This window comes from Neolamprologus multifasciatus, chromosome 11, assembly GCF_963576455.1.
Source record: "Neolamprologus multifasciatus chromosome 11, fNeoMul1.2, whole genome shotgun sequence".
Taxonomy (NCBI): domain Eukaryota; kingdom Metazoa; phylum Chordata; class Actinopteri; order Cichliformes; family Cichlidae; genus Neolamprologus; species Neolamprologus multifasciatus.
In genome coordinates, this window is record NC_140449.1 from 30875458 (window position 1) to 31017975 (window position 142518).

The window sequence follows — 142518 nt, forward strand, 5'->3', positions numbered from 1 at the left end:
CTGCAGTATTAAGTGATAAGAACAAGTATTCTGATGTCCTGTAATCATTATGATGCTATAATATGAGATACAATAAATAAAATAACTTTTTGTACAAAGTATCGGTATCGGATCAGTATCGTTGATACCACCCTGAATATTACTTGGTATCGGATCGGAAAGAAAATCAGTGGTATCGCACATCACTAATGTGCACTGCATGTATTGTCAAGGAATGTACCTTCGGAGAGACCTCGTAAATGTCTCTCAAAACGATGGAGGCTGATGAAAAGGCAGGAAGAAAAAGTCTTGTCCTTGTCCATGATGGTGGACTCAACACTGTGTGAACAAATATCCCAAGGTGTATGGAAGCTTTTAGCTGTGATGAAAGATGATGAAATTTCTGCTGCTGTGCGAAGTGACTTTTACATTCTTCATATTCAAGGAATATTCTATATACAACCTTAAAGATGCAATCAGACCTGCAAATTTTCATAAACTTATCCAAGCTGTCAAGGAGGTGGCTGGGTTTGATGAAGACAGGCTCTCCTATAAAACTCCAAGTCTTGCTCTAAAGTTGGGTCACTCATTGCACAAGATATGTGACATCATACAGTGTAGGGCTCTGACAGCAGAAGACAATGAGCTGGAAAAGTCAACCCGGACTTTCAAAAAACTGTACGCATCAAAATGGTCTGAGCTTATCCTTCACAGAGCTTTAACAACACTGAGTGACAAGCACTTTAACAAGCCATCCACACTCCCTTTCACTGAGGATGTGCAGCGTCTTCACCAATATCTTGAAAAGATGGCAAATTCAGCATCAGAGAAATTGAAAAATAATCCATCACCACAAGCCTATGGGGAACTTTGCAGAATAACTCTGTCAAAAATTATTTTATTCAATCGAAGAAGAGGAGGAGAGGTTTCAAAGATGCAGCTGGAAGCGTTTCTTCAGAGGGACACAGCTGCCCTACATAAGGATGTTGCAGTTGGCCTCTCTAAGTTTGAGCAAAAACTGTGTGCACATTTTAGTCGTGTTGAAATTAAGGGTAAAAGAGGTCAAAAGGTTGCTGTACTGTTATCACCAGACATGGTTGAAGCCCTAACGCAGCTCATAAGCAGAAGACTAGAGTGTGGAGTCCCGGAAGAAAACCCCTTCCTCTTTGCAAGACCCAACTGTTTGACTCCTTACAGAGGACAGGACTGTCTCAGGATTTATGCTAATGACTGTGGTGCACAAAGTCCTGAACTCCTTAGGTCAACACAGCTAAGCAAACATGTTGCAACTTTGGCTGTGTCCGAATTCAGGGGAAGGATGCTTAAAATGCCATATTTGGGTGCAATGACGTCACAGCGACGTGGCAAAGGCTGTCCGAATCCAAAGAGTACTCAAAATGTGGCGACAAATGCGTCCTACTTTGCCCTGAATTCTAAGGATATGTCCGATGTATCCTTCATGTCCTACTATATATACTATATACTACTGTATATGCCTGTGTTTAGTTTATAATCCATATAATCCCCGTGATAGATTGCACGTGAACTAGTATGGTGGCCCCAGCAGTTTGTCATGCATTGCCACTCACATACAGCTACGTTATATCTTGCTAATTAATCAGTCTGTGATACGTTGCAGGGAACAAAGAGCAAACAACTCTCCTCATCAGATTGCAAGGCGAAAACGACCACCTCTTCAATGGGGTGAATAATTCTGCCACTGTGGCATGGAGGTACAAGAACAAATCAATTCACACCCATATATGAGTGTAGTTTCATGAACCCTCATGCTGCACAGAACCTGTGATGTCCATTCGGTATCACTCTGGCGTGCTGATGTGCAAACATTCGGATGTGGGGATCAACATAGTTGCCAAGGTTTCTGTCTGCTCTTATTTTTCAGGTGTGATCAGGACTATACTGGAGAAGATGGGCTTGCAGGGGACAGTCACCCCCTTGCAGGCAAGGAAAAAGTGGGATAACCTCAAGACAAAATACAAAGTATGTTGTTCTCAAGCAGATAAGTCACGAGGACGCAAGTTAGTAAATGTACACCTGCTAAGAAGTGTTGTGGTGTTATCATGTGTTAACTGTCGTGTTTTTATTTCCCCTGCCTTTAGGACTGCAAGTATCCAGGGTCAGGAGAGGGTGTAAGTGGGAAGCCCACTGCTGCCACTTGGCCCTGGTATGCCCTCATGGACGAGGTAATAGGACAGAGGCCGTCCATCAGGCCCCCTGTCCTACTGTCCACTCTCCCTGAGGACACTCCAGAGCCAAGTTCAGCAGTGGGTGACCAGAACGTAGCAGAATCTGACACTGATGAGGGAGACAGTCAGCCACCGACAACAGCAAGGAAGAGGAAACGGGATCGGGATGACGAGCTGCTCAACCTCATCAGGGAGGACATGCAGCAACAAAGGGGGAGGCAGAGGAAAAATGCTGAACGTCTTGTATTAGACAGTCACTCGGTTCAAAATGTGAGAGAGACTTCGTCAGGAACCGTGGCATAACACTAACAAAAAGGAACAGCCGCTAAACAATTAATCAACTTACAAAAATATCAACACAGATGTTTGACGTATATGTCATGTTTGCAAAAACCACTTGTTCTTGTTTGAAATAAACTTGAGCATTTACCAGCAGTTTGGCTGTTATATATATTGTCTCTAAAGACTGTACTTAAAAGAAACATGATATGTGAAAAGCACCTTTTCTGTGCTTGAGAGCATGTTATTACCAATTCAAGAACTCTGAAGATACACAACCCTGGCACTTTGCTTTTGGAACTGAATATTTGTCTTTCAGTGAGGCTTTCTGATACTGAGGGAAAAAGTTCCTAAAAGCAAATTCTCATCAGCAGTTGTATAACTCAAATTAAGGAAGATATGAGCTTAATGTAAATGCATAACATACCAACTAGGAAATCTAACCTCTAATTGCTAGCCTTTAACAGAGAAGACCTGTAAATTCATGGTTGAAAAGTTACCTTTGGAACTCTTATCCCTGTATTGCTTTGACTTAAGCATTGGACATTTCATAAAGACTATAGGGAATTGTGTCAACTTGTGAAGAAAGAAGAGTATATGTCTCCTTTTAATGTGGCTCTATCAGATCCTTGAATTCACATTATAAATATGTGATGTGATGTGATTTCCAATACAAATCTAAGAATAAGGTTTGTCTTTGCAAATTGCATTGAGCTGATTCTCGAATTCAGGTCTTTGTGTTTTGTGATGTTCGATTTTTGTCATAAGACCACATGTTTTGTTAATTATTAATTTTAATACGCAGTAGTACTGTTTGAGTTTAGCCATGTCCCACTTATTCATTTTTGGCCCTATAATATACTTTGGTGACAGGTATGCGTGTTGTATAGCCAGTGTCCTTACAAATCCTGTTGGGTGTCAAAATGTCTACTATTTTCATAGGCGGGGCTTCTCACCTAATTATGTATGTCCTAATAAGGTTGCAAAAAAACAGGTTCTTATATCTCTAGTTGTGTTGCGTGTATAGAAACTTTGAACTTTGGTGGTGGCTATTGCAGAGCTTCTACAGATTCAGTAACATTAGCAAGTGGTGGAGGCCAGCAGATGCAACACGCTGGCAGGTGGACAACGGAAAGGCAGGAGGAGCAGAGACCCGAGGCGATGAACTGAACTTCAGGTAAGAAGTTATGACCTGCAGTCTATCTGGGTCAGATATAAACCAAGTTTATGTGGAGTTTATTTTCGTTATGCTGCCTTTTTACAGTCAGTTAAAATAACTCATACTGTGTACTAGCTAGCATGATGGAGTTTCTATACTGCTGGGCGGGTGCTATGATATTATTGATGTTGAACTTGTTTTATCATATTTTATTTGTAAGGTTAATTATTAGAGTTTCCAACCGTCCGGTAAGAAACGGAATCGTCTCGTATTCAGAGAAAATATTGCGCGTTTCGTATTGAGGTGAAAAGGAACGCAGTTTGTCCCAGACTTCAGCTACAATTCTGTCTTTGCTGCACAGCTGCCTCTTCTTCTCTCATTCTCTCCCCCTCCCTCCCCTGTTTCTACTTCAATCATGAAACTGATCAATGATCAGCTGATCGGCTTTTCTCTCTTGTTTGTTTATCGCTCACTTTGCGCCAGAAAGAAGAAACCAGCGGATGTCGCGCTAAACAACAGTAGCACATTTAAGCTTGATCAGCTGTTGTTAGAATTTATTTAATAATAATTTCTAGTATCAGCTGTTGTTAGAATGTATTTGATATTAATTTCTAGTATCAGCTGGTGTTTGCTGGAGCCACAGCTGTAAAAGCTGCTGGTCATGATATCGGTTTGGTTATCTGGTGAGAGGGAAACATGAAGATGAAACCAGGAGATGTCCTTACTGAATCATCAGCGCTGAACAGGTGACGGAGAAACAGGTTTACCTTTTAGGTGACATGAATGTGTTGAAGGGAAGTTATGAACTGTTTCTGAGAGACAAATAACACCAGGATCTGTTTCTAAGTAGCTGACAGCTGGTAACTGTGCCGGGGCGGGTCTAGCAAAGTTTTGCCAGGGGCACAGGTAGGGCATTAACAGGGAAAAAGGGGGCACAAAGAAATACTTTTCTTTCTTATTCTCATTTAAAATGTCTAGCTGTTAACAAATAATTATCTGAATCTTACAACAAACGTTTTCATCTGATGTAAAATGTATAGAAATCCATTACTGTAGGGTCCCATCATAATTTCTTCAGAAGTAGCTAAGTACTGTATATGATGCCAGTATTTTCCCACATTTTCTAGATACTGTGTGTAAAATGCCATCAAAAAGTCAAGTTTTATTCTTTCTCACCTGTCTTTCTATCTCCTTTCACTTTTTAAAGGTTGCCATGTTAGAAAAAATATTTTGCCCTGCCATGCTGTTTATTGATGCGGCAAATGAATGGTTTATGAAAATATATCTAAATCTGTCATCAGTAATCATAATGATCATGTCTTACCTCTAGTCTTCTCTGTCTTAATTTCAGGTTTTCACCATGTGCTGTAGATAGTTCAGGAGGTTAACTCGACCAAGCAGTCTACTGTCGGGTACTGTTTAGTACTGTTTAGGATGGTGTAGGTTTAAGTTTAGATTTAGATTGTGTTACGGATTCAAATATTGGGGATGGATACAAGAGGAAAAACCAAAATAACAACACTGGTCCGGCCGGGTCAAGTCAAACGATGATTTAATGAATACACGCGTTGGAAATGGACACCATACAGCAGACAGCATCAGATCTCAAAATGGTGGAGCATTGATCAAACTCTTATAGCCTCTAGTGGCCCCCACCTAATCATAAAGCCTAAACATTCACATTCTTTCTCTCACACAGCGCCTAAGCTGCGACCTTGGCTCCCTGTTTATCTGCTCCTGCTGAGATGGGGCGGTATGCTCTGTTCTCTTCTAATCAGACAAATAAGGCGATGGCTTTCTGCAAACAGTATTTCTTATAACTCAACAGTATAATGCATCATAAAACAATATCATTCATTCACAATAAATCAGTAGTCTAATGTAATGCAGATCAGTTTAACAAATGTAACAGTTATCACCTTCTTCTAATTCAGGAGAATAATGCAAACTAAAACGACATAATAATTCACAATCTTTAATTAGGGGTCTAACATGGCATAAAATAATATTATAATCCAACAATTGATACATATATACCAACAAGACAGTGTACATCACTGTGACAACAGTGTTTGTTTTCATTCAAAGGCTTTATGGTTTTTCCTATAGTACCTGGTGGGCTGGTCTCTAGTCTAAATGCCCGGGCCGATTTTTGGCCCAGTCCAGCCCTGAATACATTTAACATGAATTTATTTTAGGTCTTTGTAGTTATTGGCCTACTTGGTGAAAATCCTGCACAATACTTTATTATTATTATTTAATTTGAAGATTTATTTGACCTATTCACCATGATCATGAAGTCCTGTTAACTTGTGGAAAAACAAATTGAGTATTTAAACCGAACTGATTTTCTAATATATATTGGAAGAAAATTGGAGAGGGATAAATATGCCCCAGCACTGTTAAGTGAAATTTCAATAGGTGGTTGTTGTTGTTGTTAATGAAAAGGAGAGAGAGAGAGAGAGAGAGAGAGAGAGAGAGAGAGAGAGAGAGAGAGAGAGAGAGAGAGAGGATAAAAAACCGTTCAGGGTGCTGGATAGTTTCTGGCCTCCAGGCATTTTTATGACAACCCTGATAAAGATGTTAATTGCTCTGACAATGTTTGTGCAACATTTTGTTTAGATTGGTTCATTTGGTCTTTATCTCACCGTTCTTGACTTGCCCACCCTAACGTAAGGTAATATAATGATTGGACACTGGGAAAATAACCTGTTAGAAAACAGCAGAATCTTGCAGGATGTTCAACTTAAAGCAGACTTGCATGCAAAACATTGATTTTAGCCACCTCACAAAGAACTCAGAGCATGTTGTTGCATTAAATTCTATTAGGGTCAGAAATCTTTGAAACTAATTCTAAACAGATTTTTGTTGTTCAGATCAATATATTAGCGAGATAATTGTGATCATGATCATTCACATTATTTTACTTAGTTTAGGTTATTCTGTTAGTGTGACACTCTGTTGTTTATGTAAGAAGTCTCATTTCCGTGTCTGTTTCCTTTGTTTCCCTCTTTTATGGTTTTTCTGCTCCACCCTCATTAGTGTCACAGTTGTTTTCATCTGTGTCCAATCACTGGTGCATATGGTCTCCACCTTATCATTTATCACTCTGTCTGTTCTCCTTGTGCATGTTTACCCATGTTTTTGTTTTTATCAACTCTTTGCATTTTGTATATTTCTTCAAATGGTAAATGGCCTGTATTTGTATAGCGCTTTACACATCCAGTCATCCACACATTCACACACTGGTGATGGCAAGCTACATTGTAGCCACAGCCACCCTGGGGCGCACTGACAGAGGCGAGTTACTTTTGTCACTAAACACTTTATTTGCATTGCCTAGGAATTCTTACAATACACAAGAATAAACGTTTTTATGAGTCTTTAGAAAAACGAATTGAAAAGGAAATCGAAGAGTTGCATTTTCTGGTATTTATGTGCGTTACGGTGAGGGGGAGTCGTCCAGACACACCTGGTCCATTGCAGAGAGTATGTCCACATAATGACCAGCTTTTCTCTCCTGGCTTGTCTCACAGCTGATTCACATTCTAAAAATCAGCAGTGTCTACTCTCATGTTGATGTACAGTAACACAGTGATATGAGGACAGCTTACCTCACTGTTACGCTTCCTGGCCAGCTTCACTTCTTCAGCTTAAAATAGATCCGACGGAGCTCAGCTGCACTCAAACAAAATGAATAAAAATGACTAAACTAGAGTTAAAGTGTTGATTTTTGATTATACTGATGCAAACTGCTCATCACTTCTTTGATAAAACAACAAAAAACAAAGTTTTTACAAACATTACAGAACATTACCTTTTATATTCACTTTTAAAAAGTTGACACGACTTATCATCAATGATTGATTCAACATTATGCACGAGTTTATTCTTTGTGTTTCAAAGTCTTTGGGCATCTTCATGTGACAAATCTATTTTGGTGCATTGAGCCAGTAGAGATTTGAATTACGCTAAATCTATGATGTAAGATTTTTTTCACATACAATTAATTTTTTGTTGCCCCCAAAAACATTTTAACAAACTGACTGTGATTAAGATTTTAATAATAAAAGATAATATTACAATTATTTTAACCATTTTGTTTCATTTAAATTAAAATTTGTTTTCAGGTATTTTTTTCAGGTAAGTGATTAATTTTCTAGTACACAGATCAGTCATGCTTAACAGGATAGAATTGCCCATAAATACTGATTCTGAGCCACAAGTGATTTTTATTAAATAACACTTAAATAAATTAGATTTTTTTTCTGACTTTGTTACTGCTTCTTTAGTAGTTTCCTTTAAGTGGCACCTATGTTTTCCCATAGTTTTTCCAATTCTCACATGAGCTTCTGTCCTTTAATGTGTAGAACAGTATGTAGCTTTTTTGCATGTCTGAAAACGGCTGACTGGTTTAGACCAGTCATGAACTTTAACCCCTCTGTTGGGGTCTTTAGCTACAGAGAGCTGTTGAGACTCATTGACCCCGCCGACCCTGAGATGAATACATGTAGATTCTAAACAGCAGATAAAGGTTATGCAGGTTTTGTTTAAGTCACAGTTGTACGACGCCCTCTCGTCCCTGCTCTCTCTGTTTCTTTGTTATGCTAGTGCATCATTAAAAAGATGTTTGCAGTAGTTTTGGTGGGAGAAAGTGGTCGATACTTCTGTTAAACCCATCTCACATTTTCCCCTCATTTACTTTTTTCTTACTTTTTTCTGCGGGGAAGAATCAGTTTTCAGGTAGATGTGTGTTATAATGTTAAACTGTTATTTTGTTATTTGTAATACTTTTGTATGGTTTCATGGGAGAAATTATTTAGAGAGCATTAAGCTTGTTATCGTATTTCTATTTAGAACTTTTATTCACTGTTGAATAAAAATCCCCCAGACCTGTACAAAATCCTCTAAGCTGAAATTTACTGACATACTCCACATAAAATATTTGGCACAAATTGTATGCATGTATTAACTGTGATAGGAAATGTGAAGATCTTTATTGCTGTTCCTCAGTCTGTAGAAACGATCCTCTAGCTCTGTAGTAGGTTATTTGTATATGCACTTTAACTTTATCCATGATCACTTACAAAAACCGTCAAATCAAAGTAAGAACTGATCTAATCTTTAGATGATGATTAATTTCTTCCAAATCCTTTTGTAGCAGCTAGAGCGGGGGTGTTCAACTAGATTCCCTAAGAGCTACTGTCCTGCAGCTTTTAGATGCATCCCTACTCCAACACAGCTGAATCAGATGTCCTTCAGCGTGCCATCGAGTTTGGCAAAGGCTTGATAACAAGCTAGCATTTGATTCAGGTGTGTAGCTCTCGAGGACTGGAGTTGCCCACCCCCGCTCTAGTTGCTCCAAAAGGATTTGGAAGAAATTAATCATCATCTAAAGATTAGATTAGTTCTTACTTTAATTGGACTGTTTTTGTAAGTGATCATGGATACAGTTAAAGTGCATAAAAAAATAACCTACTACAGAGTAGTCACATGTTTATGTGGCTCCATGCAGATTTTGGGCTGCTGAAAATAACTTGTGCTAAAAACAGATTTTTAAAGCTTAAAGTTTGCAGGCCTCTGAGTTAGCAGATGATGTGATTACAAAACCGTTGGTGCTGTAGAACATTCAGTTATTACAAGCTTGAAATAAACTCTTTTAAATGAAACATTGAAAATATTCTTTACTTTGATTTACATTTAGCTAAGAAAAAGGGACAAAAAATGTGTGGCTCAGTGTGACTGGTGTTGTTTTCTAAGTGTGCTAGTTTAGACGTTTTACACAGGAATTCTGTATGAACAATGTCACGGTGAGCTTTCAGATGCGTATTAGAAAGAGAAAGGACATGAAACAGTGAGTGGGGTGTGGAGACATGTAAGTGATGTGATCAAGCAGTCTGGAACACAACAATGGAGTGATGAGCTTCAGCCTCAAGCACGTTTGATCGACCTATCGAGAGTTGCTGAGGTGTAAAAGGAGTCGTTGACACACCCCACTTGACTGATGATGTCAACAGCAGACAAATAAGAGGATATACAGGGATTATTTTAATGACAAAGTCATATGTTGATTAAGTACCAGCAAGCTTTTTAAGGGTCACAGACCAGGGATGGTCACTGCTTTGGCCCAGTGTGTGTGTAGGCTGGAAGAGCTTCTCCATCTGCTTCTTACTGGATTTGAACTTTTCAGAAACTCCTGCAAGGTAAGGATTATTCTCTACAACAAACTATAATTTGCTGTGTAGTTCAAGTTTACCTGTTGTAGCATCTCTGCTGGTTAGATGTACTGCAATGCTGTTTTTAAGCATATAAAGTATGGATAGATCTTTACTGACCTATTTTAAGTGATTTTGGGAGGGAAAGTGGTTTTTCTGTTAAAATACATCTCAGATTATACTTCATTTGTTTCTTTTTGGCTGGCTGTAGGGAATTAATGTGTGCATGAAATGCTTTGTGAACATAATCTAGGATTTTAATAATAATATGACTTTTTATATCCACATTTCATGAAGCCAGACTGAGTCAGAGATTAATTTATTTGTTTGGAGATAAATACAAGGAGGCCTTGTTTTCAGTGACTCACAGGCACAAGCAAATTTCACCTCAACAAGCTTCTTTAAATTCACATGGCAACCCACAAGGATGTTGGGATAGTTATTCCTTTTACATAAAAAAAAGAGCTTAAGTGAGGTCTTGGTCATTTTTTTGTTTAGCCTGAGTTGTAAACTGTTGTTGTTCCCTTTCCAGGTTCTCCTACCTTTCAGCGAATCAGTTACTCAGGGACAAAGGACTGTTAATTGTAGGTCTGCAGCCTCTGCGTTGGTTGAATTTGTGTAAGGAATTGAGGTGCAATGGCTCAAACAGTCAACATGAAGGTCCAGGAGCTACCATATCTGCCACCTGAAGTTTGGGTTTTGGTGTTCGGCTACTTGAACACAGAGGAAAAGCACACAGCCCGCCTCTGCTGCAGATGCTTCAGAGATCTCATCGACCAACCGTCCCTGTGGAAGGATTATACAGCAGGACTCTCCAACTTTCTCCGCTACACATCTGGATTCTGGGACACCGTGCAGTGCCGTGGGGTCAGCCGTGCCACAGTGCAATATTTAGGACCCAAAGATTGGAAAATCCTCAGCAAGTCCCTCCCATCGCTCAAAACCATTGTCTGTGTGAGGGAACGGCGGTATTACAAGATTAAATACTTAGACAACTTGTGCGAATTCCCCAACTTGACGAGTCTTGGGGTACGAAACGCCACCTGGGTTGGGCCGTTACTGGTGCAGTGTCAGAGTCAGCAACTAGCAGAGCGGCTGACTCACCTCAGCGTCTGCAACATTCAGATGTCCTGCGACATTCAGATGTCCTGCGACATTCAGATGTCCTGCGGCGACACTGTGGCGTTCATCAACAGCGTGTCACGCTTGGTCAACCTGGAGTACTTGCTGTTCCACCAGCAGGAAAGTGAAGGGCTTGAGAGGATGAGGCCAGTGCCCTCTTGCGTCTTCCACAACCTGCTGCTAAGCCTGAAGAAACTCAAACACTTATCCTGGGGAATGAAAGGGGAGCCACCAGTGCCACTGCCCAACAACTACTTCTACCCACTGGACCCAGAAAACCCAGGTAAGCCAGTCTCCTGATTATATTTTACACTTGCAAGCATCAGAACCAATACAGTCACTTTTTACACCTTTGACAAGAGCTTTTCATCAAGAAAATACAATATTTTCTTGACATTATGCCTTAATATTGGAACAAAACCCATCATATTGATGTCAGTTGAGCTGCACACATGCTGCATTATTATATATATTTCACCTCTGTAATATTCTTGATGTATATATTAGTGCTATTTCTTAAATTTTGGAAACTGTATTGTACTTGTAATATATTGTATTATTTAAGTAGTTTAGTCTATTACTGTTACTATCTTGGACCAACTGTAATCCACATAATTTCTTAGGAATTATTATTCTGATTACATTCATAAATACATATTATCCTGATTAGTATTGTGATCACACAGCCTGTTGTGCAGTATTGTGTGACTATGCTAAACTTAACTGACAGAGACTAAATGTTTAACTAACCACCTCTTTTATCCTGTAGGAGAGTACGGAGGCCCAAAACTGATCTCTTTGGAGTTAGTCAATTACACAGAAATCCTCCTGTCGGAGGACGCGCTGAGGGGTCTGACTTCACTCAAGTCGCTTGCTGTCCACTACAGGTACCCCTGGGATGGTCTGCAGTGCAATCTGTATTCCTGGCTCAGTTATCTGCAACAGCTGAAATCACTCTCAATCACTGGTGAGCCAAAACATGCATTTAATCTTTGTATTGTGTGTGTATAGTGAAGCTGCAGGCCAAAACTGTTTTCTGTAACTTCTGTCCTGTCATTTCTTTCCTTATAGGAGGGAATTTTGCCTCTTATACGGAAGACCTTTCAACCCAGGTGACCAGTCTGACACTGCGAACATCCATATGCGCATGCCAGATGAGCGCCATTGCATCTCATCTCAAGCAAGTTGAGCATCTGGACATAAATCATAACCGCTCTGATGATAGTCTCTGCAAAAAGCTTCCTACACTGTTTCCTCAACTCAAAACTCTCAGGATACGGTATGCCCAGCAGATTTTTATTTTTATTACTATTACAAAGTAAAAGTTCCATTTGATGGTTTATGTGTGACCTGCAGCATCAAATCATCTCACTTGAAAAAGTGACATAATTTACATTTTGCTGCAAATGAAGCTTTTTTTTTCTGTGTTGATTTCTTAAGTACAACTGAAACACTACAGAAAATCGTGTCAACAGTTTCCCATTATGGGTCTATCGTTGCCAACACGCAACTAGAGCTGACTTTTTTTCCTGTCTTGTCTTCTGTAGATTCCACCGTGAGGAACCAACAAGAGACCTGCTGTTCCTCAACAAGCTGCAAGACCTGGAGCGACTGGAGCTGATCAAGAGACAGACATACATTCTTATAAGTGACGAAAACAAAACTTGGCCGAGTCAATCTTTGGAGGGACTGATCAAGGAGCTGCGGGAGATCTCCAGGAACAGGTTCAGCATCCTGACCACAATGCCCGAAAGGGACGTTTTGCAAGAATGCGACTGCATTTGGGAAAGAACGGAAACACGATTCTAATCCTGAGCAGTGCAAAGTGAACAATTTTTTTTTTCCTCCTCCATGGACTTTCATGTAGATGCAGCAGGTCCTGTAATGCGTGCAACACTACCTTTAAAATAAATGAAGGTCAGAGCAAGACGCTGCAGCTTTTTTGCTGCAGAGAACTTTAGACATAGAATGATGTGATGAAATATTCTGTTTTTGTTTTTTTTATAGGTTTGGTTCAACAATGTTACGATGAGAAATTCTCTGGTTCTTTATGATTGTTTGAGTGTTTATGATTTTGTTTTTTTTCAATCAAATAAAAACTAGTTTTCATAAAGAACTGCATTATTGTTTTTCTGTGAATTTAGTTTATTATTTCAGCTTATTACAGCTTTCAAATCAAAATACAGACCTCCAAGTGATTGTATAGAAAGCCCCCCTCCTCAGAAGGACATTATCAGTGTCATGCTCATGTCTAGCTGTGGAAATTCAGTTCAGTTCAATTTCTTTTTCCAGCAAAAAAGACAGTAATACAGAGAAACCCAATCACAACGACCCATTCATGTTTGAGGTGAGTGCTGGTTTTTTCATTGTACCAGTGTTTCCACCTTGAGAAGGCGTGTTGTCTATTCAGATTGGCAACACCTGTGTGTAATCAATGTCTACGGGGATTTAAGACCAGAGCTCACTTGAACACTTCAAAAGGTGGAAAGAGGCAGTGGTGGGAAACGGGACGGATGATACAAACCAAGGAAATTACAGACCTATAGTTTTAACATCGAGTATCTGTAAAATGATGGAGCAAATGATAAATCAAAGTGGGTTCAGAAGAGGGAGAAATTCAAGGGATCTGGTGTTGTGTTTGGAACACAAAGTCAGGAAAGCACAAATAAAGAGGGTTGTGGCAGTGTTTTTTTGATATAGAAAAAGCCTATGACATGATGTGGAGAGAAGGCTTACTAATTAAAATCAGTTAATTGAGTATGATGGGGTCAGGCAGAGATAAAGAGTATGTTCTCCCTGTCACAGTTTGATTTAGTTCTCTTTCGTTAAAGTTTTTATTTCACGGTCCTAGGGGCCGCTGGATCATCCAGATTTCTCCTTTGAGACTCCTGTTCAACTTCTCTGCTCCTCTTCTCCTTCCCTCGATGGTCCTCTTTGGAATATACTGTAGTCGATCCCTTATGACTGACTGGTTCTTGTATTAAATGATTGTGAAAATATTCAGCTTCTGAGCTAACGGGAAGAGTGGTAGATATAATAAAATATAAATTAACTAAAAACACTATATTAAAACCAGAAATGCAGACAGATTCCTGCATTAAATTGTGGAGAGGATTTAGCCTCCACAAGACACTGAGTGCTTTTGTGCTTTATTTTCTTTAGTAATCAACATAACCACACAATTCTTTGTTAGGTTTTATAAAACACAATTTATTTACAATCTCTAAAGTGTACATGCAATATCAGTGCCAGAGGAAACTGTCTAGTCCATCTGATATCAATATAATATTTCTTATATATATTAATTTAATATTTTAACTATAAAATAAATTATAAGTTTTATTTCTACACTAATAGAGTCGTGTGTGTGCGCGCATCTATGTGGTATGAATGGACATTTGACCTGACACTGTACCTGGGCTCCGGGGACATTTTGACTTTTTGCTGTGTATTCATGTGTCCCCCTAAAACATGACTTGTAAATGCATTTTTAAGTGTCTAAATAATAATTTTTTCTACTTCTTATGAGGTCATTATTTATCTTTTGACCTGTATTTGCTTAAACTGTAGTGTAAATTCATTTATTAAACTATAATTAAAACATTTTCTGATTTTCTTAAAAGTCCACCTATACCCCTCACCTGATTTTTGTGTATTCCAATGTATTGCACAGCGACGTTTCGAGTTAGAGTGGATGTGTGTAAGTACTGCAATTTAATACACATTTTCTTTTTTTTTTTTTTTTTTTTTTTTTTTTTTTTTTGCCTGTCCCGTTTGGCTCTTTTGCCATCAGAATTATTGTCTAAAGGCGAAGAAAGATGCCCAACGGATTTTCTTTACCAAATTGACCATCCCAGCTTTGCCGTAATGGTCCATTTGATTCACCTTTTATTCTTTATTTTATTTTCACTTGCTGAATACGGGACAGACTTGACTGGGGGAAAGAAAAGGGAGAAAGAAAGAGGGAAAGAAAAACAGTTGAGAAGAGGAACGGGGGAGAAGGGCAAAAAACAAAAACCAACAGAATAAGCAGAAAAAAAAAAAATACATATATCGATCACCTGGATCACCTGTTGAGAAAGAAAAAAAGAAAACAAGCAGAAGAAAACGAGAGCAATACAATAAACAACATCACAATGATCTATGGGAATATGACAGTAAATACTAAATATTAAACATTATTGTGCAGCACGTAAGATCGACAGCACAGTGTGCATTGAGGTAGGAGCCAAAAAGGGTGTAGTTTGTGTGTGTGATCACCCGTGTGTACACCTGTGAGCATGGACGCGCTTGTTTTCTTAAAAGGTTCCCTCATGTAATGATCTGCTAGAGGGTGTGGGGGGCCACTGCCCCGTCCTCCAGGGCATGAAGCAGGTATGGAGGAGATCAAAACTCCAGACATCCAGAGGCCCCCAGAACACAAGAGACCAAGGAAGACCAACAGAGGGGCAGCCGTGCCACTGTCCCAGAAAGAGCTGAGGAGAGTCCCAGATGAGGGGTCACCCAGCAGCCACGGAGCAGAAGCCAGGGGGGGTTGCAGTGACGTGCCCGTGAGCTCCGCCGGCAGCCAGCTGTGCCTGAGTGACCGAGCCCCAGGCCGAGAGGCCGGGGGCACCCCACCTCCGAAGTGGCCCAAGCGAGCCCCAGGCTCCAGGCCCCGATAAGCAGCCGCCAAGGAGTGAGCCGGTGTGTACCCGGACGCCCACCCCCGGACACAAAGAACCACCAACGCACCGATGTCTGAGGGAGTCCGCCCCCGGCAGGGGAAGTGGTGGGGGGAGATAGGCCTCCAAACCTTGGAGGGCCTGAGCTGTCCTCAGAGAGGTGGCGTCTGATACCCAACCTGACATATGGACACAGACATACAGGCACACACAGATACAAACATCCATTCCCACCCTCATGCTCTCATATGCACTTACTCCACACTCAACCAACGTGGAGACAGACATAAAGAGACGCTGTACACACAATCACACTCCCCAAGCGTACTCTACGAACCGGGTCTAGGTACCCTTGCCCCTGGAGGGGGGAACTGCACCCAGACCCAGGTTGTGTTACCCTTTTCCCTGCGGTGGGGAGAAGCAGACCGCCCCGACTCCGCAGCAGCAGGGAGGCCCCACATTCCGGACCCCAGTCGGACGGCCAATTCCTCCTCCTAGCCCCCCTGCTCCAGCAGACCGCAGAGAACGAGGGTGAGAGAAGACTCCTAACCTCCCTCTACCCGCTCATTGTAGTGTTGATGTATGTGTGTTCTAAGGTGCATTTAAAACCCAGGAGGGAATGGAGCTACCTGCCAGAGAGCAGCAGGTAAGCGCATAGTCCCTCTTGCTAGCCCTCAATGTCTACGTGTATTTAAAATTGAGAGGTGGGCAACGACGCCAGGGGTGAGGTGTACACCCTGATGGTAATTGGGATTCCGTGTAGCGTGCCCACCCCCAAGATCCTATATGTATGTGTAATGAGAGTGTGAGTAATGTGAATGTCTAAGTTGCGGGATAAAATTGAGGCAGAGGCAGCCAGAAGGGGACAGAGGGGGGGGGGGGTTACCTCCTCTGCACCCTGGTGACACACCCCTACTCCAAGGCCCTGCATGTGTGGGTGGTTGTGGTGGAGCGGGAAGAGGGAGGCAGCTGGAGATGGGGAGGGAAGGAAGGGAGGGGCAAGTGACCCCTCCCTGGGGCCAGCTCCCCCGCTGACCCCAGTAGGCACCCCCATACTCCGCGACCCGCCAGGGAAGGGGGGCCCAGGCCCATCCGAACTGGGGCCCAGTGCAGCGGCGCCGCCCGGCCCCACAGAGCCCGGGGCAGTCCACCCAACCCCACCACAGAGAAAACTGCACCCACCCCATCATCCACTCATCTTCCAGACTACATAAGACAATAGACGCCCAGGCTGAGATCTTCCTCCACCTCTCCTGTATCTCCCCCTCTTGCAGAGAGAGTTCCTGAGAGAGGAAAGCTCCTGCAAGATGTGACAACCTACCCCCCCCCCCACCCCACCAGTTGAAGAGCCCCCCAGGTGGCTCGGCACACCGGCGGCACCCTGCGCCAGTGGTGGGCCCCCATATACCCACCGGCCCACAACCCCGGCAACACACCAACAAGGACCCAGGCCCCCGAGGCCCGGCCAGGGCCCCAGGCCAGAGCCGGAGCGCCCCCAGAACCTCATGCCCGTCCCGGACCCACCCAGGGGCAGCCAGGCTACCAGGTCAGTAACCCCCGTCCGTCAGCACAGACCCTCCCCTAGCCCCGCTGCACGTAGCCACGAGGAAACCGTCACCTAAGAGCCAACAGAGCCCCTAATTGGCCATGACCGCTACCCCGGGTTGAGCCCCCCAAGGAAGATGCTCCCGGGGAACCCCCCGACGCCCTAAGCCTGACCCTACCCCCACACCAATCACAACAGTGAAGGCGAGACCAAAATATGACCCCCCACCCCCACTAGGTGATGGAGCTGATCAGAGGAGCCCAGAGCGATTGATCTGATGTGGTGGCAGAGGCTGTATCAAGACTAATGTAATCTAATAGATAATTTCTATATTGGTTAGAATTAAGATTGTTTTTATTTTTCCAGTTCATGAGGACTGTTTTCTTGGCTATGCATAGGGCAGTGAAAACCATATGGGCTATATTCTTTTCTGAAGTGACATTATCTAAGCTGCCCAACAAACACACTAAGGGGGAAGTTGGAATGTTACATTTCAGACACTTTGATAAGTCTTCACATATCTCGCGCCAAAACTTCTGAACTGGTGGACAGAACCAAAGAGCATGGATATAATTGTCTGGTGAATTGGTTTGGCAGTGTGAGCAGTTGTTGGTAGATGCAAAGCCCATCTTGAACATCCGATGACCTGTATAGTGCACTCTATGTAGTATTTTGTATTGAATTAATTGAAGACTGGGATTTCTGATTAGATGAAAGGTTTTTAAGCAAATCTGAGACCAGAAGTTTTGGTCTAAGTTAACTGATAAATCCGCTTCCCATTTTGCAATAGGAAGTGATATTGATTCATCTGTTTTAGAAAGCATTCTGTATATTTTGGATAGTAATTTGGGGGTTTTAAGAGTAAAAAATTGAACCACACTTGGTGGTGTTTGTAGTTCAACTTGACCCGGTTTAAATTTCTTTTTTATTATGGATTTAATTTGTTGATATTCTAAAAATCTTTTCTTGTTGATCCCATATTGTGTAACTAGTCTGTCAAATGAAATAAATTCTGTTCCTTCTAGTATATGTTCTACATATTTGATTCCTTTACCATTCCAATCTGAAAAGTTTATCATATTATTGTTTTGTAATATGTCAGGGTTGTTCCAGATAGGTGTACGTTTGCATGGGATTAATGAAGACTCTGTCAACTTCAGAAACTCCCACCATGCTGTCAGAGAAGAGCTGATGTTGATGCTTTTGAAGCATTCATGTCGTTGGATGTTTGAGCTGATAAATGGTAGATCTGAAATCTCTAGATTATTGCAAAGTGCTTGTTCTACATCTAGCCAAGGTTCATCTAAAAGGGTATGTTTTAGCCATCCTGAGATAAACTGAAGCCTGTTGGCTAAGAAGTAGTGCTGAAAGTTAGGTAGTTCTAATCCTCCTTTATCCTTGGTCTTTTGTAGTGTTTTTAAGCTTATACGTGGGGGCTTATTTTTCCAAAGGAATTTGGACATATATGAATCTAGAGATCTGAACCAATCTTGCGGCGGTTTAGTTGGGATCATTGAGAATAAATAATTTATTTTTGGTAATACCATCATTTTTATAGCAGCAACCCTTCCTATGAGTGATATGGGTAGACATTTCCATCTAGCCAGATCACCTTCTACTTTCTTTAAAAGTGGGGTATGGTTTAATTTAGTTAGATCTGCAAGCTTGGGAGAAATATTAATACCTAAATATTTTATATTTCCCGATTGCAGTGGAGTAGAAGAGGAATTATGGAAGCAGCAATTAATAGGAAGGACTGTAGATTTTGACCAGTTAATTGAGTAATCTGATATTCTTGCAAAAGAGTTTATCAATTCAATCACCCCAGAGATATTGGTTTGTGAATTTTGGAGAAAGAGTAACACATCATCAGCATAAAGGCTGATTTTATGTTCCACGTTCTTGCATTTTATGCCCTTAATTGCTGAATTCTGTCTAATTGCTGCTGCTAGTGGTTCGATAAAAATTGCAAACAGTGAAGGGGAGAGTGGGCATCCCTGCCTGGTGCCCCTCAGGAGACATAAGCTGGAGGATGTCTGGTCATTTGTTCTGACACAAGCTGTTGGGGAATTATATAATATTTTTAACCAGTTGATGAAAGAAGATCCAAAACCAAATTTGTGTAAAGTTGCAAATAGAAATTTCCAGTTAACTCTGTCAAACGCTTTTTCTGCATCTAAGGAAAATATTGTAGTTTCAAGGTTTTTACTGTATGAGTAGTCTATCAAATTAAGTAATCTACGTGTATTTGTTGATGAGTGCCTACCTTTTATGAAACCAGTTTGGTCAGGATGAATTAAGAGGGGGGTTATTTTCTCTAGTCTCTTCGAGAGAGCTTTGCAGATTATTTTGAGGTCTACATTAATAAGGGATATTGGACGATAGCTTGAGGGATATACAGGGTCTTTGCCTGGTTTTAGCAGGAGATTAATGTTTGCAGAATTCATATTTGATGGAAGTCTGCCCTTTTCTTTGATTTCTAACAACGTTCTGTAAAAAACTGGTGCTAGAATCGTCCAGAATTCTTTGTAGAATTCTGCAGGAAAGCCGTCTGGACCTGGAGCCTTATTATTGGACATACTTATCAGGGCTTCCTGGAGTTCACCTGATGTCAGTGGCGAATCCAGTGCCATTGCTTGAGAGTCTAATAATTTTGGGAGAGTTATGTTGTCTAAAAATTGATCAATTTCCTTTTTAGATGGGTTTATTTGTGGTGAATACAACGTTTTATAGAAATCCCTGAAAATGTTGTTTATTTGTTTCGGTTCATATATTGTGTTCCCAGATGAATCTTGAACAGCACATATAGTTGTTTTTTCTTTATTTATTTTTAGCTGGTTTGCTAGAAATTGACCGGATTTATTACTATGTTCATAATTTTGTAAGCGTAGTCTTTGTACTAAGAATTTTGTTTTTCTATCAATTATCTCATTTAATTCTAGTTTTGTTTTGCGTATTTTGTTCAATGTTTCCTGATCTTGGTGGGACGCGTAGGCTTCTTCTAGTGATTTGATGTTTTTTTCTAATTCCTGAATATTTTTGTTTTCTTTTTTCTTTTTATGTGATGAGAAAGAAATTATTTTACCTCTCATCACAGCTTTCCCTGCTTCCCATAAAACAGAAGCTGATGTTCCGGGAGTGTCATTAAAGTCTAAATATGAAGTCCACTCTTTTTTAAAATATTTAATAAAGTCTTCATCTTTAAGCAGTGATGTATTAAATCTCCAGTTTTTACTTGGCATAGTATTATTCTTGTGCATTAGTGTTAAAGATACAGGAGCATGATCGCTGACAGCTATAGGGTGAATCTCAGTGTCTGAAACGTCACTCAGCAGTGAGCTGCTGACCAAAAAATAATCTAGACGAGAGTAGGAGTGATAAACATGTGAAAAAAAAGTATATTCCTTACTGGTGGGGTGAAGGGAGCGCCATGCATCGCAAAGACCAAAGTCGCTCATATACTGTTTGATTATATTTGTGGACTGCCAATTACGCTGAGTTCCTGCTGTATTGAGCCTATCCATTTCTTCATTCAGTCCAAGGTTGAGGTCGCCTCCAAGCACAAGTGTGCCATCTAAGTGTTCAGAGAGTGCACTGAAAAAACCGTGAAAGAATGAGGGATCATCAACATTTGGACCATATACACTTACAATACATAGCTTTTTATCAAGTATAGATAGTTTAATGATTAAGAATCTGCCCTCTGGATCTATAACTGTATCGAGTACTGTGAAATTAATTTTTTTATGGATTAAAATTGCTACTCCCCTTTGTCTAGAATTATAACAAGCTGAGAACACATTAGGAAACTCAGGTGTTTTGAGTTCATTCGAACCTCTAAGAGGTCTGTGGGTCTCTTGTAAAAGGACAACATCTGCCTGTAGTTTTTTGAGTTGGTTAAATATTTTTAACCTCTTTTCTCTGGAGCCAGCTCCATTTACATTCCATGTAACGAATCTTAGTGCACCCATAGATGTCTGTACATAACTAGGGGTGTACTCTGTGTGTGTCGCTTAGACAGGTGGAGAGAATACATCACTTGTTCATAAATAAGGAGAGGGAGAGAGAGAAAAAATGTGTGGCGAGATGCTCCCTGAGTCTGACTATGTGTTTGCATATTTACTAATATGAGTATGCTTGGCTTAAGTGTGTGTATCCTGTAGGTCTGTGTGCGCTGTCTGACTGATGTAAATGTGCTGCCGTTGAGCGCATGACTGTGCGTGATCGTGCAGTGAGTAAGTGTCGAAATAAATGATGTTGTTTGTGGATGAGTGTGGAAGCAGGTGATCGAAGCAGTGAAAGAAATAAAGAAAGAAACCAAGGACGAGGGTGAGCAGCATAAAAACAAGAGGGGGAAAAGAGAGAAAAAAAAAAAAAAACGAGAAGAGAGAAAAGAAAACGTAAACATTCCAATTAAATCACTGACGGAGAGTGACGGTGTTAATACTGCTATGAAATCACACTTAAGATGCGATTTGATACCGGTAAGTTAAACAGATGTTAATGCAAGTTAGTGTGAGTGGATAGGGAAAGGGTATAGAGGATTCTTATCTGGTCTGAAGTTAATACAGCCACGGAGTGATGTTGGGGTCGCGGTGGAGCTGTCCGTCCACGTACAGCCGGTCCACAGCGATGACAGCGCGGGAGCCTTTCTGGATGAAGCCGCGTCGAATTGGGAAGAGGACCCTGCGTCGTTCCAGGATCTCTTTGGGGAACTGATCGTTCACGCTGAAGTCCGTTCCTTTTAATTCCCTGCCGCGGCTTTTCACATGTTGCTTTTGTTTGAAGTGGCCGAATTTGGCCACGATAGGACGTGGTCTCCCGGCCGTAGCCCGAATGGGGCCGAGGCGATGCACCCTATCGAAGACGATGTTCTTCACCGTGTCCTCCGGCAGCTTCAGGTGGGTTTTGATGAAGCTTTTTACCGTGGTCTCCGCGTCCTCTCCAGCGGCTTCTGGAATACCAGAAAATACTAGATTATCACGCATGCTACGAGCTTGTAGATCAGTAACCGTTTCTTTTATTTTTTTATTTTCTCTATTGAGCTGGGTAACATTTTCTGTGAGAGATTTCACCGATTCCCTTAGCGTGGCATTTTCAGCAGCGAGCGTTTCCACTTGCTGCTGGCTGAACTCCAGGGATTCTCGCAAGCATTTAAATTCCCGGTGAAGAATCTCCACCAGGGACAGCCTTGCGTCGAAACTGGACAATCGCTTGTCGATTGACTCCAGTATGTCGGCAATATCTTTGCCAGCTGGCGATGTTGTGCCGGGGGAATCTGCCGGGCGTTGTCTTTTCGACGACGGCGTCTCAGATTTGGCCGGGGAAGCTGCACTCTGGGCCTTCTTCATCACGAGATCCTGAAAGCACTGATCAATATAATCTTGGAGAGCCTCTAAACTCTCCCCGTTGTTCTCCAGGGTGTTGGAGATTATTTAGACAAATATTGTTAGTTATGAGACAATTGATAAGTGTATTTGGTAATACTGAAGCTTAAAGAAATTTGTTCAAATCTAAACTACCATTTGCTTTAATTTTCCGCCAAAATCTCCGGCGTCTGACGTCAGTTACAACATGAGTCGCTTACCTTGACCGTCACTTCCGCTTACCTCTGCCTCTGTTCTCTTAATACACATTTTCAATACACACGGCCGGAAGTCATTGTGATTGGTAGGCTATATATATAGGTGGTACCTACAGGAAACGGCGCCACGACTTCGCGCGCGTGCCCTTTAACAAGTATATGTCAACGGCAATACGAAGACTGATTAAAAACACAAAGGTAAGCCTTTTTTAATGTAAAATGCACCATGACTTTAATACTATATGAAATTCTAGGTGCACAGGCCTATATTAAACTAGTTTAATTTATGCTTTATGGACTGTTAGTTAGTCTTTGAAGAAGTAAAACTGCCTCAGCGTTTGTCATTGAGTAAATAAAATAGGGCTGACGACTAACCACGTCAACGCGATACAGCGGGCTAACCCGTGTTAGGATTTACTCAGTGTTAAAGCATTATTGTGGCTTAAACGTGTTAATGCCGACATCGCGACTAACGTGATTAACAATTAAACCAGCGCAGTCTGAGTCAAAATCCCTGATGTCGCTGTCAGCTAATTTCAGGCAGTTTGTCCAATGTCTGTCCATTCTGCTGACAGCCCTAAAATAAAAGCAAGGGGTATAAGTGTATTTAATTGTGTTTTTATTTATATGCCTGAAGAAAAAACCTCTTACAGTTTTGATGCCTAAGCTTTCTCAGTACTTGTATCACTCTCTGCAGTCGCCATTACAGAAATGTCACATGTTGCCATTTTGAGAACTAGGCCTTTAACATTTTAAAAGAAGGCTTAAATTAGGACTATGAATAAGTCAGCTGTGTTTATGCTGTAAACTACACTACTGCTAGTTCTGCTACTACTGATGATGATGACAATGATGACGATAATCGTAATACTTTATATGCTTTGGTAATACAGGCAATCAAAACGTACAGGAGAACATGCGAAGGAAACACATTCCTCCACGGGAGGATGCAGTCTGTCATGTTTCTGCTGGAAGGGACAAACTGGGACTTGATATCCACTACATAAATGCCTTCAAAGGTAAGTTGGTCTTTAGTTTGGATTAGATTTGGAGTTTGTCACTTTGTCTTTTGTCACTCACTTGGTATGCCTCTGCAATTCAGGTCGGGGCATTTTCACGACTGTTCCATTCCAAAAAGGAGACTTCCTTTTGGAATACAGAGGTAAACTCATAACAAAAGAAGAATGTGAGTGGAGACACAGAGTTAATCATGACAGCCTGAAGGTGTTCATGTTTGAATTCAAGTTTGATGGAAAACTCTGGTGGTGCGTATTATATCAGTGTAGTTTGATTAAGATTAAATTACACATTGCTTTTGATTTATAAAAAAAAAAAGCTTCCTAACAAAAACTAGTTAAGCTAATACTTTTTTGCCTAATCCCACAGTGTGGATGCATCTCAAGAAGATGGTTCATTAGGCAGACTTGTCAACGACAACCACATCAGTCCAAGTGCTAAGATGAAAATATTAAATATCAATGGAAAGCCCCATCTATGCTTTTTTGCAAGCAGAGACATAAGTCCAGGCGAAGAAATAGACTATAATTATGGTGACTCGGATTGGCCCTGGAGATGCAAGGTATTTCTACAATTGTACTTTTTGGAACTGATAAATTGCATACCATAAGCCATTTTTACATTTGTACCTACTCAAATTGGCTTAACGTGACTTAGGGCATCTAGTTTTCCACTGAAATTGAGTATCACCTACTGTGCCTGGGGTCACTATAGCAATGCAGCCGAGCATCCAGTGATATAAATGCGACAGCAAGCATGGACGTCAAGTTGACAAAATGCCTGCTGCTCAGTCTATACTTTAGTGTTCAATTCAGGGATCACGCTGTTAATTTTGGTAGCCATTTCAAACATTTCAGAGTTTCAAAAATGATGGCTTGGATTTTCATGAAGGAGGCGCACTCATAACTTATCGAGTGACACCATTGACCAGCCACCTGGTGGCATTCAGTCTGTCTATGTCAAATTTTCTGATCACTTTGGATCACTTGGAACCTTGGTGCAGTAGTTACTGAAAAACTACATGGTACTATAACCTACTGGAAAAACAGGGGTAGGTACTAATGGAAAACAGGCAATTGTGATGGCTGCCACATCAAAGCCCTCTAAAAGCACTAAAAAAATATCAGCAGGTATGCAGAAATAAAAAATGGCTTTCGGTTTCTAAATTTTAACAGTGATTGATGTTTAATGTGATTCTAGCCTCTTTAGTTAGATTCAGTTTAAATTTTGTCCCTCGAGGATAAATGGGCCCTAGTGATAGTTCGTTGCTGCTACAGGTGATTGTTTTACTCCTTTAGCAATGGCTTAAAAAAGATTAAAGAAATCACACGGACTATTTTTCTCTTAATCATAGGGCCTTAAATTCTCTATACATGACAGTGAATATTTTAAAGACATTAGCTTGAAACTTATCTTTCTCATACAGTTTCTTTAATGTTTCAAAAGCCTCTTCAAAAATGCACTGTATTTTCATTTTCTATCTGTTACACACGAAGACTGAGACCAGCCAGATTCAGAAGACTGTGAGCTGCCTAAAGCCGCAACCAAACAGCATTCCAAACAATGATCTGGACCTGAAACATCCAGAGCCTGAAAGGGTAAATATAATCCAGTGTACCACTTAATGAACTAATAATTTAATCTATCATCATTCTTTATGGATGCTGTGTGTGTGTGTGTTTGGCAGTCACCTGGGTGTGATGTGATTTACATGGACCGTGGCTTGTAGGTCCTTTTCATTGTTTCAAAGTGCAAGTCTGGATAACATCTGAGTGTGTGTGTGTTAACCACCCAAATGTGACTTAGGAGGACCACACTGTTATTGGGGACTCCGTCAAAGTTTGCTTCATGGTGACATCACTCTGGTTTTAGGAGGGGTCTTCTCGTATTTTTTGACAGTTTGACCTACAGCATGCAGAACTGACTGCATGTGCTTTGTTTCTATGTTGAAATGGTGTGAAAGTCAGGCTTGAACATTAAGATAGATAGTACTATACAACTTCTTAACTTGTTTTAGGCACTTTTTACTGCTGTAGTGCATGGGTTCTCTCTGGCTGTGTACTCTGGCTTCTTCCCACAGTCCAAAGATGTAGCTTATGGGGTTAGGTTAACTGGTGATTCAAAACTGCCCTTTGGTGTGAATGCAAATGCTTGTCCTTCCATGTTAGACTGGTGATCTGTCCAGGTTGTACTGCCCTATGGTAGCTGGTATAGGCCCCAAACCTGCTACTCCACAATCCTGATAAGGATAAGTGGAAGAGGATGGATGATTGCAAAGGAATCAGTTGTTAATTGGAGTGACAGGCTGTCGCAGGGTATCACATTGACAGACTCTACCACACTCACACCTATGGGCAATTTAGAATTACCAGTCCAGCAAACCCCACTAACTGGATGTCTTTGGGCGGAAGCTGTAGTTGCCAGATACAACTCGGGTGAGAGGCATTGTACACCCATTATATTTGGAATAGGTTCCAGCCGCAAGGATAAGCAAATAAGGAAGGATTGTTTTTTTTATTTTGATTTTGTTTGTTTTTTTACTCTGACCCACCTCACACAGATAAGAATGCATGTGCCGTTTTTAAGAAGCTGCAGTGTATTAACTCAATTTGCTATTCTAGATAACAACAAAGTGAAAGAATCAATTCCCCTAATCCCAGTAAAATGGTTCCAGTAGAAAAAAGTGAAGAGGTCGATTGCGTTCAAATTTTATACTGGGATGAAGTGTATTAGTTGATATCTGCAACTGAATTGAAAACACCTCACCTTTCCAACTGTCCAAAACAAATAAATGTTGCAATATTTTGGTCTGGTGTGCACAACAATATCATCTTTGGACAAGTGCATTCAGTGTGTGGGACCGGTTTCCTCCTTCAAGTGGCTTGGCTATACAGCGGGGAAAATAAGTATTTGACACATCAGCATTTCCAGCAGTAAGGGGATTTCCAAGTGGACTATTGACACAACATTCCCACCAGATGTTGCCATCAAGCCAAACATTGAAGTCATACACACAAATCAGAACATTTAAGTATACAAGTTAAACCATAATAAATAAAGTGAAATGACACAGGGAATAAGTATTGAACACACTTTATTTAATACTTTGTAGAAAAGCCTTTGTTGGTGATTACAGCTTCTAGACGCCTCTTGTATGGATAGACCAGTCGTCTGCATTGCTCAGGAGTGATTCTGGCCCATTCCTCCACACAAACGGTCTTTAAATCGTGGAGGTTCCTTGGGCCTCTTCTATGAACCTTAATCTTCAGTTCTCTCCATAGATTCTCTATGGGATTTAGGTCAGGTGATTGACTGGGCCATTCAAGCAACTTGATTTTCTTTCTTTGGAACCACTTCATTGTTTCCTTGGCCTTGTGTTTGGGATCATTGTCTTGCTGGAATGTCCACCCTCTTTTCATTTTTAGCTTCCTGGTAGATGGCAGCAGATTCTTATCCAGAATGTCCCGGTACATCGCTCCATTCATCCTGCCTTCAATGATATGAAGTCTGCCAGTACCCCTTGCTGAAAAGCAGCCCCAAACCATGATGCTTCCACCCCCAAACTTAACTGTTGGTATGGTGTTCTTGGGGTGGTGAGCAGTGCCATTTCTCCTCCAAACATGGTGTGTAGAATGACTGCCAAAAAGTTCTATTTTGCTTTCATCTGACCATACTATAGTCTCCCAATAATCCACAGGCTTCTCCAAATGCTGTTGCGCAAATTTTAACCGAGCCTTGACATGCTTTTTGTTCAGCAATGGAGTCTTGCGTGGTGAGCGTGCATGGATGCCATGGCGGGTCAGTGCATTGCTTATAGTTTTCTTTGACACAACAGTACCTGCTGATGCAAGGTCTTCCTGAAGTTCTGTCCGAGTGGTTCTTGGCTCTTGGAGTACTCTCCTGATTATTCTGTGGACTCCTCGGACAGGGATCTTGCGTGGAGCACCTGATCGTGGCTGGTTTATGGTGAACTGATGCTCTTTCCATTTCCGGATAATGGCCCCCACAGTGCTCACAGGAACATTCAGCATTCTGGAAATGCGCCTATAACCATTCCCATCACAATGCTTTTCAACGATGAGATTACGCAGATCTTGTGAGAGTTCTTTGCCTTTACCCATCATGAAGTCTTTCCTGTGTGCCTTCTGGGTAATGAGGGGCCTTTATGGGCCATCAATTAGGACTACAGCAGCTGATTCCAGTTAGTACTGATAGGGGACTGGGTTTCTCCATCAATACTGACAGATTTCAGGTGATCTCCTGGCTTTCTATGTCATTTTGCCCCTTGTTATCTTCATGTATTCAATACTTATTCCCTGTGTCATTTCACTTTATTTATTATGGTTTAACTTGTATACTTAAATGTTCTGATTTGTGTGTATGACTTCAATGTTTGGCTTGATGGCAACATCTGGTGGGAATGTTGTGTCAATAGTCCACTTGGAAATCCCCTTACTGCTGGAAATGCTGATGTGTCAAATACTTATTTTCCCCGCTGTAAGTGCAAAGGTGAGACATTTAGTGAATAGGTACAGTATATAGTAAAAAGCATTAATAGAGTTCAACAAGTTAAGACTAGCTGAAATGAACACTGCTCCCTTTTTAATCAGTGGGTGGTCACGTCTAATTAAAGAAATGTAGTATTACCTCTTTGGTGCAGGACCTTGTAAAAGTGGTATACTTGGGATTGTCCTCAATTCCCCATTCCATAACATAAACTGCTCAAAATAATAAAGGGAACACTTAAACAATGCGATGTAACTCCAAGTCAGTCACACTTCTGTGAAATCAAACTGTTCACTTAGGAAGTAACACTGACAACCAGTTTCACATGCTGTTTTGCAAATAGAGTAGACAACAAGTGGAAATTATAGTCAATTCACCATAATAAAGAAGTGGTTCTGCAGGTGGTGACCACAGACCACTTCTCAGCACCTATGCTTTCTGGCTGATGTTATGGTCACTTTTGAATGCTGGCGGTTCATTTTAGTGGTAGCATGAGACAGAGTCTACAACCCACACAAGTGGCTCAGGTAGTGCAGCTCATCTAGCGTAGCACATCAATGTGAGCTGTGGCAAGAAGGTTTGCTGTGTCTGTTAGTGTAGTGTCCAGAGCATGGAGGTGCTACCTGGATGTGGAGTAGGCCATAGGAGGGCAACAACCCAGCAGCAGGACCGCTACCTCCACCTTTGTGCAAGGAGGAAGAAGAGGAGCCCTGCACAATGACCTCAAACAGGCCACAAATGTGCATCTGTCTGCTCAAATGGTCAGAAACTGACTTCATGAGGGTGGCTTGAGGGTCCAGCATCCACAGGTGGGGATTGAGCTTGCAGCCCAACACCATGCAGGATGTTTGGCATTTGCCAGAAAACACAAAGTTTGGAAACTTCGGCACTGGCACCCTATGCTCCTCACAGCTGAAAGGAGGTTCAAACTGAGCACGTGACAGTCTGGAGATGCCGTGGGGAACGTTCTGCTGCCTGCAACATCCTCCAGCATGATCATATTGGCAGTGGGTCAGTAATGGTGTGGGGTGGCATTTCTGTGCCTGCCAGAGAGCCTGACTGTCATTGGGTAACAAGATGAGATCCTTGGACCCTTTGTGAGGCCACGTGCTGGTGCGTTTGGCCCTGGGGTCCACCTAATGCGAGACGACACTGGACCTCATGTGGCTGGAGTATGTCAGCAGTTCCTCCATGACAAAGGCATTGATGCTATGGACTGGCCTGCCTGTTCCCCAGACCTGAATCCAATTGAGCACATCTGGGACATCATGTCTCACTCCATCCACCACAAACTGTCCAGGGGTTGGCGGATGCTTTAGTCCGGGTCTTGGAGGAGCTCCTTCAGGAGACCGTCCGCCACCTCATCACGAGCATACCCAGGCATTGTAGGGAAGTCATACAGGCATCTGGAGGCCACACGCATTCAACTGCACACTTTCATGCCATTCAACTACCTAAAGAACAAAATATTTAATAAGAATAATTCATTCATTCACATCTGGGATGTCCTTTTTTTTGGGGGGGGGGGGGGAATAGCAGTGTATGTGTAGTTATTAAAATATCCTTAAGTGTGAATAGTTTTTTTTTTTTTTCAGCATTTGACATTACTGCAATGCTTTGACAAAAAACTACTTCACTTAAATAGAACTGCAAAGCTAAATTAAGTCTATCAAAATGTGTTTCAGTTTGTTTAGGGGTCTGGCACAAATCCTGCCTTGCAAAATTGGCAAATCAGAATTGTCACCAGTCAACACAGGTGTGTATCCCATTCATATTTGGCTCGACTTTTTTTCAGTTTATTTTTTACCTGTCTAAAGTATTGATCAATTAAAATAACTTTTATTCCTACATTCCAGAAAGAAGAAATTTCTGAATATTCAGGGGAGGATGGATTGCCACATTCAGTTCTGGATCAAATATCAAGCGATGATGATGGCAACCACAGCATATCAGAAGAAGAATATGTGCCAGATTCAGAGTCATATGATGAAGATTCAGATGAAGACATCTCATTATTGCCAAGCACATCAAAAGGTCTGCTATGCCAAGATGACATCTCCAAAGCGCATGAACAATCAGATTCAACGAATTTAATCCACAACTTGACAAAGGACAAGCCAGAAGATAAAAGTGAGCTTTGCGAAACTGAATCAGAAAAAATGACTTTAAGTAAAAGAAATTACTGCTATTTTTGTGGCAAACCACAAGCTAAAATTTCCCGCCGCCTGAAAACGCACAAAACGGCTCCTGATGTTGTGCATGCATTTTCCCTGCCTAGAGACTCAAACGAGCGTAAAAGCCTGTTAGAGAAATTGAGAAATAAGGGAAATTTTAAGCATAATGCTGCAGTTTTGCATGGTGAAGTGGGACCACTGAAAGTGAAGAGAAGACCCAAGATTAAAGCAGTAGAGGGAAAGTTTGCTCATTGCTTTTATTGTCAAGGGATGTATGTTTGCAAGGATCTTTGGAGACATGTCCGCAGATGTCCTAACAAACCAAAAGATGACACGGATAAAGAACCTGGAAGAACCAAAGTACTCGGCCTGGCTTTAACTCTGGAGTCTCAGTGTTATCTGCAGGTGTCAAGTGGAGTGTGGAAGGTTCTTGCTGTTATGAAACAAGATGAGATTGCCTCAGCTGTGCAAAATGACTTTTCTGTTATTCAGTTTGCCCAGTCCCTCTACAATAAACATGGACAAGACCCTACAAAGTATGATTATATACGACAGAAGCTTCGTGAAGCGGGACGTTTGTTGTTGTGTCTGCGTACAGAATTCTCAGTGCATAACATGGAAGAAGCTATTAAGCCTGCTAACTTCCAGAGAGTTGTGCAAGCAGTAAAGAAAGTTTCAGGTTTTGATGAAGAGACACTGTCATACAAAACTCCAAGCCTTGCGCTGAAACTGGGACATACACTGCATAAAATGTCTGACATTATCCATTGTCGTGCCCTCATGACAGAGGATGAAGCCCTAATCAAGTCCACTGATGCGTTCAAGAAGTTGTATGTCTCCAAATGGTCCGAGATGGTGTCTCACCGTGCCTTGAACACATTGAGTGAGGCAAAGTTTAACAAGCCATCAACATTGCCCTTTACAGAAGATGTTCGGATTCTCCATCACTACCTTCAAAACTCTGCAGAAAGTGCCTTTTGCAGCTTGGAGAACGAAGCCACAGCTCAGAATTATGCCCAACTTGCACAAGTTACACTCTCACAAATCATTGTGTTCAATCAAAGACGTTCTGGAGAGGTTTCAAAGATGCGCCTCAAAAGTTTTCTTGAAATAGACAAAACAGCACTCCACACAGATGTTGCCATGGGGCTCTCAGAAATGGAACAGAGACTCTGTAACTATTTCTGTAGAATAGAAATAATGGGAAAAAGGGACAGAAATGTTCCAGTTCTGCTAACACCAAGCATGCTGGATGCTCTGTCACTACTGGTTAGTAGGAGGCCTGACTGTGGTATTTGTGCCACTAATATCTACCTCTTTGCAAGACCCCGATCAATGAGTCATTACAGAGGAATGGACTCCTTGCGTGTTCATGCACACCAGTGTGGAGCAAAGCAGCCTGAGTATCTAAGATCGACACAGCTCAGAAAACATGTTGCCACACTCTCACAAGTCCTTAATTTGAAAAACAACAAACTTGATCAGGTTGCAGATTTCCTGGGTCATGATATCCGCGTTCACCGCGAATTCTACAGATTACCAGTTCCCACAACACAGCTGGCCAAGATTTCCAAACTGCTTTTAACACTGGAAAAAGGACATCTTTCCCAGATCCAGGGGAAATCACTGGATGAGATCGAAATTGAAGGTTTGTATTGAAAGGAGCAAATATTAGGGCAGTAGTTGAATATAATGCTTTATCTACAGAATTAAAACCTAAAAGCACAGACCATTCTGTTAAATGTCCATGATTTAAGGTTCTTGAAGTCTATTGTTTCATCACTTTGCAACATTTGGCAAACTGCAGAGTGGTGGCCTTAAATAGTAAAACTATGTACTATAATTTCCAGTATTTGTTCTGTATTTTGTCATATCTCATTGTTAATGTGAGGTTTTTGGGGGGTTAATTTAATTACAGTTAATTACAGAAGTAGTTTGTATTTCATAATTTTTACATTTAATTTATTTAGTTTTTTTTTTTGACAGGTTCTTATTTTAATATATATTTTTTGACAGGTTATATTTAAAATAAAAAATTATAAATGCATATTTTCTCCCCTTAATATTTACCTTTAAACTATTAAAATTCATTTTAAATGTTTTTAGTTTTTCTGTTTTCTATATTTTTATATTTCTGTGGGAAGCGTGGGCATTAAAATTAATGTTCAGATTCAAGAACACTAATAAAATGATGTTCCAGTAATCCTGTGTCCTGTCAGATGTGTATTCATGGTAATGATGAGCTATTTAAAAATTACATCATTGTCCCTTTAAAGACCCAGTATTGGTTTTTTTGGACCTCATAAAACACATCGTTGTCTGAAGTGACCCAAATTTTTTTCAGATTTTTTCAAACACTTTAACCTCGCTCCCTTGGCTCTAAGTCCTCTGAAAACGGTAGTCCACTTAAACCACCACCGAGCGGATTGACATAGTATAGTCTATCCATACCACATAGACCCGTGTCTGTGTGTGTGTGTGTGTGTGTGTTAGCAGTTTGTTTAAATGAAAAGGACAAATCATTGCTCCTTCTCAATTTTCTACTGTCACCTACTATTTTGGCAACACCGAACCTCCATAAGTTTACATGCAGTGTTTTTAAAAAGAAAAGAAAAAATCTCCCAAGGTCTCTATATTCTCTTCCCTCCTTTTACACCGGTTTCTAAAAAATAAATAAATAAATAAACAGGGTTCCTAAAAGATGCAAAACAGAACTCACTAAGCTGAATACTTCATCTATTTGTCAGTCCTGAATGGGCTTAGTTTGACATATTCATTATATTTTTCCTCCCTACAGTATACCTTAAAAACCATAAAAAACATACATGTGACATTCAGTAAAATTTATTAAGATAGTAGGATGTCAGAATTGCTTTCAAATGGGGACATTAAGGCCTGTTGGCGCATAGGTCCCCAATCTGTCCATCCATCCTCCTTCGCTGACTGTCAGACCAACCCAGATTAGTCTGAAGACCCATGATTTTCAAAGCCTCTTCTGTGTGTTCGCGAAAATGGGTAGCTATCAGGGTGCCAGGGCTGTGTGCCCGAATGGCATATAAATGATATTGAGGGCAATCTCGCATACTAGCCCCAGTTTCTCCCGCATACATGAAACCACACACACTACACTGAATGGCATAAACCAGGTTTTTGGAATCAAGTGAGAATTTGCCCAACCGGGGGAAGGATGCGCCAATGCCACATTTGGAGGCAATGACGTCACGGCAACGCGACGAAGGCTGTCCGAATCCAAAGACTACGCAAAATGTGGCGACAAATGCGTCCTACTTTGCCCTGAATTCTAAGGATGGGTCCGATGTATCCTTCATGTCCTACTATATTCAGGAGTCATTGCGGGCCACCTGCCGCATAAATTCCGAACCAGTAGAAGGATTTTGGATCAGAATAATGGCGAGCGTGACAAGAATCTGAGGAATCTGCATTCAAAAGTAAGTACTTGAAAATCTGGTGTTACAAAAGTGAAACCCCCGTAGCGGTTCTGTTGGTAGTCTCTGGGCATATGCCTGTGTTTAGCTTATAATCCATAGAATCCCCGTGATAGATTGCACGTGAACTAGTATGGAGGCCCCAGCAGTTTGTCATGCATTGCCACTCACATACAGCTACATTATATCTTGCTAATTAATTGGTCTGTGATACGTTGCAGGGAACAAAGAGCAAACAAGTCTCCTCATCAGATTGCGAGGCGAAAACGACCACCTCTTCACTGGGGTAAGTAAGTAAGTAAGTAAGTAAACTTTATTTATTAAGCGCTTTTCGCAGACAGACAATCACAAAGTGCTGTACACAAATATTAAAATAAACAGTAAAATCAATAAACATTATATACAATGTAAAAGATCAAATATAAATAATGTAAAAATATAAAATATGTAGATCAACGAAAGGCTTGTTTGAACAGAAGGGTTTTTAGCTGTTTTTTGAAAGAATCCACAGAGTCAAGCAAACGTAATTGTAGTGGCAAACTGTTCCACAGCCTTGGTGCAACAGACTGAAAGGCTCTGTCCCCTTTTGTCTTCAGTCGTGTACGGGGAACAACTAAGAGACTCTGAGTCTGTGAGCGGAGATGACGAGCAGCAGTGTATTTTATAAGAAGCTTGGATAAGTAATCTGGAGCCTGGCCATTTAGTGCTCTGTATGTTAAAACAAGAATTTTAAAGTGAATTCTAAACTCTATTGGGAGCCAATGTAAAGAATATAAGATAGGAGTAATGTGAACACGCTTGGTAGAGCGAGTCAGTAATCTGGCTGCTGCGTTTTGTATGGCTTGGAGGCGAGAAAGAGATGATTTATCCAAGCTAGTAAACAGGGAGTTACAGTAATCTAATCGTGATGACACAAAAGCATGAATGAGTTTTTCCAATTCAGCTGAGGAAACCATGTGTCGCAGTTTAGATATGTTTCTTAAATGATAGAAACAGGAACGAGACAAAGATTTTACATGGGAGTCAAGGCCCAGAGAAGAGTCAAATATTACACCGAGATTTCGAATATTTGACTTGACAGATGGACAGAAAGAGGCAAGAACCTGACTGATTTTAGAATGTAGCTCAGGAGGAGCTATGATCATGGTCTCGGTCTTGTTAGTATTTAGAACGAGGTAGTTGCTTGAAAGCCAATCAGAAACCTGGGTTAAGCACTGGACTAGGGTGGACAGCCTATCCAGCTGATGAGGCTTAAAGGACACATGGAGCTGAATGTCATCAGCATAAAAATGATAAGACAGGTCGCTAAAAGATTGAATGATACCAGCTAAAGGAAGCATATAAAAAGAAAATAGTAATGGACCTAAAACTGAGCCCTGTGGGACACCACAGGTCAGGGCAGCAGTGTTAGAGGAGAACCTATCAGTCCTAACAGAAAAGGTCCTGTCTGATAAATATGAAGAAAACCAGTCTAGGGCAGAGCCAGATATACCAGCCAAAACCTTGAGCCTGTTAAGTAGGATTTTGTGGTCGATGGTGTCAAAGGCAGCGCTGAGATCAAGCAAAATGATCACAGAACAGTTCCCTGCGTCAGATGCCATTAACAGATCATTATAGACTCTTAAGAGAGCGGTCTCTGTAGAGTGCTGCTTTTGAAAGCCAGACTGAAAAGGGTCAAGGATGTGTATTTTACATAATAGAGACCTGAACTGATTTTCAACAATTTTTTCAAGTAATTTACTTACAAATGGCAATTTTGAAATAGGTCGGTAATTACTAACAGAGGTAGGATCAAGATTCTGTTTTTTTAACAGAGGAGTTACCTCAGCATGTTTAAAATAAGATGGAACACAGCCTTGCCTCAGTGAACTGTTGATGATGGATAGTAATGTAGGACCAATGCTGGTGATAGACCCAGACAGGACAGAGGGAGGTAATGTATCTAAGGAGCATGATGAGGATTTCATTTTACCTAAAACTATAATTAGGTCATTTAGTGTGATTGGAGAAAAGGAGGTAAATGATCCAAGACAGCAAGGGGTATCTTCATAAGGGGAGGCATTGGAGGAAATTGTGGATTTCAAGTCCATCACCTTATTTACAAAGTAATTAAGGAAAGTATTACAATCTTCATCAGAAAGCAACAGAGCATGCTGGGTTGGAGGAGAAACAATACTGTTGATGGTATCAAATAGAATTCTTGAATTATTTTTGTGACGATTTATAAGCTTATTGAAGTAAGAGGATCTGGCCTCTTTGACTGATTCATTATATAGGTAAAGTAGTTCTTTGAAGTGATCACGATGGACAGTCAGACCGGTGGACTTCCACAGACGCTCTGCTTTTCGATAAGAGCGTCGAAGACCACGAGTCTGATTATCTAACCATGGTGTCCGGGAATTAACAGAGCAATAACTGGTTTTGAGAGGAGCAACCTGATTTAGAATGGCAAGACAGTGTTCATTAAAATAATTAGTTAAAAGCTCAACCTCGTTAGAGGAACTTTTAAAATTAAAAAGAGAAGAAAACTTTAAAATGACAGAGTCATCAATAAAGCGCCTGCGCCTAGTAGAACCTTGAGGATGGGACTCTGAATTAACAGATACAGTAAAAGAAACTGACTTATGGTCACTAAAAACAACTTCATTTAAATTCATGTGGTCAAGGGAAACACCATAGGTGAAGACCAAGTCCAGAGTGTGCCCAGCCGTATGAGTAGGCCCTGCTACATGCTGAACAAAGTTGAAAGAGTCCATAATGCTCAGGAACTCCTTAGTGGTACTGTTTGTTAAGTCATCCACATGAATGTTGAAATCTCCAACAATGATGACCTTGCCCATTTTAATAGTGGAAGTTAAAAAGTCTTGTAGGTCTGACAAAAAAGATGCAGCAGACCCAGGTGGACGATAAATAAGAATGCCGTATATGGGCTGTTCTCTTCCAATTTTTATCATAAGCATCTCAAAGGAGTTGTAGCAGCTTGAAGAAATCATCTGGCATAAAAAAGTATTTTTAAAAATTACAGCTGTTCCACCTCCTCGTCCAGATATCCGAGGTGCACAGAGAAATGAGCAGTCAGCGGGACAAAGCTCTAAGAGATGTGAGACTTCATTCTCACGCTGCCACGTCTCAGAGATAAACATGAAGTCAAGCTTCTCAGAGCAGAACAAGTCATTTAAAATATAGGACTTATTGGCGATTGAGCGGGCATTAATTAACATCCATTTAAGGCTGCGACTCACCAGGACAGGGGTAGAGTTTCCAAGGACAGAGTCCGCGCTATGCGGTAAGCCGCGCAGCAAAGCAGGGTTCCTGCCGCGATGAGGCTTGGCTTTCCAAGCTTTCAGATGACAGCCTGGGTGGTAAACATAGTGGGCTGTGGGGATTAATCCAGTTCCGACAAGTTCCAGCCGAATCTCACCGGTAGCAACCCAGGAATAAAGCCCCCGAAGGTCCATCTCTTTCCGAAGACGACGGAGCAGGACGTGAAAGCCGGCTCGCTTCCCTCGCTTTCTCCGACGAGGCCTCTGAAGCAAAAGTGAGCTGACCGGCAAGAGTGGAGGTAGACCTGGTGCTGCGTCGCGCTCTAACGGCGGTAGGAAAACAGCCTCGTTTCGTTGACTCTGAAGGCTATCCATTGCAGATTTGATCGCTAGCAACGTATGACGATCATAAATCCGAAGGGAGGTGACACCAGAAAAAACTGTAACAAAAACACATGCATAGCATAAAAAATAAACAAACACACGGACGAAGGCAGCGGCACAGCCAAACACAGGCGCCATCTTGACCTTCGACCATGTAATGCCATGGGGTGAAGAATTCTGCCACTGTGGCATGGAGGTACAAGAACAAATCAATTCACACCCATATATGAGTGTAGTTTCATGAACCCTCATGCTGCACAGAACCTGTGATGTCCATTCGGTATCACTCTGGCGTGCTGATGTGCAAACATTCGGATGTGGGGATCAACATAGTTGCCAAGGTTTCTGTCTGCTCTTATTTTTCAGGTGTGATCAGGACTATACTGGAGAAGATGGGCTTGCAGGGGACAGTCACCCCCTTGCAGGCAAGGAAAAAGTGGGATAACCTCAAGACAAAATACAAAGTATGTTGTTCTCAAACAGATAAGTCACGAGGACGCAAGTTAGTAAATGTACACCTGCTAAGAAGTGTTGTGGTGTTATCATGTGTTAACTGTCGTGTTTTTATTTCCCCTGCCTTTAGGACTGCAAGTATCCAGGGTCAGGAGAGGGTGTAAGTGGGAAGCCCACTGCTGCCACTTGGCCCTGGTATGCCCTCATGGACGAGGTAATAGGACAGAGGCCGTCCATCAGGCCCCCTGTCCTACTGTCCACTCTCCCTGAGGACACTCCAGGGCCAAGTTCAGCAGTGGGTGACCAGAACGTAGCAGAATCTGACACTGACGAGGGAGACAGTCAGCCACTGACAACAGCAAGGAAGAGGAAACGGAATCGGGATAACGAGCTGCTCAACCTCATCAGGGAGGACATGCAGCAACAAAGGGGGAGGCAGAGGAAAAATGCTGAACGTCTTGTATTAGACAGTCACTCTGTTCAAAATGTGAGAGAGACTTCGTCAGGAACCGTGGCATAACACTAACAAAAAGGAACAGCCGCTAAACGATTAATCAACTTACAAAAATATCAACACAGATGTTTGACGTATATGTCATGTTTGCAAAAACCACTTGTTCTTGTTTGAAATAAACTTGAGCATTTACCAGCAGTTTGGCTGTTATATATATATATATATATATATATATATATATATATATATATATATATATATATATATATATATATATATTGTCTCTAAAGACCGTACTTAAAAGAAACATGATATGTGAAAAGCACCTTTTCTGTGCTTGAGAGCATGTTATTACCCATTCAAGAACTCTGAGATCTTAAGAACTTAAGATAGTAGGATGTCAGAATTGCTTTCAAATGGGAACATTAAGGCCTGTTGGCGCATAGGTCCCCAATCTGTCCATCCATCCTCCTTCGCTGACTGTCAGACCAACCCAGATTAGTCTGAAGACCCATGATTTTCAAAGCCTCTTCTGTGTGTTCGCGAAAATGGGTAGCTATCAGGGTGCCAGGACTGTGTGCCCGTATCTGTACTTAAAAGAAACATGATATGTGAAAAGCACCTTTTCTGTGCTTGAGAGCATGTTATTACCCATTCAAGAACTCTGAAGATACACAACCCTGGCACTTTGTTTTTGGAACTGAATATTTGTCTTTCAGTGAGGCTTTCTGATACTGAGGGGAAAAGTTCCTAAAAGCAAATTCTCATCAGCAGTTGTATAACTCAAATTAAGGAAGATATGAGCTTAATGTAAATGCATAATATACCAACTAGGAAATCTAACCTCTAATTGCTAGCCTTTAACAGAGAAGACCTGTGAATTCATGGTTGAAAAGTTACCTTTGGAACTCTTATCCCTGTATTGCTTTGACTTAAGCATTGGACATTTCATAAAGACTATAGGGAATTGTGTCAACTTGTGAAGAAAGAAGAGTATATGTCTCCTTTTAATGTGGATCTATCAGATCCTTGAATTCACATTATAAATATGTGATGGCTCCAATACAAATCTAAGAATAAGGTTTGTCTTTTCAAATTGCATTGAGCTGATTCTCAAATTCAGGTCTTTGTGTTTTGTGATGTTTGATTTTTGTCATAAGACCACATGTTTTGTTAATTATTAATTTTAATACGCAGTAGTACTGTTTGAGTTTAGCCATGTCCCACTTATTCGTTTTTGGCCCTATAATATACTTTGGTGACAAGTATGTTGTGTTGTATAGCCAGTGTCCTTACAAATCCTGTTGGGTGTTAAAATGTCTAGTATTTTCATAGGCGGGGCTTCTCACCTAATTATCTATGTCCTAATAAGGTTGCAAAAAAACAGGTTCTTATATCTCTAGTTGTGTTGCGTGTATAGAAACTTTGAAGTGAGATCTGTGCTCTGTGGCTCAAAACAGATTTTTTGACGTATTCAGCATCTCTCAGGGGCCAGCGGACAGTGGTGTCCCCATAGTCCACCACCTGGACTGGTTTGGAAAAAGTGTCCTTACAATACATAGAAACCCGTATAGGTGTGTGTGGGTTTTTTTTTTTTTTTTTTCCTTTTATTGACTCAATACATCCATAGCTGGACTGGCCATCGGGCATACCGGACATTTGCCCGGTGAGCCGATGGTGATTTTTCGTTTTTATGGGCCAATGTTTTTTTTTGTTGTTTTTTTTTTGTTTGTTGTTTTCGTAACGGTATAAACACTGAAAGGTGGCGGATTGGCCAGATGCTGAAGGTGTGTAAAAATAACTCAATTGTTTGGTGGTGGCTATTGCAGAGCTTCCACAGATTCAGTAACATTAGCAAGTGGTGGAGGCCAGCAGATGCAACACGCTGGCAGGTGGATGACGGAAAGGCAGGAGGAGCAGAGACCCAAGGCGGTGAACTGAACTTCAGGTAAGAAGTTATGACCTGCAGTCTATCTGGGTCAGATATAAACCAAGTTTAGGTGTAGTTTATTTTCGTTATGCTGCCTTTTTACAGTCAGTTAAAATAACTCGTACTGTGTACTAGCTAGCATGACGGAGTTTCTATACTGCTGGGCGGGTGCTATGAAATTATTGATGTTGAACTTGTTTTATCTTATTTTATTTGTAAGGTTAATTATTAGAGTTTCCAACCGTCCGGTAAGAAACGGAATCGTCTCGTATTCAGAGAAAATATTGCGCGTTTCGTATTGAGGTGAAAAGGAACGCAGTTTGTCCCGGACTTCAGCTACAATGAAAAAGACACAAAGTTGGAGTTATTCTGTCTTTGCTGCACAGCTGCCTCTTCTTCTCTCATTCTCTCCCCCTCCCTCCCCTGTTTCTACTTCAATCATGAAACTGATCAGTGATCAGCTGATCGGCTTTTCTCTCTTGTTTGTTTATCGCTCACTTTGCGCCAGAAAGAAGAAACCAGTGGATGTCGCGCTAAACAACAGCAGCACGTTTAAGTTTGATCAGCTGTTGTTAGAATTTATTTGATATTAATTTCTAGTATCAGCTGGTGTTTGCTGGAGCCACAGCTGTAAAAGCTGCTGGTCATGATATCGGTTTGGTTATCTGGTGAGAGGGAAACATGAAGATGAAACCAGGAGATGTCCTTACTGAATCATCAGAGCTGAACAGGTGATGGAGAAACAGGTTTTACCTTTTAGGCGACATGAATGAGTTGAAGGGAAGTTATGAACTGTTTCTGAGAAATAACACCAGGATCCTTTTCTGACAGTAGCTGACAGCTGGTAACTGTGCACGAGCGGGTCTAGAAAAGTTTTGCCAGGGGGGCCAGGTAGGGCATTAACAGGGAAAAGGGGGGCACAAAGAAATACTTTCTTATTCTCATTTAAAATGTCTAGCTGTTAACAAATAATTATCTGAATCTTACAACAAACGTTTTCATCTGATGTAAAATGTATAGAAATCCATTACTGTAGGGTCCCATCATAATTTCTTCAGAAGTAGCTAAGTACTGTATATGATGCCAGTATTTTCCCACATTTTCTAGATACTGTACCAGTACTGTGTGTAAAATGCCATCAAAAAGTCAATTAAGTTTTATTCTTTCTCACCTGTCTTTCTATCTCCTTTCACTTTTTAAAGGTTGCCATGTTAGAAAAAATATTTTGCCCTGCCATGCTGTTTATTGATGTGGCAAATAAATAGTTTATGAAAATATATCTAAATCTGTCATCAGTAATCAGTAATGATCATGTCTTACCTCTAGTCTTCTCTGTCTTAATTTCAGGTTTTCACCATGTGTTGTAGATAGTTCAGGAGATTAACTCGACCAAGCAGTCTACTTTCGGGTACTGTTTAGGATGGTGTAGGTTTAAGTTTAGATTGATACATATATACCAACAAGACAGTGTACATCACTGTGACAACAGTGTTTGTTTTCATTCAAAAGCTTTATGTTTTTTCCTATAGTACCTGGTGGGCTGGTCTCTAGTCTAAATGCCCGGGCCAATTTTTGGCCCAGTCCAGCCCTGAATACATCTAACTTAGAACATGAATTTATTTTAGGTCTTTGTAGTTATTGGCCTACTTGGTGAAAACCCTGCACAATACTTTATTATTATTATTTAATTTGAAGATTTATTTGACCTATTCACCATGATCATGAAGTCCTGTTAACTTCTGGAAAAACAAATTGAGTATTTAAACCGAACTGATTTTCTAATATATATTGGAAGAAAATTGGAGAGGGATAAATATGCCCCAGCACTGATAAGTGAAATTTCAATAGGTTGTGCTCTTTTATGGTTTTTCTGCTCCACCCTCATTAGTGTCACAGTTGTTTTCATCTGTGTCCAATCACTGGTGCATATGGTCTCCACCTTATCATTTATCACTCTGTCTGTTCTCCTTGTGCATGTTTACCCATGTTTTTGTTTTTATCAACTCTTTGCATTTTGTATATTTCTTCAAATGGTAAATGGCCTGTATTTGTATTGCGCTTTACACATCCAGTCTTTCACACATTCACACACTGGTGATGGCAAGCTACATTGTAGCCACAGCCACCCTGGGGCGCACTGACAGAGGCGAGTTACTTTCGTCACTAAACACTTTATTTGCATTGCTTAGGAATTCTTACAATACACAAGAATGAATGTTTTTATGAGTCTTTAGAAAAACGAATTGAAAAGGAAATCGAAGAGTTGCATTTTCTGGTATTTATGTGCGTTACAGTGAGGGGGAGTCGTCCAGACACACCTGGTCCATTGCAGAGAGTATGTCCACATAATGACCAGCTTTTCTCTCCTGGCTTGTCTCACAGCTGATTCACATTCTAAAAATCAGCAGTGTCTACTCTCATGTTAATGTACAGTAACACAGTGATATGAGGACAGCTTACCTCACTGTTGCGCTTCCTGGCCAGCTTCACTTCTTCAGCTTAAAATAGATCCGACGGAGCTCAGCTGCACTCAGACAAAATGAATAAAAATGACCAAACTAGAGTTAAAGTGTTGATTTTTGATTCTGCTGATGCAAACTGCTCATCACTTCTTTGATAAAACAACAAAAAACAAAGTTTTTACAAACATTACAGAACATTACCTTTTATATTCACTTTTAAAAAGTTGATACGACTTATCATCAATGATTGATTCAACATTATGCACGAGTTTATTCTTTGTGTTTCAAAGTCTTTGGGCATTTTCATGTGACAAATCTATTTTGGTGCATTGAGCCAGTAGAGATTTGAATTACGCTAAATCTATGATGTAAGATTTTTTTCATACAAAATTTATTTTTTGTTGCCCCCAAAATCATTTTAACAAACTGACTGTGATTAAGTTTTAATAATAAAAGATAATATTACAATTATTTTAACCATTTTGTTTCATATAAATTAAAATTTGTTTTCAGGTATTTTTTTCAGGTAACTGATTAATTTTCTAGTACACAGATCAGTCATGCTTAAGAGGATAGAATTGCCCATAAATACTGATTCTGAGCCACAAGTGATTTTTATTAAATAACACTTAAATAAATTAGATTTTCTTTCTGACTTTGTTACTGCTTCTTTAGTAGTTTCCTTTAAGTGGCACCTATGTTTTCCCATAGTTTTTCCCATTCTCACATGAGCTTCTGTCCTTTAATGTGTAGAACAGTATGTAGCTTTTTTGCATGTCTGAAAACGGCTGACTGGTTTAGACCAGTCATGAACTTTAACCCCTCTGTTGGGGTCTTTAGCTACAGAGAGCTGTTGAGACTCATTGACCCCGCCGACCCTGAGATGAATACATGTAGATTCTAAACAGCAGATAAAGGTTATGCAGGTTTTGTTTAAGTCACAGTTGTACGACGCCCTCTCGTCCCTGCTCTCTCTATTTCTTTGTTATGCTAGTGCATCATTAAAAAGATGTTTGCAGTAGTTTTGGTGGGAGAAAGTGGTCGATACTTCTGTTAAACCCATCTCACATTTTCCCCTCATTTACTTTTTTCTTACTGGCTCTGCGGGGGAGAATCAGTTTTCAGGTAGATGTGTGTTATAATGTTAAACTGTTATTATCTTATTTGTAATACTTTTGTATGGTTTCATGGGAGAAATTAATTAGAGAGCATTAAGCTTGTTATCGTATTTCTATTTAGAACTTTTATTCACTGTTGAATAAAAATCCCCCAGACCTGTACAAAATGATCACCGAGTCCCCTCAGCTGAAATTTACTGACATACTCCACATAAAATATTTGGCACAAATTGTATGCATGTATTAACTGTGATAGGAAATGTGAAGATCTTTATTGCTGTTCTTCAGTCTGTAGAAACGATCCTCTAGCTCTGTAGTAGGTTATTTGTTTATGCACTTTAACTTTATCCATGATCACTTACAAAAGCAGTCAAATCAAAGTATGAACTGATCTAATCTTTAGATGATGATTAATTTCTTCCAAATCCTTTTGTAGCAGCTAGAGCGGGGGTGTTCAACTAGATTCCCTAAGAACTACTGTCCTGCAGCTTTTAGATGCATCCCTACTCTAACACAGCTGAATCAGATGTGCTTCAGCGTGCCATCAAGTTTGGCAAAGGCTTGATAACAAGCTAGCATTTGATTCAGGTGTGTAGCTCTCGAGGACTGGAGTTGCCCACCCCCGCTCTAGCTGCTCCAAAAGGATTTGGAAGAAATTAATCATCATCTAAAGATTAGATCAGTTCTTACTTTAATTGGACTGTTTTTGTAAGTGATCATGGATACAGTTAAAGTGCATAAAAAAAGAACCTACTACAGAGTAGTCACATGTTTATGTGGCTCCATGCAGATTTTGGGCTGCTGAAAATAACTTGTGCTAAAAACAGATTTTTAAAGTTTAAAGTTTGCAGGCCTCTGAGTTAGCAGATCTACAGTGATGGACTGCAGATAAGATCTGTGTAACTCTGATGTGATTACAAATCCGTTGGTGCTGTAGAACATTCAGTTATTACAAGCTTGAAATAAACTCTTTTAAATGAAACATTGAAAATATTCTTTACTTTGATTCCTATTTAGCTAAGAAAAAGGGACAAAAAAATGTGTGACTGGTGTTGTTTTCTAAGTGTGCTAGTTTAGACATTTTACACAGGAATTCTGTATGAACACATGCAACAGCAATATGTCACGGTGAGCTTTCAGACGTGTATTAGAAAGAGAAAGGACATGAAACAGTGAGTGGGGTGTGGAGACTCAAGCACGTTTGATTGACCTATCGAGAGTTGTTGAGGTGTAAAAGGAGTCGTTGACACACCCCACTTGACTGATGATGTCAACAGCAGACAAATAAGAGGATATACAGGGATTATTTTAATGACAAAGTCATATGTTAATTAACCAGCAAGCTTTTTAAGGGTCACAGACCAGGGATGGTCACTCTGCTTTGGCCCAGTGTGTGTGTAGGCTGGAAGAGCTTCTCCATCTGCTTCTTACTGGATTTGAACTTTTCAGAAACTCCTGCAAGGTAAGGATTATTCTCTACAACAAACTATAATTTGCTGTGTAGTTCAAGTTTACCTGTTGTAGCATCTCTGCTGGTTAGATGTACTGCAATGCTGTTTTTAAGCATATAAAGTATAGATAGATCTTTACTGACCTATTTTAAGTGATTTTGGGAGGGAAAATGGTTTTTCTGTTAAAATACATCTCAGATTATCCTTTATTTGTTTCTTTTTGGCTGGTTGTAAGGAATTAATGTGTGCATGAAATGCTTTGTGAAAATAATCCAGATTTTAATAATAATATGACTTTTTATATCCACGTTTCATGAAGCCAGACTGAGTCAGCGATTAATTTATTTGTTTGGAGATAAATACAAGGAGGCCTTGTTTTCAGTGACTCACAGGTACAAGCAAATTTCACCTCAACAAGCTTCTTTAAATTCACATGGCAACCCACAAGGACGTTGGGATAGTTATTCCTTTTACATAAAAAAAGAGCTTAAGTGAGGTCTTGGTCATTTTTTTGTTTAGCCTGAGTTGTAAACTGTTGTTGTTCCCTTTCCAGGTTCTCCTACCTTTCAGCGAATCAGTTACTCAGGGACAAAGGACTATTAATTGTAGGTCTGCAGCCTCTGCATTGGTTGAATTTGTGTAAGGAATTGAGGTGCAATGGCTCAAACAGTCAACATGAAGGTCCAGAAGCTACCATATCTGCCACCTGAAGTTTGGGTTTTGGTGTTCGGCTACTTGAACACTGAGGAAAAGCACACAGCCCGCCTCTGCTGCAGACACTTCAGAGATCTTATCGACCACCCGTTCCTGTGGAAGGATTATACAGCAGGACTCTCCAACTTTCCCCGCTACACATCTGGATTCTGGGACACCGTGCAGTGCCGTGGGGTCAGCCGTGCCACAGTGCAACATTTAGGACCCAAAGATTGGAAAATTCTCAGCAAGTCCCTCCCATCGCTCAAAACCATTGTCTGTGTGAGGGAACGGCAGTATTACAAGATTAAATACTTAGACAACCTGTGTGAATTCCCCAACTTGACGAGTCTTGGGGTACGAAACGCCACCTGGGTTGAGCCGTTACTGGTGCAGTGTCAGAGTCAGCAACTAGCAGAGCAGCTGACTCACCTCAGCGTCTGCAACATTCAGATGTCCTGCGATGACACTGTGGCGTTCATCAACAGCGTGTCACGCTTGGTCAACCTGGAGTACTTGCTGTTCCACCAGCAGGAAAGTGAAGGGCTTGAGAGGATGAAGCCAGTGCCCTCTTTCATCTTCCACAACCTGCTGCTAAGCCTGAAGAAACTCAAACACTTATCTTGGGGAATGAAAGGGGAGCCACCAGTGTCACTGCCCAACAACTACTTCTACCCACTGGACCCAGAAAACCCAGGTAAGCCAGTCTCCTGATTATATTTTACACTTGCAAGCATCAGAACCAATACAGTCACTTTTTACACCTTTGACAAGAGCTTTTCATCAAGAAAATACAATATTTTCTTGACATTATGCCTTAATATTGGAACAAAACCCATCATATTGAAGTCAGTTGAGCTGCACACATGCTGCATTATTATATATATTTCACCTCTGTAATATTCTTGATGTATATATTAGTGCTATTTCTTAAATTTTGGAAACTGTATTGTACTTGTAATATATTGTATTATTTAATTAGTTTAGTCTATTACTGTTACTATCTTGGACCAACTGTAATCCACATAATTTCTTGGGATTATTATTCTGATTAGTATTGTGATCACACAGCCTGTTGTGCAGTATTGTGTGGCTATGCTAAACTTAACTGACAGAGACTAAATGTTTAACTAACCACCTCTTTTATCCTGTAGGAGAGTACGGCGGCCCAGAACTGATCTCTTTGGAGTTAGTCAATTACACAGAAATCATCCTGTCGGAGAACGCACTGAGGGGTCTGACTTCACTCAAGTCGCTTGCTGTCCACTACAGGTACCCCTGGGATGGTCTGCAGTGCCATCTCTTTTCCTGGCTCAGTTATCTGCAACAGCTGGAATCACTCTCAATCATTGGTGAGCCAAAACATGCATTTAATCTTTGTATTGTGTGTGTATAGTGAAGCTGTGTGAAGCTCCAGGCCAAAACTGTTTTCTGTAACTTCTGTCCTGTCATTTCTTTCCTTATAGGAGGGCATTTTCTTGCCTCTTATGCGGAAGACCTTCCAACCCAGGTGACCAGTCTGACACTGCGAACATCCATATGCGCATGCCAGATGAGCGCCATTGCATCTCAACTCAAGCAAGTTGAGCATCTGGACATAGATCATAACCGCTCTGATGATAGTCTCTGCAAACAGCTTCCTACACTGTTTCCTCAACTCAAAACTCTCAGGATACGGTATGCCCAGCAGATTTTTATTTTTATTACTATTACAAAGTAAAAGTTCCATTTGATGGTTTATGTGTGACCTGCAGCATCAAATCATCTCACTTGAAAAAGTGACATAATTTACATTTTGCTGCAAATGAAGCTTTTTTTTTTCTGTGTTGATTTCTTAAGTACAACTGAAACACTACAGATAATCGTGTCAACAGTTTCCCATTATGGGTCTATCGTTGCCAACACGCAACTAGAGCTGACTTTTTTTCCTGTCTTGTCTTCTGTAGATTCCACCTTGAGGAACCAACAAGAGACCTGCTGCTCCTCAACAAGCTGCAAGACCTGGAGCGACTGGAGCTGATCAAGAGACAGACATACATTCTTATAAGTGACGAAAACAAAACTTGGCCGAGTCAATCTTTGGAGGGACTGATCAAGGAGCTGCAGGAGATCTCCAGGAACAGGTTCAGCATCCTGACCACAATGCCCGAAAGGGACGTTTTGCAAGAATGCGACTGCATTTGGGAAAGAACGGAAACACGATTCTAATCCTGAGCAGTGCAAAGTGAACAATTTTTTTTTCCTCCTCCATGGACTTTCATGTAGATGCAGCAGGTCCTGTAATGCGTGCAACACTACCTTTAAAATAAATGAAGGTCAGAGCAAGAAGCTGCAGCTTTTTTGCTGCAGAGAACTTTAGACATAGAATGATGTGATGAAATATTCTGTTTTTGTTTTTTTTTATAGGTTTGGTTCAACAATGTTACGATGAGAAATTCTCTGGTTCTTTAGGATTGTTTGAGTGTTTATGATTTTGTTTTTTTGTTTTTTTTTTTCAATCAAATAAAAACTAGTTTTCATAAAGAACTGCATTATTGTTTTTCTGTGAATTTAGTTTATTATTTCAGCTTATTACAGCTTTCAAATCAAAATACAGACCTCCAAGTGATTGTATAGAAAGCCCCCCTCCTCAGAAGGACATTATCAGTGTCACGCTCATGTCTAGCTGTGGAAATTCAGTTCAGTTCAATTTTTTTTTCAAAAGCAAAAAAGACAGTAATACAGAGAAACCCAATCACAACGACCCATTCATGTTTGAGGTGAGTGCTGGTTTTTTCATTGTACCAGTGTTTCCACCTTGAGAAGAAGGCGTGTTGTCTACTCAGATTGGCAACACCTGTGTGTAATCAATGTCTACGGGGATTTAAGACCAGAGCTCACTTGAGCACTTCAAAAGGTGGAAAGAGGCAGTGGTGGGAAACAGGGGAAGGATGATACAAACCAAGGAAATTACAGACCTATAGTTTTAACATCGAGTATCTGTAAAATGATGGAGCAAATGATAAATCAAAGTGGGTTCAGAAGAGGGAGAAATTCAAGGGATCTGGTGTTGTGTTTGGAACACAAAGTCAGAAAAGCACAAATAAAGAGGGTCGTAGCAGTGGTTTTTTGATATAGAAAAAGCCTATGACATGATGTGGAGAGAAGGCTTACTAATTAAAATCAGTTAATTGAGTATGATGGGGTCAGACAGAGATAAAGAGTATGTTCTCCCTGTCACAGTTTGATTTAGTTCTCTTTCGTTAAAGTTTTTATTTCACGGTCCTAGGGGCCGCTGGATCATCCAGATTTCTCCTTTGAGACTCCTGTTCAACTTCTCTGCTCCTCTTCTCCTTCCCTCGATGGTCCTCTTTGGACTATACTGTAGTCGATCCCTTATGACTGACTGGTTCTTGTATTAAATGATTGTGAAAATATTCAGCTTCTGAGCTAACGGGAAGAGTGGTAGATATAATAAAATATAAATTAACTAAAAACACTATATTAAAACCAGAAATGCAGACAGATTCCTGCATTAAATTGTGGAGAGGATTTAGCCTCCACAAGACACTGAGTGCTTTTGTGCTTTATTTTGTTTAGTAATCAACATAACCACACAATTCTTTGTTAGTTTTTAGAAAACACAATTTATTTACAATCTCTGAAGTGTACATGCAATATCAGTGCCAGAGGAAACTGTCTAGTCCATCTGATATTAATATAATATTTCTTATATATATTCATTTAATATTTTAATTATAAAATAAATTATAATTTTTATTTCTACACTAATAGAGTCGTGTGTGTGTGTGTGTGTGTGTGTGTGTGTGTGTGTGTTAGCAGTTTGTTTAAATGAAAAGGACAAATCATTGCTCCTTCTCAATTTTCTACTGTCACCTATTATTTTGGCAATACCGAACCTCCATAAGTTTACATGCAGTGTTGTTTGTTTGTTTGTTTGTTTGTTTTAAAAAAAAAATAAAAAATCTCCCAAGGTCTCTATGTTCTCTTCCCTCCTTTTACACCGGTTTCTAAAAAGAATAAATAAACAGGGTTCCTAAAAAAAAATGCAAAACAGAACTCACTAAGCTGAATACTTCATCTATTTGTCAGTCCTGAATGGGCTTAGTTTGACATTCATTATATTTTTCCTCCCTACAGTATATCTTAAAAACCAAAAAAAAAACCATACATGTGACATTCAGTAGAATTTATTAAAATAGTAGGATGTCAGAATTGCTTTCAAATGGACAGACATTAAGGCCTGTTGGCGCATAGGTCCCCAATCTGTCCATCCATCCTCCTTCGCTGACTGTCAGACCAACCCAGATTAGTCTGAAGACCCATGATTTTCAAAGCCTCTTCTGTGTGTTCGCGAAAATGGGTAGCTATCAGGGTGCCAGGGCTGTGTGCCCGAATGGCATATAAATGTTATTGAGGGCAATCTCGCATACTAGCCCCAGTTTCTCCCACATACATGAAACCACACACACTACACTGAATGGCATAAACCAGGTTTTTGGAATCAAGTGAGAATTTGCCCACCGTCGGCCACGTTCTGCCACTATGGGGGTTAGACACCATGTATCTATGTACCAAATGGCACAACAACCTTTCTGGAGGTGTTCTAACCCTACCCTCTAGTTTCGCCCGCACCAAAATGTCCCCAAGACTGGGATTCTTCCTGAGAGCTCTAATTACCCGCGCCTGACTGGGTACCTCCCAGCCTGGTTGCATTACTCTAAAATGCTCTTGTATACCACTTAAAAACTATGTGTAATCCCGATGGAAGGTACAGACAAAAGGGAGGAGTAACTTCTCTTCTACCATATCCTCTGCCCCTAATTCAGTAGGAAGTCAGGTCTCAGTCTCAACCAGCCGCTGCCCTGTCCCCACGTTCGATCGCCTCACACCTTTAGTTTGGGAAAGGTGAGTGGGAGAAGGGAGGAGAGAAGCTAATGTCTCCCTGCCTCCTCAGGCTCCTAAATAGTACTGTTATCACCTCATGCAAGTCTGTTTCTTTACAACAAATCCGGTAAAATCGGAGGATTTGGGATTTAATTATGCCACGAAATGTATGAGGCAGGTGGTAACTGGTACGATGCATGAGTACGTGCGTATCCGTGGGTTTGAAATACACCTTCGTTCTCATTCTTTTCTGACCATTCACGGTTTCAAAAAACACTGTCTAGGAAATTAATTTGTGAATGATTTGTCTCATATTTGAGTTTGAGTGATGGTGTGTGTATTCAAGACCTGCACAAACGCTTTAAAACTCTCCTCTCCATGGGCCCACGCGCCTATAATATCATCCAAAAACCGGAGATAGAATAACGGGTTGCAGTGCGCATTTGGCTAACGCTTCCCTCTCCCACTCGCTCATATAAATATTAGCATATGACGGTGCATATCTCTGCCCCATGGCCGTGCCCTCAACCTGTAAGTAATAATTATTGTGAAATTGAAAATCGTTATTGGTAAGACAGAGTTCCAGCAGTCGGAGAATCTCCGTATCTGGGTGCTCAGCGTCCGGGTATCTCAGAAAGATTTTTTTTTTGTTGTTTTTTTTACTGCCGCTAGACCCATCTTGATATTAGTATATAAACTATCAATGTCTATAGTGAATAGAAAGGCTTGTTCGGGCACGACCATAGGACGTATCGTCTGCAAAAAGTGATAAGTGTCCTTAAGATAACTGGGGAGCTGGAGAGAGGTCCCAAAAAGAGGTCAGTGTATTGCGATATGTTGTAGGTGGAGCTACTGCAGTCAAAAACAATCGGTCTCCCAGGTGGAATCTCATAAGGGACCGTCCAAGTGTCCGGTTGTTTATGTATTTTTGGTAACAAATAAAACTGCCTAGGCCTTGGATCATCGGGTCCCAATAAGTAATCTCGCTGTTTTGCCAAAATGTATCTTTTGTAAAACAATTGTCTGACTATTTGTCTTATCTGAAGCTGTGTTGCAGGTTGAATGGAGTTCGGAATCTTTTTGTAATATTTATTATTGTCCAATTGTCTATTTGCTTTCTGTCTATTTTGTTGTTTATCCATAATTACTATTTTGGATCCCTTATTCGCTGGTTTAATAACTATTTGTGTATTATTCTGTAACTCTTTGATAGCGCGCTCCTCCTCTAAGGAGAGGCCAGAAAGAGTGGAAAAAACGAGTATCTTTTTTTAAAATTAAACCCCGTATAGGGTTGCTCAACGGAGAATTTCAGAGAATTTCTTCGGAGGTGGAATAAACGTCAAACCTCTTTCCAATAGGCTAATTTGTATCAGTGATGGAATGAACATCTTAGAAAGATTTAAGATATTTGAAGCTGAGGACCAGCTCATGTCTGGTGAGGGTCTGGAAATCTTGTTTCTGTCTCCCCTTCCCAGGCGCAGTTCCAATTTTATTCTAAACCCGCATCCAAATGCAGGTTCTCGCACTAGAACTTAAAGATCTTAAAGAACTTAAAGATTTTCCTAGCTGTCCCTTCTGACCAATGGCTTGCATCCCTTCCTTGACACTAGCGGTACTATCATCACTGCTGTTATGTTCATTCAGGTCCAGGTTATAGTTAAAATTAGGATGGAGGGGATCAGAGCGGGCAAGCGAGACTCTACTCCTCTTTACCGCTTTTTCCCATTGTTCTGGGGCTTCTATCGTCATTTCCCCCACCTCCTTTTCACCTGTGTCTATTTTTGTTTTAATTCTGAGTTGGTTATGCTGGTTAGCTGCAGGTAAATCTCGTGCGGCGAATGTAACCCCGGTGACCGGGCGAAACCCAACCCTGCCCCTGAGTGTGCCAAAAAGGAAGCAGAGGGAGATGCAGGTAACTCCTCAATTCCTGTATTCAAATCTACAACCACATTAGAGCAAACCATCTTATTGGGATGAATCAGACCCTCCCCACTGTCCTCCTCCCTCCCTCCTTAGCCTTTAACTTCACCTTAAAACTACCCCCCCACACACACACGCGCAAGGTGCGGGCATTCCCCTCCCCATATTTCTTTACCTCTTGTATCTCCTCCATTAGCGTTTTCCGTTCGCCTAGAGAGTGTGTTTTTTCGAGCAAAATTCAATTTTACGGGTGCCTGAGTCGGCAACGCTGGAAATTGCTCCTCATCATTTAAATCTATTCCTAGTGCTTGAACCGCTATTCCCTCTCCCCCCTCTCCATTTTCTGCCCGTGGATGCCCGCCCTCCAACTGTTTCCCACCCTCGTTGTCTCTCAAAACCAAAAGTGATTCCACAATTGTAAAAGTGGAGGCCTTCAACCGGGCCCCATATCTCTTCCCTGCCCACCCTTTTGCAATATCGAGTGACACCTTGTTCATTTTCACATATTTCAAAGACTGTATCACAACTTCATAATATGCATACAGAATGTTCATGTTGTTCTTCATCCAGGAGTCTGCGTTATCCGCTAGTTGCGCTTTAACCTTATCATTCGGTGCTGCTGGTTTAATAAAATCAGAAAGTCTGGTGGTCTGCTCTACCATGGCCCGTGGGTAAATGCCCGTTTCCAATGCTTCCTTTACCACATTTTTATGATGTACAGCTTGAATTAGATTGAAGGTGTCTTTTGCGCACTGTCTGGTGTTAATATCGGGTGCATGGTTTATTCTAGCAGGTGGCACATCGGCTCTCCGACCCCTAAACCGTTTCACCACAGGCTTGTCTGGCCTCACTGGTACTTCAATTTGTCCCGTCCCTCCCAGCCCCACCTTGCACGTTCCGGGACCAGTCTGCACTGGGCTTTCCCTCTGACCCAATTCATTATAGGATCTAACTAAATTACTGGTGAGCTCACCTGTGTTGTACTGCGCTTGCCAGCCCGATCCCAGCCTGTCGGGTGGGTTCTCCCGTCCTTGCGGCTTTCTCCGGCGTTGTGGGAACAACCAGGCATCATGTTCCACCTCCTGTCGTTGCTCCTCTGCCGATGCTGCATAGCATGCTGCCATCCCGGGCGGTGGTTCTTTAAATGGAGGTCCAAATGCAGTTTCTCGGGTATACCTGAGTTTTGGATCAGAGAGAGCGCTATGTCCAGTCTGAGCCTGGCAACCCCCTCCTCGTCAACAGGGTAGAGTATATTGGTCCCCGAAAGTATTTGTTCTGCAAGCTGAACATTGTCTACTCATTAGAATCGGTCCATTCAGGTACAATACACCATGAGCATTTTACTTACCTTGCATACAAAGACGCCACAAGATGTTGGGTCCTGCTGTTATGGATGGGCAACAGTTGAGCACGTCCGTTTGCCGATGGCTGGACATTTTCGCCTAACCAGAGCTCTGTATAAAAAATTTAAAAAAAGAAACCGGTACTGAATGTTATTCAGTGCAGCAGCCTTATGGAATTCACATGTACAAGTTAGAAAAATGACTGTTGGGGTTAACATTGGCCTTTTTTGCTTACCTTGTTACATCCCTGCACTTATCCATTTGTGTTTGTTGCCCCAAATGGGTCAACAAACACAACCCGCATCTCTTTTAGATACATTATCTTAAAAAACAAATGGAGATCATGTTAAACCTAGTAGTTTCACTTCAAATTCTCATGGTTGTGTGATGTCTTACAATGAGTGTCCAGTGTCTGTTGTCACAGACTGCCCCAGCTGCCACGTCATAATTCAGGAGATCCAGCTACAAAGTGAAGATCTTGGAATTAAATCATGAATAGTCTTAAATGAGGATGTTTAAATGTCAAAGCCAACTCACCTTTCTGAAACCTTTTGTGGACCCCTGCCAAACTGATGCAATGAAATAGGAGTCCATAATCAATGCAGCGTGTTGTCGCCCCACCAGTGTCAAATAGGCATTTATGATTTAGGAGCACAAACGGTGCATTGTCATTTCCTTCCAATGAGGTGACCACTCATGTGGAAAAAATTTACATACCTCACTTTCCAACTCTTTCCCAGGGGCCAAATCAGCAATGTTTTCCGAAAATAGCTTGTAAGGCCCAATTTTGGACCACAGCACTTTTCCCCTCGCAGGGAGGCGGTGACACTGGGGGTGCTGATGGACCCTTGCAGGGAGGCGGTGACACCGGTGGTGCTGATGGACCCTCGCAGGAAGCAGACAAGTTCTCCAGTTTTGCTGGGACCCTCTCCTCAGGCTGGAAGTAGTGTGTCAGTTGGTCGATGTTGACTTTCAGAGTCCTCTTGCCCTTCTCTGACACCAAGTCAGCACTTTTGCCGTCCAGCTTCACAATCTTCAAGGGTCCCAGCATATCAGCATCCAGTTTGCCACCTTTTCTGTTCTTGCCTCACATTTTTGCGCAAAACCAGGTCTCCCACCTGAAAGCCATCCTCCTCTCCCCCTTTTGCCTTTCCCCTGCGGATTTTGTCTTTGGTGGTTTTAACATTTTTGGTTACTTCAGCGTATACCACCTCCTGGGATTGTAGGCCCTCACACACGTCTTCATTTGAAATGATTTTAGTGACCATGTCTTCTGTAATCTGCCAAAATAGAATAACTGAGTAACTGGATTAGGATTGAGACATTTTCTCTCTTGTAAATTACACCATTTTACCCTGTATTCCTTTGGGATACCTTGCCTCTCTGCCGAACATGAGGAAATATGGGCTGTATTTTGTCGTCAGCTGCTTTTTTTGTCCTCAGTCCAAACATGGTCGACTGCAGAAATTTGTCCCAGTTCCTGGGCTCGTCACTCACTAGTTTGAGGGCTCTGAAATGTGAATGCATAAGAACAATATACTAAATAGCCAGCGTTGTGACATAGTTACAGCACAAAATATAAATTACAGTATTGTACCTCTGGATTGTGCCATTTAATCTCTCCACCATTGGTTTGGGGATGGTATGGTGAGCAGAGGCTTCTTTGGATACCCAGGGTTTTACACAAGCCATAGTTGACCTTGAAAAGGTGATCACATTAGACATCCAAGCTTACATTACATATCTGCTTGAGCTATTAATACCTTACCTTGTTGCAGAACTCTGAGCCCTGGTCTGTTAGCAGTCTTTTAGGTGCACCAAATTTGTAGAAAAAATCCAGAATACAACTGGTGACCTCATCTGCAGTTTTGTTTTTCAGTGGGTAGGCCTCTGCCCATTTGGTGAAATAGTCAACCATTACACAAATATACTGATTACCACCATCCGTTAAGGTCAGTTTACCCACAAGACCCATTCCAATGAGCTCAAAGGGCTCTGCGACCTGTGAGGGGGGGAAAAAGAACATGTTACATTTGATGTATTTGGACAGTATCAAATATTCTGTCTGTGTTACTGTACCTCGATTGGAATGCATCCTTTCTCTTCCTTAATATTGGCCCGCTCACACTGGCATTGTGGGCACTGAGCAACCTATTGACAAATGAAGTAACATTACATGCTAATAATCAGCAAAATGCCTTAGAGCTGTAGGTAATATGGGTTAGTCAGGAGCAACAAATTACAAACAAAATACAAAAACAAACAACAGAAAAACAAACAAACAAAAAAGGGGGGAATTTTTGGGTTTTCAAAATGAGTTTGAGGCTCATTCAGACAAAATGTGCTCACCCATTTTTTTTAAATATTCCCCTCCGTGCCAGGCCAGTAATAGCGTACCATGATAGCACTGTGGGTCTTCTCCCATCCACAGTGTCCACCAAAGTGGCTGGAATGAAATTCCTCAAAAATGTCATTTGCCTCAGAGCAGACCACTTTCGCCAGGTTCTCAGTTTTGTTCTTCTTCTGCCTGCATACATAATACAGGTCTCCATCTACGTTAAGCATGTAAGGCAAGACAAGAACAAACAGAAAAAAAAGAAATGGTCACATTACAGCACAATACTACACTCTGATGGTTTACATGACATTATCCATTGTACTCACCATGTATCCTGAAGGTCTCAGTTCTTCTCTTGATTGTATATTTTTCCCTGCTGGTTGATCCTTCAGGATAGCGATTGTGGAGTTTGAACTCCAGAAGCTCCCTCACAATTTTGGGATCAATTTCCCTCACCTACACCTGTCCACCTATCTACCTACTCCACTGTACCACAAACACACAGACCCAAAGACACGCCACACAAACCAACTAGCACACCTCAGTCACTCACTTTCAGAAGTCCACTCTCTCACAAGCTCTTCTCAACCACACTGGCTATAGTTGCCTTCTAATCACTGTCTAACTGCTGTAAATTCACTAACTGCTATTGCCTCACAAAACCCGCAAGTGTTGGTTGTACTCACTATGCTTATATAGACTGTGTATAACTACCAATTCTCTCCAGCTGTGCTGCTTAATTACCTATATTGGCTACCAGTGTTCCTAGCAAACACCACATGATTGCCTCAAGTGACTCCAGTTGCACAATTGAAATATACAGAATCACAGTAAAGAAATAGGCAGACTATTCTGACAAGGTGTGTTGTGAGCACACTAATGACATATTTCTATGTAATCTATGTGTGAAGTACATATTTTTGTTGTGTAATAACATAAACAAAATGCAGTTTTTGTATCACTACCCCACTCTTCCACAAGTGGGGTCAAAAATGACACCAAGCAGTTCTTATGGAATCTTCTATGAAACTTTCATTCTTAGCAACTCTGACTGTTTGTTTTTGAGTTCAATGTTAAAATAAGTTCTTTAAAAAGCAAAAAATAATTTGATATGAAGGCAATATGAGCAGAGAGCACAAACATGTTGAGGGATTGGCTGTCTTAGTTCAGTGAGAGAAGTATTTATAATGAAAACAATTTTCACTAGCAGTCAAAAACTACTGTGTACACTTATGTCTGCATTTCTATTTTGTTAAATACGAACCGTTAAAAGTGAGAAAAAAATGTGTTCACATTCACAGTTTTGTTATACTTGTTATATAGCTGGCACTGTCATCTAATGTGAGAGCCACATAATTTTGAGATCCCTGATCTACCGTATATTCCGCACTATAAGGCGCACTTAAAATCCTTTAATTTTCTCAAAAATCGACAGTACACCTTATAATCCAGTGCTCCTTATGTATGAATTCTGATTGTGCTCACTGACCTAGAACTGATTTTATGTGACACACTGCGCTCAAAAATCTGTCAAAAAATGTTTTAGTATGGCTTTGGTAATACCCGTTCATCGACAGTGCGCCTTATAATCCGGTCCGCCTTATGGTCTGAAAAATACATTAGTTTAAACTTCTCCTGCAGAGGGCTGTAATCTTAAAAAAAACCCAGTGTATTTTCATACTTTGTTGCACTCACATGGCCTTTAAGCCTTCCCACAGAACATAATCTGTGTAATGATTGCATGATTTGGGTTTGTTTTTTAGATAACGGCCCACTGAGACTTAATAAAATTAACTACTTTACAGAAATAAAATCAAGAAACTCTACTAACAGTGTAGGAAGCTGATTTTGGAGGCCAGGGAAGTGGAGGGAGAATAATGGGATAAAGGGACATTTTTTGAGAATGTGACTGCATTTGGGAAAGAGAGGAAACAATTCTAATCCTGAGCAGTGAAAAGTGAACAATACAGAAAAATTATGTTATTACAGTTTTTTTCTCCAGTGCCTCAGGATACTAATTGATATGGACTTTCATGTAGATGCAGCAGGTACTCAGTTCAGTAATGGTTACCATGAGGAACCATAGCAGCTTTAAACATCTGTATCACCCCAAGGACTCGCAATGGGTGCAACACTATCTTTAAAATAAATGAAGGTCAAATAAAGAAGCTGCTGCTTTGTTGCTGCAGAGAAATTTTACACATGGATAAAATGATGTGATGCTGAAATATTCCAGTATTATTTTTGAATGCATTGCTACAAGCATGTTACAATGAGAAATTCTCTGGTTGTGTGAGTATTTATAAATTTTTATTTAGTTTTTTTGATCAAATAAAAACTAGTTTCATAAAGAACTGCATTATTGTTTTTCACTTTATTTCGGTTTAAATTTAGTTTATAATTTCATGTAACAATTTGCAAATCAAAATACAGACCTTAAAGTCGCTGTATAGAAAGCTTCACTCCTAAGTAAGACATTATCAGTGTGGCGCTCACGTCTAACTGTGGAAAAATGTTCAAATTATTTCAGTCCAATTTTTTGCGGCAAATCACAACAAAAGTCGCCTCAGACAGGTGACGTTTGTTGTGAGGCTAATTACATCACACAGTAATACAGAGGAACCCAAACAATCACAAGGATGCCCATGAGCAAGCACTTAACTTGGCAACAGGGGGAAGGAAAAACTCCCTCTTAACATGAAGAAACCTCTGGCAGAACAAGGCTCTGGAAGGGGTAGCCATCTGCCGTGACTGGTTGGGGGTGAGGGCAGGGGGATAACATGCGGAAGAGCGCCAGAGATAAGCAATAAGGCAGAGTGGTGTGTAAACACACAGCGAGTGAAAAAGGGTGAGAGAAGGTGAAAGACTCAGTGCATCATGTGAAGCCCCCAGCAGCCGAAGTCTATTGCAGCATGACCGAGGGAGGATTTAGAGAAAGAAGCAAATGTGCTGAAACCTGTGGAGCCTGAACCATGAAATCATTGCAAGAAAATTCAAACTTTTTGAAACTGGTTTGTTTATTCAAATGTTTATTAAACCTTCTGATAAGTAAATAGGAAAACATCACATTTGCTACATCTGGCTTTTGTGTGTAGTTAATTGCTTAAAAATGTATTGAAAAAGAAAAATCACACTGATGATGTAGAAGTCTCAAAACCTCGGAGCTACAGGGCTAAAGGACGACAGAGAGTCACGGTTTATTTTTCCAGGTTCTCCCAAGTTTCTCTTCCACACGGTCGAGGAAAGCACTGTACGCTTCTCTTCTTTGTTTGTGTCTCTGTGAATGAAGAGAAGAAGCAATAATAAAGATGGAACTTTACACCCTCTAAACTGTTGCAAGAAATAAAATATTTCATACATTTGATCAACTTTGACACAGCGTTTTTGTGACTGTAACACGAGAAATAAAAATAGTTTAATCAAGAGAAAGATTCAACATGAAATATGTTTAGACACTTTATCAAACGGAAAATTACGTATTATTATCAAATCATTATTTTAGTGCATCTATGTGTAACTGGTGCTTTAATGTTATTGTTAGTCAAGCCACCATTTATCTAGATCAGGTGTCTCAAACTCACGGCCCAGGGGCCACTTGCAGCCCGTACATTGACATGAAGAAATATAATATGATTTGGCCCTTGAAGTTACTTTTCTTGTTGAGGAGTATATGTTTGTTTTTGAGTTCAATGTTAAAATAAGTTCTTTAAAAAGCAAAAAATAATTGAATATGAAGGCAATATGAGCAGAGAGCACAAACATGTTGAGGGATTGGCTGTCTTAGTTCAGTGAGAGAAGTATGTATAAAGAAAACAAGTTTTACTAGAAGTCAAAAACTACTGTGTACACTTATGTCTGCATTTCTATTTTGTTAAATAAGAACAAAATTTAACCAGAAGTGGTCCCACGTGTCTGGCCATCAAGAGAGTACCAATTTGTTTGTTTGGTAGTTCAATGAAAGGCTTCAGTTAGTTAAAAGTGAGGGGAAAAATTGCATTCACGTTTGCAGCCATGGCTTGTTATACAATATTTGAAATAAAAAGAAACAAAACACTACATTTTAGTAAATATTTGTGGGTGTTTTCTTGTTTGTTTGTGGTGCTTGAACACTAAAGTGACCCACAGATCATTTAAGTTTGAGACCCCTGATCGAGTTTAAACTTCTCCTGCAGAGGGCTGTAATCTAAAAAAAATTGTATTTTCATACTTTGTTGCACTCACATGGCCTTTAAGCCTTCCCACAGAACATAATCTGTGTGACGATTACATGTTTTGGGTTTGTTTTTTAGATAACAGCCCACTGAGACTTAATAAAATTAGCTACTTTACAGAAATAAAATCAAGAAACTCTACTGACAGTGTAGGAAGCTGATTTTGGAGGCCAGGGAAGTGGAGGGAGAAAGAGTTGGCCATCCCATTTTGGCTCTGCAGGTTTATAGGTATCCATCCATGTCTTGGTGTCTCGAAAACTAAAATCTGTCTCAGACCTGATCTTCACTAGAAGAGAAATAATATTAATCAAGAAAAAAGAGGCTTTTGATCTTGTCACAAATCAATTTGTTTCACTAAATGTTGCTGCCTAAATAGAAAAGCAAGATAAAGCTGCAAATCAAACTCAAGAAAACTACTCACAAGTGTCCAAATGCTTTAATTTTAACTTCAAGTTGCCAGGATCTCTCTCATGTGCAGTTATCATGTCTGGAAGCTCCTCATCAAGCTGAAATCAGTGATTTAAAGCAAAAAGTCCAGTGATCATGTTAATGTTTTGTCTGCATCTTCCTCTTGTGTTTAAACCAGATATTGTGCTCTAAAACACACTGTATTGTCTGCAATTTGCACGTGTCTGTGTTTCAAAAAGGTACTAAATCCATGGACTGTTTGGGGACACTTACTGGTCTGAAGTTGTGAGGTTTGGCGTTCTTGTACGTCCCAGAATGATACTTTCCAATCTTGACAAACATCAGTTCAGTCTCCAGAGCATCAGGAGGCCTGTGTGAAGTGATGAACTTTGGAGGTTCTTTTCTCTTGGGACTCGAGGACAGAGAATTTGGTAGAAATGTCCGATATCTCCTCTTCATTTCTTTGGGCTGAGGTGCAACTATCTTTATATTTTTCTTTCTTTCCCTTATTTCTGAAGTAGACAGACTGCTGTACAGTTTCACTGAGAAATCTGGTGGCCCGATGCTCTGCACATCACACTTCCTGTCTGTGTTTCTAAGCCTAAAATATTTGCTTCTTGCGAAGGAGAGATCTTGACACGCAGCAAATTGTGTTTGTCTTTCAAAAGAAACTGAGGACAATGGCTGTAAAAACGTGGCTGGAATCATTTTGACTTGCTGATGTCCAAATAATAATGGAGGTGCTTACCCTGAATTTCAGGAAGATTTCTCATTGCAGACCTAAAATATGAATCCTCTGAGTTTGAATGTAATGTCCTTGTACCGGTTGTGCAGATGTCCAGAACCCAGTTTTAGTCTAAGAAGAAGGAAACAGAAAGGTTAACTGCAGACACATAAAACAAGCTGCTTGGTAACCAGTGTAACCAGTTAGCTTTCTTAACAAAAAGAACTGGGCTGAGCTCAGCAGGACATTCAACAAAACAGAAAACAGGAACTTGGCAACGCTGCAAACAATGTGGCCTCTGGATTACAGAGACCATGGCACCCTGCAGTCCATTTTATTTGTTTTGTATAATGCAGTAAACCTTCAGTGTTACATTGTCAAATGCAGTATTTCAAAGTCAAATTCAACTTTGTCAATTTTGTAAAATGTAGAGAACATACACAGGCTCAAAGTGTCCTTTCCCCCAACCAACTGTGTGCAGCTAAATAAATAAGTTTAATTGAAAAATAAAGTAAAGCAGAGAGCTATGAAATTATGAGATATGATTAATTAAGTATCAAGCATAATATGAATTGCATGAGATATATTAACGCCCACGTACAATTATTATTATGATAGATAAGTCCCCAAAATCTGAAAAATGGACTTGTGGATCTCAAATTCAAGATATATTCAAGATTCTGGTCTGGGTTAACTACCTGATCCTGTGGAATAAATTTGTCTATTCTAGTTTATACAGACACACTGTGGAGGTTTAAGACTGCTTTTAATTGCTGTAGTTTTGTATAAATTTAAGCTTGTATATAATTTGGACCTGATCAGTTATGTCTAAAGCCCCTGTATCTCACAGCCTTTTAATCATTATAATCTTATTAAAATTGTTAAGTAAGACCTTGTCAAGTAAACCAAAGGAGTGCAGACCAGTCCAGTAAAGGTGCATGAAAACCAAGAGTACTTGATTGCATATTATTATTATTTATTATTATTTTAAGCTCACTTCAACTAACCAGGAATTAAAAATCATATTATTTTACAATTTGAAACTGTTACTATATAAAGAGTTTAATGCACAGATATCTTATATTTCTCAAAAAGTCCTACCACAAATAATTGTGTGTGATATCTGAGTGACCGCTAGATGGCAGCAGATATTGTGATCCTGCAGCCGAGAAGCAGAGAACAGCTGAAGTTCACAGGTATGACATGCTTTTTCATTCTTCTATCAGGAGCAAACTCTTCATTCCTATCTTTCATTTCCTGTCCTGAAGTACTAAAGTTCATCTTCAGAGAAACTCAGAGATGTGAACACAAACCAATGTGGTATAAACCGTTCAAATGGCTTAGAGCACATACAGAGTTAGAGGAAAGCCAGGATGTGACAAACAGTGATGCATCTTCCAGATTCAAGGTGCAGTCAGTCTGTTAGAGAATACTGCTTGAAAGTTTACAGCTGCTACACAGCAGATTTTTATTGACTGAACCACACAGTGGAAAGGAAGCCCACTCTTTTCCCTTCATGCCAGACGTTTTGTTTATTAGAACCATAACACCAGACTACCCAAAGTGACCACATCTCACTACATAAAAATAATATTAGATTAAATTATTGCTTTCATTTTTGTTGTTGTTTCTGTATTCAAAAGGTTTTGAATATAATTCTTATCAAAATGTCTGTTTCTTTATTATTATTATTATTATTATTATTATGTTGTTGTTGTTGTTGTTGTTACGTTTCATGTTTAATCTTTCAATATTTATTTGACCAAGAAGTGAAAATAAGTGTAATTAAGGATCTTTTCTGAAGGAAAATGAAACGTGAGACTGGATGTGAAAATGAAAAAAAACATTCTATTAAACCCAAACTATACTTTAAAAAATAAACTTCTTGAAACAGTATTGTATATCTATAGATTTCACTAAGATAAAATAAAAATGTTTTAAAAAATAGTTAGATTTGGAGGGTAATCATCAGGGAAAGATTTAATGTGTTAGAAGAAGCAAACCAAGATGACAAAGTTAAAAGGACTATGACTATCAGCGAACTAATAAAAACTGAACTAAAAAAAGCATCAGAACTTTAAAGTCTATCCTCTGACGGACAGGCAGCCAGTGTAAAGACCTCAAAGCTGGACTGATGTGGTCCACTTTTTTGGTCTTAGTGGGGACTCAAGCAGCAGAGTTCTGAATGAGCTGTAGTTGTCTGACTGATTTTTTTAGGTAGACCTGTAAAGATGCTGTTACAGTAATCAAGCCTACTAAAGATGAATGCATGTATGTAATGTGTATGTGTTAGTCCCCATAGGGAAATTGCTCCTCTGCATTTAACCCATTCACCCAGTGAAGCAGTGGGCAGCCACCAATGCAGCGCCCAGGGAGCAGTGTGTAGGGACGGTACCTTGCTCAGGGGTACCTCAGGGTAACTGTTCAGTGGAGTCGAACCCCCGACCTTCCGATCATGGGGCCACCACTCTACCTACTGAGCTATCCCTGCCCCCGGGCTAGTTTTTCCAGGTCCTGTTGAGACATCAGATCTTTTATCCTTGATATATTCTTGAGGTGACAGTAAGCTGATTTTGTTATTGTCTTAATGTGTTTTTCTAAGTTTAGGTCTGCATCCATCACTACACCCAAATTTCTCGCCTGGTTTGTGGTTTTTAGGTGTATAGGTTGAAGTTCTCTGGTGACCTGTAATCGTTTTTCTTTGGCACCAAAGACTATTACTTCAGTTTTGTTTTTGTTTAGCTGGAGAAAATTGTGGCACAACCAGTCATTAATTTCCTCAATGCATTTACCAAGAGCCTGCACAGGGCCTCGGTCTCCTGGTGACATTGTGATATATATTTGTGTGTCATCTGCATAGCTGTGATAGTTTATTTTGTTGTTCTTTATCATCTGTGCCAGTGGGAGCATATAAATGTTAAACAGAAGGGGTCCCAGGATGGAACCTTGGGGAACTCCACATGTGATACTTGTCTGCTCAGATGTGAAGTTACCTATTGATACAAAGTATTTCCTGTTTTCTAAGTATGTTTAGGAGGAGTTCAGTTAACCTAAGATGTTCTCCAGGTCTTTGCTGTTAATAGGGTGAAACTGTTTCATGGTGTTTAAACAGTTTTTCGGTGAACACAGTACATATCCTGAATCTGCTGTTGATGTACCAATTGCTTGTCTAATCTTTTGGATTTTGTCTGTGAAGAATTTGGCAAAGTCATTGCAGGCCATGGTTGAATGAAGTTCAGCTGCCACTGACACAGGAGGGTTTGTTAGCCTGTCAACTGTAGAAAATAAGACCCGAACATTATGACTGTTTTTAGTGATGATGTCAGAGAAGTAGGACTTTCTTGCACTCCTCAGTTGTAAATTATAATTGTGAAGTTTCTCTTTATAGATGTCATAATGAACCTGAAGGTTTGTTTTTCTCCATCTGCACTCAGCTGTCCTCCACTCTCTTTTTTTCATTTTTCACCAGTGTGGAGTTTCTCCATGGAGACTTCTTCCTTCCAGAGATAACCTTCACCTTAATGGGAGAAATTGTATCCATTACATTTAACATTTAACATTGAAGCTATTGACGAGCTCATTGACTGAACCTCTGGACAGGTCAGGTGTTAATGGGAAGACTTGGTTAAAGATCTCACTACTGTATTCAGTTATACACCGTTTTGTGATCACTGCTGTTGATATATGTGTGTGGGCTGAAATTTTACTTTCAAAGAAAACACAGTAATGATCAGACAGGCCCACATCAGACACACTAACATTTGAAATGCTTAGCCCCTTGGAGATCAGTAGGTCAAGAGTGTGTCCTCTATTATGTGTGGCCTCTGTTACATGCTGAGTCAGCATGTAACAGAGTTGCCCAGAGTGTTACTCAGGTCTTTAGTCCCTTTGTCCTGAGGGTTGTCCACATGGATGTTAAAATCCCCAACAATAATTATTGTTTAAACCCAAAACCTGAAAGATTTTTTTTACCATATTTCAAAATTAACTCATCATAACAATAAAATACCCATTTTATTTTATTTTCACAATAACAAAAAAGAAAAAATAACATCTGTTGTGTTTTAGAAGAGGCTGACAGTAAGTAGAAGCGATCCCGTCGTGTAAACACTGATCTGTATGCAGCACCACAGTTGTTGCAGCAGTCACTTTGTTTGTAGCTTGGACAGCTGACATCAGACAGCAAAGGCAACAGGAAACCTGAGCTGAGACCAAACAGCGCCTGTGAAGGAAACTGACCTCACTGAGCCTGTAAAATCAGGAGCTGCCACCTTCAGAGGCTCCGGTCGACCTGCAGGCCCTCAGTCCTGTTTCTGAAAAGCCCGACCACTGAACCGAGTAACATTTCACCTGTCAGGTAATCAGGAGTTCCAAAGAAACACTTACATGACACCCTTTATCTCCAAGTCACTCAGACAATCTGGCTTTGTTGTTTTAACACCAAGAGAAGATGTAGCACAGATAAATTCAGAGAGAGAAGCCTGCAGATGATAGATGTGTAATTGCTTTTAAGGAAAATACTGATGTAACATGGAGTTTCTCATGTTCCCATCCCAACGTCTGACTGACCTTCAGGGCCTCCATCTGTTTTTACGCTTGTTCCAGCACTGTAGCTGAAGCAGGAGTTTAAGGTTACATTGCTGCTTGTCCCATAAGATCAGTCTCTCTTCCTTCCTTTTCTTCTTTGTGTTTATCTTTGTTCACATAGAATAATAGGGTGAGGAGTGTGTTAATGTGGAGGCAAATCAGTGAATAAAAAACATCAAATTAAATACAATTAGTCAGAAAATTAGAAAAGGTTTGAATTTATGAATGATAATGTGGAGGTCGAAAGGAGAAAAATCAGGCTCCTTTAACCCTCTCAGGCTCAAATTAAACTTTTTGTTGCTAATGCACAACCAAGTCCTGCAGTGGTACTTCTGAGTAAAAAAAACTCATAAAATATATATGTGGGGTAATCAGGTTGTTAGTTTTTAACTGTAGCAAATCGGCAACGCCTGCCTCGAGAGGGTTAAGGTTTTATAATGTCACTAGAAAAATCCTGTATTTATGGCCATGTAATGTTTGTTTATCAGTTCAAAAGGTGGACTCACACACACACAAAAATATAAATATCTTGTTTTATAGATATTATTGATTGTTTATGTATGTTTAGCATTTTAGGCTCCTATATCAACTGGTCTTAACTTACAGCATGTTTGTCCATGATGGGATTTAGGATTCTGATTAGCTGGATCAGAGACTACACATAATGTTTGCATTGTTTTTGGGTGGTGTTGATTGCTCCGCCTTGGTCGGGGAATGCGACGGGAGGCTGGATGTCGGGAGCTGAAGCAGGAATAGCTTGTGTCATCGTGACACAAGCTGCTCCAAGGTCACATCTGTTCCTCACAAAGCAGCTCCCTTTGTAGCATGAGCAATTACAGCAGATCTATTGTTATACGAGGCTTTACAAATATTTATGAACCACGTGGACAATCTGTGTATTGAATCTGCTGTGTGTTCTTTTTTCTTTAATGTGATATTTTTTTGGTTTTGTCTATAATATCTGACTCTTTGATTTCAGTTTTCTGCTTTTGTTTGTAAAATGTGTTTTTACAGGCACCACATAAAGTTACTATCATGTACACTGTTGTTTGAGAAGCTAACACTGTTAAACAGGAAATTTAGACTTTTTACCCAAATGTTTTGTTAATTATAGCTCTGTTTGGCTGTGACTGATTATTTTTTACTGATTCTTAGATTCAGATTCAAATGCGCATCGAGAAGGTGAATGTAAGCCTTTGACTTGCACATCTTTTTTTCCACCATATTAATGCATTGCACCAACAGGGTGATTAACAGAACTCATCACCAGTATGCTCGGGCCTAAGTCAGCAGCCTCGCCCTCACCCTGGCTGTAAATCAGAGCACAGACTTACAAACTTACTTTTTACTCTGTCTTATTTCACTAACTCCTGATGTTGTGCTGTTTATGACTAACTATATTTGTCTCATATTTGTTCATATGTTTTTCCCATCAGTGGTGAATGTTACAGTAATTATTTAGTTTACCTGCATAGTGTATATCACATTTCTAAAAGGGACACTGGAGTGCAGCCATTTTTGCATTATTACTGATTATAATGAGAGAAAATTGGACACAATTAGCTTGTATGATTAGCTTAAGCTATTAGGCAATTATGCCAATTTTCCTTTCAGTTTTTTCTTGCCTGGATGTAATTTAGCAGTTACACAATCCAACATATCATGCAAGTATATATGTATGCTTGACACTGATACAGGTTTTCCCTACCTGATTGAGCTGAGGCAAATTTCAAAATCTGTAAAAAGAAAAAAAAGAGCCAAAGATCATAAATTTCATTGTAATTAAAAGCCAAAAAGCCAAAGTGAGAAAAAACCCACTATCATTATAACAGTCACGAACAACCTCGGCTTCTGTATTGAGGTTTAATCGTTGGTTGTGTAAGACGAGGAAGGAAAGTAAGTGGGTTTTTACCTAATGGCTTTTCCAGGCTTTTACCAGGTTGATGGTCCAGGAGATTTATGAGGGAGGCCTTAAGTCCTCCAAACAGACGAGCGTCTCAACAAGACAGTCGGGCAGCTTCATGTTGCTCAGGGGGAAGAGAGGAGGAGGTGTGGTCCTGCTTAGCTGTTAGGTATCCACTGCTTCTGGTTGGCTCTGCTAGTTTACTTATAATTAATCACAGACCTTTGTCTTCCTGCTCTTAGTGAGACTTTGCAGTTTATTTAAACTGGAAATAACCTTCCTGCTGATACTTGAATGTTAAAAATGTGAGACCACAGCAGTCCTGCAGATGTATAATAACTTAGTTTAACAGTTTAAACTGCTTTTAGAAAGGAAAGTAGGAACTGAAACAAACAGTTTTGTTTGATTAATAATTTGTCTAACTCTTTAAGCTGATATATCAATCATTTGGTGGGACTTATTTGTAAGATTGTAATCTTAACTTTTCTAAATTAGGGTGGATAAACAACACATTTCTAGATGTCCTTCAACAGTTTTATAGAAGAAAGAATTGCAGCATCACTTTGCTTCTTGATGCTCTTAAATGTTAAAAACAACAACAACACAAATCCCCCTACATTTTCTTTCCCTGTTTCTTATATTATGTCTTCTTTGTATATTTTGTTTTGAGAGCCATCCATTTTTTTAACAACTAGAATTAAGCTATCACTTCCTCTTTTTCATATTTTCCCCTGAACAGATCAGTTTCAGGTCTTTTAACAGAGCAAACAGCTTCTCAGCTCCTGCCGGCAAAACAATATCTGAGGCACACAGCTGCAGTAAAAGCATGAGAATGGAAACAAGCAGCTTGGAAAAAAGATGTTAATGTGATATCTGGTTTATACAAAATCCCACTTTTTGGCGAGGATCAGTTCCCTGAAAAATCGAGCATGGAGGCCATCTGTTTTAGCAGTTTGGAGTTGTGACTAATGAAATACCACTGACTGGCCAGTAATAAACCTCTCGTGATTAGTCCTTTGGTCCTTTTCTTCCCATTTAGAAAGACAAGAAAAAAATGTGGCGAAGGCAGTTTTACAAGCTTGAGCTGACTGAGATTACTGATTGTTAACATGCATTTCCCTTCAAATAAAAATATGAAAGAAGCAAAAAACAAGTTGAATTTCATTTGCTGTCTTTGTTAATTTTCCATCGTAAATTGTTGCAGAAAAAAATGCTAAAGTTTCATCCTGGGGAAGGATTCCATCCCTGAATAACAGCAGTTAGACTGATGAAGGTTTGCCTTTAAAGCTTACCCAAGGAAATATTTATATTGTTGGATTTTCCTAACATTTGTTAGTTAAAATAAGTTAATATCTAGTTAGTTAGTTGAAATAATTCAGACTTGTGACGTTTTAAATTTAAAGGTAGGTAAAATTAGTATAAAAATTACTATTAGCTGAAATTCTCAGTGGATAGTCTGATGAAGTAACTTGTTATACTTTGATAGCTTTTCTCTTGGCCTTCATTAAGCTCAATGAGAAAACTGTATTGTTAGATTTTATTTGAACCACCTTATTGTCTACAACCCTTTCTTATTTCAGAATCAATTAGAAACATTGATGGGTTTTGCTCCTCTGCATTTATCCACTTGAGGGTGCCCAGGGTTTTTCCAGAACCTGGTGAACAGTGTCCTCCTGTTTTGTGCCTTGGTCATGGAATGATGTTTAAACCAGAGATAAATATTTTTGTGTTGTTTGTCTTCTGTACAGTATTCACTGCTGTTCCCGAGCTGCACTTCATCAGCTCAATTATTGGAAATACTAAATCGTTTCGGATTTGAAGAAAAACAAACAAACACTCACATGCTGTGGCTTACATTTTATGCTCATGTTTAATTTCTCAATATTTCCTGGTGTTAGATGATACCTCCTGAGGGGGAATCATTAGAAGATTATATGACAATGCATCAGTTTTGAGTTGCAGCACGATTACGATTAATTTGGATCTTTCAGCATCTGAAACAACTCTTTTTCCACTCGTGCGGATATGTGCAGAGGTTTGGGTCGTCAGTAGGTTTGCTCCTCCTAACACACTGTAGCAGTGCAGCGTGCAGCAGTTTGAGGTCAGCCGCTGCAGTCCAGCATCTCCGGTCAGCTTCTTCTTCTTCCCTCAGCCTGAAGCACCTCCGGATTTCCTGCTGGTCCGTTCGTTTTTGGCCTGAAAGCCGATAGAGAGAGAGGGGTGGGGGGGGAGAGAGAGGTCTTTTGGCACAACAATCGCGCTGAGCGCTCGCGCTGTTTGGTGGCAGAGTCGCGTGCTGGACACTGAGGGACGATGAGACCTGAAACTCTTCCCAAACTTCTTCTCTGTGTTGCATTTTCACTGCCCAACGCAGTGCACGTTCAAACAGGTAAGCTCACAGCTCTAAGGTAATCAGAGACACCGTCTTTGAGTATTTAAAGTATTTAAGTGTCATTTTGTCATTTCATATTGCCACATACAAATAACCTTTAAGATTATTCTCGGTTTAGGGGGATGCAGGAGATTTTCAGAAGGGGTTAATATAAAGACAGCTAGTGTTGCGACTTTCATCCGTAAATAAAGCCGCGGCCGGCTGAGTTGGTTGTGTCCCTGTGACGCGCCTCCAATAATCCATAATGAGTCGTACTTGTACTTTGCGCATTTATTTTAAGAACAAAACAAAAATAAATGTTTGCGCTTTCAATCAATTAACAAATAGCGCATGGATTAACTGGTGTGCCAAAAAATGAGGGTCAACAGAAAAGTTTGCCCACAAACCACTCACCCAACAACATCTGCTGCGAACACCGAGATCAGGTAAATAGACTGTGACCACACCCACATGCCATCACCGGAAACACAGGTAAGGCTAAACACCTGTGCCACCATAACAAAAAGGCAAAACATAAACATTGGCTCTTACAGCTAGCTTTAGTGTTGCTGCATGACTTCTTTAGCAGTGTCAAAAATAAGCTGAGCCTTTCCATCTATCATGAAGGTATCCAAGGCCACATAACCTCCAAATATCCCACATGACGTATTTTGCTCTCAGGCTTCCCCTCAAATAGGCAAACAGGATGTGGATTCTCTAAGTTCCTGTTCAGCTGACGAGGACTGTAGTGACCAGGTGTTGATTAGAAAGGATGCTTGCTTTGAAAGCTGCTGTCCTGGCTTTCAGCAGCTTGTCTGCCTGTCACTGCTGTGCAGGCTCTTTGAGGATATTACCTTTCACTTTGACCTCTCAGGTCAGGAAACTTTACGGTGCCAAAAACAAGCTAGCTCTTCTTGGTCATAGCCCCCTCCCCAAGCTTTGTCTGTCTGGTCTATTTTGCCTCCCAGTAAAGATATGAAAGAAGTCAGAACACCAGTACATGCTGAATTTCAACTTGGTGTCTCTGTTTGTGTCTCACAACAGCAGTCGCCTAAAGGTGCTTTAGATTATAAGGTGATATGAATAATTACACAAATTGATTGACTTAAAATCCAGTGTGGTGAAGTCAAAATTACAAAACAAATAATTGTCCAAAAACCTATAGACACAACTATATATATTTAAAAGGAAATGTCTTTATTATCTTTTGAAATGTTTTGCTTGGGAAAGAGCTAAATATTTACCATTGCCATTAGGTGTTTGCAGTAACATTCAAGTCTAATGGTAGCTGACATGTACCCCAGTGATTTTTGAACAGGCCTATAGAAGTAGCCATCTTTGAAAGTAAAGAGAGGCCATTCATCAGCTTAAGGTATGACCTATGAAGTATGAATTGGTTTTGGAGATTCTGCATTCACAGATGTTTACTGCAGCTGTCCTTGTGTGTGAGGTCAGCAATCCGCCAGTGCACCTTGGGAAAATATCTCTCCAAAACTGGACACTATGTCATTTAAACTAGCTACATTTGCAAAGTGGACTTTGCACATACATAATTGTAACCATGCATAACAGTTCATGATGAACTCTGTTTTGTGGGCATCTGGTCTAAACTTCATGAGACAGCAATGCACTGGCTTCTCATCCTACAATGGCTCAAGATGTCCATATAGTTTAGTGAGTGTGTTATCACGTTTCAGATTCACTTTGAAATGTTTCTGTTAAACACAGGCCAGCTGGAGAGTTGATGTCCACAATGCAACATTTGGCCAGCAGAAAGCTTTCCGTATACAGTATTTGAACATTGCTACTGACAGCCTTGGTGAGAATCCAGTCCTTATGTTGTCTCTCTGGCTGTGCCTTCAGTGCTTCCTCCAGAGTGTGCGCCAGGAGGCCACTCGGTCCTCCAGAACCCCTACCGTAGCACCACCTTCAGCTCCAGCTGGCTGCAGCAGTCATCCCTGCAGGACTTCATCTGTGACCACTCCCTCACACCGGGCTGGTACCAGTTTCAGATTTTTGACAAGCCAGCGAGTATGCCCACCCAGTGTGTGGAGGTAAATGATGTTTTTGTAAAAGATTTTTCAAAGAGAGTGAGATCTGTTTACAAGTGTTGTGTTTCTTATAAATGAGCTTCCGAGGATGTTGATGCTGTGAGGAACTATTCTATTCTTTTTATCTGGTCTATTTCCTTCATCTACTATCTTCCCATGGAACTCCATTAATTTGATTTTGTTATTCAAACCATTTAGCTGACTCCTTACATTGTTCGCGTTACACATAGTGTGAGTCAAAGTTCAAAATAATCTTTGTTTATGCTTCACTGGGCTTTGGTGCATGCATGTTTATTACCTGCCTCGAAATATCCACTTTTAGTGACATCATAGAGATCCAAGTCAGGAAAACTATATAAAACTAAGCATTTAGAGCAGTTTGAAGGGTGAGCTTCAGGCTCCCAGGGATTACTTGCATGTACACTGGCCTAATTATTTGACATATTGTCATTATGAGCAACAGTCATTGTTTAGAAATTTATAGATATTATGTAAGGTCAATCATAAAAACTGTATATAACTCAAGTGCACAATCTTTTTTCACATTGTATAGAACTGAGGTAAATCAGCTTTATTAAAAGACTGCAGCTAAAACTCCAAAATGATTTGCTGCATTTAAACATTTCTAATAAAAACTTGAAATATACCAATGAGAAGCTGTAAAAACACTCCAACTGTCCCCATATCCATCTACTGCAAGTAATTAACTGAACTTAGTTTAGGTTTGCTGAACTGTAACCTTTCTATTTCTCTATCAGCTTGTATAGTTTGTTAAAACATTGATTGTTCTAACTTTGAGGCTTGAATTCTAGATGAAAGTCTTTTTTTTTTTTAACCAATGTAGGAATTTTTCACCAATTTTTAGAACAATTTCACAGGTATACTGCACAAATTCAGTCACTTATTGTGACCTCTATTAAAGGTCATAAAATAGAATTGCTTCCATCTTATTTCTTTGTTTTATATTCATGTGATAAACTTAAATTTATATGTATATAAATTATATGCTTGTTTAATTACAAATATAACCTGATAAGACGTGAAAGCCCTTGAGACCCCATCCATGTCCTCATGAGGGGAAACTCTGAGGTAGCCTGACTGTCATGCGAGTTGTGTGTTTGTGTGTGTATACACATATTTATGAAGGAGAATGAAAGGAGAGTTGGAATATGTCTCATGTGTTGTGGTTGGCCTGCTGTGAGCCTGCAGGATCCATCTAAAGTGTCACCCTCTCAGCCTCCTGCTTTCCCGGGGCATCGCTGCTCTCCCTGGGTGATGGATAACTACGGGAGTGGGCGGAGGAAGGAAGAGAGGATTGCTGTGAACATGTGTTACATAACAAGGCAGTGTCTTTTTGATGATGTTAGCAAATAAAGAGTTAGATATATCAAAGCCAAGAACATTTTAAGGAGAACCAGGGTATAATCTGTAATGTTATCAAATATCTTCTTTTGGACATTTTCTAAATTATTCAGTTGCAAAGTTATTTAAACCATTTCACTCATTGATTGATTTCAATTTTGGTGTCTGTGGATGTTTCAAACTCAGGTTTTCAGGGCATGTATGGCAGTACTGTGCTTACTTTCTGGCATTTGTTGTTTTTAGTAGAAAAATTCTATTTCTCTTTATTCCAAAATAGCTTTTACTGGTTTTCCTCCATTCTGGAGGATTCATTTTGTGAAAGAATGATCATAATACATCCATACATACTGATTCCCCCTCCCCCCTCTGTTTCCAAACATCTAGGTAAACCACTGTGGGACTCAGGCCCCGGTATGGCTGTCTCTGGGTGAGGGTGAGTCTCTGCCGGGGCCACTGGAGGTCAGGCAGTTGACAGCCTGCGCTGCATGGCAGTTTTTCTCGAGCAGCAGCAAAGAGTGCTGCATGTTTCGCATCCCAGTCACTGTCCGAAACTGTGGAGACTTCTATGTTTACCTGCTCCAGCCCACACAGGGTTGCATGGGTTACTGTGCACAGGGTAAGTAACAGTAATTACTGTATGACTGTAATGTAAAGCATGATTCTTATGCCGATACACTGCTCAAAAAATCAAGGAAAGACTCAATCATAGCAGCATAACAGGAATTCAGTTTAGTATTAGTGGCCGTATGATGCTTAAAGAACAGGGAACGGATGCTGGATGCTGCATAGCTGGAGGCTTTTTGTGTGAAGTTTGTTCTCCTTGTGCCTTCGTGGCTTCTCTTTCTCTTTCCACAGTCCACAGACATAATTTCTCAGTCTAAATTTGCTGTAGCTGTGAATGTGACGGGCCAGGGTGTACTGTCTCTCGCCCAGTGTCAGCTGGCATAGGCATCACTGTCCTTTGATTTCTACATTACGTGCTAATTTATAATGAAAAATGAAAAGGGGAAGAAATGAAATGTGGAAGCAAGGATGTATATATAAAGCGCAAAAACATAATCGTTTTGAAGTCACGCTAGTTTATAATTATCTGTTATAAATCTCCTGTCTCCCTAACAGAGATGTCAGACACTTTGCCCACATCATCGCTGCTCTGCGGTCCTGGTGAGGTGAACGTCGGTGGATCGTGTAAAAGTGAGGACCCCGCTGTTGTGTTTTTATGGCTCTCGCTTGTCTCCTCATGTTAGATTAAATACCAAAACACTCTCGAGGTCAGGGAGGTCATATGGTCAGGAACACACCTCTCCTCTTAATGACCTGAGCCCGTGTCCCACTGTCCTCTGGTCCCGGTCTCCAGTAGTGACTCAGATTGTAAATTATGCCAAGCCAGGCTTCAGGAAGTAGAGGTAGAAATTAGGGAGAGAAATAATTACAGACTACTGAAAATGTTCATTAGTGTGCTTCAAAAACCAGTATAAAGCTCAGATTTCTGATAATTAAGAGAATTTAGCATTGCTAAATTAATTCATCTTCCTGTTTAATTCTTTGCTGTTGTGGGATGTCTGTAATTGTTCTTGCCTTGAATAACTCGCACCCAACAGGCATCCCATGTAAATAATGGAGCACATAGAATACCAGTGCATACTTTTGTCTTAGTCTATTTAGCCTTGATTTCTTTAAATCAACCATCTTCTGATTGGCTGCCCTTCATAACAGCAGATTTAAAGAGTAAGTGGGTGTGTCTTCTATATCTGAGATGAGACGTGGCGTATTTCAAAAATATTTAAAATTAGAGAATGATGATAAAAATGTGGATAGAAGTACCTCCACATTTTTCAGAGGACCTTAAAAGTGCCCCTAAGTCTTTCTGCTCCTCCCCCAACAGCTAATCAGCCCCCGACTCCGTCAGTGCCAGTGATCGTCTCAGAGGTGACAGGTAACACCGTCTACCTGAAGTGCAGCTTTGAGAGCAGGTCTAACAGCTCCCTGGGTTATGTGGTGGCCTGGTCCCGCCTCTCACCTGAGGGCCGGAAGGAGGAGCTCAAACAGGAGACCACAATCCAGACCTTCGCCTTTATCGAGCTCGACGGCTTCAACCTGCGATTAGGAGACAAGGTGTGCATGTGGGTGAACTAGTCCTTTAAAGAGCGTAGTGGGACTGCTGTTTAGCCACTCTGTGTTAGAGGGAGTTTTTTAAAAACCAAATCTCAAAATGATTCAAAAATCTAACAAAGTATGTCTTCAGAAACTGTTCAGCAGGTTTTTGCTGGGTGGGCTTCTCTTATTTTTTGAGAATTTATGCAACCTTCCACTCGTCAGTCATCTGCAAATATGATCTGCTATATAAACAAAGACGAGGTTCCTGGATTTCTAAGGCAGCAGGGACTGAAGGAATTACCGATGCCTGTCAGCATGTCATTTAATTTTACTGTGAGCTGCTCATGTGTTTAACTGGGCCAAAAGCCTTCGACACAGTCTGGAGTTTTCCTCTGCTTTTATTTCCCATCTCTACTCTCCTTTATTCAATTCATTTTTTCTTTATTACCATAACATTTGCTTAGTGTGGTGCTGTCAAGGCCTGTTGTATGAAGACTATGACATAATACCCTTAAAATAAGGAAAGAGTGCCTGGAAATTGCAATATAGCACACTATATTAAATACTTCATCTTTAAAAATAAACAAAAATGGAAGTAATATATGTACATCTCCCTCCCTCTGGCTCAGATTTACTGCTCCAGCTCCAGTTTCTTCTTGGACTCGCCCAGTGTCCGGGGTATTTCGGTGGAAAGTCAGGAGTTCTTTGCTGGGATCAGGGTAAATAATATTTATCTGACATTTATATTTGTGATCTCTCTTTCTAGTAATTTTTTTGTTGGTCATTAGTCTGCAGACATGTACAGGTTTAGACATAAGTTACAGTGTTTTGAGCTTTCTGTCCTGTGAGGTAGTCTGACTCTAGCGTCAAGGAAGGTGTTAGGTGAGCAGACTCAGCAGACATTTGGGTTCCCATAGATGAGCGATTTATTTACAGTGAAACTTAACAAAACTCTCCCAAATTAACGTAAGTAACAAAAGTCAAACACAGTAACACAACTCAGCTCTCCTCCCTTCTCTGAATCAAGCAGAGACTGACTATATATAAGGCTAAGTTCTTTTCAATTAGTGCAGCCAATACCACTAGCTTGAGCAGAGGAATCTAAAACTCAACACAAATGACTGAGAATTAAATAAAGCTCCCCACTCTTCTGATTAACACATTTATACAACTAAATGGCCCGATATAAGAAAAAATATTCAGCAAACCCTTTTGTATTTTGAAACAAACAAAAGGAAGCATTCCTATGGTAAAAGAAACCCCTCCTCTTGGTTTAACCTGCTGATGTCAGACATGACATCATCAGTACTTTAAAAATCAGGAAATGCTGGGCGGGCCTTTCCCCACACCTGACCTACATGAAGACTGAAAACAGGAAAAACAATGTAATTATGCACAAATGACCTTATTCTGCAACATAATAAAATACAACGCAACATGTAACTGAGTGTTTGCTTTACTTTCTGAATGTTTGGTTTGCTGGCAACGTAATGCTTACGCAAACGAACCCGGGATAGTCAGCAGTGTTACTTTGACAATAGCAAATCATAGCAAATAAATATATAGAGAGAATAATGTGCATAATGTGCAAAAAGTCAATACTTCTGGGACAAGTGGAGAGTATTACAACTGCTCATCCACTTTGTCACATGTCCATGTAAATAAAAATTAAGAGACGTGTACACAGACATAAAACATTAAAAAAGAGAAGATTATGCTTTCATTTAGATTTTGGTTGTTATTTTGACTCAGATCACTTAAATATCAGCTTATCGTAACTGTCTTCTTCTAGATGAGTTGTGGATAAACACTCGGTATAAAAGACCTGACCACCCTCTCTTTCTAAAATCATGTTTTGTGCAGTTAAGACCAGAGGCGAGCAGTGTATCTGAGGATGGCAGATTGTATGAGATGGTGGTCGAGAGCACGGTTCCTCTTCCATGTCCAGAAGGGTCTCCAGATTCTGCAGAGCAGTGCGCTCTGTCCCTGCAGCTCAGCACAACAAGTGAAGGTGACCTGGTTGATCTGTAAATAATGACAGTGTGTACTGTTGCTTTCTAATAGCACAGGCTGTACTGTAGGCAGTTTACAGGGAACATTAATGCAGATTTAAAATGCATTTTTAAACAGCAGGTTATTAACTTGCAGTAATCTCTTAAATGATCCAATATGTGGATTTGATTATTAAATATAGCATATGATGCCATGTTAATTCAATGCTGTGCAGTGAGTCTAACATTAGGGTCAAATAAAAAAAAAAAAAAGATATATCTAGTAATTTGATTACTTTTTGCAATACTTAAAAGGTATTGTACCCTTATGATGTTGTATAACATTTAAATATAAATATTTTTTTATAAAAATATCAAATTACCCACTGAAACATATTCACAAATGCATTTCAGGTTGATGTCACATAAAACTATTTTACAGCTGTGATCTAGTAAAGCGTTTGTTCTTGTGTTCAGAGATGCTAAATATGTTGTGCCTCTTGTTTGTGATCAGTGAAGGGCTGCTCCCTCCCTCAATCTATGTGCATAAGAATAATTAAATCAGTGTTTGGAGAAGCTTTAATTGTGGTTTAAGGCATATTTAATCAAATTTACTATGCTTCATTTATTTCAGCCCATAGGAAAGTCTCCACCACTTTTTTTTGTAGAAATCTGTAGAAATAAATGAAAGAAGAAGGGGCTGATTACATGTTAATAAATCGTTGTAAATGTCTCTAACAGCAGGACCATTTAAATGCTGTGTTATTGCTATTTAGCTATAAAGAAATGTCTGTGCAGTACTTTTTTGGTCCTTCAAATGAAGTGAAAATAACTCCTTGTATTGCAGAGGATGGTTTGCTGGGTGCAGATCTGTCCCTGTCTTCCTGTGTCGTGGATCTGTCTCAGGGTCCCTGTCGCGAGGGCATTTGTAGCCGGGCTGTGATCCACTTCAGTCCTGTAACCGACTTTGTTAAAGATGGCAACAGGACAACTGAGATCACTGTTAAACCCATCATCACACAAAACTTTCTTTGGAATGGATACTCACCAAAACCTGTCCAGGTGAACACGTCAAACTATTAAACTCACACTCCCTCACCTCATCATGTATAATTTCTTTTAAGAAAGAATAAAATTGATTTCTATATTTCAGATAACGGTTAAGGATGTTCCCTCAGCCTACTGCTACTCCTTCACTGATCCTCACATAATCACATTTGATGGCAGGTACTTTAATTCAGTTAATAAGGAAGCTTACTCTGTATTAAGTTTTAAATTGTCCATAATAAAAGATGAGCTTTCTTTTTCATTTTTGCACCATACAGATACTATGACAACTACCAAATAGGCACCTTTGTCCTGTATAAGAGCAGCTTTTGGCCTTTCGAGGTCCACGTCCGTCAGTGGGAGTGCGGCAGCGTTGTGCATGCTGCCTCGTGTGTGTGTGGATTCGTGGCGAGGGACGGGGGAAATGTTATTGCTTTTGACATGTGCAATGGGGAAATGGGTGAAACCAAGCCTCAACTGACTGTGAAGAACAGAGACTTGAGTAAGAGCGGCATTCGGATCACAGAGTCCTACCAAGGACGCAAAGTCACTGTGAGTGAAAATGAGTTCACAAGCTAAATAATTTCACAATTTAAGCTACCTGGTAAACTTCTTGCCTTTCTTGGTTTTTAAAGTTATATTTTCTTTTGTCAATATTTGACTTTTTGCAGATGACATTTTCTTCTGGAGCATTTGTTCGTGCTGATGTATCTGACTGGGGAATGAGTCTGACACTGAGAGCCCCCATTTCCGACTGGAGGCACACTGAGGGTCTGTGTGGGACCTATGATGGACAATCAGACAATGACTTCCACTTAGCAGGGGGCGCCAAACTGGAGGATCTACATGCTTTTATCTCCGAATGGAGGTCAGGCATTCATGTTCTAATTGCTGTAAGCAATAACAGCTTATAAGCTACGTAGTGCTCTAGCTATGCAGGAAGAAGAAATCCTCAATCTATATATACAGCTCCATATATCAAATGCTTTCCTATAAGTTTTTTTTTCTTAAATAGGCCTGTCCACTCATTTTCAGCCCATTTTTCACACATTGAAAGGCAATGTTTGACCATGAATATTGCCAAAACTATTACAGACCCACTGTGGGATTGTATTTAGTAGTATTGGTTTAGGTTAGAGAATGTATGTTTGGATTATTTCACTTGGACTTCACGTCCCAAAGGCTTAAATAAACTTGAAAACGCTGCAGCCTGCAGGGACCACAATACTGAAATTGCCACTATGAACAATTTATTACGACCATGCAGAAAAACAGTTAGCAACATTTGTTACCTCTTTACTGACATTGTTTCCTTCTCTCTCAGGTTACCCCCAGGCAATAGCCTGTTTGACACTGTGCCATCCCATATTAGTACACTGAACTCCCGCAGGCACTGTACCTGCCAGGAAGAGATGCCCCGCTTCTCATCTCCCAGAGCCCCGTCTCAGCCAACTAGCTCATCCGACCCCAGCTGCTCTAATCATGGCAACATGGGTTTCCCCAGTGTCATCCCAACTCTGGACGTCACAGCCGAGTACATCACCTCTGTGGAACTACTCAGTGAAAATGAAAGAGAGCCACTTCCCTCGAGAGCCTCAAGAGTTTCAACCTCAGCCTATCAACAACCCAGAGGCAGGCGCAGTGCCCAACGTTTCATTTCTAACTCCCCACATCAAAGTCTCAGCCAGTCTGATCTGGAGGGCGTTACCTACTTTTTCCCAGAAGACCACGAACCTGCAGTTCAGCCAGAATCTCCCCTAACGTGGCCCACACCCTCTGGCCTCACCGAGCAGCAGGCCCAGGCCCAGTGCAGGCAGACTGTGGCAAACTCGAGCATAGTGATGGGTTGCAGGCACCTGCTGAAAGAATTATTTGTTAACCATGCCGTGACCATGTGTGTTACTGACCTACAGCTAAAGGACGAGCAGTCGTGGTTGAATGCGACTATACCGCTGCTGGAGAACGAGTGTGAGAGAAGGCTGCTGGAGGAGGGGGAGGGAGAAGAGAAGTACCAGGATGCTGTGGCCATCCTGAAGTGTCCAAATCTTTGCAACGGGAACGGCCAGTGCTCAAACTGGGGTTGTGTCTGCTTCCCAGGATTTAGCTCCTATGACTGCAGTGTGCTTTCTGGTAACATATCCACATGAAGACACTTACATATAGTAGACAGATCTTAGTATTGTGATAATGCTGTACTCCCACACCATGATAATGTAAGGTATCTCTATGTTTATAGCGTAGTTGTAATATAGTTATTAGTTACATACATTAATCTTCCATTGGATGTCCATGATGACAGACTTATGATCGTCAGACATGTGGTTTATGATTTGGACTGAACTCCCAAGGGTAACATTTCATGTTCATCTGCACTTTTTGCTAATGTTGTGAAGACCAGATCCCAGAGATCACTACACTGCAGAAGGATGGTCTATGCGATGTCCGTCAGGGAAACTGCACCACCGTCAACATCCATGGTCAAGGCTTCAAGGACTCCTACGAGCTCAAGTGTGAGTTTGTTAAAGAAAAGGTAATTTTCCTGCTTCTCTTTTCCTTTTATTCCTTAGTTGATGTACATCTTTTTTTCTGTAGTACCACCTTACAAAATGGCACAATATACTTTTTCTCTGTCTCTTCTGCTCAGATTTGCAGACTGTTCAGTTTTCACTGGCAAAATGACAAAATAAGTTCAGTTCAATTCAATTTAATTTAATTTATCCAGTGCCAAATCACAACAACAGTCACCTCAGTGCGCTTTATATTGTAAGGTAGACCCTACAATAATACATACAGAAAAAAACAATCATATGACCCCCGATGAGCAAGCACACTGGCAACAGGGGGAAGGAAAAACTCCCTTTTAACAGGAAGAAACCTCCGGCAGAACTCAGGCTCAGGGAGGGGCGGCCATCTGCTGCGACCGGTTGGGGTGACAAAGGGAAGACAGGACAAAAGACATGCTGTGGAAGAGAGACCGAGATTACAAGAAGAGATTACACCAACCTGTAACTGAGTGATTAGGTTTCCCTTTGACCAAAGACTAATCACAGAGATCTTTAACTTAATTAATAACATGAAGTCCAGTTTGTTTCCCTGAGTCTAATCAGGAAGTGAGACACATTCATGTCCTTTGTATTAAACTGACATTAACAAGCTAACCATAGTGTGCATGGATGTAATCAATTTAATTTTACATACAGTAATAAGATGTATCAAGCTGTAAACACAACAATGGCACTGGAACAGTTGCTTGTTAACACATCCACATATGTAGTGCAAGTCCAATAATCCATCACCTTTTGGCATCTTACCATACTTTTAAAAGATCTGATATTTGTCTTTAAATGTGCTGGTGAATATTGCTGGATCAATAAAAAGTGGCAAAGCTGCACATTTTGATGACTGTAAGAATGAGAATTACAGCCAGATGTTGCAGAATTCAGCGGACCTCTATCAGTAGATTTTTTTTATATATTTATACCAAGTTAATGTTGTTTCCATACATTTGTTTTTTTTTTCTACATTACCATACTACCTCACACATCCTATCATGTTCTACCTTAGTTCTTCTTCCCCTATTTGTCTCATTTTTAGTTTGTGGATGGGGAGTGGGTTCTGGACGAGCCTCTGTTTGTGTTGGCCACCTTTCTGGATGACATGGCTTTGGAGTGCCAGCTCCCCCTGGAGGACAGCTGGGTTTCTGCAGGTGTGGACTTGGAAACGGTGACAAACAGACCCCTGGCCCGCTGGCAAATTAAAGTAAGTCATGTTTCCAGGCATTTTATGAAGAGCACACTGTGAAATTAGACATTTCATTAGGTCCTGCCTACCCATTTCAAACTCATCTTCTGCCTCTCTTACAGCATTTGTTTGTCATTTCCTCTCATGCTCCTGTCCGCTTCTCAAAACTAATGATAAATATGAAACTATACGCTTATTTTCTGACATATATAACAATCTAACAATGCATCAGCAGCAAATTTGCAGTAGGGTGTTTAAATTGCATGGATGCAGTAATAGAAAGCGTGCACTGAGTGCAGCTGGAGGTTTTTCTCCAATTTCTATTTGGCTTAGAAAGGAAAATGAACCCAGTGGAATAAAAAAATAGTTGAGTTACACAACTGACAAATATGTTTCCACAGTTACGTTTAGTGAAAATGTATTACAGAGTACTTTAGCGTTTACAACGCAGTGAGATCACAGAAGAAGTTATTCTTAGTCTACACTGGAAATATTTATTTTTCCATTCAGACCAAAAGCCTTTTTTTTCCAGGGAGCTCATCGTATTATTCAGACCGCTGTTTGTCTGTATTTCCACTGCAGTGAAGATCTACTAAGATTAGACAATTAGTCCGCTGACTCATCTGTTTGTACTCACTTTTCTGTTCTTTGTGTCAGGGTGACCGGTGCAAAGACAAATACACACCCACACACACATTCTCACACTCACAGTACTCGTAGGAGACACGGTGAAAGCTAGTTCTTTTGGCTGCAAAACCTGACAATGCAGTGCATACCTGCAGGAATGTACGGGTGCATTGGTTAGTGCTTTCAAATGTAATGGCTTTGATCGGAAACAACATTTTTTTTAGTGTCTTTATTTCTTAGATTCACCACTTTGTGTTTTCGCTGAGGCATTGTCCTCTTTTTATACATTTTCTAGCTTGACCATCACCGCAGACCCACTCTGTTTGTGTCTTGCTTGCTCTCTATTTTTTTTCTTAAATCTTTTTTCTGTTTGGTCCGCTCTTCTTTGTCTGGCTTCTGCTAGGTTTTTAAACTGGCACATGTTGGGATTGTCTTCTGAGTTTAAACAAACACTGTCAGGTCCAAACATGATATTTTTAGGATCACTCAGAAGTACCAAACTCAGGAGAGGCCAGCTTTATCCCCTGATAGAATTCCCAGAGCGGTGGTTTTCCCATGGTGGGAAAATCCAGAGGAAAATGGCCTTTTGACTATATAACCCAGTGTTTGTGATGACCGTTTACCTTTTTCAGCCTGTTTAACGCCTTTTCCCAGTGATTCTTAGTAATCAAGCTTCTGTTGATGACAGGTTTCCAATGACGGTTACAGCTACAGCAATGCAAAGATACTAACTCTTTACGATGGAGCCTGCCAGATGTGCAGCCTCAGGACTGAAGTCGTCTGTACCCTGAGGGTGAGATATCTCAAATTCTGTTTATAATTTACTTCATAGTTGGACAAGGAGTGAAATCTTTTGCTCTTAGGCTACTTTATATGTTAACTGTGAAACTTCTAATTGAACTAATTCTTTCTAGCAAAGCTCAAGAACAGATCCAGGTGTAGCATGGCCTACAGAGTCTGCCTGGTATGCAAGAATTGTGGACTATAGATGAAGTGCACATGCTTGCTGCTTATATGATGTGTACATAAAATAAACTATATTAAGCAGCTGCTATTAGAATAAACATTAATTAAACCACTGCAAGTATTTAAAGGTATTAACATGAACAATTAAAACTGCTCTACTGAATTTTCAGCTTCCCCCCGTTTTTCTTTCTTATTTTTAAACTATGCTTAAAAACACTTTATAGGCTCAATAATTCAGCACTAAACAAAAACAGCTGGTAAACACATCAGCTAGTCTGCTGACGGAAACCTTTAGAGGCAACAGCCAACTTTTAGGGCTTCTGTGATGCCAGAATCAATATCAGCTTTAAGATAGCCCATCACAGATTGAAGACTTCCTGCTCTGTGCAGCAGCCATTGTTTACAAATGCAATAATTTTTTTAATTTAAAAGGTAACATTTCATCACTTGATAGGCAATAGCTTTGCAGTTGTATTTCATCAAATGCAGTCCCTGCTTTGCTTTCCGCACAGGCTGTTTACTTGCATGCACGCAAAGTTAGTGTACGCGTGATTGGCCAACAGACCTCAGATTCTGCACATGCATGTGAGGAAATCTGTTAATAGAGATTTAAGAAAACTTAATTATCAGGTGTTGTTAGAGGCAGATCTTTTGTACACATGGGTTTCGTATTGCTAAAACCAAAGCCTTTTTTTTCAATATTAGTTAGTTGCTCACATAATTTTACAGTTATTTACATAATTTTTAGTTAATTTAAATGTCTTTGAAGCAATTTTTCTATCTACATGATAAACATCTAAAAAAAAACTTCACTAGTGTAATTTCATTACTATTTTAAAATGTGCAGAAATCCAAAAAACTTTTTTCTATATATTAGAATCTGTGATCCTTCTCTCCAACAAGCCAACGAACAGGTACTCTAAACAGGTGCAAAAAAGGGAAAACCCACCAGCTGGTAACACGTAGGGAGGATTTTCTTCTGCAATCTGCACCTATAACTGCAGATTTCTCATCTATTCATTTATTTCCTGTGGCTGTTGTGCACTCTGTAGTACCCCGGGGCTCCCAAACATTTGCTTATGCCTGCAGCCGCTCCTGCCAACAACTATTACATTCAAACTTTCAGCCTTATGTGAATGTGGGTGTGAAGCAGAAAGATGCTGAAATCAAGCATCAAAGCCCCGGAGAGGAAATTTAACTGCTGCTGTGCTTTGATATTACTTATACAACTACAATACACTAATAAAACACTAATTTGAAACTTCAGCCAATTTGGAAAAATACAATTTAGAAAAGCAGACTTGCAGTCCAGACAATACCTTTTTTAACACAGCAACACAGACAATGAAGGACAGAAAGTTTGCTCATCTTTAAATGAAACAACAAATCGATATAAAAGACGAGTCCTTCTCCTGCCATGGTTTAGCAAAGGTATAAATAATTTTAAGGTGAGTACACAGTTATAGAGCCTTTGGCAGCTTTTTCTATCCTTCAGAATTGTCAGAATTGAGTCATCACCGGTTGATGTCCAGGTCACAGGCAATAAGACAGAAGATAGGAAAAGCCCTTTGTGTCTCTCTCTCCTTCTCTTGATTTTCCTGTTTTGTGATTTCTGCTCCACCCTCATTATGTTCACCTGTATCAGTTGTTTCAATCATTGCTGTGTATATATAGTCCTGTCTACTGTTACCAGCCTACATGTTCTGTCTCTCATTTGACCTGTTTTTTAATTTTTCATTTCCCGTCCTTTTATTTCTGTTTTAATTTGGTGTTTGTTGTTTGTCTGATCCTGCATTTTGTTTTAGTCCCTTAAGCTTTCTTTTGTTGTTCAGGCTGTTTTGTCATTAATTCATTAATTATGTATTATTTCATTTTTAGAAATTCTAATAATAATGAAGAAGAGAATGAAGACAAGTCGGTGTTTTTGGAAATGTTGTAAAAGCTTAATTTTAACTAACATGGAATAGATGTGTTTTCCAGTGGGTACATCATCAAATACATGCTGTTCATGATCTGATAGTGATGTAAAACAGCAAAAATGCTGATTAGAAGCCACTGTTTCATTTACAAAAAGGCCTTTAATTAAGAGACCTTCAGTCTTTTGTGCGACTATGTAAAGTTACTCTTGTCACAGGCTTGGGCAGACACAATTAGGGCTTGACAATCAATTGCAAATAAGACAGGAAGCAGAGATGGATAATGTCAGAAACACAGTACACTAAACAAAAACTCTGAATCTAAATCTGACACCACGGGTGTTTTGGACATGCACACACATTCCCCACTACCGGTAGGTTTGGATAATTGGCTTCTAAACAACATGTCGTGTGTTATTAATGTAAATAATATATGTTTGTTGCTTTCCAGGAGAAAACCTGTAACATTGATGGCCTGTGTTACAATGAGGGGGAGTCCCTTCCCAGCAGCCCTTGCCTCGCATGCCGTCCGGACTCATCCAAACACACCTGGTCCATTGCAGAGAGTATCTGCTTTTCTTTCTTACTTTTTTCCCCAGTTTGTTCACATTTTAAAAATTATCAGTGTCTACTCTGATGGTGAGGTACAGTAACACAGTGTTAGACTGAAACTCCTCATAAGAGCTGAGGTTGGATACTCATCACTGAGTTTTGTAGCTGGTAGTCACTCGGGGCAGTTTTGATCCTTCATCAGCAGATTGGATCCACTGAAGTTGCTTCTGTCCCCCAGCACTGATACAAGGACAGCTTACCTCACTGTTACGCTTTGAGACCAACTTCACTTCTTCAGCTTAAAGTAGGTCAGACGCAGCTGAGCAGCTCAGCTCCACTCAAACAAACTGACAAAATAACCAAACAGGAGTCAATGTGTTGATTATTCATTACGCTGATTCCACCAATTCATCAATCATTTATCTGTTAACACAATGAAACAAGAACATAAAACTGATTTTTTTTAAATCTTTTTTTCAACGGTAACTAGTTCATCATTATATATGAATTTTAACTTTATGTCTAAATCTAAATCTCTTTGTGCCCAAACACAAACACAGAGAGACTTTGAGAGATTTGTCTGAATGAAAATTTGGTCTGACATAAGCTAAAACTTCCCACTCATGCAGATAAATGGTGTAAATAGTGCACAAAATGCCATCTTTATAAAAGCTACTTCTGGCTACTTTCTTTTTCACAGGCATGTTTGATTTGCTGGGTTTTTTTAGATGCCCTTCCTGGACTTGTGTCTCCTCTTGTAATCAAACTGGAGATCTTGTAATGGTTACAAAAAGGTTTGATCAAAAAGTTCTAATCTGCTTTGAATTTGGCCAATTTTCCATTCAAGGTAACCTTCGGGGTCATGTACAGAAAACGTCCGTGTTCGCTGTGATTCCACCGTGGACCTCAAACTTGCACAAAAAATAAACATCAACTTCTATTTAAAAGTGTCCTCATGTTGAATGGAGGGTCATAGCTGCTGATTAGAGCTGTTATCAAAAATCCACAGTTTCCAAATCCAGCAGCAGTGATGAGGTGGACCTGTTATCAAAACATATTATAAACATAAAAATTTTAATGTTCATATTATATGGAAAAATATATATTTCCCAAAATGTTTTCCCATAAAAACGTCTAAACTCTGGCACGCAGAAATGCTGTAATATGACGTATCTATTGGTCTGGCATCATCAAACCAAACTGTCTTTCCAAATTAGTTATGAATTTTATCTGCACGTTTTTTTTTATCCTTCCTGCTACACACCACCTTTTCACACCCACCTTTCACCCACTCTGAGCCAGTCACACGTAGGTTTATTTAGTACCTTATTTCGACTCCCTTCTTTTCTATTTTCCCTCAGACAATGAACCTTCGCTGCTCCAGTCGCTGACTTTGCCTCTGCAGTCCTTTCAGGGGGAGAATTTCATTTACCAGCTAAATGCTCGAGACCCCGAGGGCTCCACGGTTCTTTTCACCCTGCTATCAGGCCCTGAAGGGGCATCTCTGTCTCCAGCTGGTCTGCTGATGTGGAAGGCCACAGCTGAACCCACCAACAGACACACTTTCCAATTCACTGTGACCGACGACTGTAACGCTGAGACCAGAGCCTCTGTAGAGGTAAGACTCGGCTCATTAATGTAAATGTAGTGTTGATCGTGAGTACAGATCTACATGCACGTCATGCGAAAAGAATTATTCATTTAATAATTTCAATTAAATATTCAGTTAAATTTCATTTTAATTGCTGCCTTCTCCCACTAGAGGGAGATACTGGTATACAGTATGTAGTTTGGGGCCTGAGGTTTCTCTGTAAGGTGTAACTGCAGTACACACTGAGCAAGTGTTTCCACCAAAAAACTGCACAAAGGTGTCAGCATGTAGACTAAATCTGTTTTTTTTTTTTCACTTTTTAATGTGATGTTGCACAATTCAGCGCACACAGAATAACTGCTCACAGATGCAGAAATATATCACTGTGTTTTTGATTTATCGATATCATGAAAATGCTCTATCTAAAGATAAAATCTTTGGATAGAGCGTTTTCCATTCTCGGGACACGTTGTATCATTGCTCAAATAAAATACACCTCATGTGTCAAGCCATGTATTCTGTACTACAGTCACAGGCAGTAGCGTTAACTAAGTGGTTCAGGAATCATCAAATAAACATTTGGGATCCGTGCTCAGGAAGGTTAAGCCTCCTAATCCAATAAAGCATCTTTTCAAGCATCCTTGAAAAGCAGGTGACCACCTGCTTTTCAAGGATGCTTGAAAACAGGACAAGCCTTCTATAGTGTGCTGGAATAGAAAAATATACACACGGCTTTGTGCATATAACTGTTAGCAAAAACCTAGGAACGTTTTGATTATACTGACTGGACACTGAGTGTGCCTATTCGCTCAGAGTTTTTGTTTTCTGATTTCTGTAACTACATTCATCTGTCTCGTTCATCGTGTCTAAGATCACAAACCTGTGTGACTGATGTTCAAATGTCTAAATGGTAAGAAACCCTTTCCTTTTCCTCTCTAGGTGTTTGTGCGCTCCTGTGAATGCCTGAATGGTGCTTCATGTGTCGCCAACGTCAACGTCCCTGCCGGCAGTGGGGAATATGTATGTGTGTGTCCTGATGGATTTACAGGGAGGAGGTGTGAGGTGGACATAGACAACTGTAAACCAAATCCCTGCAGACTGGGTCTCTGTATAGATGGGCTCAACTCCTTCTCCTGTGTATGCCCACCTGGAATGACAGGTCAGCTGTTTATTTTAACTACACGGAGGATTAATCTTTTGAATATTATCTTACCTGTGGTCCTTACTGCACTAACTGTACTGTAATACCTGGATAATTGTGATGCCTTTGTATTGCATTCCACTCATTCAGTCCAGTACTGAGAAATGTTGTAACATGACTGCGAGACTCCTTTGGGTGTAACTGCGTAACTAAATAGATGGTTTACAGTTCTGAGTGCTCACAATAAAACTTTATCTGTCCTCAGAAATACTATAAACTGAATGCAGATACTTGAGTTTTGTGCTGACTTTCCTTTGAGAACCTCCTTTAAAGTCAGAAGCATATTTTGGTTACAGCTTTGACTTTGTGTTTATACTTGAGTGGCTTATTACATTCAAATAAATGCTTTAAAGTGGTACTTGGTGCTTGCTGACTCACTCATCTTACTGAAATGCTTTGAAAATGCTTTGAAAAATCAGGATCTACAGGTTTAGTCACATCCTGAGCTTATTGTGTTCGAGATGACGGTCGACGCATAAGTCGTTTTCACATATAAACAGTGGAAAATATCAAAACCAAGGACTTTGTTGGGAGCTGGCAGGTTAAAGACTTTTTAATGTGTGATTTGTTGTCAAGTGCAGTTCAATCTGTGCAAAATTCTTAAATCCATGCAAGAAAGAAACAACTTTTCATCAGAAAAAACTTGGAACAGCTTTATTTATGATTAAAAAAAAAAGAAGTGCCAAACCAAACGATGCAATTTACAAATTTGCCTTGTCATTAATCTCCTTTTTTCCTCTTCTTAGCAAATTTATGATTTTGAAATACTTGTTTAATTATTGAAATTGATTCCATGTTTCCTCATAAGTTCTGCTGTTTCATGTGTTGTCAGGGCGTACATGCAGAGAGGATATAGACGAGTGTGTCTCACAGCCTTGTTTCCCTGGGGTGGGCTGTAACAACACGGTAGGCTCTTTTTCTTGTGGATCGTGCCCACAAGGATACAGCGGTGATGGGAAAAACTGCATAAGTAAGTCTACATTTTATTTTTATAGTTATGTGTAGTTCTACCTTACAGAACATTTATACATTCTATTTGTTTTGAAGGAGAGTCTGTGGTTGAAGCGGTGGTGACGCCAGTGAGGGTACCACAGGTTTCGTTGAGGTCCAAACCGTCGCCATGCTCCAGAGGGCCGTGTTACCCAGGGGTGCAGTGTTTCGAGAGCATCCATGTTTCAGCAGGCTTCGTCTGTGGACCCTGCCCTGCTGGTCTGCAAGGAAATGGCCAGAAATGTACATCAGCAGGTGAGAGTGGAGCAATTTATGCACCTTTGGCTTTGTGCACCTTGTAAACGAATGAAATAAGTTGGGTATATGTGTATATTTTGCCTCCATTTCTTCATCTGATTTAGTTTACAAAATTGTTTAAATGCTTGTCTGTGAAATTAAGACAAGTCTAAAGTTTTTCTGGATATTATCCAGCAATATATAAGTGGAATGTTTTGAATAATGTTGACAATAAAGCCTGTATTTCTATGACTTTGTAAGTCATGTCCTCTAACAGCTCAGGGGACAGTCACCAGTGGAGCAGACAGTTATTTTCACGTCACCAGATCAAATTCCACTTCCTCCTCAAACAGACGACCTCCCGACAGGAGGACGAGACCAGAAGCAACAAATATCAGGAGACTTTCTCCTGCTGACAGAAAAAGCACAGCGACTTCACAGGATCAAACCACAGTCAGAACATTTGCTCCCACTGTCCACAGGGGTCAGCCCAGTGGGGTGGATTTGACCCCTGACCTCTCCACGGGGATCAGATGGAGGTCAGCAGCTCCCCATGCGACCTGTGCTGACTCTCCCTGCTTCCCGGGTGTCTCTTGTGAGCCCAAAGGATCTGGGTCCTTCAGTTGTGGCCGCTGCCCTTACGGTTACACTGGAGATGGAGTCACATGTAAAGGTAAAGTGGTCTTATACTTCTACTTTTCATGACTGAATAAATTAAACTGACAACAAAAGTGCTAAAGAAATGATTTTGATAACAATGTTGATGAATTTTCCTTTGGTGAAAAAACTCTTGCAACTTTGGCTCTTGCAAAAAAAACCTTTTGCAAGGGCCATAAATTTTTCAGTGAAGGTGAAAAAGTGATATTTTGTACCACAAAGTGCTTCAGTATTTAATGTTATCTCACAATTGTACCTTATAGTCATGATGGATTTTGGTTAGCTGTGTGGTCTTGGTCTGAAATGATGAAATGAACCCTCAATTGGGCAACTTTTTGAGTACTGAAACATACTCATAAATGTACTTTGTTTTCAGCTGTTTGCAGGTATCTGTGTGGGCAGAACATGGAGTGCACTCTACCAAACACTTGTACCTGCAAAGACGGTTACACTGGATACAGCTGCCACATAGGTGAGAAACAGAGCGTGAGCTAATGAAATCACACTCGCCTCTGGTTTTGGCTCATATATCTCAGGGTCCGGTTGTGTTTTTTAAAGCTGACAGTTTCCTTTCATCCCAGCCATTTGCCGGCCTGACTGTAAAAACCGGGGGAAGTGTGTGAAACCAAATGTGTGCAAATGTCCTGCAGGCTACGGAGGGCCCACCTGTGAGGAAGGTAACCTGGAGTCATAGTCAAACCAGTCAAAACTGCCGACTGGTTTGCATTGCTTACATACTTGAATTGCTCGCAGAACACTGAGGAGTGTCACTGTTTGTGTTCAGCGAGCTGTGAGCCGCCCTGTCAGCATGGAGGTACCTGCCTGGCTAGAAACCTCTGTACCTGCTCCTACGGCTACGTGGGACCACGATGTGAAATCAGTGAGATGTGACTTAAGTGTTTTTTGCATCGTTTTTACATTTTACATAAACCTCCACAATGCATCGATCAGTCCCCCTTTTGTTTAAGTGGGTCGGTTTAATCTAGGATTGCACTACATGATTTATGTCTGTCAGTGGTGTGTAACAGGCACTGTGAAAATGGAGGCGTGTGCGTTTCTCCTGATGTCTGCAAATGCCAACCTGGCTGGTACGGACCGACGTGCAACTCAGGCAAGAAACACGACCTGTAGCTAAGCATGCATTCAGACTGCAGCTTCCTTCGTTTGAGTGTTTAATTCTGACAGCATAATTAAGTGGCGCAAAACTCAATCTGACTTGCACATAAGCACTCAAAATATATCAGTACTGCAGGAACCTTTTCTCTTATTTATACTGTTAATCTAAAAGTACATATGTTGGCTCTTAATAAAGCTTTTTGTACCTTACGTCACCTGCAGCTCTCTGTAAACCCGTCTGTCTGAATGGAGGAACCTGTGTTAAGCCTAACGTATGTGCCTGTCCCAGTGGTTTCTTTGGCTCCCAGTGTCAAATTGGTAAGCTTGTGTTGAATACATACAATGATTAATACAATGAGAAATTATACTCAAATATTTCCAGCAATTCGTACAGACTGACTTTCATTTTTATTAAAACTAGCAAAAGCCTGAGGCTGCTTTCTGCAGAAATCACTGGCATACATTTAATAAACTGCAGAAATCTCTGTAGGTTTGTCTCTCTTCTCTGCACATTGCAAGTAATGTTAATGGCATCTACTAGTAACTTGCAGACAGGAGTGAGAACTGTGCAGAGTGTGAGGTCATTTAAATCAATGATTAGCATATTTTTGCTAATATTTCAAACAGCGGCATACATATTTTACACATTTAGGACACCCACTGGCAAAATGCTGCCCCATGGTAGAAAGTAACCAGGGTTTCAATCTCTGTGAACAAGCTGTGCCCTAGTTACAAACATATTCAGCTTACTGAGGTTTCAAATAGTTTCTTGACTCTGTTTATCTTTCATAATAACTAACCTCTGTTGAGAATGCCTGAGAGAAGTGAAGTGATGCTTTTTCAACAAAACACACCTATAAAATCCAATCTCTAAGCTTCAGTCTGATTGAAATGTGCATTTTCTGGGTTCCTCACAGTTTAATATTGCTGTCTTTCAGCTGTTTGCAATCCTCCTTGCAAGAATGGAGGTCAATGTATGAGAAACAACGTGTGCTCCTGCCCTGAAGGCTACACAGGGAAAAGGTGTCAAAAGAGTAAGTGATATCACAGCCTAAATATTTGAAGTACTGTTCAAAGTAACAGCTCACAATTTAAACATTTGGGTTTTAATTTGTTTCAGGTGTGTGTGAGCCTATGTGCATGAACAGAGGCAAGTGTGTGGGACCCAACACCTGCTCCTGTGCTTCTGGATGGAGAGGGAAGAGGTGTAACATACGTGAGTGATGCATGGATGTCTTCATACACTTAAAATACACAACAAATAAAAAATTACCAGCTATAGCTCCAAAAAACATGTAATTCAATCAGCTTCATTTCTTATACTTTGGTTTAGGTGGGGTTGGGTAATAGCACTAACAAGAACTAACAAGAAGTCATACACAGTAGTTGTTGTAAGAAATTCTCTAAAAAGTCTACAAATTGTCTCCTAGTAACAGTGCACTATTTATATTTTAATATTCATATGAATATGCATATGCATGACTTTTATTCATGCAAATCTTTTAAATTGTCTTGTTCTCAAGACGGCATCCACTTTTAACAAGAACTACATAAAATGAAGGAAGTTCAGATATGTTTTTTGCCCTGAATTCAGGCTTTCAGGCAAAAATTATTTATTTATTTATTTATTTTTTGGTTCTTAAAAATTATTTTACTGGCTAGAAAGTCCTATTTTTGTTTTAATGTAGCACAGCTAAAGATCTTTTCTCGCTGACCTGCAAATGCCTAATCTCAGCACTTTGGGTTTTAACCTTTTACCTATCTGTTCAGTCCTGTCGGGATTCTGAGATAAAACCTTTTAGAAGCTGCTTTGGTGTTCACGCCTCCCTCACTGTTCTTATTTTAGCTGTGTGTCTACAAAAGTGTAAAAATGGTGGCGAGTGTATAGGACCAAACACCTGCCACTGTCCCGCTGGCTGGGAAGGCCTTCAGTGTCAAACAGGTGAGTCTGTTCCTCAGATGTAATAATATCACAATTTTTCTTAGGTAAAATCTGGCAAAGGTACATACCGAATACTTTAACTTGGACTGCTTTATAACCAATTTTCCTGAACTATTGCTGAACCAAATTAAACTGTTCCTCTGCCAAAAGGAGAACTGCTGTCTCCTTAACTCTCAGGACAAATACACAAAAACTACTGTACCACATTACAGGATACTTCTTGGAGAGATGAACTCTTGCAAAGGAAAAACACACATTTTGATGAAGATTGAGATTCATCTATCTATTTCCTTCCACTTGTCACATTCAGGGTCGTGGGCAGGTTAGAGCCTATTCCCAGCTGTCACAGGGCAAGAGGCAGTCTGGCCTGGAGAGTTTGCAGACTGAGATCACTTTGTTTAAAATAGTGAAGTAGAAGACACGATTGTTGGTTTTCCTTCAAGTTCGTTTTTGCAGATACTTGTTTTGATCATGTGTTTCATTTGTTTCCAAATGACAATCAAACACAACCCCTGAAATATAATAAAAGACTTAAAAGACGAGAATTAAGGGTGAGCAAAATGTTTAGCTAGCTTATTACAGCTACCCTGTTTTACTGAATGGAAACAGAAATGGATTTCACCAGTTTGTTCAGAGCAAACACATATAAAACATATTTTTTCACATATAAGACACTGCATTAATGAGCATAACACAAATGTGTCTTACTGTCTTCTGATTGTAGATTTTAACAGGAATCAACCATGAAAAGAAAAACAATAAGAGATCAAACGTTTTAATTGTGACTTTCTCTCCAGCGGTGTGTAAACAGCGGTGTCTGAACGGAGGCAGGTGTGTGCTGCCTGACTACTGCCACTGTCGGAAAGGTTACAACGGACTGACTTGTGCAATAAAGGTGAGAAATGAGGTCACGGTTAACATATCCCGGTGGGAAAAGTCATACACAGCACCGATAACTCCAGGATTTATAGATTTATACGATTTACAATAGAGTCATAGAACAAAGCTTCATTAGATGAATATCGTTGGTCTAGATGACTGAAAGGTTTAGTTCTGTTTTAATATTTCAGGCTATAAAAAATAAATTAAAAAAATATAGTCTTTAAGAGAAATGTTTTGTGCATGTCATGATCCTGGGTCTTATGACCCAGCATTTTGAGTTTTAGTTCATTTTGATGTTTATAGTTTATGTTTAAGCTCATTAGATTTCTATGTTCATTTGCTTATTATATTCCCCTTGTGTTTTCAACCCTTGTGTTAAGTCTCCTTTATCCTTCATGTGTTTCATGTCTGTTTCTTATGTTGTCAAGTTCATGTAGTCATGTCAGTGTTTCATTGTTTCCTATTTTATTTTGAAAGAGGTCCTGTGTTTCGGTGCTTTGTTTTGCTCTTTCCCTGTGGGCGTCGTTATGTTCATGTTGTGTCTACTTTGCCTTTCTGTCCCATGTTTCAGCTCCCTATGTTCTGTCTCAGTTGCTGTTAAGTTTACATGTTTTGAGTTCAGTCAGTGTGCTTCATGTTTTACTTTGAAGGTCCACGTCTCATGTGAGTGTTTCTAGTTTTGCTTCCCTTGTCTCGTCCAGCCTGATTACTCCCAGCTGTGCTCTCCTTCTGTATCTCATTCCCTCGTTATCCCTCTGTGTATTTAAGCCCTGTGTTTCTCTTTGTCAGTGTCATAGTCTCCCTCATGGTTGTTTCCCTGTGTGTTAGTTATCCATGTCCCAGTTTAGTTTAGTTAAGTTATATTTTTCGTGCTATTCTGCAATACAGCAGCTTTTTGAGTTTAATTCCGGTATGGTGAGTTTTGCGTTTGGGTCCTTCTCCTGCCTGGACACAGCCGAAACATGACAGTGCATCTCAAAAAATGGACAAATCAGTATTTTTTTTAAAAAATAAAATTTTAATCTTCTGTTCCTTTTTTTTTTAATTCTCTGTTTAATTCTTTCTGACTGCTGACTTTAAAAAGTCAGATCAAATATACATCAGAAAAACCTTGAATGTAACACACTGCTTTTATTTTATAACCTCTTATTACTTTTTAAAAATGTACATTTTTTTAAATCATATGTATTTTATGGTTATTTCAAATGTACTTTTTAACTGCAAATAGCCCCGTGGAGTGCAGTACTTTCTTGGCCCACTAGGGGGCTGTAGGCTACATTTTGGGACATTGCATCAAATAAAATGGCACCAAACAAATTAAGAAATTCTTTTAAAGTGAAACCTGAATTTGTTTGTGCTTCACAGGCATCACAGGCATGATGGCGAACAAATCGGGAATGTGACTAAAGAAGCCACAAAGAACAAAGAAAGCACCATCACCTGTGGTGTGTATGAGTGAGACCGTGGATACTGGCATGTGCTGTAATGTGTGGCTGTGTGCACATTAGAACAATAACAGAGCGATTTGATATATGCACTTGTCTTTTCCTGTCTGTGTAGATCACTACCTCAAGGCTCAAAGTAACACCCATCTGTTAAATGTATTAACAGTGTATTTTATGCAGGCCTGTGTGCCGTACACAGTATTTGTTTAAGAAAAATAACATAGTGGAGGTTATTGCCATCACACATTTTAGATATGCACTGTTTCTTTCTTTCTTTCTTATGAGGGAAAAAAAACAGCTTGAGCCTGCTTCTTCAGTAAGCATAATGAAGGCTTTGATATGAATATGTTGCAGATTAACAAAAGTTGCATTTGTTTTGTTTTCTTTATTTGCTGTCATTAATATATTGCCTGATCAGGCCTGTTTGAGTTTGTTATACATTTATTGGCAAATATGGATGAAAGCAAAGATGGTGTTGAGGTTGTATATAGGGCTTGTTTTCTACGCTCTCTGTACTATATATTAAGCCCTATATTTTGCTCCACATTACACGGTGGTACTATAATAAAGACAATGTCTATTTTTTCTTCATTTAATGACAAATTACAGTATATTGTGTGTTTATACAACATAAAACACATTCAATATTTAAAAATAAAATAAAAACAAACTAAAACGGTACACTTTATATAAAAAGAGGGATGAACGTTTTGTCTGAAATGTGAAACCACTGCTGAAGTACCTTAAACCAGCCTCATTTCTAATGAACAGCGGCGGCCAACTGGTGGCAAAAAAAAAAGTAAGTTAAAGTAAAATTGTTTTTATATATAGCACTTTCAAGATAAACATTACAAAGTGCTTCACACTAGAAATAAGAACATAAATGCTACTAGAAATAAAGACATAAATGCTACCCAAAAGCAAGTTTGAAAAGATGACTTCTTAGCTGCTTTTTAAAAGAGATCACTGAGACCACAAATCCCACGGTCTGACTGTGTTTAAGTCTATAGAAACATTTGACTACAGCATGATGTTAAATTTGCAAGTTATGTTCACATTTACAGTAGAATAGGTGAGAAAGAGGGTACGTTTTATGGTGTTTCCAGTCTGTTTTTAAAACTCCCAAGACAGGTCTTCACTAACTTTAAGGGTGACATTATAGTGGCTACATCCATCTTTTCCACACAGTTGCTGTAAAACTAACTACGTCCCAGTATAAAAACATAATCACCCCCACAACATTGTTTGATTCTTGGGTGCACTAGTGGGACTTTTTCCTCTCCTCACAGCGAGGTCCAGAGAAAGGAGGTCGACAGCGACATTTGTTGGGGGAAACGCACTTCCCTCCGTGCAAGCAGGGCTGACTGCATACAGCTACAGACAAAAGAAAACAAAAGCACAGGTACTATTTGTAAAACCAGGGGAATGGGAAATGATTGAAGCGCTTGTAAATTCTAGCATCATAAAGTCCAGCAGCTGGTCTGAAAGGTGTGAAGTGTTGTGACATCTGGAAATACACTAAGATGAAAAGCAAATCCATGGTGCAAAGAGAAAAATCGGGTATGTAAAATGCCCTGGTGTGAGAATGGTGCAATGTAGTCAAGAGAGCAGAAAGTACTGGAACTGGATGAAATGAAAAAGACTGTTTATCATAAGGAATGAATGCTCCCAGTGAAGGGCCAGCATCAGAACTGGGGTCATAACACGACTTACATCTGAGACTCCTCGATTATTCTTTAACCCGGTCTCATCAAATGTGCACAGCAAAACGTTATCAGTCTTTGGGAACAGTTTGTACTCACCCATATGGCAGGCACCACCCAACCATCCCTCCGCGCAGCTGCAGATTCCTGGAGCCACACACAGCCCTCCATTCTTGCAGCCCTGGGGACAAATTGCTGCATGGGAAACAAACCATAGAGGGGTTTGCTCAGCATATAGCTCACTTGCTCAAGCATCATCCTGGCCTTTATGATTCCTGCTTAACTACATATGTAACTATCCTATGACATTATGTTTAGCATGTGATTGGTCTGTTGTGTTGGTTGCTAAGTTAATTGTGGTTTTATGTTGATGGTGTACTAGTAAAATTAGTGCCATGCATATAAGAGAAGGAGTTCATATTAGATTTAAGCCCTCCCGGTGCTAATGACCCAATGTGTATAATGTGTATGCTAGCAAATATGGAAAATGAGCGTAGGAAGTCATCGAATCAGCTAATGAATGAAACAACTTTAATCCTAGAAGAGCAGCAAGGCTGAATATTTAATCTAGACCACAGAAGATGGATTGCTAGAGTCCAAAGATCCTTAATTTCACATGGAGAATGCATTAGTGGAAGCAGTCTAACAACAGATTTTCAGGACTCATCACTAAAAAGTCAAATCTGAGTTTTATTTGAAGAAAAATCTTGGTAGACATAAAAATTGGCTTTTCAATCTTTCCTGTTTTTTGTTTTTTTTTTTTTCAGTTCAAACTGAACTGCAGTTTTCTGCCAATATTACAAACTTCACCACAGCTCTCCAGCTGTTACACCTGCATGTCTGCCTCATCCACTAAGTCAGACTGTTGCTTCCCTTGGTGACAGCTACTTGGAGCCATAAAAAGCCTTAAACGTCCACTAATGTCTGCAGCTGATGAACAGCTCCATTTGGCACCTTTGACCTCTTGTGTTAATTGGGTAATTAGATACAGCTGTAAACGAACCCTTATGGCATTTTGATCCGGCCCAGCTTGAAGGGCAGATACACTTGGCCACGCCGTTGACAGCGGTGCATTCTCCTCCGTTCCAACATCCCCCATCGCACGTCACTGCAAAACACACACACACACACTGTTCACGAGATAGTTTTACCATTCCAGTCACAAAAGATTTAAGTTAATTTGGGTATAAACTCCCCAAAGCACCCAGGAAATTCTTCACTATACACCAAAGTGCTTAAAATACATTGCATTTCAGTCTAACTCTTAAGGGTCATATGTCCCATTAATAAATATTGGTTTATAAAATAACTTTGTAATTGTTTTATTCTTATATTTTCTGTTGGAATGCATTGACTTATGCATTCATAAACTTAATAAAACATAAAATCCATAAAATGTTTTAAGAACTTAGACAAACAAATGAGGCAGTACGTGAGCAACAGCTGAATTCTGTGTGTAGTATTCTATCTGAATAATAGTAAACTGAATACAAATAAATAGAGCAGGAAAATACACCAAAAGCAGAGAATAACTGTCATCATGACACACACACGTGTTAATACACTTAATGTATTAGAACTGTGCTGCTCCCATGAACTCGTTTACCTTTGTGACAATATCTTCCTCCAAATCCAGGAGGACATCTGCATTTTCCAGGGCGAAGACACACTCCTCCATTTTTACATTTGGGATCACAGTTGGCTGCAAAAACATTCACCACAGTTTTTTTAATAGGCTTCAAAGTTTTGACCTTCTTTCTCAGAAGTCTTCCTCACTTTAAATTAATTTGCAACAAAATAAGTTAGTCATAAACTGGGTCAATAAATAAAGTGCCACATTAAACCATTTATTCATAGCTGAGCTTGGCACGAGGTCTTCCCTGAGCCATCATCAGAATTTGAAAGTACGCGCAGATAAAAGGTTTGTCACGTCACCATACTGGCAGGTCTCTCCTTCGTAGCCTCGGGAGCAGAAGCATGTGTTGTTGCGGATGCAGACTCCGGCGTGTTCGCACGGCGGCTCGCACTTCGCTTTCAGGTCAAAGACGAAGCCGACCGCGACGCCCCGGGGCGCGTCCGAGCCTCCGGAGCACACACCGGCGAGAGACATCAAAGAGGCAAACAGGAGAGGCGCAAAGCCCATGGCCGGATGTGCTTTGTTGCTCAAATGAAGAGTGAAAAGAAGCGAAGCGGTGGACGGATGGAGGAGGAGAAAGTCTCCTGAAGAAACAGGGAAAACTTCTCGGCCAGGATGGTGGTGGTGAGGCGGAGCAGGGAGAGCGCCCTGGGGTGGGGGCTGGGGCTGATTTTCAAGGCTTTGGATCAAACCTATGCAGTCCATATTTGCATGAAACATATAGGTTAGACCACCGCGCAGTGGGGTTACATGAAGTAAAAGTTTGACTCTGCCACAACAGATTCACAATGATGAGGTTTCCCAATAGTTTGTCTGGAGTTATGACAGAGATGCTCAAGATACTAATTAAATTAGGCCCTAAAACATGTGGATAGCACAGCTTCACCATGCTGCTCTATAGTAAAATACTCCAAAGAAGGATTTAAGAGTAATCTGATTGTATTTGCAGTCTGTTCGTTGTGCAATAATTTATCCAAGGAATGCTACATGTGGAAACATAAAAAGTATTTTTATTGTTGCTTAGACTAAAGCGGTTGTGCTTCATATGTAGTTTATATGTAGCACCCACAAAGAGAGTAATATAACTGCTCCAGAATGCCTGGTCTAAGATTGTGGAATAAATAAATAAATAAAAATCTGTAGTGTAGTTTGTTTTGTTTTTTTGCTAACCATAAAATAAAAATGTTTCAACAAAAGTTAAGAGCTCACCTGTATGAACTGTATGAAACACTGCTACCTGCTGTTTAATCCTCATTGATCCTGTGCTACATGTTTGGGACAGTCTACCATGTTGGCTGGATGAAATAAATGGACAAGTTTCTGGTACATATGCACATTTGTTGAGTAACTTGGTATCTTCTAGTACAACATTTGCTCCACATGAGACACAAAAGATGCACAACTGATTTTGAAGGTCCTCAGTTGACCTAATATATCTACACACATACAGGAAGCTCACTTTACCCAAATATTTAACTTTATTAAAGTTACATAGCATCTATAACCAGCGGTATTTAAACAACATCTTACTCACTCATGTTATAACAGCAAGGACTGATTTCTAAGGCACATAATTCATAATTTGTGCAAAGTATTATTTTTCATGGCTACACATCTAAGGTTTTATTTTGGTTTAAAGAATCTGCTGTGAAATATGCAACAAAAGAAAAGTGCAGTATTTTATACTGAGTACATATTTCACAGCGATGTTGACAAACTATATCTAAAAGACTGCAGAATCACTTTAAATGTCTATGATTATATTTGTCAGAAAGACAGAGTTTGGGATGTTAGTCTAGAGCACATATGGAAAAACCATTTCCTCTTGTTTGGTGAAAAGAAACCCTGGGCCTGTGTGAAGGACGGGGTGAGGGGGAAGTTCTGTTGTAATGACAATAACACAACCAATCAGTAGCGGATGTGGTTCTTCTCTCTGCTCCCTTAAAGCTGTTCAGAGGCAAAGTAGCTTTCTGTTTGATTCTCTGCGTTTTGCATTTTTCAGTAAAAGTGAACAGTGTTTCTTTATTCTGAGTTCTGTGAGCTCAGAATAAACAGCGTTTGCATAATACTTGGACTACTCCAAGTACAAGATTTAAATTTCCATAAACGGTATGGAGTCGCTCTGCTGCTTATTCACGGAAAGCTTCTCTGGACAAGCAGTCAGTCTTTCCTTGGACTCACTACATCAGGCTGGAAGAGAGACAACTGGACTTTATGAAGACCTTAGCATAGTTCTTCCCAAACAATCTGAACTGATTAGCTCACAACAAATGCAGTAATGTAGATTTAGTTGGCACAACACACAAATATTCCAAACATCTAAAAATCAAGAATCATTTAATCATTATACTAAGCAGTGTCGGGACAGCGAGTCTGACCTTTTAACTTGATTTAAATGGGTTTCCTCTGTGGCCAGTTTAGAAGTGTGAGTTTCACTCATATCTGGGTGGATTTCTTTGGTAATAAGATTTTCATTGAAACTGGTGATAATGTGTTGAGTCACTTTATATCAATATAGTCCTGTAGGGAGAAAATAATAGGTTGTCGCTTATTTGCAGAGTGATATCTTCATTCACTATATTCAACCTGCTAATCAGCAGTTAGTCCGTGTAACCACCAAAAAAGATAAAGAATAACAACAAAGATGAATGCCATCGTGTTAAAAATCCAAAGGGGAAATCACTCATTTAGTAATAAAGTACCTCCAGAAGCAAATATAAGAGTACAGTGCTGCCCCACTAACAGTCTACTGGCAATAACTAAAGTACAATCAGTAAACAAAATACATTAGCGATGGGGGCGAGAGGGTTTTGTCTCTGTTGTATGTATTCCAGTGCAGCTCCGGTCTAGACCTGTGACCTGGATCCCGGAGTGGAAGTGAGCTGGTGGTTTAATGACTGCAACAGATGTGAACATACCATGATACACAAGGGGCCTGTGCCTCTCGCTTTAGGAAACAAACAGAGATGGATAACACCAGAAAGAAGAGAACAAAATTAGGTTCTTTGAAAATAGTAGTAAATATTACTATTATTATTAATAAATAGCTTAAACACACACAGCTTCACAACCACATCCTCAATTCTAATTTATTATGAGCATAAATGGAAGTTAGCAGATGTGGCTTTATGTCTGTGCTTCAGCTCTGTGGATAGTTGCTGGAGTGAACAGGTTCGTGACAGGATCCCAACAACATTAATGAGTGTGTTTGTGTGGGACACCGTACTAATGCTAAGAGGCAGATAAACAGATTTGGCATGAGGAATATGAAGGACAGTTATGCTAAAGTTTGTCACTGGTCTTCTGCAATATTACTGCAAATTTGCAATCTTATTTCCAAATTTCATCTCTGAGTTTCAGTAGGAATGCACGGATAATGACAAAGAGAAAACGTTATTTGGAGACGTGTTCGTGAACTAGATCAGAATATGGGACATTATTTCATTTTGTGAGAAGAAAGAACAAGTTCCAGATAAAAGTACAGTATCTGGTCACCCTACAATAGCTGCAGCCCCCTGGTGGGTTGTGAGGATACTGCAGGTATAGTTCTTTTGGTGTAATACAATAAAACCCTGTTATTCTCAATAAAAGGAAGATGTGTATGTTGGGTACATTTTCTAGACAAAATCATTTATGGACAACTAATTTATGATCAGATGAAATTTGTTTTCGCACATTTGTAAGAAACCTGCAAATTTTATCTCCTATTCACTGCTCAAACATCTGCATCAAGTCCACTGAAATCTTTCACCACAATAGAAAACATGAAGACCTACTTTTTCTTGTCTTTTAAACGTCCAGTTTCAAGTATTAATGTGCAGTAATAACAATGGAGTAATGAAAAGGTAAGAATTTGGGGACCTTCATACTTCAGCTGAGTGAGACATTTGGCACCACTCGGTGTGTACACAGTGTATTACAAGCACACCAAGAAAACACAAGAAACGCTCAAAATGAATTGATTTTATTGTCACCGGCATGCATGAAAAACACAAAACCACTGTTTAGATGTTAGAAAATAGCTGGGAAACGTTCACATTTATGGAATATTACGAACAGCTCGATTTCGGTTTGCTTTCTTCAAAATGACGTGTAGAAATGTGGAGATTTTGCAGCGATTTAAACTGTGAAACTTTGCATGTTGATTTAAGAAATTATATTTATGTGATCAAAACAGCAAATTACACCATGGCCCACAAAAATAGGATTAATTTAAATTTTTAAAAAAAGGTGACATTTGTATGAATAAGCCTATGACATAAAAATATTATTATAAGTTATTTTCTTACCAAGTGAAAAATGTATTTTATTTTTCAGTAAAATATGCTCATTAAGGTCTTCAGAGTAGTCACGCGTAGCTTTTAACCTGATGATTAACAGAGTTACACACACACACCGCACAAAAACTAAAAGTTTAGAATAAATCAGTGATGACATGAGTCTGCTGTACTGCTCTACACACTAACAAAATTCATGAAACGAAAAGAGAGAGGCTGTTTGTAGAAAGGAGTCAAATAAGAGCAGAAAGGAATGATTAGGAACACCTCAGTAGTTTTACTTTCAAAAGTCATTTCTCTCTCACACGTTTTAGAAACGATTTCATAAAGTGGTGTAGAATGAGAGGGGCTGTGAGCAGCTTTCTATTTAAGCAATATTCACATTACCTTCTCTTCAAAAGGCCCAGCTAAAGTGCATCGTAAGTAAAGTTATTGCTTCCAGTATTTCAAATACAGAGGAGGAGTGATACTGAATATTGAATAATGTGCTCTGTTTTTACCAGCCCGGAAAAACTACAAACCTCTCGTCTATGGGCCATGAGGAGGATTTACAGGTCTGGTTCACGAGGGATAAACCATCGTTTGGTGGTTTTATTGCAAAACGTCTATTCTAAACATCATGTTTGTCCTCTAAACAGAATAAACTATTCAGGACTTAAAAACTGATGAGCCACTACGACTAAATTAAAAGCAAAGATGTTTTGTATGGAGGTCAACAGCAGTATCTGATGCCTACGCTCTTTTGCTTCCCTTATTGGTAGACCTGCACATGCCCGTGCAACGAGGTGGTGTTCCCCCCACAGTCCACATACTGGTACATCTCCTGGGAGACCTGCTCCGTGTGGCCGAAGTAAGACGTTGTCACCATCACCCTGAAAAGCAAACAAGAGTCAAACATGATCAAAGTGCGAGAGATCAGTGGAAACAGTTGTGCAGCAGTCTGATATCACCGCTATCATTACTGTTGAAAGTACTGTAGCTCAGAACTTACACCAGCGCATTTCCTCCATCTATAGATCTATCACACCTAGACTCAACATCTTGTTCTGGCCTAAGCTCTAAATAAATTCTGTGCAGCGTTCTTGTGAATTGAAGTGGAATAACCCACTATGTTATTCTATGTGGCATATCAAGTCTTCTCTGCACAGAGCGGTTTTTCATAGTTATTCGAAAATTAAAGAAAGGGGAAACATTATCATATGAAGCGTCCATGAAGAGCTTACAATTTATGATTAAAAGTTAACTATCACAGCCATGTACCTATAAACAGCTAAAAAGATTAAATATCTTGAAAATAGTAACAAATCTGATCAATCTGGATTCAGCACAGTAAAAATCAATAAGAAACAACACATTTTATCTTCAAAACAATCAACTTCTGAAGTTGACTTTTTGACTGCCGGGTTTGGACAGCTTATTGTTCTGAATTCAACACAAACAGGCTTTCTTTATGCTAGCAGTCCTAACAAAACCCAAAACCTCAGCTGGAGAAAACCGTTATCACAGTTAAGAACAGGGTTTTGCAGGGTTGCATTTACTACAACATGCATCAGCAGCAGGAGATCTGAGATGGCATGGAGCAAAGTGTCAGCAGTTACTACACCAACAGCTTTTCAGGTGAGTCATGCTGAAAAGCTCAGATAACACCCCGGCCCTGTTGACTTCTCTTTCTTGCTCTTATTACAGTCATAAACTGGTTGGGAGGCTTTCATTGTACATATAACGTCACAAAATCAACTCCTAGGAATATGACTTCATATTCCTAGGAAGTTTCCTAGGTAGTTGCTGCCAAGGTGTCGAAAATCTTGCAAATAAAGCTGATAAGAGCCCTGCTTCTTCTGCACATTTAGACTGTAGTCTCATGGATTTTAAAATTTCCTAGAGGTAAAACTTAAATTTAAATGAGTCCATCTGAAAATCTGGTATTGCCAAAAGCTTTATAAATTTTTTAAATTGATATTACCTCATTGGCCTGACATTTATAATAATGTGATCAATGAGGTTAGCAGCCTCATTGTAAGCTTAGTACGACAAGCTTGAGCTTGTTCGGTTTAGAGGGTTTGGATGTCATCTTGACACACCTTATGTTGCAGAAACTGCTTTTGAATATTGAAGTGTCCAGTACAAATGTATTAAGCTTAAATGATTGATATACACAAAAAATAAAAAGGTTTAACATGAAGAATGCAGCTTTTGAAAGTGACGGGACAAACTGATGTAGAGAGTGGACGTCTGGCTCTGTTGGAGCTGTAGAAACACTCGCAGGTGTACGGGAGTGCTACAGAACGGTGCTGCTTTTAGCTTAAGACATTTCTGCCCGACTGCAGCAAGACGCAAGCTTCTTCTTCCCCTGCATGTCACTGCATGGTATTAATATAATTACTTATTTGCTTGGTATGCTTGTCTGTTTAAATAGCAGAAGTGTTTATCAAACCAGTTTTAACATGCACTTGCTTCCTAATTTTTTGAAGAGAGTCAATTACTAGTGCAAACAAATAATTTCTCACAAAGACACGCCATCATTTTCATACTGTCAGCTGTGGAGGCAGTGTCCTAACACTGAAGTGTGTGTGTGTGTGTGTGTGTGTGTGTGTGTGGGGCAGATTGAATAACTTTGCTCTATCTTCTGTCAGAACTGACTTTTTAAAGAAAATCTATTCTTGGACACTTTTAGAGTCATTCTGCAGTCTTCACACTTTGGGGGTGGGGGCGTTATTTAGCTTATACTGAACTTCTGCCTTAGGCTGTTGTAGCACCCGACTCTTTAAGATCACTCTTTAAGCCAGCTTTCTTCTAACTGGCTGCCAACGCAGAAAAAAAAAATACAGTATTAGTGACATCTTCCCTCACTAACATAAGAAAATCTGTCTGAAACTGACCCATCCCCCATTTTTACAAGTGTATACGACACAATATAATTTCTCTTATGTATACTATAGTTATTCTTATAAATCAAACTGTTTGATTCATCTTCCTAAAACATTCAGACAGACTGAAGGGATTTTAAAAATAAAAGTCTTTTAGAGGCAAATTAATACACTCAATTGCAACAAGACACTCGATTAGACAGTCACAACTGACCTTTATTGGATCATGGTCTAGATATAAAACCACTGAAAGGCTTCATTAGGTTTTAGGATATTGGCTGCTTTTCTCATCATTTTTACTGGAATTCATCAGTGCAATGATACTGATGATACTTGGCTAGAGACCAACGGTTTGCCTTCCCCGACATTCGATTCAGAGAATTAATTAGGAGAAATGTTAACTGCTAAATTTACAATCTGCGTCCATGTCAGATTTGACGTGTAAATGAGCAAAGCACCCAAAGGCCCGGGGCTTCTGCTGATCTGAACAGTGCCCCACAGCTGAAGGCTGTTTGCTCTGGGCAGATCTTCAGTGTGTGTGGGTGTGTGGCTGAAGTTATGCAAGTGTGCTGAGAGAAAAGACTGATGCTCAGCTGAGCACAGTATCAGACATAAAAAGAAAAATATTCAATATCTTGTCATACTTACTGCATCATGACCACTATGTTGTGAACTTTAATCGTTGGTAAGGTGCAGTAGTCACTGAAAGAGAGACAAGAAAGATTAAACATGACACTGATCTGAGTGTAAAATGCCTTATTAATAGGACTTCAAATAAGATACTCACAACATGTAACTCAATTCATCAGCGATGATGGTGGGGACCATGTAATCAATCTGTAAACACAATTCAGAGAGAAAAGATATTAGATTTGAAAATCCATTTTCTCCCACTTATCCAGCGCGGGGGCAGGTCGCCAGTCTATCGCAGAGCTAACACAGAGATAACTTTCACGCTCACACTCACAACTATGGCTAATTCAGACTTGCCTGTCAACCTAAACCTATGCATGTTTCTGGACTGTGAGAGGAAGCTACAGCATCTGGATAGAAACCACACAAGCACAGAGAGAACATGCAAACTGCACACAGAAAAGCCGCAGCTGGACACGTTTCAAATCCACTAGCAAAATAAAGAAAGTCAAGAAAGAAAAAAAGAAAAAACAAAACAAAACAGAAACTGCAATACTTTGTACTCAGTTGTACATTTTTAGGGCTCACTGAGCAAAGTGATCAAGACAATCTCCAAACTACACTGCAACATTATAATACTGACACTGGGGTGCAGAAAAATGGTAACCTCCTACATGGCCTGCTATGGTATATCTATCAGAACTCCAATGCTGTAGTGATTTTAATGATTTAGCCTTTTTTTCCCCCTTTTTTAAAAAATGTATTTCCTACCATAACTAACAAAGCAGTAATGTGTGAAATGGTTTTGGTGAATTGTATATTTTTGAAGCATCTTCCAGAGCTGAACTTTGTAGATGGCCTCTGCACACTCATCTCACACAAAGATCTTTACTTTATGTTTTTAAAGCCTCACTCTGTACTGTGTTTCCACAGTAAGAAGGTGCTGCAGTAGTACAATAGGAATGACATAGTGAACTGACGCCTTTAGCATCAACCTGGTCTTAGATGCACACATACACCTCGAATTAGCTTGTGGGTTGCCAAGTTGTGGTAAGTAGAAATTGTACGCAAGAGTGTTTGTGTATGTAGGCTGTTTCATAGAACCGGGAAAATTCATAAAAACAAACAAAGCCAACTGATTCGCAAATTCCATTTATGCATAATAAAGCGTATCTGTAACCGGAAGGTCGCCGGTTCGTTCCCCGGGCTCTCTATCCTGGTCGTTGTGTCCTTGGGCAAGACACTTTACCCTACTGGTGTTGGCCAGAGGGGCCGATGGCGCGATATGGCAGCCTCGCTTCTGTCAGTCTGCCCCAGGGCAGCTGTGGCTACAACCGTAGCTTGCCTCCACCAGTGTGTGAGAATGTGAGAGTGAATGAATAGTGGATAGTGGCATTGGGTGAAAAAAAGATCGCTTTGGGTGCCTTGAAAAGCGCTATATAAATCCAATCCATTATTATTATTATTATTATTATTAAAATATGTGAGAAAAGTGGTCTAAACACAGAAAACGTATATCAACCTACCTGCTGTTCATCCAGTGGTATGATCACTGTGCTGTTGCTAAGCCTGGCCTTCCCTATCACCGTCTTGGAGAACTGCACTTGGGCTGTGATGTTGGTCACCGTTATGGCATAGTAGTTATTGTTGGTGATGTTCAGTGTGTTCTAGAGAAAAGAAGGTAGTTAATATGGCAAACTTGTTAGCAAACATTATTGATTTGGAGCTGTCCTTGGTCATTGCCTGTCTAAGCATGCTAGCATCAATTTAAATATTTTAAAAAATGCGTAATTCAAAATTAAGAATTAAACCATGCAGTATTCTACTGATGCAATACTATCAGTAGATTCTGTTAGATTATTAATAAAGTTTTATTTTAGTAGATATTTTATGTATTATTTATTATAAAGTGCTCACACTTACTGTAAGGTTGAGATAGACAATTCGTTTGTCATGGTCATAGGAGACATAGGCAGACTTCACTCCCACATAGGAGACATCAATGGAGCGAGGGAATAGGAAGAAAACTGCCAGGCCAGACAGCAGCAGGCACAGAGCGACTGATATTGTGACATACAGCTTTCTGCAGGAGATTGAAAGGAGAAGTCAAAAGCTGAAACCAGCTGTTGGCTTCAAAGTCTGTTGTGCTGCTGTGTGTTCATTTTGTTTCATCACACGCACAGCTAAGGCAGCTAATTTATAAAAAGAGCACACAATGCAGACTTACGTCCTGCTTGGTCTGAGCCTCTGGTCGCTGTATGGAATCAGAGCCACAAGCTGATTCTCTTGACCTGTTGAATGAGTTTAATAAAAAAAAGTGTAACTGCTGGAATCGATTTCGCATCACTGCTTTAAAACTACATCCAAAGAAGAATCTTCGCCTAGTTTATTTTTCTCACTTAAAATTCCAATTTTCACTCGAAAATTGACTAGATTTCTAATGGTGGCACCTAAGTAATTAAACCAATTCTTTGAAGTAGGGCATATCAAATGGGAGAACACTTGATAATATCAATAAAATAATTTAGATCAAAACTGGGATGACTGATAAGCAAGTGCAGGCCAAGCCAGTTTTAATAGTTGCCAAGAAAAGAACGGTGGTCTTAAGAACATAACTACAACTTTAAGTTATAACTTTCGACTTTAAGTTATAACAATTTTTGTAAGCAATATTTCCGTTTTTGTCCTTGCTTTTCTTATTGATTGGAAATTGAGGTGACATGTGGAAAAGGGTGATGCAAAGGCAAGCAACACTCGCATGAAAATGTGCAAGCAGTTGGATTGCATGTTTCCTTATAATGCAGCGTTGTCAGTCAAACTTGATAAAACCAAATGCATACAGCAATCATTAAGCCATTACTAAATGTTTATAATAAATTAGGATGTATTCTTGTAAATTTCAACTTGATTCATGGGTATTTTGTACAGATGGGTACTTTGATATCTCTGCTTTTAAAAAAAAAAACTCTTAACAGTTAAACATTTAACAGCTAAGTTTTACCACGAGGGATTCTGCCAGTGCCCTGGCATGTGGGGCAGGTAACGCTGTCCCGTCCAGTGAACTCCACATAGGGGAACTGAGACACATCTCCATTCTTTCCATCCTCTTCCGTGTGACTCCCCCCATACTCCGTCAGAGCGTCTTGACTCTCGTCTTTTTGCTTAGCTAAGAGTGACTGGGTCTTGCCCATAGCTGCAGCTGTCTGTAATCAGCAGAAAAAAAAAGAACATACAGAGAGAGGAACTTCTGCACAAGTTCAGCACGCCATGCTGACTAACCACATGCCAGAGAGCCATTTGGATGTAAAATTAGATCTGGATGTATCCCAGTAAACACTTCCCAGGGAAACAAACTTCATCACAAAAGTCTTTTGTAAATCTGTTGGAATTCAAACACAGACTCTATTCTTCTCTATTTTTCAATGTTGTATAAAATACTTTTAACTAACACATTTGTAAGTTAACTATTTAGACCACTCTCATGGCAAAATGTGACAGGAATGAAAAGGTAATTGAATTGCTCATGGTCACGCAGACAAACTGTCACATTCTTTTCTCCACCGTCAGTACGACTTTACTGTCACAGTGACAACCAAGGAAACAGAGTTTTAAAAGAAGCGGGAATTGCTGTATTTTAACTCAAACCAGTCTTTTTCCTAAATCTAATGAGTAGTTTTTAATACCCAACCCTAAATGAGTACTTTCTAATAGATAATAATCCAATCAAATTGATACAACTGAAGTACAAGTCTTTCCTGTCGGGGGAGAAGGGAACAGGAGTTGGTGCAAACTATGGTGTCTACCACCTACCTCTCCAACCTCTAAATACTGACCTATTTGCTCTTTTTAAAGTATAAAATATTAATTTGTATAGCCCATAGGTGTCAAACTCTGGCCCGCGGACCAAATTTGGCCCGCAGCCTAATTACATTTGGCCCGCAAAGCCATACCAAATTACTATTAGAGCTGACCTACTGGTATTATACAGCTAATATATATATTGTTTAGTATTAAGCTTTGCTTGTTCCATATTCAGTTTTTCAGCAAAACTTGTTTGAGTCCATAAGAAAAGATTCATTCTCATATCTGGAGGAAGATATTTTTTTTCAATAAATATTAATGTTAGCCCGCGACTTTGTTCGAGTTTTGAATTTTGGCCCACTGTGTATTTGAGTTTGACACCCCTGGTATAGACTGAAACAAACTCAGTACATGAGACTGTTGAAATAGTAAATTGCCTCAAGTTATGCTTGATTTGGACTACAGTGAGAAATCTATGATGTAACTGGAAACTCCTATTAACTGCAAGCGACCACACCATTCAAGTTGTTGTGGGCTTTGTCGACATGACATATAGTTACATTTTTCACTAGGTGCACGTCAGGTTATATAGAAGGTTATGACAAAGGTTTAAAATGAGTTGCTGGTTACTACGCAACAGACACGCAATATGGTTACAACATAGATTTCCCACTGAAGCATAATTCACACATTACCTTTCAGTTATTTATAAATTGCTTTTAAGGACACAGACTTTCGAGTCATTTTTTAAAGTGGTCCTGAGCAGTAACTCTCCAGGCTTTCAAAGTCTTTCTTTGGACATTGGCCAGTCATTGCAGCTGAATCCTTTAAAGTGTTTTTTCCCTTCCTTTAAGTGACCTTTGAATAACTCAAGATTTTAGAAAAAAAAGAAAAGAAATGTAACTAAATCCAGGGATGACTTAGTGTTGTCTCTGTACATAACAGACAACTTTAAGTACCAATTTTGCACCAACAATGTGGTTTCCAAAGAGCTATTAGCCAAAAACTTCGGAGTATCTCAGCATGGTGTATAGTGAATCCTCTAAAAACCTTTAAGGAAACCAGACAAGTGGAAAAGCCATAAAAATTTCAATTTCAAAATTCCACATTCCCTCAAGTGTGACTTCCACACCACCCATCCACCAGGCAGCATGATGACAATACTCTTTTCATCCTTTTACAGCTATGGGGAAACAACTGTCTGCAACAGATGAACAGCATCTGAGTCGAGTCATGTCCATTAGAAATAGGGAAAAAAAATCCACCAAAGACCTGATACAGGACCTGCGATTGATCTAATGTTCACTGAAGCCTTATCGGATGGTCTCAGAAGAGGGGTGTCTGTCAAGAACCCGTTGTTAAGGAATGGAAAAAAGAATGAGGTGTGTCAAATTATACAAGACCTGGACTGAAACTGAATGGTAACAGGTTATATGAAGTGATGAATCCAAATTTAAAATGTAAAATCAGTATGTGAGGAGGAGGTCAAAAGAGAAGCAAAACAGTGAGTGTCTAGTGTAAAATGGTTGAGGCTCTGTCATGGTTTGGGGCTGCATTTCACCAGTTTGTTGAAACTGATGGAATTATTACAATAATAATTACAAAAACTACAATCAGACTTCAATCCACCAGAAAACACCATCTGGAAAACATCAGATTGTTAACAGCTCCAAGTGTTGACTTTAAAGCTTCTCAGAACTGCACAAATTCTGTTTTTATCTTACATACTGTATTTCCATGTATGTGTGTGCATGTTTCAATAAATCGCTCTACCTATTTCCTATTTTTCCAACAAAATACTACGGCTTTACATTCATAGAATGCCATAACTAGGAATTAATAGTCAAAATTCAGACATAACTTGAGGACTCATAAATATGCTTTGCTGTGTGATGTGCTTCTTCAAGGTTATAAATATGTGAACAATCTGTTTTTTAATGATATTATTGCTTTAAGACTGCTTTGTCAAATCAATCTGACTCTAATGACTAGCAGACGTGTTCACTGAACAGGAAAAATCTGCTCCATATTTTCCAAAGTACATTTACTGCAGTGTGAGGCATTTTTAGGGCTGTGCTCATTTAAAACAGATGCTGCTGGGCACTGGTACCGGTGAATTTTTTTTTTCCCCACTACAACCAGTTTCAAATTGTCCAGCTCTCTTAGGTTATTTGCTCATTTTAGCAGTGCTGGCATGGCTTTCTGGCTATGTATTGTCAAAACAATGGCATCCAGTGGGGGCTTTGGACATGCAAGTCACACACTTGTGCTCTGTGTCTCTGTATTGTGTTCGGTCTCACTGATGATAAAATAGTTGGAATTTAGGCCCATGTGTTTCTCTGGTATTTAAAACACCACTTACTCAGCAGTTGTAAATAATAATGTAATGTAAATAAGCACAGTACCATATTCAAGTATAATAATATAAGAAAACGTGTTATATAAAGTGGTTAATATCGGTCTGTCATACACTAATATCAAAGAAATGCTGAAGTATTAATAAGCCAGCTATAGTTTCAAATATACTAAGATTTCATGTGAGTACACTTAAGTAAAAAAGCAGTAACTGGCAGCTCTGCCTGAAATAATATCCTCATAGTAAAGAACTCTAGTTATTTGTTTTAAACCGCGAAGTAGGCCGGTGTTTCTCAACACGTATAGCACCGTCATGTTTGAGTTGCCTTTTTCCACACCGTTGGATATTCACGCTGTTTCATCTGAAGGTTGCTCAACATAAAACTATAAAGAAATGCTCCAGACTCACCCAGGCTGTTGTCTACATACACGACACACAGCACAGGCCGCCATGCTGTTACTGTTACTGCTACTGCTGCTGCTGAGCTGCTAAGGCTAGCCGAGGACACACAGTACCGGCCGGAGGAAAGCGGATTTTACGCCTTTATTTTTACAAACAATAGGCACATTTAGCTTATACATTTTTTAAAATGTAAACACACTCTGAAAACCCGTATTCCGCGTCGACTGTAGGCTGCCAAACGTAATTCAGACATTTAATTAAAACCCGCACGGATCGACGGTTCCCCAGTCATTAAATATCCAACAGACGTTCGTTTAACATTCCGCTAACCGCTTACCTGATGTGTGTTTTAGTCTGTTTTACTTGCCATCCGGTGTATCTTCGTTGTTTGTTGTGGTTCACTCGCCAGCGGAGAAATAACGCCAGGAACGCCCCCCGCTCTTCTCATTGGGCAGGCCGGTGATGGTGGATTTATCCGTCTGCACTGTTGTGTTCAAACAAACGGGATGCTGGAGATGAAGCTGCACTGGGGCACACCCAGTCATTACTCAAATAACACATGTTTGTTCTTTGTGTAATCCTATGAACTATGTACTGCCTTTGTTCAGGTCATTATTACTTCTGCTGGCATACTGCTGCAGCAACAGCAGTTACTTCCAAAATTAGTGACAAAAATGTCAGTTGCAACGTGTAAACTGCGCCCCCTGGCAGGACGTGAAGATACTGCAACTTACTGTGAAAAGTTGCAAAAAACATTTTAGTTGAGATTCAATAGTCGTTACCATCGCTATACAATATTTAAATAAAAAAAACAACAACAATAACAATAAAACAAAATCCCTGAAATTAAAAAAAAACAAAAAACATTTTATATTTATTTTCTGACTTGTTTACCATCATGTCGCTGGCCATTTCATTAGTTACACCTTGCTAGTACTGCGTTGGGAACATTTTTGCCTTAATAACTGCCTTTATTATTTGTGGCATAGATTGACATGGTATAATCAATGCGTAGTTGGCACTAACAGGCCCAAAGCATGCCAAGAAAGTATCCCCCACACATTTACACCACCAGCAGCAGCCTGAATCGTGCAGAATGGATCTATTCTTTCATGCTGTTTACCCGAAATTTTGACCGTTTCATCTCCTGAGTCATCAGACCCGACTAGTTTTTGATTGTGCCGTTAGTGAGTCTGTGAATTGTAACCTCACTGTTCTGTTCTTGTCTGACAAGCTGCTGCTGTAATCTGTAATCTGCTTCAAGGTTTGACATATGCATACCTCAGTTGTGGTTATTTGAGTTGCTCTTGCCTGCCTATCAGGTCAAAGTAGCCTGGCCTTTCTTACCTGACCTTTGATATCAATAAAGCATTTCCAACCAGAGAACTGCTGCTCACGGGATATTTTTAATTTGTTGGAACCATCCTCTGTAAACCCTGTCATAGTCTGGGTAAGCTTCCGGTACCTTTCCATTGTTGTTGTTATGACTCTCCAGTATCCGCCCTGGGGCGGAGCCCTCATCGTCTCACCTGTGCATCTCACCTGACCCTGTTTCTCAGTGATAAGCGAGACAGTATTTAAGACTAGTGTCACCATCTCTTCTCCGCCAGCTCGTCAACTAACCCTTTGTGCAGGCAGTGTTCTCGGCACGTCACCATCCCACTCTTCAGCCACTCGCATTCTCTGGACACTGGTCTCTAAGACAGGATTCACGCACCCCCGCTCAGGAATAACTCCCCTTTGCACACGCCTGCTTGTCCTCCTGCCACCGTCTGTCTCTAAGTAAGCCACTCTGACCCAGTAATCTCCCATTACCGTAGATTCCAGCTTCTTCTGTTTCCCTGCTAATTGTATTCTCATTTGTTCAGTTTCGCCACGCCATGCATACTTTCCTCGTGTTTCAAGTTTATCCCCGTGTTAATAATAAGGCTTGTGAGAATATTATTATTATTATTATTATTATTAAGGCCCTACAGGCCCCCGGACAAACCCAAGACAGCTGTTTAGGAAAATCAGCATTTTCCGAAACTCAGTTTTGGTCTGGTTTGGTTTGGTTTTGTTGGTCCGTGGCACCAACAACAATGCCCCAATCAAAGTCACTTATATCACCTGTGATTGTGATGTTCAGTTTGAATTTCAGCAGGTCCTCTTGATTGTGTCTGTATGTGTTATGCATCAAGTGGCTAAGTGTTGTTGCATCTCATTAGATACTTGCATTAACAAGCACTTGAACAGATGTGTTCTACTACTGAAGAATTCACTTCAACAAATAAATAGTCAAACATTTTCCAGCAAGATAAAAATGTTATTTTAAATCAATCAACACCCCTGAGTCATTCTTACTGCCAACCTTAAAGCACAGGGTGAGGAGGAGGAGTGGTAGCAGTTTTTCACCAGCTTTTTTTTTTTTTTTTTTTTTTTTTAAGTAATAAACCAAGGATCTAGATAGTCATAGGGTGTACAAGGCAGGCTTGGCTAACGGACTCTCTCTCCCTCTCTCAAAAACCAGAGTAGTTCAGTTTAATTCAGCACCAAATTAGCAATCACCTCAAGTCACTTTATATTATAAGGACGAGACCCTACAAGAATACATGTTGTTTTTATCTGTCATCCTTGCTCAGAGTTTCTGTCTTCTCTTTTTATCTGATTCATTACTCAGTTCTGATGAAATAATTACAGTGGGTGATTTTAACATTCACGTAGATGTTGAAAATAACAGCCTTAACACCGTAATCAATTCATTATTAGATTCAATTGGCTTTTCTCAAGATGTAAATGAGCCCACCCACCACTTTTTCCCCTGAAAACCGTCTTTTGTCTGAACATTTCTTAATAACATTTAATTTTAAAATAATAGATGACATAGCAGTGGGGAAAAAGATGCTTTTCTGAATAGAAGAATAGAATAAAATCATCCTTTAATTGTCCCACAAGGGGAAATTTGGGTGTAACAGTAGCAAGAAAGACACATATACAAACAGAACAGAACACAATTTTTACATTTTTTTTTTTTTTTACATATGAAAGGGCTGTAACAAAATTTACAGAAGCGTTAACCACATAATATGAATACCTCTGTTAACACGGTTAGAAATCTTGGAGTCATTTTTGACCAGGATGTGTCCTTCAAAGTGCATATTAAACAAAAATGTCAGACTGCTTTCTTTCATCTGTTCAGTGGCTCTGAAATTATAAACATCCCGACTCAGAGTGATGCTGCTAGTTATAGGCTGGACTGTTGTAATTCAAAGCCTACAGTTGGTCAACCAGAGTACTAACAGGGATGATAAAGAGAGACCATATTTCTCCAATAATAGCTTTTCTTCATTGTCTCACTGAATTGAATTTCAAATCCTTCTCCTCACGTGTCTTACACGATTAAGCCCATCAAATCTTTAAGACCTCATATTATTCCAACAGAGCACTTCATTCTCAGACTGTGGTAATCAGAGAGGCTGGGTTTTGTATAAACATTTATTATTGTGGATGTGCAAATGTTGAAATTGCATTTGATAGTATTTAGTGGCTGAAGTTAAGAGCATTTTACAAACTTATTATTTCAGTAGCGCCTCATTTGAAGTCTAGTAAGGTAACAGTATTTGTTAGGCAGAATGACATCTTTCCCGTCCATCCTAAAGTAATAGTATCTATTACTAGAAATCTAAAATTTAAAAAAATAAAACATCCACTGCATATAATCAACCAAAATGTCGGAAGAGTAAAACTAAGGCAAAAAATTATGTTTTTATATAATATAAAAACAAAATTTTTTATATATATTTTTTTATAATAATAATGTTATATTTTTATTACAGATGTATTAAAGTTGATTAGGCAAACTTTAAAAGGGAAAACAAATTTCACAGTAATATTAATGCAACACAATTAAACTCTCTATAGGAACAAGTAGTACTATTAGATACTTTAAGTTTAAGTATAAAAAAAATAAGGGCATTTTTAAAAAATATAATGTAAAGAAAATTATTTTACGGAAGACACATCTGAATCCTTTCACTTATGCTACTGCCAAGCTGTAAATATAGTATGCTGCAAGTGAAAGTCCTGTTCCTGCAATATTACTAATACTAATAATTAAATGTATATGTATGAAATTGTTTGAATAGTATTCCATACAGAATAGTGAACTTTTAGTTTAAGTAACATTGTTGTCGGCTAGAGAAACTGTTGCTTTTTCCCCCCCATCACATTTTTGCACTCATGCAAGTGTATCACTGTGATCAAATGTCTGCTGTCGGCCACAGCTGATGTTTGATGTCTTTCATCTTAAGTGCAGATGTCACATTAATCACTGTTCCTATTGAAACAGTGGCACGCTGAGCAGTCTTTGTGACTGAAGCTTTTGCGATAAAACATTGAGCCCTCTTTCAAAGCTCTTTAGATCTTTTCCTCTTGCCATCTTGACTCAAAATCAGAATCAACTGGGTCTGCTCAGCATTTTTATAGATGCCATAGAGCATGATTGCAGAATTATAATGTAAGGCATCTCTGTGCCACTATTGATTGTGTTTCTAACCTTATTTAGTTTAGTATTTTTTCCTTTGATTGTTTTCATCTTTTTGAATGTTTTGTCTTACAGCATGAAAATGTTAATGTTATGTATTGTTGACATAGAATGAAGAAAGTATGAATTTGAGATGCTTCTAAGTGCAGTACTACAGTAAATGTACTTAATCCCAGTAATCACTAATGTGTGTGTGTATATATCTATATAAATACATGTAAAAATCTATAATATGTAGACTTTGCTTTGAATAATTTTAATTTTATAAACCAGGCAGAATTATTTTTTACATTAATGCATAACCTGTTTAAACACTATGCAGTCCAAATTTAGCACAAGTGGTCTGAGGAAAAGCCATCCCAGAACCCTTTTTCCAAACACAGTGACTTAGATGATGTGGATGGATTTCCTGGAAAATGTAAATGAGGTTCTGTGAGAAATTTTTCCCTCAAGAGTCAAGACTGTCACTCTTAATGAGCAAGAACTGACCATATAATGGGGCGATCGTGGCTCAAGAGTTGGCAGGTCGTCTTGTAATCGGAAGGTTGGCAGTTCAAGCCCCGGCTCGGACAGTCTCGGTCGTTGTGTCCTTGGGCAAGACACTTCACCCGTTGCCTACTGGTGGTGGTCAGAGGGCCCGGTGGCGCCAGTCCGGCAGCCTCGCCCCTGTCAGTGCGCCCCAGGGTGGCTGTGGCTACAATGTAGCTGCCATCACCAGTGTGAGAATGGGTGGATGACTGGATGTGTAAAGCGCTTTGGGGTCCTTAGGGACTAGTAAAGCGCTATACAAATACAGGCCATTTACCATATAATTCCATGAAATCCATGAAAACAAATGCTTCTAAATGAAACCTTTATGTTAGATCATTAAAAAGCGGAAGGTTTGGTTTTTGTTTTGTTTTTTTTGTTTTTTTGGGGGGGGGGGGCTTTCATGAGTTTATTAACAGGACCATCTAATTTCCTCAAGTTTTTTTTCTTTTCTGCTAATTATAATGTTTATTATTGTACACCATGCAGAGATGTACCAAGTTCTTTGTGCTATGATATGTTAGCGGTTGAGCTAATTTGTTGGTACAAATATAAGATTTTATGGCTGTTAGAATGTGTTATGGGTTTTATGTCTAATAATTCATAAGTCAGTGTTAAATGGCTTAAAAAAAAGCAACATTCATCTGAAAATGGTCGTATAGAAGAACTGGAATGAGAATGAGTGAAAAAGCAGCCAACATCTAAAGATAAACCGAAATTGTTTTGTACTCTGCTGTAGGTGAAAAGATTGTTTTTAACCCTCAGCCACTAAAGGCTAAAGCGGTACTGTCGTCACCCTACTGGGCAGGCAGATGGCGTGCACACCTACGTTTGTGAATGCAGTAACTCGAGAACATAAAAAACATCTTCTTTTAACCATGAAGGTTTTGATTGTAAGTGACGTGCAGTGCTGTTAACTACAGGAGAAAATCTTTCGCTCCACCCGGGTTCACTGTTGTCTTTATCGTGGCGCCGCCTCTTTGCTGGCTGCTGTGTACCAGAGAGGAGAGGCAGCAGCTCCACCATAAACAACACCCCTGACGACAGTGTCGTCTTCACTGCTGTGTTGTGAACATTTTTACTGAGCAGAAATAGAAGTGTCTTGAGCTGATTGTTAGAACCACATGTTCCTAAATTTTACATTTTAGTATTTTTAGCTGAGCCCTCCACCCCCATGAACATCTTCCTGCAGTGTTACATTCTTAAATTACTGACTGCAAGAAAGAAAAAAAAAAAACACACTTGCTTCACCCTGTTTTCTTCAATGGGGAGCTTGATTGATGGAGAAGGCTGTCAGTGGCCCAAATACTTAAAAAAAATCCCTCTTGGTTATTCTGATCCCTGCAGCCTCATTCCAAATACATAAAAAAACAATTACCTGAAATAATGGTCTCAGTGGAAACTTGAAATATAACTCTGCTGGACATCAAAGAACAAATGATGAAACGTCTCCTGTATCCAGACTCTAAACTCGCCTCATGAACCACGTTCAGTGATTTTACAGCACTTCAGTCAACCAGATGATGGCACTGTGCTGCCATGTGTGAATGTATGATTCAGCAATAGTGAGGCTGGTGAATCCTCTCGTCAACAAGATGCCAGAGAGCAAACATCAAATTATAGTGATAACAGATTTTATTTAATCTGTTTAATCTCCACGTGTTCAGAGCATCCACTCTGAATAACACATAACCTGGTAAAGTGAGGGAGATTTCAGAAATGTGCAGTAAAAATGAATGCTTTTGCACCAGTTGTGCTGCAAACTGACTTGGGTCAAGGTTCCAAATACCAGTCAGTCTTTGTTTTGAATACCAGCTGGATCTGGGTTACTGATTTTAGGACAATACAGATTTTCCACATATCGTTTCCGTGCTTATACTGCACACTTTTCTCTGATTGTTTAACTGAGTGACACTTATGAGTCATTGTACAGTGCCGTGTGCTGCAACCATCTGCTAGTCACATTCAAAATGTGCTAAAAATAAGCAGCAAATACTGTTTGACACAGGTTGGCTTTAACAACGACCTACTTGGCATCATCAGCTAGTTTACCATAATGCCAGCGCTAAATGACAGAAATCAGCATCAACAGTGGCCCCGAATATCCTCCTAAATACAGATTTGCTGTTTTAGAGAAAATATGTTTTTAATGACGTGCATTCATGTCTATTTTCTAAATGTTCTATGAGCCATCTAGGCTGTGAATCCCCCTGATTTCCACAATAATTATGCAGCCAATGTACAGCAAGAGACAACGTTAACTTAATGCTGAGGACTGGAATAAATGTCCTCAAGATATTGGAGTGCAGATCTCCTGCTGTTGCTGATACAAGAGTTTGGGATCAGAATACTTCCTCTTCTATTATTAACTGGGTTAGAAATTACCACCAGCTACTCTCTGTGCCAGTAGATGGTGGTGGGTTTGTCAACTCACTCGGCACTTTGGCAGGAAATCAGCCATTGTTCCGAGCTCCAGTTGCATCGAAATGAGGCCATCACTGCATTTTTATTTCGTCTCTGATCCGATCCACTGCGGAATAGTTTTCTAGGTTTGCTAATCTTTCATCTCACCAGGTTAGAAATGTTTAAATTTTGATTTTCACTAACTCACATTGAAGCTTGGCATAATGAAAAGCACTCCTATCTCCTCCGGTGTTCATTCCACTTACAAACGATATTGGAACATGCCACAAATTGAGCACAACTGCACGCTGTGTTACTCTGTGGTAAAATTTTTATTGTACTCTGCGTTCCAAGCGTGGGTAACTCCTAGTTATTAGATGTCAGTCTTCCTCAGCTTGTGTGGCATGATTGTTTCTTGCAGATAGCTTGCGTCACTTTCTGATTAACAAACCAAACCAGGCATGATTGTAACAAAATGTGATGCCATCACATACCCAACAATCTAAGCTAATAAGAAGATGTGCTGTCAACATTCTTATTATCAGTTTAATGCCTGCTAATGGGCAAACAGGTCAACATCCTGCCCTGTCTATTGATGCAGAAGTCTGTCTACCCTAATCTTAGAGTCCTCTCCTGTAGCTGCAACTCACAGTACCAATACAGTCGTGTAGTACACAGAGAGGACTAATTCATTCAGAATCACCGTGAGGAATATGAAAACACCGCTGTGCTAGTCTGAGGAAGCAGGTTAAAAGTGGCAGTGCTGGTCCAGGCTGCTGTGTGAGGAAGCTGCCTGTGTGTCCCCGATAAGAGGGAGCGAGTGGTGAGGACACGTCAGCCTACTTCAGGTGTCAGCACTTCAAACTAGAAGCATGGCTTCACAGGGAATGTGTGAAACTCCATCTTGCAGAGGTGAGGTAGAGGATATTCTGAGTTTGTAGTATTTGATGTCCAGTGTCAACTTGTTCTTAACCTAAAAAAGGAAAAAAGAAAAATGAATCCCTGAGTTACTCTGTGGATTTCTGCTCTTGAAAGCCTCCTGTGTCTTTTCATCTAGCATGTCAAAACATACACCCTGTTGGCTGACAGCACCCTACAACAATAGGCCACTTTAGTTATTTGACATGATTGAACATATGATGCCAGTCTGTCAGTGGGATAAATTCCCGAAATCTTACAGCTTACATGATTACAGTTATGAGCTGCTGTAAGGGTGAAACACTGAACAGTGACAGCAGAAATAAACAACAAACACTGAACTGTTAAATCTCATTTAATTTCTGACGAACACCAACTGGCATCCCAGAGGACTCCAAGAATAAACTACTGGGAGAAACAACTATCACAATAAAATCTTATTTCCTAAAACAAAAAGCATTATCCATTATTAGTTATGCATTTAATATAATCTGACAAAAACAACAGAATTGTTAATTGTTATTTTAGGAAACTTGCTAGTAATTCAAATTGTGTAAAACAGGAAAATATGTATATACTTTTCTTGCATACAACTTAAAACTGAAATCCCCAGAGCAATTCACATTTGCATTCATGTAGCATCCTTTGATTCTAGGATCATTTAACTTTCAATCATTTAAAATGTTATCTGTCGTATGTTTAAATGCTGATATCAACTGGGGGTTTATTGTAAGGAGAAAGACAAACTGAAAGTGACTATAATTTTTAAATTTTAGTTATCTTTCACTTCAAAAGTAAATAGTTTGGTCTCAGTATGACCCCCTCCCCAAATAAAGCCTACATGAATACAGTAAATGTCACTTTTTGGTAAGATTATATAGACTGTCATGACAAAAATACATATTAAGAGTGTAACATGCATCGATATATCATGCCTGAATGCATGAACGTCCTTCTAAATGTCTCAGACACCCCTCCTGAAAGTGTGTAATACTAACCTTCTAGGACCTGGCGTCCACATATGTGGACATCACATTTTTGGTTGTCTAGACCAAAATAGTTCATTTTTCTCTTCAAGGGCCTGATATCCACTTACGAGGACATTATGCTGCCACTGTTCTATTGAAATTTAAAACAAATGTCCTCTTATGTGGATCTCATTTTTCTCAGAAACAAAAATAAGGTAATTATACATTCATGGTCCCCATCAGGTCCCAATCAGCTCAAATAGCAAAGAGAAATTAAAAATGCATGCCATGGCATGAAAGAGTTCGGGTCTTAGGAGGCGAAATTAGTTCCACTATGACCTCAGTAAATAGTTCAATCAATTAAAAACTGGATAAACAACATCTGCCCCTGAAAGTTTCTGTTCCCTCGTCTCCAATATATGTGTACCTTTGAAAAGTATAGATTTTTTTTAAAGCAGATTCAATAATAATAAAAATTGTTTAGAGACAAACTGCAGCAACATTGTAATGATGTGAAACATCTGTGGACAATAACAAAACGGATGCAAAGAAAATAAATACCTCCAAACAGCTTCGAAATAAAATTAGCAAGTTTTCCCACTTTACTTAAATTGTTACTTAACCATTTATGTAGTTTTACTGTGAGTTGACAAGTTTTGGAGATCAGCTATACAGATGTCTAACATCTCTAGAATATGATGGAACAACACTTTTATTGCAATGTCCTGTCCATAAAACATAACCTGCTTACTCAACAAAATCCAAAAACATTGTTATGAAAGGTTCGCGCATTGAGTATTTTGTTTCTGCTGACTGCATTCACCACCCAAAGGCAGCATGCAGCTAGCTAACATTACAGCTGAGCTGCGGGGGGTACCATTAATGTCTACATCCTGTCACACTGTCACAAGCATGAACCTCTTGTCATGGGTAAATGGAGGTTTTTTCCACATATACAGTTTCTGCATGAAACTACTCAAAACAAGGCTGTGGGGGATTTTTATTTATTTATTTATTCGACTAACCATGTCTTGATTGCTGAGTTAAAAGAAAACACTTCCTGGCTCAGAATGGGTATTTGTATTTAAGTACCCACATACAGTAGTTAAGACAAGGAGTTGTGGTACCTTATTCAAAAGAATTCTGTGCATTACCATTGTTGCTGTCATTTTGTTAGCTATATCTGTTCATTTCTTCCCCCCTTTCTCACTGTCCCTCTCCCCTTCTGTTTTTCTTTTCCTTCCTCTTTCTTTCTCCCTTTCCTATCCCTCACTCATGTCTGTCCCGTCTGTAACAACTGAAAATAAAATAAATAATAAAAACAAAGGTCGATCAAATGGACCAATACGGCAATGCCATGATGATCCATTTGGCAAAATAAATCCATTGGGTATCCTTGTTGGTCTTCAGACAACAATTCTGATGGCTAAAGAACCAAATGGGACAGGCGAGGGAAAAAAAAAAAAAAAAAAAAAAAAAAAAGCTATATCTGTTCAGCTGCTGGTTAACAGCCAATCAGATAGCAGCATCTCAATTCCTTTAGGCATGCGGACATTGTCAAAGTAACCCGTTGACGTTCAAAAAGTGATTTAAATTACTTTTAACATGGCTTGGTTGTTGGTGCCAGATAGGCTGATCTGAGTATTTAACAAACTGCTGATCTACTGGGGATCTCCCTGAACAAGAATCTCTGGGGTTTAAAAAGAACCGTCTAAAAAAGAAAAACTGTCCAGTGAGCAGATGTTCTCTGGATGAAAATGCTTTGTTAATCTCAGAGATTAGAGGAGAATAGCCAGACTGCTTTGAGCTGATCGGAAGGCATCAGTTGGTATCCAAGGTATGCTGAAGAGCATATCTGAATGCAAAACACATTGAACCTTCAAGCCAATGGGCCACAGCAGACGACCACACTGGGTACCTCTCCTGTGAGCTAAGAGCAGGAAATTGAGGTTACAGTTGACTCGCGAAAGTTGAACAACACAAGGTTGGAAAAATATTGACTGGTCTCTTGACTCTGGATTTCAGATATAGAAGGTAGGGTTAGAGTTTGGCATAAACGACATAAAAACATGGATTCCTTTTGCCTTTTAACAGTTGAGGCTGCTGCATTATAAAGCTTGAATCATCTCAAACTGGTTTCTTTAACATGTCAGTGAGTTGATTGATTGATCATACTTTATTCATCCCGAGGGAAATTGGGTTAAGGCTGCCAGCTGTGCCAGCTACATCTTAACCTTCCGACCATACATACATTACACAATCATCACACGGGGAAGACAGGTCAGAGAGGTATAACAATGGAAAATACACAACACGAGGAAAGACGAGGAGAAAAAAGAACTCCCCCCAGACTGAGTTCACTGTAATCAAATGCCTTTCACAGTCAACAGATCTTAGTCCAATAGAGCACCTTCAGGATGTGGTGGAGCAGGAGATTCCCATCATTGATTTGCAGTCAACAAATCTGCAGCAACTGTGTGATGCTATCATGTCAATATGGACCCAAATCTCTAAGGAATGTTCCCTGCACCATGTTGAATGAATGCCATGAAGAAATAAGGCAGTTCTTAAGAAAAAAGGGGGTCCAGCCTGGTACTAGCAAGTTGTAACTAATGGAGTGACTGGTGTATACAGCCTGAGGTGACAAATTTCAATAATTACCATAAAGTGGGATTGCTCAACACAAAATCATGCTGTTTTGAAATGGATTCTTAGTAGGGATGCTAATTATGCAGTAACCACATAGAAATAAACTGATTCGGCTACACACTGTGTGTGTAATTTCATTCACCATGAATGGAATTAGTAGGACTTTTGGAATAAAAATGGTCCCTGTTTTTTCTTCTGACATGGGATGTAATACAGATGCTGTCCATCAGGAAACAGATGCATCCTATTTCCAAGCTCTCCACTCCCACCTAAGCACAGAAATACAAGAGGTCAAATAAAATAACGCAAAGAAGAATCAAAGAAAAAGGTTCACACAAGAAATCAATATCAGCGTAGTGTCAGGTTATTGTTTTGGGAAGGTTCTTGTTCTTGAGGACAATCTCTTTCCTGCTACATTGTAAAGTGGGAAGTTTTTTACATGGCAAATTTGAAGCAAAATGTTTTTACGAGGCTACATTTAACAAACATTTGTTGCCTCTAGTTTCCAGCAGAGCTTTGTTGATATCTTTGCCATTGTTGTTTGAAAATTTAAGATATAAAAACATCCATTGTGCGTACAAACAAACAAACACACACACATGTTCATAACAGTTCAGTTAACAAAACTTCAGTTAACTTTTTTATGCAATTTATATTTTTTTTGTATTTGAAAACAAGGGACTCCTGCCTTCTTTCTCAGAATAATTTCTTTATTATGAACCCAGGGGAAGATTGATTGAATAATAGGCTCCAACTGGGCTACGGCATGCTTCCAGGCGCTTAACCAACTCTCATCAGTGCCTGTGTTGTGACACCTCGGAGGCCAGCTACACCCCAGCAGGGAGTCTGTCAAATAATTCGAAGGCGATCTGGTCGGGCAATTTATACCATCATTTTGATGTAGTTGTCTTGCGCAGCTGACCTCTGATTCAACTCTGGCCGGCTCAGCCAGCTGTGGTCACATCTGTCCCACTCTGGCAAAAAAAACATCCTTCTTACACCCACTGAAGGGACCTGTCCTGCCGTGTTGCAGTTGGCACTAATATTTCATGAGCATGAAGTGCATAACTTCATCCTCCTACTACTAATGCATTATCAAGCTGACTGTCCTGATTTTTAGAATCAGAAATGGTATCATATAATGGTTGGGTGCCTGCCAAAGGGGCTGATTGATTTCCATACCAGCTTCTGTCAGAATTTGCCGGAATTTTGTCTGGAGGCTGGAGACTGATGGTTATTTTCCATCTCACTTATAGAGCATGACACCTTTTAAGCAGCATGCAGCATTTCTGATTAACTCGTGTTGGAGTCAAATCTGATGGTTTAGTTTATAAAACAGAAAACATCTTGGCAAGAATACAGCTAAAAATATTTCCATATCAGAAAGATATTTTAATGAGGGTTAGGTGATAGATGGGGGGGGGGAGAAGAAATTTAGCACATACTCTCATCTCTGCTGGACAAGGCTTTAGCCAGAATGTAAATATGGGGCTAAATTGCAGTATGTTTGCAGGTTATTCTTGATCAGCCACAGAATTAACAATTGAAAGGTGTAGTCACTAACACTGGTAATCATTTTCATGCAATACTGGGGAATCTTGATTACAGGTATTCATGTCTACATCTACCAAAAACCTTTTTGTAGAACATGCACACTTAACACATTTTCTTTTCTCTTCAGACTTTACACAGGGTCTCTTTTGGGGAGAGAAGCAACACTGGGCATTTAGAGATAAAATCTTTATTTGATAGACTTACAAAGTTGATGTAAGGAGGTTGGAAGAGTGGCAGACTACTGTTTGTGTCCTGTTCAGGTCACTTTTATCCACTGCACCACAAACTAAAAGCTACTTGGTTAGATTTAGCAAAGGACAGCTGTCTTGGGAGCTCTCAGTCCCAATGGCGAGTTGGGAGTGAGAGCCATAACCGCATATATCAAGCACCATGGTCAAAGGAAAGCTTCTGTGTCTCGATAATTTTTACAACGCAGCCTTTCTTCCACACCTGGAAAACCGCTCACTTCCAAATCTCTAGTCTCTAAAACTTGCCACAACCCAATCCAGTGGTTCATATCCCATTAGGCCCTTTTTGTTGCACTTGCATCACTTCTTTCTCTTTTTTGCCTCGTTATTAGTTTAATTGTCATTTTCTTTCAGGTTCATAGACTTAAAGCTACTTAGTTAAATTTGGAGATAGATCATTTCCCCTTTCATACCAGTAGCCATTCTCATTTAAACCTGACAAACTTTAAGTACTGCCACCTTCGGCATCACAACCACTGTCAAATGACAATTGTTTGTTGGCCAGCTTCTAAACTTCGCAGAGCCCAGTCTGGTTCAACACATATTTGTGACACAGTGCAGTAAACCCTGTCTACTGTCTACTATGGCCATTACCTGACACCACCAGATATCTTGTGTCCAAGACCCAGGGGGGTTAGAAGTGCCATTCCTTTTGTTTGTTTTTGGTTTTTGGTGCCACGCTACAGCCTTACCAACTCTAAACTGGGAGGTTTTGATGTTTGTCTGGATTGTGTGTACTGTATTAAGAACTAGAAATTACCTGATCAAAGGGGGAAATGGTCCAGTAATATAATTTCCTGTCTTAAGCTGTTTTCCAGTGCTCTAGGGAGCAATCACAAGTGCAGAGTAGTCTAATTAGGTTCCTACACAGGTTAAGGTCAATTACCCAGCCAATCATCCAGTCTGTACTGCATTACTCTTGCTGTGGAACATCGAAAGCTACACAACTGCTGCTAGAATAACACAGAGAAAGCTCCAGACTTTTGACTGCACTGCAAATTGTGGTCAAGGTGAAATTCATAATAAGCACACAAAGTTTGCACCAACTTACAAAACTCTGAGCTGACTATATTACTTAAAATAAATTTCATTTTCAGTTGCCTGAAAAAGTACTCAGAGTGGAGCTAGACACTGACTTCATCATCCACTGCTGGTGTCCCAATCAGGGGAGGGAAAAAGAAAGTTATTATAAAATTAAGTACAGGTAATACAAAAAGTATTTAATTGATAAAGGGGTTTTTTTGTATTTATATGTATTTGAAAAAATAAATTGGGTATAAATCGAATCCTGTTGGTTTTGGTGGAGATCTGAAATCTTGAAGATTTCTGTATTAAGACTGTGGGGGGTGTGCTCCTGCATGTCACACTGTAATAATTAAGTGTGACATATTTATAGTATAGATTTACTGTAAAACATAAGAGAGAAGATAGCTTAAAGATCAAGAAGTAAAATACTGTTTTACATCAGCTGGTTTAGTAACATTCAATAAAAGGCTCTTTATTCTGTCTGTGTGGCTATTTTGGTGTTAGTTTTGCAAATGGGATGTGACAGTCTGTAGTTACTCTAATCCCCTTGATCACCTTTTAATTTTCCAAATTGCAGCTCGATCTGGGAACAGGAGAGGAGGAGGCGAAACAGAACGCAGCACTGCTGCAAAGCAGGTTTTGTAACTGTCGGTCATGTTTGGGTTTTTGTGCACAGAGTTGTCTTGTTCTGTAACCTACAGCCAATTCAAATGCATTTATGTAATCTTGTTATTGTCATGTCTCTCCTGTAACTAGAATTTTTATTTAATTTTTTTTAAAATATCCTGTAAAGTAGACATCCACCGTCCTTAATAGGGATCAGGGATTACAGAGGCACAGAGAACGAAGCGAGAATTTTGTCTTGATACCTGATTTCTTGGCAAATTTAAATGCTTAACAAGGTTTTCACAGCAGTTTTTAGAAGATCTCATGTAAAATTCAGATGGAAGAAGTATTGCTTTGGCAGCAGTTTGTTGGGAGAAAAAAAAATATAAGATCCCTATCTGTAGGAATGGGTGAAAAAGTCTAAAACCAAAAGTGAAATGCACTCTGCTTCATCCACTGATTCACACTTATTCGTGGGAGGAATCTTTTATTTGTTTCACAGCGTTTGCTCTGTTAATGTTGCATGCAGTTTTACAAGAACAAGTAATATTGGATATATTAAAAATGGGGAATTTACAGAGGAGAAATTATGGCATTTCTTGTAATTGTGGACATTGTGAGTGTGTATCGCATCAACTTTAGATTTGCTCCATAAAGATTAGAGGAATGCAACTACAAGAAAACAGTGTTTACCCGGGTAAGCAGCCATGGCCTCTAAAATCTTTTTACTGAAATTATTTTGCTTGTCTCTCAGTCAGAAAGTAATTTAGTCCCCTGGATTAGCAAATGTATACTGCTGTAGCTGCATGGGGATCTATGTCTGGGGGAAGGGATTGCTTCATGAGGGTGGTTCAAAAGAGGTGCGAGTGCAGGCTTAGTGTCATGCACTGTCAAAAGGGTCACTTTCATGAAGCAAACGCCCTGCTTGAGAAATACAGGAGTCTCGCGTTTATTTGTTTGGCTGGCAGTAAATAAACTGGTTCTAAGTGGTTATTTATGACAACTAAAGTAACGAAATGTAGATAAATATCTAACACAGGACCAAAGTATATTGTAACACTGCCTATGGGCAATTGGTATGCTCTCCATTAATCAGAGCTTAAAAATAATAAGTCCACAGTTGGAGTGGGGGTAATTATTGATCAACAACACTATCAGATCACTGGGGATACATTTGGGTCATTTTGTGCTGAAGCACTGGTTTCCATACGGTATAATTTTAAAACGTGAACAGAAAAACTTCAGAAAATTGCAGCGATTGAGACTTAAGTGCAGCATATTCACAAACACTAACCTCGTGGGTGAGTGCTAGGACTAAGGGCTGTCTCCGCTCTCATTTTTGCTTAAGTCTCAGCTAAGAAGCATAGCAACGGCACATTGAGGAGTTAATGAGCTTTACATACAAACACAGGCATGCATGCACACTGAAACACACAGAGAACATGCACACACAGGAAAGTATGTACTCTCAATAATAAAAAAAAAAAAGGCCTCCCACACACATGCACACGCATGCACACACATGCGCACACACACATTCTTGCCTGTCAAATCATATTAGCATCAGGTCAGGCTGCTTTTTTTTAGCTGGTTGCTATGGCAGCAGCGAGAGGGTCTCTGGGTCGCTCCTACAGGCGTTTCGAACAACAGGGCTGCAGCAGCAAGATTGGTGTAACTACCAGAGATTGCTACCCGCTGCTGTAGTGTAGGAAATGTAAGAGTGTGACTCAAAACTACATGAATAACTAAAGTGCTGTTGGTATATGTGAAATTACTTCAATTTGGTATCATAAAAAGGGCTCAAAACCTTTTAGGCTTCCACATTTATGCAGTAAAAAGTTAAGTTCACTCTCTTAATATTTCTCACTGGGGTTACCAGGGTGATCTTGTAAAGCCTTGAAGCCTAACATATTTGTCTCCATTTCAGTTTTCTTTGAGCTGATTATGTTAAAATATTACTGCTGGAAAGTTTTGGTCTCTTTGAGATGGGCTTGTTATTTGAAGAAAATAGATTTTTGTTTCATCTGATATAACATGAAATTGGCCAAAATTCTCTAAATGCCAATAAAAATGATTAAAAAAAAAAAAAATCAATCATAGTTTTTAATGGAATATCTAGCAGAGACATGGAGGTCAGCACTGTGTTCCAGTGGTCCACTGTACTACCTGATACATTAGAAAACCCTTTTTCCAATTATGCTATGAAACTGTTCAGACCAAGGTTTTTTTCTGAACCTTGTTAGACTAGTTGTGTTCTAAGAAATGTTTTTCCATGTGGGGGAATAAGAAATCTCACTTAAATCTCTGTCCTGTGCACACAGAGCAACAAAGTGTCTAACAAGAACAGGAAGTCAATTTTAAAATTGAGCTTCATTAACGTGAGACTCATATCAGACAGATACAAGTGCAAGCTGATGAAAGGAGTAGTACTTTTGCTTGAAAACTTCAGTTTCTGTTGAAACTTTCTCAGAGAAAGTATACTAGTTTTTAAACTTCAAACCCTCAAGTCCTTCAGAAACCAGACTAGCGAAATTTAATGATCCTTTTATTCAGCAGCTGTCGGCTTTTTAAAAAAATCAGTTTGTTATTTAACATTATACATTTGCATTCAGTGAGTCCGTGAAACCCAGGAATGATGGTTGCTGATAATGAACCCATATAGATATTCAGTATATAAAAATCGCAATGTTTTTCAATTAATGGTCTAATTCAATATTAATTTTCATCTACTACTTGCATCATTTACTAGATGCATCTACCTTTCTGCTGAACATTTCCTGCAATGGCATGTACTGCTCCCTTCACAGAACAGCCCAAACCTTTTCTAACCAGAGAAAATGAAAAAGCTCCAGTGCAAAACTGAGCAAGAGCACAAGCAGATCAGAAATACATCTCTTATGAAAAACAGATGCCTCACAAGTCCTGACCTTTGTTATATCATGCCTGTAGGAGGCAAATTGTTCTGATTTGTTAAGGGAGTAGTACATACTGTTGTATGGAGACTTTGTTGAGCACCTGCATGAAATAGCTGTTACTCCCTAGAAAAGGTCAGCTCATTTCAAGACTACAAGCAGACTCACAAAGAGTCATTCTCCTGACTCTAGACTGAAGCTGATGCTTTTTAATGCAGTTCTCAGCCATTACCATGGTATATTTGCATTATGTAACACATTGTCCCACTGGAACGCAGGAGCGATGGACATTAACATCTTAGTATCAACTCCATTGATCTTTTCATTGCATACAATGGTATGCACTGCTCACTTCACAGAACAGTGCAAACGGCAGCAACTGAGCAACAGCAAAAGTGCATCAGAAGTACATCTCTAGTGATCGAGAAATGGATGTTTCAGGGGTCCTGACCTTTATTAAATTCAACCTGATGCACCACATACTTAGAAAGGGAGTCGTACATACTGTTGCAAGAAAAACTCTTGTTTTGGTCTTTAGAGAATAACGTTCATTTCTTAGAGCAAGAACAGTATTGGTGCATCAACACCAGACGCAGAACAATGTTTTTGCATGGTGCACTTGATACAAAATCTGTGCAATGACAACAAGTGGTACAAATTCAAACAAAATCTAAATTTGTGCAAGATATTTCACGTCACGTTCACGTACTCTCATTTACAATAACCCATCAGCTGGGATTCTCATTACACTGCTGACTAGATATATTAGAATCCAGATACTTGATTTCAAAGTGATTTAACGTAAAATCCCATATGTCAGCTGATATTTAATTTTTTGTTTCAGATACACAAAACATAAACATTTTCTTTATTTACTCGTTTATGCTTTTCAAGCCTCTGCTCATCATCGTGTTTGTGGAGTTTGACCGTTCCCAACATCAACAGGTGCGTTGCAGAGTTCCCTCTGGTGGTAAAAAATATCGAGCATTAACATTCATAATGTGATTGAAGTGTGTTTCTCATGTCTGTTCTTTACTTTTTAAATCTTTCATTAAATTAGCAAATAGTTAACAACATCAGACCCCAATAAACTGGGCTTTAATAGAGACTGAAAAAAACGAATAAGGAGAGAGCTTTGAGAAGAATGGGCTAATTTGCAGGACTTTAAATTCTGAAAATACCTTCCTGTGAGTTATTTGTTGGACTTTGGAACTGTGTAAAAGGCTTTTTGGTTTGTGTGACTGTACCACAAGTCTTTTTTTGTTTAAATTTATCTGTGTAGATATCTTTAAAAATGAGTAATTATTTAGTTATGCCAGTTGTCTTGAATGATAAGCTATTAAGAAATTTACAGCAAATTTCCTGTTTGCTCCAGTTAATTATGAATTGAGTGTTATCTTTCTAAAGCCACATATATGGTCCTCTTGATACATTATACCCTCTGGATTCCTCCAGTCTAATTACATTAGTTTCATTTGGCAGATGTTGACATCATCAGTATCTGTCTAGGTCAAATTTTGCCAATAATGTTATAGACAACGTGCGGTTGCCAAGTTTTTCTCTCTGCTCTGATGTCAGCTGCAGTGTGCCAGGTCCTTCTGCCACACCCCGAAAGCAAGAGTTGTTTACCACAAAGTGAGTGTGAGTGGAGTTGAAAATTAAAAAACCCTCAGTCTCAGCTCATAAGAGGAATTGTATTTCACCCTGCACTGCCTGTTAACATAAAACGTCATAAATTCCAGGCAGCTGTAAAGCCCTAGTCCTACATTTTTAGTATATAATTGATAATAGGTGCAGTTTTGCTGGGTTGTAGAATCTCTTCTATCAGCAGCCAGGAACCTATGTTGGCTTGACGCAGAGGCAGAGATTGGACATGTGGGTCTATTTTGAGTAGCTTGGCAGAGTGGCCACCAAAAAGCAGTCCTATCTGACCCCGTTCTGCTTCAGCCCCCATTTTTGGTTGCTTCTGATAATGACACTGACCCATATTTGCTGTGACTCCTCATATAGAAGTTTGTTTAGAGTGCTAATAGAAAAGTTGCCACTGGAAATCAAATACAGTAAGACTTCCAGTGCATACCTCAAAGAAGTACCTACATTTTAAGATTGGTAAAAATTAATGAAACACTGATGAACTTTTTTTTTTTTTTTAAATCAGCATTTGAACTGGCAGAATTAATGATTGATGATCGATGTTTCCCCCACTTTTGTACACACTTTGATTCACTATAGCACGTTCTTTTAAATAGCCTATTTGGCTAAAAAAATCTGAAAACTGAGATATTAAAAATTTTAAAAATCTTACAGTCTGTACCAGAAAGTCGGTCTGTTCATCTGGATGTAGTGTTTTCAAAAAGTTGATTCTCCAGATGAACAGAATCAGCTTGCTGGGATTTTCTTACTTGGATGATTATGCTTGAAGAGGAAGAGGCTGTAGCTTCACAGGGTAGGCAGATGTTAGATTAGACCAGCGGTCCCCAACCTTTTTTGCGCCACTGACCTGTTTATGCCCGACCGGCCTTTAAGGTGTTGCGGATAAATACAACAAAATAAAACTAGTACCGGTACCGAAAAAAGAAGATTTATTCATAACACACATGAAAAGACCCAGGAAAACCGAGTTAACGATAAAAACAATAACAAAATAACGCTGAAAACCGATAAAAACCCTGAAAACTGTACATTTCACACCTCAGCCTCAACTCTCGCGGCCCGGTACCAAACGACTCACGGACCGGTACCGGTCCGAGGCCCGGGGGTTGGGGACCGCTGGATTAGACAATTAGATGTGCTTCGTGAACGTGAGACAGTCGTGTTTAGGGTTGCTGTTTGAACTGGCTTATTTTACACCCACATGAATGAATTAAGAGTTTTGGAAAATCTTGTTTGTAAATCAGACCCACTTTATTGACACACGAGAATGAGATATCTTTAATTCTAATCAAATTAATTACAGAAAAATTCTGCTCATGCTCAATATTTAATTCATATGCCCTTTTCAGAGAAGCTTGAACTGTGTCTCCAGCTGCACATGCTGGTTTTGCCAAATCATTTACTGCAGAAAAAGTTCTCTAAATTTAACAGAACTTTTTCATGCACACAGACATTAACTAATGCAGTGGTGTCAAACTTGTTTTAGTTAATGGGCAATATATCTTACTTACTTATTACAGAAGAAAGTGATACGAATGATTCATAATGTTAAATATAGAAAACATACATATAAATTATTTATAAAATCAAAATTATTAAAATTAGGAGATTTAGTGAAATTACGGACACTATCAATTATGTTTAAGGCTAAAAATAATATTTTGCCTTTTAAGTTACAAAGAGTATTTTTATTGTGCTCAGGGGGAGAAGATAGCAGAAGGAAATTTTATTTTAAGCATCAGTTAGCTAGGACTACACAAAGATTAATGAGTCCAATGGTTAGTGGTATACAACTGTGGAACTCACTTCATTATAATTTAAAGAATTGTATAAATTTACATGGTTTTAAAAAGTGTTACATGCTTAAAACGATAACTCAATATGAAGAATGTGAATGAAATTGGAGTTTATTAAAAAAGGATCCATTATAATTTTTTGTTTTATATATTTTAATTTTATTTTTCTCCTTGTTACTATGTGGTATATTCTGATTGTAAATTTGTTGTTTGGTTTGGGTTAGGACCGGAGATAAATCTTAATGTTAGTTTGTTCCCTGATTTTTGGTGCCCACTTGTAATATAAATTGGATTGTAGATAGGGGGCAGGGTTTAATAAGAATATTTTCTTCTTCCTGCTCCTTTTCACAAATGGTTGTAGTGCTTTTTGATAGAAAGTGCGGTTGGTTTGTTTGAATTGTTGTACCAAGTGTGAAATAAATAAATAAATGAAATGAAATGAAATATATAACGCAATCTGATTTCAAGTAGGCATGATTGCATGTGTTCTTTTTTTCTTTTAAATGGTAAAAAGTACATGTAAAAGTAAATGTTTACATTTAATGAACAATCTATTTATAAAAGATGATAAACAACCCAGGATAGCTTTAAAAAGAAATGCTATTTCAACGTCTCGTTAGACATGTCTTACAGTGGATCTACAAAAGCAGGAAACTTTCACAAATACATGATTTTAATCTCTATCATTTTTATAATTTGTCTGGATCTGGAAATAATTGCAAAGCAAATGCACTTTTCTGAAAAACATGGACTTCTGCGTCACACGTTTGATACACCTGAGTTTATTCAGCAGTTCATAGCGATTGTGTTCTTTAAATTTTTCTTTTTCATTTCATTGCTTTTATCATGTTGTCTTAATGTTTCATTTTTGTTCAACTGACATAAAATGAAAAAAAAAAAGGATTTGTTTGTAGCAAACCTCAAACTAAAATAGTATGCAAGTGTTTTGAGTGTGTCCAAAACCTCAATAAGTATTCTATCATATGGCTTCTACATACTATAAGCCTGTGCAACCATTTTACACTGCACAAGCAGAAATATCCCACTGTGCAAATCTCTTTGTTTTAAGTGATTCTGATGTAAGTAGTGCATGTGAAAAAATACATATTACTGAGAAATGTGTTTCTAGATAGTATACACGTTGAGTCCAGAGAATGCTGTTTTAGGCGTGTTTCAGACACCGCTTTTGGCATCTGGTTTGCATGTCTTTTTTGTGAACTATTTACTTTATTAGAGATACTTTATGTCATATTTGGAGAGTATAAGTTTGCTAGAATTGTTAGTGCAGATAAACATCTTAAAGTGCATAGAATAAGGGCCTGTATGAATGCATGGCTTGTATGCTAAAGTGCTCTTAGGGGAAGTAAGCTTAGGGGAACGCTAGTTCATTCTCTGTCTCAAATGTTAAATATGCTTTAACACCCACTTTTAGTTGAGTTTAACTTAACTGTAATGACCTTGGTCTAGAAAGTAAGCGGATTATTAAATGTCCTGGACAACCCAGAAGACAAGAAGACGGATGATTACAATAAAATTATAGAACAAGTGTGTGAGGCTGATTGGCAGGTAGAGAGAAGTGATGTTTAATTTTCAGATGAGGTGATTTTGACAGTGAGGGAAAATGGAAATTGATTAAAAGAGACCAGCGAGCAAAGCCTATATCACCAGGAGACCACAGAGACTGAAAATAAGGGACAGGTCTTCCTTACTGATTTTAAACACACTGTAAAAAAAAAAAATCCTAATATAAAAGTATTTTACTGTGTATTTTACAGTTTTGTACTGTAAAAAACTGTGATTTAGACTGTGATTTCACATTTCAAATGTAAATTAACGTAAAATCACTGTAATGTAATAAAACATAATTTACTTGTTTTTTAAATGTATTTGACTGTACATGAGCATATTTAGATTGTTAAAATACATTCACAAATGCATCATAATTTCACAAATATTTGTCCAGTATTTGAAAGTTTGAACTGTTAAATTCAAATGTATTGCTATGGAAAAATATATAAAATGATTCTTATAAACTTTTTTTACATCAAATAATTATTCTTATTATTGTTATTTAGGGCGATCGTGGCTCAAGAGTTGGCAGTTCGCCTTGTAATCGGAAGGTTGCCAGTTCGAGCCCCGGCTCGGACAGTCTCGGTCGTTGTGTCCTTGGGCAAGACACTTCACCTACCGCCTACTGGTGATGGCCAGAGGAGAATTATAAATTGGAATTGTAAAGCGCTTTGAGGGTCTCAAAGAGCGCTATATGAACGCAATCCATTATTAATTAAACCAACTATTAACTGTATATTTCTGTACATTTAAGTATTATTATTCATATTGCCGCATTCATTGACCTTGTTTATAGGTAATTTCATTGTTTAATCACATTAAATTGTTCCTAATTTAATGTTTAAAAGCACTTGAAAAAGGCAAAATCCCATGTAAAATTAGGGCAACAAATTGTATTTTCATCACTGGAAATAACCATATTTTTATGAGTAAGTTATTTTCTGTTATTTTACGGTATTATTTTGGCGCCCCAGCTTACTTTTTTTTAAAGATGTTTTTTCTAACAGTGCACGAGCATCATGGTTTTAATGTAGAAGCTTAGATGTATTTTTACTTTCAGCTTACGAAAAAGCTGCTTCCTTTGAACTTCACTCACAGTTACACGGACTCTGATTTGAGTAATTCATATTGTAATGTTTCACAGATTATACATATACAGGGTTTCTACTAGTGTTGTGTTGCCCGTGTTTTTGTTTTAATAACTTCTAACAAATTAACAGCCCTTATTTATAAAGAAGAGTCTCAAATAAATGTCTCTAAATGAGTGATTGCATTAATATGCCGGCTTTTCTGCTGAGGCTTTATTGCGCATCAGGGAGTTCATCAATTGATTAAATTGTTGTGTCTCGTATAGGAAGGTGAAAGTCAAGTCTGAGTGGGACACTGCACCTAATCAATGGCAAGCTAAATAAAGTATCAGCCTTTTACACAGTGACAACCCTGTGATGGAAATTCTTCGTCTTCCTGTGTGTCATCAGACTAATTGGCTTTGACCAGTAACCGCTTGATGAGGTCAACAGCAACTGATCGCCTGGAATAAGTAAAATCTTCATCTTAAAGATGTCTTGCTTTTACATATCTTGTCCCATGTCCCGGTTTTAGACCAGCCAGGACTATTATACATGTGTAGGCAGATGAATCCTCATCCACTGCTACTGTATAAGGAATTTGTTTACTTTAAAATTGTCAGCCTACTTTGAATTCTTTATTTCCTCAGTTGTTTTCAGATTTTTTTCCCCCTATCCATAAGTATCTACTTCATTCCTGTTTGGTGGTGTGTATTTGGAGCTTCAGACGGTTGTAACACATGCTGACATTTCTGGGAATGAAACCACTCACCCTTTCAAGAAACCAAGGGGGGAAAAAAATGAATTTATTTACCTAATTTATGCACATTTTCATTTCAGCACAGTGTACGAGTCTCTACTGCAGTTTGCGCTCATTTGTGGTAATATTCGTTTTCTCTTCTTTGCCTACACTGCAGTGAGCTCAGAGAGAGAGTTCATCCTGAAGAGGAAGCTTTCAATTTGCCTCACCTGTGGTCACAAGGTCTGGGTAGAGGCTGAAAGAATGGAGTTTGGGGTACTAGGGGTCAAAGTTGGTTTCCTCCATAGGATATCTGGGCTAGGGTGAGCCCAGATATCCTAGGTTAGGGTTAGGGTGAGGACTTTAGAGTCAAACCTCTGTTGCTTCATCTGATCAGGATGCCTCCTGGATGCCTTACTTTAAGGGTTCATATGACCAACTGGGAGGTGATCTTGGAGTGGATGCAGTACTCACTGGAGAGATTATATATCTGGATATATATATATATATATATATATATATATATCTGCTTGGGAAATAGACCTCAGGCATATTCTCCTTAGGATACTGTCAATTCAACTGGAGATAGATGGGTGTGTTTGAGTGGGAAGAGATGGAGTGGTGCATGTAACACAGCAGAGTATAGATGGGTAGAATAACATGTTAGCTTACTCTAAGTGAAACAAGAGCTTCCTGGCAGCAAATGTTAATTTGTCTAAAACCAGAGATGGAATGATATTGACCAAACCTAAATGTCTTTAAGTCTGAGGGCAGGGAAGCCCTTACTGGCTGTCTGGAACATAAACAGCTAGCTGCTAACATTGTAGCACAAACAAACACTGGGTTTAACCCTCACTTTCAAAACTTGGGAAGGAGATGCAATTATTAATTGCCCTATCATCTATCCAGGTTTAAAGCAGTTAACCAAACTAAAACCAAGTTAAGTACAGTAACATGTTACCTGTTCCTGCCACCTACACATTTAATTTTAAAGGACGTTTCCATTATTAAAATGGAAATTAATGCATTTGAAGGTCCGGTCTGTGACGTATTATTATTATACAACATTATGAGAAATGTGGAAACTGGTTTCGTGTTGGTCTACAGTATATACAGGGTTAGTATCCTAGTAATGTATTGAAGTCAGCTTCTCGGTTGGCTGGTTCATCAGCCATCCAGTAACTGAGTTTAATGACATTAATGGACATTATTTGTCCCTAAAGGTTGGAGCAATGAGTTTTTAGTGACCTTAAATTTACTCAAAGAGTAACAATTACGCTGATTCAAACTCATCTGTAGTAATTTGGATCCTGTATCAGTCTGTTGTGTTTAAAAGAGAAAGCTGAGAGTGAAAACGAAGCTGTTGATTAACTGGTTGAATACTCGTTCACATCGAAAGTGGATGGATTATTTAATTAAAATAGAAAATGAAAGCTAAAGCAGTGTTTGCTAGATCATGGGCATATTTTGTGACTGATAAGTCATGTCTTGATCCATACGTCATTCATCAAATCCAGTTCCAAAATACCAAGATGGCCTTCACCAATAATGGCTATCATTATACCCTTAAACCAGGTAGCAAGACAGTTAGTTAAATCTCTAAACAACAGTTGGATGGAGTATACTTAAATGTAAGATATACATTCAGATTTTTCAGTATTTTTTTTTGTTTGTTTGTTTTTTGTTCAACATCATAGACTGTTTCTTTACTTTGGAGCTATCTGTTGACTTAGTTCTGTTGTGCTTGCATCTTTCTGAGTCTCTTGACTCTTTGGAAGTAGTACTTTGTAATACTGCTCCCTTTTAATCAATACAATTTCAAATAGGTAAACATTCACATAGCAAAGATTCACCAATCTCCTCTCACACTATGATATTACTGTTGTCTGTTATGTTGCTGCACTGAGCAACAATGTGTGTGTGGGCACACTCCCTGAGTGGGTGTATTTAGCTCCTCTTAGATGTCTTAAACTTACATTTTTTAAATTTAATCACATAACTAACATGTGAGCCATGGATATGTAAATGTCACATTAGCTTAAACAAAGTAACTTTTTAGTATCACTTTAAATATAGAATAATTCTGAAGCAAATGGAAATAGATTATTGCGAACGCTGCAGGTGAAAACATACGGTCTGTGGGTAAAAACCCCAGAAAGAGTCTACGTCTAGCAACACCCTCAGACATTCATACAATGAATTTCTATCTCAATCTTCAGCTCTTGTGCATAAACTCGCTTTTTAACAAAATAAAAATTATGGAAATAATTTTGGAAAATAAGTGGGAAGATGTGCATGCTGTGATGTTGAGTGGCGGGGCCGGTGGGTGGGGGTGGGAAGCAGATTTTGCTGTCAAAAACAACAAATGATAACATGTGTACCAATCTCACTGATAGAAGTAGCAAACAGCTTCCTTTATTGTCATGATGATCACTTGTAACATTGTAAAGGCAGTGCTAAAATCATCAGTGAAACT

General features: G+C 39.6%; 11 protein-coding genes across 15 annotated transcripts in view; 8 read left to right on the forward strand and 3 right to left on the reverse strand.

The window, feature by feature from the left end:
* Window positions 1–323, forward strand: part of LOC146508822 (sentrin-specific protease 1-like) — a 5299-nt gene extending 4976 nt beyond the window's left edge. For both annotated transcript variants that reach the window (XM_085177799.1, XM_085177797.1), the window contains one exon: window positions 1–323. This exon is cut by the window's left edge and continues 1882 nt beyond it. The gene's annotated coding sequence lies outside the window, so the exon portion shown is untranslated.
* A 1156-nt stretch (window positions 324–1479) lies between these two features.
* LOC146508823 (uncharacterized) lies at window positions 1480–3101 on the forward strand. 2 transcript variants are annotated; one of them, XM_085178535.1, is made up of 3 exons: window positions 1480–1712; window positions 1883–1980; window positions 2100–3101. In XM_085178535.1, exons 2-3 carry the CDS (start codon window positions 1909–1911, stop codon window positions 2487–2489), a joined length of 462 nt encoding a protein of 153 aa, XP_085034661.1. In that variant the 5' UTR covers window positions 1480–1712; window positions 1883–1908; the 3' UTR covers window positions 2490–3101. The 2 variants fall into 2 exon arrangements, with proteins under 2 accessions (XP_085034661.1, XP_085034660.1); XM_085178534.1 differs by having other exon boundaries at window positions 1480–1980.
* Window positions 3102–6114: 3013 nt separating this feature from the next.
* On the forward strand, window positions 6115–13328 carry LOC146508824 (uncharacterized). The gene is made up of 4 exons (XM_085178533.1): window positions 6115–11244; window positions 11731–11928; window positions 12033–12240; window positions 12509–13328. The coding sequence occupies exons 1-4, from the start codon at window positions 10476–10478 to the stop codon at window positions 12768–12770; spliced, it is 1437 nt and encodes a 478-aa protein (XP_085034659.1). The 5' UTR covers window positions 6115–10475; the 3' UTR covers window positions 12771–13328.
* Window positions 13329–22802: 9474 nt separating this feature from the next.
* Window positions 22803–26564, forward strand: LOC146508825 (histone-lysine N-methyltransferase set-1-like). Its single transcript, XM_085177821.1, has 4 exons — window positions 22803–23774; window positions 23858–24020; window positions 24142–24334; window positions 25269–26564. The coding sequence occupies exons 1-4, from the start codon at window positions 23672–23674 to the stop codon at window positions 25395–25397; spliced, it is 588 nt and encodes a 195-aa protein (XP_085033947.1). The 5' UTR covers window positions 22803–23671; the 3' UTR covers window positions 25398–26564.
* A 3244-nt stretch (window positions 26565–29808) lies between these two features.
* On the forward strand, window positions 29809–32268 carry LOC146508826 (uncharacterized). The gene is made up of 2 exons (XM_085177820.1): window positions 29809–30034; window positions 30135–32268. The coding sequence occupies exon 2, from the start codon at window positions 30438–30440 to the stop codon at window positions 32109–32111; it is 1674 nt and encodes a 557-aa protein (XP_085033946.1). The 5' UTR covers window positions 29809–30034; window positions 30135–30437; the 3' UTR covers window positions 32112–32268.
* Window positions 32269–37708: 5440 nt separating this feature from the next.
* Window positions 37709–38673, forward strand: LOC146508827 (uncharacterized). Of its 2 annotated transcripts, XM_085177823.1 has the most exons (3): window positions 37709–37741; window positions 37912–38009; window positions 38129–38673. In XM_085177823.1, exons 2-3 carry the CDS (start codon window positions 37938–37940, stop codon window positions 38516–38518), a joined length of 462 nt encoding a protein of 153 aa, XP_085033949.1. In that variant the 5' UTR covers window positions 37709–37741; window positions 37912–37937; the 3' UTR covers window positions 38519–38673. The 2 variants fall into 2 exon arrangements, with proteins under 2 accessions (XP_085033949.1, XP_085033948.1); XM_085177822.1 differs by lacking the exon at window positions 37709–37741 and having other exon boundaries at window positions 37748–38009.
* A 209-nt stretch (window positions 38674–38882) lies between these two features.
* On the forward strand, window positions 38883–50032 carry LOC146508828 (uncharacterized). Its single transcript, XM_085177961.1, has 4 exons — window positions 38883–46803; window positions 47261–47458; window positions 47573–47783; window positions 48053–50032. Exons 1-4 carry the CDS (start codon window positions 46071–46073, stop codon window positions 48312–48314), a joined length of 1404 nt encoding a protein of 467 aa, XP_085034087.1. The 5' UTR covers window positions 38883–46070; the 3' UTR covers window positions 48315–50032.
* Window positions 50033–58994: 8962 nt separating this feature from the next.
* Window positions 58995–62399, reverse strand: c11h7orf78 (chromosome 11 C7orf78 homolog). Its single transcript, XM_085177962.1, has 4 exons — window positions 61487–62399; window positions 61227–61311; window positions 60952–61091; window positions 58995–59871 (listed from the first exon to the last, which is right to left on the reverse strand). Exons 1-4 carry the CDS (start codon window positions 61919–61921, stop codon window positions 59785–59787), a joined length of 747 nt encoding a protein of 248 aa, XP_085034088.1. The 5' UTR covers window positions 61922–62399; the 3' UTR covers window positions 58995–59784.
* Window positions 62400–70324: 7925 nt separating this feature from the next.
* Window positions 70325–98074, forward strand: vwde (von Willebrand factor D and EGF domains). Its single transcript, XM_085177644.1, has 31 exons — window positions 70325–70816; window positions 72662–72852; window positions 74596–74827; window positions 75331–75405; window positions 76097–76326; window positions 76938–77027; window positions 78172–78319; window positions 79147–79361; window positions 79453–79526; window positions 79625–79898; window positions 80018–80214; window positions 80671–81476; window positions 81740–81876; window positions 82941–83105; window positions 84403–84507; window positions 87048–87162; window positions 88510–88766; window positions 89679–89898; window positions 90773–90910; window positions 90988–91185; window positions 91445–91840; window positions 92201–92296; window positions 92406–92501; window positions 92609–92704; window positions 92840–92935; window positions 93163–93258; window positions 93879–93974; window positions 94061–94156; window positions 94787–94882; window positions 95680–95777; window positions 97130–98074. Exons 1-31 carry the CDS (start codon window positions 70741–70743, stop codon window positions 97142–97144), a joined length of 5220 nt encoding a protein of 1739 aa, XP_085033770.1. The 5' UTR covers window positions 70325–70740; the 3' UTR covers window positions 97145–98074.
* On the reverse strand, window positions 97788–104383 carry seraf (Schwann cell-specific EGF-like repeat autocrine factor). The gene is made up of 5 exons (XM_085177645.1): window positions 100848–104383; window positions 100519–100614; window positions 99916–100020; window positions 99012–99107; window positions 97788–98583 (listed from the first exon to the last, which is right to left on the reverse strand). The coding sequence occupies exons 1-5, from the start codon at window positions 101266–101268 to the stop codon at window positions 98471–98473; spliced, it is 831 nt and encodes a 276-aa protein (XP_085033771.1). The 5' UTR covers window positions 101269–104383; the 3' UTR covers window positions 97788–98470.
* Window positions 104384–104496: 113 nt separating this feature from the next.
* tmem106ba (transmembrane protein 106Ba) lies at window positions 104497–115478 on the reverse strand. Of its 2 annotated transcripts, none has more exons than XM_085177646.1 (8): window positions 115222–115478; window positions 111327–111528; window positions 110553–110616; window positions 110249–110408; window positions 109852–109992; window positions 108480–108529; window positions 108341–108394; window positions 104497–105697 (listed from the first exon to the last, which is right to left on the reverse strand). In XM_085177646.1, the coding sequence occupies exons 2-8, from the start codon at window positions 111514–111516 to the stop codon at window positions 105577–105579; spliced, it is 780 nt and encodes a 259-aa protein (XP_085033772.1). In that variant the 5' UTR covers window positions 111517–111528; window positions 115222–115478; the 3' UTR covers window positions 104497–105576. The 2 variants fall into 2 exon arrangements, with proteins under 2 accessions (XP_085033772.1, XP_085033774.1); XM_085177648.1 differs by lacking the exon at window positions 115222–115478 and adding an exon at window positions 114891–115215.
* Window positions 115479–142518: the final 27040 nt, after the last annotated feature.

Coding starts and splice junctions, on each gene's coding strand:
- LOC146508824 (XM_085178533.1), top strand. CDS start 10,476: ATGGCTCAAACAGTCAACATGAAGGTCCAGGAGCTACCATATCTGCCA. Junction 11,245..11,730: donor ACTGGACCCAGAAAACCCAG/GTAAGCCAGTCT, acceptor TTTATCCTGTAG/GAGAGTACGGAGGCCCAAAA. Junction 12,241..12,508: donor CTCAAAACTCTCAGGATACG/GTATGCCCAGCA, acceptor TGTCTTCTGTAG/ATTCCACCGTGAGGAACCAA.
- LOC146508823 (XM_085178534.1), top strand. CDS start 1,786: ATGTCCATTCGGTATCACTCTGGCGTGCTGATGTGCAAACATTCGGAT. Junction 1,981..2,099: donor ACCTCAAGACAAAATACAAA/GTATGTTGTTCT, acceptor CCCTGCCTTTAG/GACTGCAAGTATCCAGGGTC.
- tmem106ba (XM_085177646.1), bottom strand. CDS start 111,516: ATGGGCAAGACCCAGTCACTCTTAGCTAAGCAAAAAGACGAGAGTCAA. Junction 110,409..110,552: donor AGGCTCAGACCAAGCAGGAC/GTAAGTCTGCAT, acceptor AATCTCCTGCAG/AAAGCTGTATGTCACAATAT. Junction 105,698..108,340: donor AACATAGTGGTCATGATGCA/GTAAGTATGACA, acceptor TTTGCTTTTCAG/GGTGATGGTGACAACGTCTT.
- LOC146508828 (XM_085177961.1), top strand. CDS start 46,071: ATGGCTCAAACAGTCAACATGAAGGTCCAGAAGCTACCATATCTGCCA. Junction 46,804..47,260: donor ACTGGACCCAGAAAACCCAG/GTAAGCCAGTCT, acceptor TTTATCCTGTAG/GAGAGTACGGCGGCCCAGAA. Junction 47,459..47,572: donor GGAATCACTCTCAATCATTG/GTGAGCCAAAAC, acceptor CTTTCCTTATAG/GAGGGCATTTTCTTGCCTCT.
- LOC146508825 (XM_085177821.1), top strand. CDS start 23,672: ATGCGAAGGAAACACATTCCTCCACGGGAGGATGCAGTCTGTCATGTT. Junction 23,775..23,857: donor CTACATAAATGCCTTCAAAG/GTAAGTTGGTCT, acceptor TCTGCAATTCAG/GTCGGGGCATTTTCACGACT. Junction 24,335..25,268: donor ATTGGCCCTGGAGATGCAAG/GTATTTCTACAA, acceptor TTACACACGAAG/ACTGAGACCAGCCAGATTCA.
- LOC146508827 (XM_085177822.1), top strand. CDS start 37,815: ATGTCCATTCGGTATCACTCTGGCGTGCTGATGTGCAAACATTCGGAT. Junction 38,010..38,128: donor ACCTCAAGACAAAATACAAA/GTATGTTGTTCT, acceptor CCCTGCCTTTAG/GACTGCAAGTATCCAGGGTC.
- c11h7orf78 (XM_085177962.1), bottom strand. CDS start 61,921: ATGATTCCAGCCACGTTTTTACAGCCATTGTCCTCAGTTTCTTTTGAA. Junction 61,312..61,486: donor AACCTCACAACTTCAGACCA/GTAAGTGTCCCC, acceptor CACTGATTTCAG/CTTGATGAGGAGCTTCCAGA. Junction 61,092..61,226: donor ATTAAAGCATTTGGACACTT/GTGAGTAGTTTT, acceptor TTTCTCTTCTAG/TGAAGATCAGGTCTGAGACA.
- LOC146508826 (XM_085177820.1), top strand. CDS start 30,438: ATGACTTTAAGTAAAAGAAATTACTGCTATTTTTGTGGCAAACCACAA.
- seraf (XM_085177645.1), bottom strand. CDS start 101,268: ATGTTTCATGCAAATATGGACTGCATAGGTTTGATCCAAAGCCTTGAA. Junction 99,108..99,915: donor CGGATCAAAATGCCATAAGG/GTTCGTTTACAG, acceptor TTTCCCATGCAG/CAATTTGTCCCCAGGGCTGC. Junction 98,584..99,011: donor GGGTGGTGCCTGCCATATGG/GTGAGTACAAAC, acceptor TTTTGTCTGTAG/CTGTATGCAGTCAGCCCTGC.
- vwde (XM_085177644.1), top strand. CDS start 70,741: ATGAGACCTGAAACTCTTCCCAAACTTCTTCTCTGTGTTGCATTTTCA. Junction 81,877..82,940: donor GTGAGTTTGTTAAAGAAAAG/GTAATTTTCCTG, acceptor TCTCATTTTTAG/TTTGTGGATGGGGAGTGGGT. Junction 88,767..89,678: donor AGACCAGAGCCTCTGTAGAG/GTAAGACTCGGC, acceptor TTTCCTCTCTAG/GTGTTTGTGCGCTCCTGTGA.